Genomic DNA, 129,341 nt, shown 5'->3' with positions numbered 1-129,341 from the left:
TATTACCTGTAATATTAAGGACCATTTGAGGATGTTTCTATAAAGGGAAGCACAAAACACCCAAGACCACAGATGTTGTGTATGTGTGTATGAAAACCTTTTTTATTCAGAAGAAAGCAAAAACAAGCAGATAATTACATGTATGCGTCATTAAAAAATTGATCATAAGCGTATTTGTTTTAGTTTCATCTGAAAACCTAATAAAATATTATTAGAAAATGTACCCTGCAAGAAAAAGGCATTAAAATGTGGCACGGTTATTGCAAAAAAAGAATATGTTAATGGTGTGAAATATATATGCATCAATATTTACAAACTGGTTAACTGAACTCACTGGGATGCTTCATAAGGAAAGAAGCCATTGTATTCTGTCAAGGAAACAATATTAAAATATTAAAACCTTGTCTGTCCCAATCTTCATAAAGGTAAGAAGCCTAGGAAGCCATTGTAATAGGATGAGGAGTAATAATATATCACAATAATAGGATCTTTTCTTTCTGAGGGAAGACCAAAGGGCAGAACTGGACTTAGGTCAATTTTTCTTTTGTATATTTTTGTTACTTTTATGTTTATGTAGTTACTGTCTTGTATAAAAATCACATACCCACTACAGTCAAACTACTCTCTTGTTACTGTAGGCATGTCAGTGCTTGCAAGCTAGCCAGTAGCTTCATTAGCAAACATTGTGTAAATCAGCACCCTGCACTTTCTCCTACAATTTTCGTGACATTGTGCCAAGCAAAACTTCATGTTTGTTTGTATCTGTGATCCTGGAGGCCAGAGACAAAGAGGGATCCAGGAAAGTACAATAATGATCTTCTCCTCTGCAAACTTGTCTCCTCAGCAGGTAAATTTACTCACCCACCACTGCTTTGCTTTTTTGTTGTCAGTTTTTCAAGAAAATACTGCATAGCAGCTAGGCGAATTTCACCATCATTCACACAAAGTTTGTCATTTTCAACTTTATGCAAATGCAAATGAATGGAGGCGAACTTTGCGTCCCGTTGTGCCGCCTTCAGTGGGCTGAAGTTGGGCGTTAGGCTGTTCTTAAGCGCAATGGTGCAATGATAACGCTAACATGCTGATGCTAAGCCGTTACATTTTGGCCTGATGATGGCGCTAAAAGTTACAGGATCACCAAAGTTATTATAATTCGTCCTGTGGGAAACATAAATCTCTGTACCGAAGTCCATGGCAGTCTATCTAATAATGTTAGTTATTGCAACATTTCACTCAAAACCACAATTGTGAACCTCATGGTGGCGCTGGAGGGAAAGTCAGAGTCATTCGAGTCATTCTCTAAGGGGCCGTGAATGTTGGTACAAAATTTCATGGGTTTCATTATTGCTTTTTTCTTCTGTTTCTAAAATATCAATCATCTGCACAAGCACGAGCTATTTCTACAGTATTCACAAACATAACATATCTGTGTGTGTAACCCAGGTTTGATCAAATAGACTATCTCAGTTGTATTAACACCTCCCACACTCTGGAGGTGAGCTGCTTTCATATGAGCCACTTCTCTATGCAGCTCCTAAACACTGTGAAGTTGGAGTGCCACTGAACGTGCTTCACTCCGGAGTGAACACACACCGACACGTCCCCGCGGGCGTCCAGCATCTTCAGCCCAAACGTGTCGTTCTTGTAAAACTTTCAAAGGGAGAGAAGAAGAGAAGGAAGGGTTATTACAAAAAGGGGGAGAGCGAGAGCTTCCTATCATGCGACGGAGGGCCTAGAGTAAAAATGAAGATGGGTTTCCAGTCGATGTAGAAGTGATACAATTTACCATAGGTGTAGGGTCTGACAGAAAGAAATGTGCACATTAGTTTACAACTCACCTCCTGGTTCCTCATTTCTACAATGTTTTCGTTGCTGTCATAGAATCCAAAGTGGCTGTGTAGAAAAGAGGAAACAGTCAGTCCAGGTAAAGAAGTCTTGAAACACTCAACACACATCTGGAAGGCTCTGTTAGTGCCTACTTCTTTGTCTTGCACCTGAGTATCTATTTAAGCCAAATGTAATTTTATCTTATTTGTAATTGCATTTAATTCTCACTTTTAAGGTTTCAGTTTGATTTTGTCACTAAAGTTTCTCTCAACATAATCTTAGGATTCTCAAGCTGAGAGAAGAGAGATAATGATAAAAATGTTATGTTCATCTAGGTTGCTTATTACTGCAAGTATTACTTTATTTACAAGCCACCCTCTAATTGGTGGAGGTTGTAGCCTACCTGCAGCCTGAGAGATAGAAATACTTTTTAAAAAACTATGTAGAGGAGCACGTTTTTCGGTCAGTATATATATGTGTGTATATATATTTATAGTCAGTATAAAGACGGAAATACAACTTTTATCTATAATAAATTATCAGGTCTGTTACTATGATAACCAATTCCATCAAAATGTGTTATTTGCCGGATTGACATAAATGTATAAACATACCCCTGATCTAAGGTAATGTGAAGGACGTCCTGATTCATACACTAGTTCTGTTTTTCTGTCTTTACAGTAACAACAAACAATAAATCTGTTGTAGTGATATTGTTGTCAAATATGAGGAACATATGCCAAGAAGAAGAAGTTATATATCCACTGATTGTTTATCACAGACACATTAAAAGGACAGAGAATCAGCAGCATTTATAAACTGTGATGACAGTGAGACCTGGACTGCCAAGGTGTGATGACGCCATCATCTGGTCCTCCAATCAGCACAAGCTTCTTGATGCGCAGGAAGTTTCCCCTCCATGCTGAGGGGGTGAAATGGAGAAATGCATGATTTTTAGTTTTCGTTTACAATGCACTTTTTTACTATGCATCCACAAGTATACAGTGCATAATGGCCATGACAGTAATTCATTACCTTTCATTTCGCTGTGAGGTCTGTCTCCATTAATCATCGCCAGAAAGCTGTTGCTCTGCAGGTAGCGGGACCTATGATGAGGGTCTGTGGAGAAAAGACAAATATTATATCTGTTGTAGCATCTTTTCAAGAGGAAATGTAATGCTATGTGCAACTTCTCCTCAGTTTAAGGTAAATATTTGCCACCTTTCAAATCATTGAAGACCCCCTCTCTTATTCTCACCGTTCCAGTAGTCACAAATAGACACTTTCTGTCCCATTCTGTTGTAGCAGATACGAAACACTGTCTTCTTCATGCAGTCAGGAAAAACCCACCTCAGGTAATCTGTGTCTGTGAAGCAAGACAGTGAGTCTACCAATCAGGATATATTACAATTAAACTCAAGAGTCCTAAGATGTCATCATTCCCTGTGGACAACAAGTGTTATCTAGACATGCTTAAAGCGTAAAATGAAGCTCCCCGACCTCCATACTGGCCAGCCTGCGGTGATGACAGCGATATGAAGGTGTGCACGTTGTGGTCTGGAGTCGTGGAGAGAAGTGCTCGACAAATTAGACCACCTTAGAAAAAAAGGAGAGGACAAAGGAGTCACAACATCAAGAGACTTCCAACAAAGCAAGACATAGAATTGATCCTTAGTATTGTTTAAGCATATACCATACAAGCCATACTAGTGGCAGAGCTAAATGCTAATGTCAGCATGCTACCATTCTCAGTGACAATGTTAACATGTTTAGCGTATATAACACTTACCATGTTCACTATCTTAGGATAGCGTGTTAGCATGCAAACATTTGCTAATTAGAAATAAACACACGTACCGCTGAGGCTGATGGGAATGTCATTAGTTTGGTTTGTTTAGTTGGTTCATATGTTTTAAAATGTCTACTGTGAAAAAGCCCTATTGGAGGAGAGTATTTGAATTACATAAATATACATTGAAAAAAATGAGAATTAGTACACAGCTGTGTGTCCAACCTGAGGTTAAAAGTTTGACGTTCCTGTTTGTAAATATGATTTCTGCTTCCAAACGTTTCAGTACATAAGAACATAAACTGCAAGAACTGTGAGACACTTAAAAACACTTATCTCAGTATGCTGAAATGTGGAAGTGGAAGTTGAAGGCCTGTGGTGTATAGCTAATGTCCCTCAAATTTAATGTGTGCGTGTGTCAGTGTTAGATATTTGCATTGTGCAGATATGTGTGTGCGTTCAGTCTTTGTAAATGAACGTTTGGCCACACTACTCTGTCCCCTTTCTCTCTGTGTGATCTCCTGCTGTCCTTGAAGTTAGCATGCATAAATTATACAACATCAACATTTGTCTGTCATTATCTCACGGGGAGGATTTATCTTGGCCTCTGACAGACTGACTGACGCCGTCTCACGCACCATATCCTTGCTTTTTATGTAGGCTACGAAGTGACCGTTCAGAGACAACCATTTCTCAAAATATACACTCAGTTGCCGGTTCATTGGGTGCGCTTTGCTAAAAGTAAAGCAGTCCTGCTATAAATCCTACCTTCATGATGTTTATTCAACTTTATGGTCATTTTGGAGGTAGTTTGTGCTGTTAAACTGTATTGCATTATACAGAGAGGTGTCTCTATTATTTAGTCCACCCCATAACAATTATATAAATGAATGTAGGCTAGATAGGCAGTGTCATGCTCAAGGACCACCAACCCTGCAATTAGCAGCTCAAGTTACATCACTTGAGGCAATTTCTCTGATTTCAAGCAGTTCCATCTGGAACATTTTATTCATTAAACTTTTAAACTTTTACAAACCTGCAAACAGGCTTCGGGTAAAACTGGTGGAGTTCCCCTTTAACTTGCATGTTTTTGGACTGTGGGAGGAAACCTTGGCATCAAAGTTCTCCCTATTTCATGCAAACACGTAAAGTCCCACCAGCTTATGTGAACCCAGGACCTTCTTGCTGTGAGGACACTGTGACACTAACCACTGAATCACTGCGCCCCCCTCCTGTCATATCAGAGATACCTATCGCATCAAGCACAATGCACGCAGGACACTATAGATAGCAGCTTCATTATAGTTTCAGACCCAGAAACCAACCAGTACTCGTAACTTCATGGCCCCAGGTTTTCTGTATGTCAGTTTTTGGTAAATGAATTAACTGACACAGGGTCCTTCTACAAGACAGCATCACAAGATCACTTAATAATGCAGGATCCTTTTTATATTACACTTGAATTTCCAGACAAAATTGCAAGTTATCAAATAACTAGGGGCGCCCCCAGGAGGTCGAGGAGGTAGAGTGTGTACGATTAAGACTCCTTGCTGCAGTCCTTTGTTTTCCCTCCTCTCTCCCCTTTCCTGTCTCTCTCTGACTGTCACTATCATAATAAAGCAGAAATGCCAAAAAAAAAAGAAAAATCTTATCAAATAACCAAAAAGCAAGTGACACACATCTTCCACTTGCCTGGTTGGTAGCTCAGCCTGGTCTCTTCCTACTTCAGTAAATGTTTTGATCATTAGAAAAAAAGATTTTACCTTACGAGCTCCTATTTATCAGTCTTTTACGGGCAGGACATTTTAACTGTGTATGTTTAAAAGTGTATGCAAGTGTGTGCATACACAGTCTGCGTGAGTGTGAGAGAGGACCTTGTGAGAAGCACAGAAGATGGACGCCATCAGGAGCCTTTTGCATGACGGACTCGATGGCTTTCCTGAAGCCTTGGACCTGCCTCCACAATGGCTTCAGACTGGCCAGGTTGTCATACAAGTCAATCGCCGTCACCTCGGTGCCTGGATGCACCTGGTAATAACATTAAAAAAATAAAAGGAACCGAGGAGCAGAAACACAGCAATCACTGATTAAATCAACTGTCAGGAAACGATCATCCTGATGACTGAGGATGTTATCAGTCACCTCAGTCACATGTGGGCTCATGTACAGAAGTTCTTCCAAAACAAAACTGATCTTGAGGAATAGAGAATGACAGGGGAACAGAAATCACTACCTTGAAACCGCTTGCTAATTTTCACTTCACTTAAAATCTAAACAGCCTTTAGAATAATCTGTAATATATCTACTGTAGATCTAAAGTCCAAGATAAGTTCAATGAATGCCTACTTGAGGGTTAAGTGGGAACCTTGACCCCTTGCACAGTTCAAATGGTCAATTTTAAGCCTCACTGCTGAGTAAATTATGAAACGAAGATGATATGAATATGAAATGCAGGTTAATGAAGAGTTTCTTTAAATAAAATTCAAAAGGTTCATCAAAAACAGGTGGACCAAACTTACATTGTTCGTTGCCAAATTATATTTTAATCAATGGTGGAATGTAACTAAGCACATTTACTCAAGTACTGTACTTAACTACAGTATGTCTATTTTATGCTTCTTTTTGCTTTTCCTCCACCACATATTTTTATTTTTACTCCACTATATTTATTTTAAAGCTTTAGTTACTAGTTACTTTACATATCCTGATTATTAATACACAATATGATCAACTAATAAATTGTGATTATTATAGAATACTGTAAGAGACCCAGTCATCATGGCCCACCTTTACCAGCTGCAACATTCAAGTGATGTTTAGACATAATGCATCACTTTTCATGACGCAATAATGAAATGACTCACTCTGAAATTAGCCATTCTGCATAATGAGAACTTTTACTTTTGTTTCTTTAAGTACATTTTGTTGCCAATACTTTTGTACTTTTACTGAAATAACACATACGCACTGTGGTACTATTACTTTTACTTTAGTAAAAGAACTCCAGAGGTCTCTCCCAAAAGTAAGCTTTCGCATTGAGATGTCCTACCTTGGATATGTATTGAGACAGCGTTTTGAACTCTCTTGGTCCATCAAAAATGCCATGCACGATGATGACAGGCTTGTACCCGTCAATGCAAACCCGCGTCAGCAGCAGCAGCAGCAGCAGCACCGGTGATCCCCGGATGATCTGCGGAGTCTTCATCTCCACCCGGTCACAGGTCCGGCCGAGCGGAATGGAGGATCGAGGGAAGGGCCCGCAGAGAGACTTTCGTGGGGGTGAGATCTTTAATAGCGCTGATGACTAATTATCGATCTCTGTCAACGTTTGTTTGTAGACTTGGAGAGAGCATGTGCGCGCCTCCTTCCTGATGACTCGTGCTGTAGTAGTGTGTCGTTTGTGACTTAACTTTTAGTAGGTGGTAATAAGATAACATCCGTATTCAGCACCGCCATCCCACCACAACAATGGCCAACTACATAAATCTTTATCATAGTGTGAATTTAAAATGTGTATCAATTAGACATTTTACATTTTATTATAATTCTACTAATGGTAATACCACTAATAATAATAACAATATTATTGATAGCAACATTATTATTATGTTGAATCATGTCCCAGTTAATCAGAATCAGCTTTATTGGCCAAGTATGTGTACACATACAAGGAATTCGACTCCGGTTTTAAGTTGCTCTCAAGGTTACACACAGTTTACAGGATGATAGAAACAGACATACAGCTAAAAACAGGCACAACAAAGCTGAACAGCATACAGTGGTGGACGAAGTACTGAGATAGGCTAAAGGTGGAAGTACCATGGTCTTAAAATACTCCATTACAAGTAAATGTCCTGAATTCAAAATGTTACTTAAGTAAAAGTACAAAAGTATTATCAGCAAAACTTAGGAAAGTGTGAAAAGTAAAAGTACTCATTATGCAGAATGGCTCCTTTGACAGTGTTATATATTTATAGAATATTATATAATTCTGTTTTTATCACTAAGGACTACATCTAAGAACATTTTAATCTTGTAGTTCGTCAATGTGGAGCCAATTTTAGACACTTACTACTATATTATACTACTAGGCAGATTAGTAGTATAGTACTACATCATAGCATACAAGCTTATCATGTTCTTTAATGTAAAAAGTAACTAGTAGCTATATATAAGTGTCAAATAATGCTGATATTTATTCCACATGATTTCTGTGCAATGTGAGCCGGTGACTGTTGTTGTTTTCAGGTGGCCGCATGGGGGCAGTAAGCGCTGCGGCCTCTGATGCAGATCTGCTCTTCTTCGGCAATTTTATATGACGCGTATCCGCTTTCGACATCAGCGTGCGTTAAGCTAAGTTAGCAAAACATGTATTGATTACTTTTATTTAGTTATGTGCTGTTTTGGGGTCAATAAAATCACAAATAAATTATTTTAAATGGCTTCGGAGAGATGTACGCATCCATTAAGTGTTCTTTCCGAGAACGTGTGAGCTACAACTCAAGCTAACACCCCATTTGTAGCTGGAGCTAGCTGAGCTAGCTAACTCACTGCCTGCTACCTCTACCATAACAACAACGTTGTTTGAGCATTTTGATAAGCGGTAAGTGAAGTTTTTGAGGGTCTTTTGTGTAGTAGTGTTTTTACTCACAAGTAAGTTGTAAAATTAGGAGAATAGCTCACTGTACCATTGAAACTGAAGGTCTAGTATATACAGTTACACAAATGTCCACAGAATTAACTTTGTGGCTCACAATATATATATTTATATTTACCAACCAAGTTTGTATCGTAGTGTGTCGCCTGTTTACTTTCAAGCCTATCACATTGACTAACCAACTTTATTGGCCGACTAACGTTATGTAGACTTAGATCATATACAGACATGCTGCTAAGCAAATACAGGCAAAACCTAAACATATAACTATTACATACTCAGTTGCCACTTTATGAGGTACGCTTGTACAATCTAATACAATCTACTTCTATGTTCCTTACAATGGTATCTTCTGTACTGTATATAAATGTATAAATTCAGTCATATGTTTTAGCATTGAGGTTACAGTTAGTTGTGATGTATCTATATAGTGCTGGACTGCACTATATTGAGAGGTGTTCCTAACATTCTGCTTTCCTCTTGTATGTAAATTGGAAGGACAAAAACAATATAATGTAGTCTAGTACAACACCACCTTTAACTGTGGTAATAAATATATAATTGAATTTACACATTTTCAATAATGTAAAGGTAGATTTTTTTTGAAAGAGCTGCTGTATTGAATTCATAAGAGTGTACAGGTGTACCTAAAATGTCATTACTGAGTACTTGAAGGCAAGAGCAAAGTATTTATATACACGTCAGACTGTTACTATGAACTATATGTTCAGGGTTGTGGTACATGTAGTGTGAGAGTGCATTGCATGGTACTGTACCTGGATTACCGATAACTGTGTTTTTGTGTTGTGACTGCTCCCTCAACAGGCACCATGGCCAATCTAGAGCAGTGGGTGAATGACCGTCTCCATGACATCCTTGGGTTGAGTGACAGATATGTTTCTCAATTCATGATCGGCACTGCACGGAAAGCATCGAGTTCTCAAGACTTTGTGTCTCGTCTCGAGCAGACGGGCACAATTGACATCGACCAGAGTGTGATTGCCTTTGCGAAAGAGCTCTTTGACAAGGTATATTTGTCAAATTCTGTCATCATTCCTTGTGAGGACTTACCATAACATATTTACCTGAACTGAATGCCTTTAAACTGTATAGTAGTTGCTTTGGTGGGAATGAAACCTCTAGCAATTTGTGTGTGTGTTATAGATTCCTCGCAAGCAGGTTGTTGAGAAACCGTCCCGGGCGATGGAGCGGGAAGCCATCGAAATGGACAGGAAGAATCGGACGTACACATTACTGGAGGACAGCGACAGTGATGGAGACGCAGTGAAGGAGAAGCAGAAAGGGAAAAAGAAAAGCAAAGACAAGGACAGAAACACGAGGAAGCATATCAGGCAGAAGAAAGAGAGCGAGTCATCTAGTGAGGATGAAGCATCTAAAAGGTAATCCAGAGGTTTCGTACTGATTTTGTAATGCTTGTTTGGTATTTTCTTACTATTAATTGTTTGTTTCATATTGTTCCATGCATTAACATGTGTTTGTGTATAGTGCTAGTAGTAGAGCAGGAAAGGCTGTCTCATAGCATTTGCTGATAACAGTTATAGTTGAATGATTTCCTAATTTATTTTTAGTTTATCATATTTGTAAATGCTGTTTTGGTTGTGATTTCGTCTAGTTATTTGTGCCAGTTTTTGCTGGGTGGGTGGTTGTAGTCAGACAGTGTTAAAATGGGGCAGATTACACTCACCCTGTTCATATAGTCACACCTAACTGTCATAGTGAAAATGAACATGTCCATGAACAAGAAAACATGATGCGAGTTGATGATGTATTTTAATACAAAAAAGAAAACAATCATACAGAAAAAAGGTTATTATTTCTAAAGCATGAATACTAAAATATAGTTTTTCTGACATGCTGCAAAGCATTGATATACTGCAGGATACTGTCAAACAGTATCTGGAATAAATACTGAATAAATATATTTGGTATCTTTTTGGAGAAAATATCAGATCTGTGGTCAAAATTAAGTGATTTTATTTATTGTGCACTATGTGCTGTAGAGTTAAAAACCTTTCTAACATTTTGCTGTGGTTTGCCGGATCCAAGACACATAATAAAGAGGCAATTAAAATAATTTTCGTCTTGCATGTGACTGACCAGACATGTTAAGTCCTAATATGAGTACCCTGTAACAAAACTGGTCTTGTTATTAAACTGAGCTTAATCCCAGAGAAAAGAGTAGCAACCTGTAAATATTTATCATCACATGTGCCACTAAGTTAACTTTTTGTACTTAATACTTTGGTGCTTGACTGATTAAGGCAGCTGTTGTATGGAAGAGCTGAACCATTCAGAGCATTTTAAACTAGTTATAAACAGTCTCAATATGTACTTAAATGATGTAAGGATCTCTGGGTTGATGTTTTTTTTTCCTAATTTCAGGGGTAATTCAGGCCAAGGGGACCAAAAATCTGTCAAGAATGAAGAGGAGGAAGAGGAAGAGTGGGAGAAGGAAGAGAGAGAGCGACAGCATGACATTGAAGAGAGAGATGCGTTTGCCGAGCGAGTGAAGCAGAAAGACAAAGACAAGACTCGCAACATAACCGAGAGGACTGACAAAAAGGTAGGGGACGAGGGAATTACAACACCGCTCATGCATTTTTTTTTTCCAAAGATGATCCATTGTGTTGTGCAGGTAAACATCTTTGCCTTTTGTTTGTTTTTCTTCAGGCTTACGAGGAAGCGCAGAAGAGGCTGAAGATGGCTGAAGACGATCAGAAGAATATGGTTGGTGCTCTGAGTTGGGAGACAAGTTTTTGTTTGTGCTGAATCATCTTGTGTTTATGGACAGAATATTTTTCCACTATCACTTGTAGACTTCTTAAGAACCATTCCCTCAGGCATTGTAATATGTTGTTTTAGGGAATAAAGACATAAAAATCAGTTGCCAGAATTCTAACTGTGAAATAAAGTTCCTGATCCTTTGTCTTCCTCGTTTCCTCTCTAGGTGCCAGAATTGAGGAAGCGCTCTCGCTGGGAGTATCTAAAGAAGAGAGAGGAAGAGAAGCTGGAGGACCTGGATGCAGAGATCAATGACGATGAGTACCTTTTCTCTACAGACGAGCTGACAGAGAGGGAGAAAAAGGAGTTGGAATACAAACGCACCCTTCGGGACCTGGCTAAAGATTACAAAAAGGCCGGTGCCAAAGAGCAGGAGGAGAGGAAGAACAGATACTATATACCGGAAGAGAAGCGAAGAAAGGTAGGAACAAGGGATGTCACATACTGATCCAGTGTGCAGAGACAGTCACCTACAGAAGTGTGCATAGGTTCAGTTGACAAACTCTTTCCCTCCCTCCCTCTCCACATTGACCAGGAGGTACCCCAGAGGGACCTGGAGCTGGAGGAAACTCCCATGGAGCTGGGTGGAGAGCAAGGCCGCTGGGAGGAGGAGAGGCTGAAGACGGCCTCCCTCAGCTTCGGGGCCAAGAGGGAGCGAGAGCAAGGGATGAGGCAGGAACAGGAGAAGTACCAGCTGATCCTGGAGGAGGATGAGATGATCGACTTTGTCAGCACTGCCATCACCATGAAGGGAACTCAGGCGGAAAAGGTGGGGTTAATTTGCTTCACTTACTGCATTATTATAATAATTATAATAATTATTATTATTTGTGTCTCAATTTTTCCGACCGATGAAAACACTTTTGACTAGTGTTTGTTGAGTCCATTTGTTCTTCTTGCCACAGTTTTCAATCTGCAGTCAAACAGTATTTATCATTCAGAGTGGAAATGCAATTTTCTGGTGAGATCCTGAATCTGCCTGCAGTTGAGAATTAAGTTTGTTTTAAAGGGGAACGCCACAGATTTTACATATTAAAGTCTGTTTACTGGTCTTCCTTTTAACAATGTTAAAGCAGTGCAATGCTAAATCGTACTCTTTTTCAAGGCTCTGCCCAGAGTATTATTGCAGTGAACTGAAGTGACCTTTTCTTCGGACCCTATTGTGTTTAGGATCAGGAGGCCCCGGCTCTGTCCCAAGCAGAGCTGAACAAACAGTCCATGCAGGAGGTCCGACGCAGCCTGCCCATTTTCCCCTACAGAGATGACCTGCTAGCTGCCATCCAAGAGCACCAGATAATGGTCATTGAGGGTGAGACCGGCTCCGGAAAGACCACCCAGATCCCACAGTACCTCTTGGAAGATGTGAGTGCAGAATCTAATAATAGCATCATATGCTCACATAGTTACATTAACTTATCGAACCGTGACCAGACTAGATAGTAACAGTAACATTGAAGCCAGGAGAGCCAGGCTAGCGGTTTCCCCCTGTTTACAGTCTTTATGCTAAGCTCAGCTAACAGGCTGCTGGCTGTAACTTCATATTTATTGAATATATTCCTAAAACAACTGTTGCCTGCAAGATTAACCAGGACATGGAGCCTTTTGAAAGACTTGCTGCTTTTGGATATTTGAAATGTAACTTTTCAATACAACACAAAAAACAGTTAAATAAAGTTAAATTCCTTTTGTCCTTATTGTACAAGGGTGGCAGCAGCGGTCTCACACCCTCTGCAAACAGAACTAAACACTAGTGGGGAAAATGAATCTACCCTTCAACCTGTTGCTCCTCTCTCAGGGCTACACTGAAGGAGGCATGAAGATCGGATGTACGCAGCCTCGCAGAGTGGCAGCCATGTCAGTGGCAGCCAGAGTGGCACAGGAAATGAGCGTCAAGCTTGGGAATGAGGTGAGTTTGGCACATTATTATACTGAGCCCATTTCATTTTTTTTTTTTTTTTTTTTTACGAACACGTTATTAATTCTAGATGGGGCAAAATGATGCAATGTAAGATCTGTACATGGTTTTGTGTACTGCTGGTGTCTTTTCTAGCATTTTTTTATTGATTTCAAAGTATTGTTGACTGTTTGAAGTGGTTAAAAAAACTCAGTGTTTTCATATTAACCTATTGCTTCATCCAGGTGGGTTACAGCATTCGTTTTGAGGACTGCACATCGGAGAGGACAGTGCTCAAGTACATGACAGACGGCATGCTGCTCCGAGAGTTTCTCACCGAGCCCGACCTGGCCAGCTACAGGTAATGCTGCTGAATTGCTCTTCACGTTGCTATGCAGTTAATCAACAGGTATAAAAAAAGGTTTGTTTATGTTTCCATTTGAGCATTCCTTTTTTTACGACAAAGTTATTTACAACATTATATTTTCTTGGAAAATGTGTTATTTCTCATCACACTTTACAACCTCAACTTTCAATTTGGGTCAGGTGTCTTTGAATTATCTTATTATTTGTGACTTCTTATGTCACTTCTCTCAGTTCCTCTCTGCAGTTCAAGTGAATATGTTTATGTACATTTACTGAACACCTGTAGGTATTACTGTATGTGTTGTGCTCAGTCATCCCCTCTCTCCCGCCAGTGTGATCATCATAGATGAGGCCCATGAGCGAACGCTCCACACAGACATCCTGTTTGGTCTGATTAAGGACATTGCCAGATTCAGACCGGACCTGAAGGTGCTGGTGGCCAGCGCCACTCTGGACACCGAGCGCTTCTCGTGCTTCTTTGACGACGCACCTGTCTTCAGGATCCCTGGCAGGAGGTTCCCCGTCGATATCTTCTACACTAAAGTAGGAACTTGCATGCTATTTGAATGCTTACTATACAGTATGTTACATTTTTTAAATAATTGGTGAATTCTTTGGTTCATTGTTGCTGCAGTCTTTTTTTTCAAAAGAAAACATTACTCCCAAACAACCTCTTCTGTTTTCTCACTCATTTATGGAAATTTGTATTTTTACAAAAATGAATGAACAATAGATAAAAAAACAGGTTGTTGTGAGTACAGATATCATCTCTGTGTCACCAAACCCATAGCATTTTGAATAGAAAGAAATGTTGTAAGTGATTGTAATGGTTCTTGGGATGAATTGAGTCTAGACAACCCTGTCCCCTAAAATCAAACTGTTGTGTTGATGGTCGTATCTGTATATTGTGTTGTCAAGGCTCCAGAGGCAGACTACCTGGAAGCGTGTGTGGTGTCAGTCCTGCAGATCCATGTCACCCAGCCTCCTGGAGACGTTCTGGTTTTCCTCACTGGACAGGTAGTTTTTTACTGTTCTCCTTCTCCTTATTTTGTGTGTAATATCTGCATATGTTCGACAGATTTGGATAATTTTGAGATATATACTTAGCTTGTGTGTTGGAGACCGATTAGTGAAGTGAACTGAAGGGTATTGCTCTTATTATTTATCCTCTTTGCCTGTGTGTGTCTTACAGGAGGAGATCGAAGCGTGTTGCGAGATGCTCCAGGAGAGATGCAGGCGGCTTGGGTCTAAGATAGCAGAGCTGCTGGTCCTTCCCATCTACGCCAACCTGCCATCAGACATGCAGGCGAAGATCTTCAACCCTACTCCACCTGGAGCCCGTAAGGTGAGATAATGTCCTGGACTTTAGGGTTAATGTTTCAGCTAGGCAGACTAGATTAAATGTCCATGCTATTGTTCACCAATAGAGGCTGCTGTAGTACAATGAGATTTGGTAAAGAGACTTCGTATCCTATTTGTTTTTAACACTGTTCAACAGATTAAAGCCTTGTTTTGATGTTTTTATCACATCTTTGTTCCCATTGTATAACATCTGGATTTAATCTTCATTCTGCTTTGTTTGAGCAACACTTACTCACTTTATCTCTCGGCACTGTGTTCCCTCCCTATCAATCCCAGGTGGTGGTTGCTACCAATATAGCAGAAACATCGCTGACCATAGATGGCATCATCTACGTCATTGACCCAGGCTTCTGCAAACAGAAGAGTTACAACGCTCGCACCGGCATGGAGTCCCTCATCGTCACGCCCTGCTCACGGGTAACTGTTTTCCCTCATTTTTAACAAGCTGGAAGTGATGGGAATTCACAATATTCACTCACAAGCTGTGATAATGTATAAAGGCGAATGTCCCAAGTGTGGCGTTTTATTGGTGCTGTTAATGGGGTAGCTGTCATTGTTAAACTACTGCATTTTGCTAACTCCTGCTGTGTGTTTCTGTTTCACCTCCAGGCTTCGGCCAACCAGAGAGCAGGCCGTGCAGGCAGAGTGGCTGCTGGGAAATGTTTCAGGCTTTACACAGCCTGGGCCTTTAAACACGAGATGGAGGAAACGACTGTGCCTGAGATTCAGAGGACCAACTTGGGAAATGTAGTCCTGCTGCTCAAGAGTCTAGGTGAGAGGAGGAAGCGCTCTTGGGTGGGATATAAAGATTATGTCATTTCACACATTTAAGTCGTTAACTTTTTAATTAGATCACCACTTGGTGGCTGTGACTGCAATAAGCTAATACTTTTTGCTTGCAGGCATCAATGACCTCATTCACTTTGACTTCATGGACCCACCTCCTCATGAGACTCTGGTCTTGGCGCTGGAGCAGCTCTATGCCTTGGGGGCACTCAACCACCTGGGAGAGCTCACCAAGGTACAAACTCAGGGCCTCTATTCATCTAACTTCCAATTACACTTAAAATGGCTATAATTTATATTTTCATAATAAAAATGCATCAAATGATGATGTGAAAATAATGTAAAAGGTGGTCACTCATAGTGACGAATCTACAGAGAATTACCACCTGAATCTGCAGTTCCTCTCTGCTTTACAGAGCTTTATAGTGAGATTCAGCTCATTGTCAGCCATTTTCATCTACAAAGCTGCTCAGCACCAAACTGCAGACAGACACGGTTAGCTACTAGCTGGTGAAAGTAGTGGAGCATTTAGCAGCTAAAGAGCCAGTTATTTCCCTCAGGAGTTGGTAGAGACCAAAAACAGAGCTAAGAGAGTGAATATTTCTACTCATGTTTGCCAGGAAGCCAGAAACAGGACTCCAAATGAATGATAATGTTGCTCTGTAACTGTTACACGTGTAAATAAGCAAATGTTTAGTAAAAAAAAAAGTTCTTCACTGAGTGTGAAGAATAACACTCAGGAGGTGTAGCGTGAGCAGCACATTAGCAGGGCAGCAGTAGCAGTTTCATCCCTCCATCTGTATTGATGCACAGTATTACGTGTAGGTGACACACGTTTTGGCAGAAAAAAGACTTGAAGCGTAAAAATACACACAGGATTGCGTTTATGTGCATAAAGCACAATTGAAAGTACAGCAAGCTGTTATACAGCCTGTGTAGAAATATCATTTATCAAGCTTGTTCTTTCGTACAGTACAGCTGAGTGGAAGAGTAATGTTTAAAAACGGTTCTCAAGTGATCACATGATGGATTACATGTGTGCTGTGAGCAGGAAAAGCAGATGTCACTTAGGATTTCACACATATGAAATGAACTCATAAATCATAAATGTTTCAATCAAAGAGTCTCTAAGAACCGTGATATCTTTAAAGAGTAACTTAACACTAAATCGAATTTTTTTTAAATTAGTAAATTACGTGTATGTTCACTTTATTACATCAGTTGATCTCGGTCGCTTTTTATGGTGTTCATTACAAGTTATTTTTTATTTTTTCCAGCGAAAATCCAGTAGTTCTGTCCTGTAGGCCAAAGAATCAGTGAAAAATCAATGATGTTCCCACCATTATTGTCCTATCAAACATGTACAACAAGCAGTGGTTTAATTTTCCACCCACTCCGTCATCTTCCCTCGGTCAGGGTCATATGGAAACAGAAGAAACTTTTTACATTCTTAACTTTAATCTCAGAAAAGAGATACACAACCTTTCGCTTTGACGGGCATAATCTATGTCCATCTTCACTCTGACCGTCTGCATATTTGCATGACATACTGTACATAACTGAGGCTTGTGATGCTCTGTCGCGGCCTGCTGCACTTAAGAGTCACTCACTTCCTCGATCAAAAGTTGCTGATACTTGGGGAGAGATGACTCATTGCGTTTACAACTTGAAGCATTTATTTCTGCAGTGTTCTTGTTAATCAATTGATTATCAAGGATGTGAGGATGTTTTTCAGAGAGTCTGGCTGTCTGCATCATTAGTAACTGCTGTAGTACAGGTTATTAAATGAATGAATGAATGAAGTCTTTATTGGTTAAACGTCTTTATCTGTTCTTGTTTGTCGGGGTTCAGCTGGGTCGCAGGATGGCTGAGCTACCGGTGGACCCCATGCTGAGCAAGATGATCCTGGCCTCTGAGCAGTAAGTCTCCAGTCTGATACTAGCAGGAGCCCTTCACAGGACTCATCACTGAATACTGTATGAATTACAGGCATTGGTTTTCTTACATATACCAAACTCTTCCAGGGGTGAAGCTATTCATAATTAGGCCGTCCAATATGCTCCAACGTCAGCAGTAACGGGAGAATAAGGGGTGGGAGACCTGCGAGATTCATTTGAAGATTTGTATCGCCAGGTTATGGAATAGGCTTATCGATGTGGATGATAACAGACGAGCCAAAATAATATTTAAATGGGATGAATTGTATGATATGTGTTGAGGATCAATTCTTCAAGTAGGAGAATATTTATAATGTATCTCTAAGGGAGAGAGTGATTCGCGAGGTTAAACATGACTGTGCAAATGAGACCTGGAGTAAACCAAAAAGAAAATTGTATTTGTGCTCAGATTTGAGCTGGTGCACTGTCTCTGGGTCAGTACGCTGCTTTAGAAGAAGAAAGTCATGCCTGTCTCGAGTGTGTGAGCTGGGAGACATTTTTTTACATTTCCATCGCTGCCTCCTTCCAGGTACAAGTGTTCGGAGGAAGTGCTGACGATAGCGGCCATGCTGTCGGTGAACAACTCTATTTTCTACCGGCCCAAAGACAAGGTGGTGCACGCAGACAACGCCAGGATGAACTTTGTGGTGCCAGGGGGAGACCACCTGGTGCTGCTCAATGTCTACACGCAGGTATAAACACAGCTGGGGAAGATGTGCTCAAAATACCTTGAGTTATCAATCTATTAGGCACAACTGTTCAGTCTAATGCAATCCAATAAACCTGCATGAAAACCTGTCTTCATGTAGCGTTTAACTGTATCAGAGAGGTTTTCTTTCAGCTTGCAGCCATAGTTAGTGTTGGTGTTGTACTGAGTTTTATTCAAAGGTATTTCTAATGTTTTATTAAGAATATTAGAATTGAATCAACACCTCACAGCACAGTCTCAATGCAGAAATCAGCATTATAGTGTAGGTAGGTATTTATTTGTGTCTAACCTGCTAGTGTGGAAACAGCAAAAGACCAATTCAGGTTTTCTGTGACCAGGTGTGCAAATATTTGGTGTATGTACAGTTAAGCAAGTTTTCAACTATGTGTTCTTAACATCTGTCTGTTTTTAGACGAGTTTAGACCTCAGAACAACAACATTTAAACAGTTTATAACCTGTAACTTATTTTCAAGATAATGGCTAAAATGACTAGATGGATATTTTAATCAATTATATGAATCAACAGTGACTTGATTAATTTAATTGGCTGAGCTTTGGCATAATATTGAACAGTGTGACTTACAGCTGACAATCTAAATGAAGTTAAAATTTGAAATGTATTATTTTTTTGCAGTGTTTTAGAGAAGTGTTTACAGTTTGCAGTTCCCAACCTATTTGGCTTGTGACCCTTTAAAACGACCAACACTGCCACCCTGGCAATACTTTGTGCATCAGAAATATGTTTTTCTTTATGCATCTCGCGAAACCCTCAGATTCAGCTTGTGACCCCTTGTGGGGTCCAGACCCACGTGTTGAGAACCACTGTTTCACATCTATGGCCTGCAAAGAGATATTCCTACCTTGAACCCAGGTGTTGTGCTAACAGCGGTCATGATATCAGGATGATTTCTCCCTCAGTGGTTGGAGAGCGGTTACTCCACACAGTGGTGCTATGAAAACTTCATCCAGTTCCGCTCCATGAGAAGAGCCCGGGACGTCAGGGACCAGCTGGAGGGTCTGATGGATCGTATTGAGGTGGAGGTGGTCAGCTCCCAGGGAGACAGCTTGCCCATTCGCAAGGTCAGTGACAGTGAGAAAGTCGCCCAGAGTTTTACCACAATTTACTGACAAAAACATGGAATCTCAACGTTGGCTCCTGATAGTAATAGAGAGGATATATCACACTTTACAAGTCAGTGTTTGCGGCTGTTGGTTTTGGGCTGTAACTGCCAAAGTGAAGAAAGAGATGGGAAGTCATAGCAACTACAACAATAGAAAGCAGAAATAAAAGCCAAGACCCACTGAAAAATTCAAAAACGTGGTGGAGATGGTGCCTTGTTTTTTTATGTTGTTAGCTCAACCTCAGGCTTAACACTGGTTCAAGATATACAACTTAAGATGAATTTGAAGTGTTTAAGCAGGACTAATAATACACGGAAGACTTCAAGGTGTTTAAAGTAGCTTTAAGAGGCTACTGTCTGCATGGTAATGGATCCTGTCATGAGAGGAAACCTGCAAATCCTCACTGAACAGAGGCTGTGTGAATAGCCTTCCCATATCAGGGTCTGTGTGTGTTGTGAACGCACTCCTAAACCACTTGAGATAAGCACAAGGGCGTTTGTTTTATTAGTTGGGTTACACCTTTTTTTTTTCATCACTTGCTGCCTTTGTCTGCGTCAAAAATCCTGCAACCAAATAGGCAAAAGCAATCCCATAACTTATTTTGTTATTATGAATTAAAAGTTCAATAAATACTTAAACAAATGTGTTTTTTTCAGATCCTTTTCTAAAAATGTTAACAGTCTTTTAGTTTCATCCATGAAGTGGCTTTAGTAGCATTGTGTGTATTCCTTGTTGTAAGCCAGGGGGCACTGACGTTTCCATGCTGACATGCAAACATGGGGAAAGTGAATTAGTCATTTGAAAATGTTTATTCTATTTTAAGGCGAAATGACAGACAAATGTAGACTTGCTTTTTCCACCGCATGACTAGTTTGTGACGGTTATTATCTGTCAGCTGTATCCTTTCTGTATCCATTCTGTATCCTTTGAGCATTAGTTTTGTGAACACACCCAACACCACTTTACACCGCCTAGATTACAGCAGGTGTGAACAGTTTGTGTGCATCTGTGATAACAAGACTGAAAAAGCAGGTCTGAGGAAGAAACCAAACCAAGGGGAAAACGCTCGAAGGTTTACACACTCATCAACTGATTTGTACCAGAGCAAACAAACTATAGGTGTGAAAACGCCCTAAATGTTGTTGTTTGGATGGTATCTGTTTGCAAATCCCACACGAAACTTACCAGCAGTACAAAACTTCTGACTAACTTGTTATATTCTCTGGAGTTGACACTTATATTTCACTTACAGTGTGAATGATCTGCTTGTCCTGCTTTCTGATGCCCTTGTTGTAGTTTCCTTGAGTAAGACACTATATAGATAGATATATAGATATTTTGGAGATACATGTTTTTCACAGAACAGCGACAGTATGTTATACTTATAGAGTATAGACTGAAAACGAGCGAGTCACAGCATGTTAGCCTTTGTGCATTTCTATCGCATTTACAGTCAAGCTGGACGTTCACAGTGTCTAATGTATACACAGCTCTGAGTTCAACCCCTTTTATTCTGAAGGTCAGAGGTCCTTGGTAGTTTTCATTTGTTTGATTTTTATTCCACGCATACATCTTTTGCTTTTTCATATTATGCTCTTCATCCTTACAGTGCTCTTTGTGCTCACCTTGATTTCTAGATTTCTACCTGGCAATTAATCAGCTGTTTATAAACCCCTCTCCCCCCTCTCTCTTGTCCCTCTCCCAGGCGGTGACAGCAGGATATTTCTATCACACGGCGCGACTGAGCAAAGGCGGCTACAAGACGGTGAAGCACCAGCAGACGGTGTACGTCCACCCCAACAGCTCTCTGTTCGAGGAGCAGCCCCGCTGGCTCATCTACCATGAGCTGGTCTTCACCACCAAGGAGTTCATGAGACAGGTCTGCCTGCTCGGGATGTGATACTGTTTACTTTTAAAAAGTCATCTAAATCTCTCTCAAATATTTGCAGTGTTAGTACTTGTAGTCAGAAACTTGTCTGCTAAGAAAGACAATCATTAAACACCGGAAACTCTGTTTAAAATGTAAATAACACAGTCAGAGTCCAGTGTGAAGGCTTCCACAGAATAACTGCTTGTGAGAATGAAACAGCACACTAATGAGGAAGTGTGACGAGTGTTACAATATTTAACTGCATCCCTGCCTGTAAGTTGACGCATTGATTCATCTCCCTCCCCCTGCACGCAGGTGATTGAGATAGAAAGCGGTTGGCTGCTTGAAGTGGCTCCTCACTACTACAAGAGCAAGGAGCTGGAGGACAGCAGCAGCAAGAAGATGCCCCGCAAACAGGGTAAAACAAAAGAGGAGCTGGGCTGAAGAGAAGACCACGACTCAGGGGACAGATGGCAGAAATAAACACTCCCTTCCCCTCTCAGGGCAGGGAAAAAGTACAATCATTACATAGAAAGTTAGGAAATTACATAAAAATAAAGAAGAAAAGTGTGGAAAAGTACATAAGCAGCTACATGGTTCAAGCTTATCTTCATGTAAAACTGTTTTCTGCTGTAGCTTGATATGGCATTTTTGACAGTGCTCACACAGTATCAGCATTCAACATATTGGCTGCACAAAGACACACGGAAGAGAGAGACCGGTCCAGTGAGTAGTAGGTCACAAACTTACCGGCCGGTTTAATGATAAACCAGCCTTGTCAGCTGGACCACAACAAGGAAACATTAACGCACTTGGATCTGAGTTTGAGGAGCAGTACGGACTCACTGGGTTCAGCTCATTAATGAACGCAAGACTTTGTTTTTCAGGTGCATTTGAACGCCCACCAGACTGTTTGTTAACTCCTCCTAAATAAAGGGGGCTTTGCCAAATTGTGCATTTGTGAAAGCAGCACACTGTTAAAGTGTAACTTAATGAGGAGTCTCTACCAAGCTGAAAAGACTAATTTCCAAATAATGTGTTTCACTCTTGGTGTGAGGCTCCTTATCTTGTTTATATTCATTTTTTTTTTACTGCAATAAAGTTTTACAACCACTTGTTTTTCTCAGATGGTTTGTAGCTCATTGATTAGTAGACACATTATTTACTAACTTTCAAGATCAACTCAGGTTTTCTTTCTGGTTTTCATTGCTCCAGGAAGTTCTCTGTTGTTCAACAAGTTATATTTAGACGTGGTATTTGAATAGCCTCCTGACATCCTCTTGTCATGCTGGTTCAGTTGTGCAACAAAGGGACTTTATGAGTTTGGAAAAAAAACATAAAAAAAAAAACAATTCTCACAATGAAAGTACAGATATGCCATTTTTAACATCTAGTTTTCTAGTTTGGAATATCACCAGTGTGTTTACTCGTAAGCCAATACAAAATGTGTTAAGCCATATTTATCCTTCATAAGAAAAACTGAAACTTCTCTGTGCCTTCAGGGGTTCTCGCACAGCAACAGTTTCTGTTGTCTGCGTTAAAAGAGTGACACATCACGAGTTTAAAGAAAAGCTGTTTCACAAAGCAAACGAAACTTTGGTGTAGTTTTGACGCTGTTGATATTTAATGTAAGTGACAGTTCTGGCTTTAACATTGTATTGTCGTGAGTTGGCATCTCAGATATTCAAAAAAGCTCTGATGAAAAGGGAGCAAGTAGCACTGTGCAGTGAGAAAAGGTTGAGATAGGTAGCTGTTCTTGTTTGGGTGGTGACCTCACAAAGAGACAGGAGAACGGTGGAGGTATGACAGGTATGAGGTGCTGATATGTGCAGTGTTGACAGTACTGTACCCTTGTCTTTCCATGCAGTGACTGGAATTCGCCCAACAGTCACTATTGTTTTTCTTGATTCATATCGCACATAAAGTCACATAGAGCAAAAGAATATTCATGGGCTTCTCTACCATCATACCTTCATGTCACTGACACCAAATCTGATATTGGTTAAACAACAACACTTGGTTAAACAACAAAAGCTGAGAAATATTAGTTTGATTTGACTAATAAGAGGATTCAGCAGTAATCTCTGTCAGAGCTGCCCTCAAAGTAAAACTATGATACCAGAGTGATCTGAGAGTTATCTAAGTAAATGACCTTATTATCTACATATTTCACACAGTAAAAAAAAAAAAAAGACTCACTACAGCTGGTCCAACTGGTCTGACTAGAGGAGAGAAAAAAAGGGAGGGGGTGGAGGCAGCCAGGAGGAGGGTTCAGAGGAGGCTGTGTTACAATTAGAAAACAAGATATAAGATACTAACAGAATAGGAGAGCAGGGACCGCAGACAGACCAAAAGACTTCCAGAACAAAGTTCATCATTGTATTTTTTAGTAATGAAGTTTGATGACGTGCAAGTTTTTACTGCACTGATACACAAAAGGATTATTTCACCCGTGATATCATCTCTGACGACGTGACACGACATTCATCTACTTCAGCAGGTCAGTGCGTAGGAATTCTGTCCAATTATTTACTTTCTTGTTCTTTGACAGTTTTTCTCTGCTGTTCTTAGCTGACAAACTCACAACTTATCTTGTTTTAAAGCCCCTAAATACATAATTTACAGACACTTGTACACTTGTAACTGAACCTTAACCTGTTGCAAATGCATTTTCTACAATTTGAAGAAAGTAAGCTGCTAAAAATCTCCATTGTGTGTCTGAGTTAATGACTGACTATGTAAGATGGAATGTTTGCTATGACATTTCAAAACAAAGAAGCTGTGTCAAACACCAATGTTTAGTTTTACTTTACAGGTTTCAACTCAGTAAGACAGCAGGACCAATAAAATCCCCATTAACTCAAATCTATTTGAAGCAGTTCTGCAGCTCCTGTTACAGACATGTTTGCTGATGATTTCTGAGCAGGAAAGCCTGTTAAACAAATACAGCACCACATGCATGTTTAATAAATGAAGAAAAAAATCAACAGATAGCATTTTAACACAATAGAGATGTTAGATAGCATGAGATTAGGCATTAATGATTCATCATCATGAAACAGCAGTGGTGACTGTGCAGGTAAATTCCTACAGTCTGTTTCCTGTTCTGCAAGTTTCTGGGAGCCATTAAACTCATCTCAGCTTTAATTTTCCACAGCTCCTGTTGGAAAACTAAATTCAATTCCAGCTGGCACACTACCTCTAACACCATCCGTCCAGCATGAGCGATGACGGGGAGAGACGCAGGCCCGAAGGGAGCCGGAGCCACAGCCACGGAGCCAGGCAGGCCCCCAACGTCAAACCCAAGCTCAGCCAGAAAGAGAGGAACAGCAAGGAGGACCACTGGAAGAAGGAGAAACCTGCAAAAGTGAGGAGATCGAGGAGCACCGACTCGGAGAGGGTGGAAAGAGGCAGGAGGAGGGAACGAGACAGGCACCAGGGAGAGAGAAGGCAGAGAGGGAGGAGTGAGGAGGCCCGGGGACGAGACAGGAAAGAGGGGGAGAGTGACCGGAGGAAGGTGAAGCCTCCTGAAGATGATGTGGAGGACACTGAGTGCGCTGTGTGTTTCTGCACATACGATAACGTCTTCAAGACGCCAAAGCTGCTGGCGTGCGGGCACACCTTCTGCCTGGAGTGCCTTGCTCGCATCAACGTGACCTCCCCTGAGCTCAAGACCCTGTCCTGCCCTGTGTGTCGTGAGCTGACCGAGCTCCCCCACGGCCAGGACCTGCCCCGCCTGGGCAACAATCACGACATCATAGGTAAACTCCCACCAAACATGCAGAGGGCACTGTCCATCCGCTTCAAGCGCAGTAAGGGCAAACTGCTCCTGAAGAGCCCTCCTCCTAACAGCCCGACCAAGTCTAATATCCTCACCCTGCCTAAAAAGAGTCAGGGGGGCCAGGTGACAGCAGGTGGTGACCTCCACTTGAGTGCAGTGGAGCAGGGAACAGTCCCAGCCACGGTGGTGGACGTAGGCAGACCTCCAAACAGGGTCAGAGGTCGCCTGCGCAGGTTGTTCCGCTCGGACCAGTGCTACTACGCCGTGGTGGCGTCCATCATCACCATCACTGTGGCGCTCATGCTGGTGGGGATTCTGGCCTTTGTGATCATACCGAATGTGATGATTCACCGGAGGCCTGTTCCCCCAGTGAACCAGACGTCAGATGGTCTCCCAGGTGCATTCACTCAAGGGACAAGACCCTGAAGGGGGCAGGGGGCAGACGGGCTGTAGAGATGAGACTAATGTGGAGGGAGAGAATATCACACAGAGCTTGTTGTTATTCTCGGTGATCCTTTTGCCTCCTTTTTTTTTTTTTTTTTTACTCTTGGTGAGTGATGGTGAAGGAAATACTGAGCACTGGGACACATTCAAGATGGTTCGCAGACGAAACGAGGCAATGAAGGAAAACAAGGACAGCAACATTTTTTTAAACAAAGGACGCACAAGACGCACATGAAGGAAACAGGAGAAACCTGCATGTATGTGTTCCTCTCTGAATGTGTTTGTGATTACTGTGAAAGCCAGAAACTGTCCATAATGATTAATAAGCTGTACATGTACACTCTGTGATGAGTATCTTTTGATTGCATCAGCCACTTCAGGGTTTCTAGTTCTTACAAATTGTGTTTATAGACCAACTCACTGTACATAGCCATTGATGATGTATATATTTGTAAATATTAAGAATGGACTTTTATTCCCCATCAAATAAAGCATTATTTGACATTGAAAGGTCATTGCAAGCATATTTATATAAACTAATCTGGATTTTGTTTATGTATGTTTTGAAATTAAACAATTTGACAGTGTAGTCGGGACTTGACACGTGTCCTGTTCTTAGTCAAAACAGATTTGCTGCCTTTCAGTAACCTGCATGGCTTCTTAAGACATCCGATACCCTCTAGTGGTGTAAACAGACTGGTTAACAGGGTGACTGAATGTCTCCTCAGCTGTGCCTCTCGGCTCTGAGGCTGACAAAAAACCTGTTTGACAGCATGAGGTGTCTTTACCTTCATGCCATTTTTTACTTTCTAGTTCAGCTGGGAGTCTTCAACAAACTGCAGGAATGACATAAGAGAAAGTGGCCTTTTAGCCTATATGCTACATCTGGGTGTTCAGTGGCTGCTTTTAAACTTAAAGGCAAGTTAAAAATAACAAGATAAATGTGGCATAGTGGTGTATGGAAAAGTAATGTGCTTACATATTGCAGTATAGTGCAAAAGTATATCATTAGACTTATTACACTTGCATGCCGCCCGCTAAAGACAGTGAGGAAAAGTAAGCATGTATATTTACTCAAGAACTCAACAATTTTCAGGTTCTTGCACTTTACTTGAGTATTTCCATTTTATGCTACTCTATACTTATACTCCACCACATTTCAGAGGGAAGTATTGTACTTTTTATCCCACTACATTTATCTGACAGCTTGAGTTACTTATTGAAAGCATACAATCAGTCGAGAAGTATTCCGATCCTTTACTTAAGTAAACCTACCAATACCACATCAGCAAAATTTACTTCAAGTATCAAAAGTAAAAGTACTCGCTCTGCAGAAAAATGGCCCCTGTGAGTGACATATTATCAGATATTTCATTATTAGATTGTTAAAACTAATGCATCAATGAATAAGCAGCATTTTATTGCTGTAGCTGGTTCCCAACCTAAGGGCTGGAACAAACTTCTGCTGCACAAACTTGTGTTGTATTTGTATTGTATCTTTGCTTTTTTGCAAAATATTGGAGAGATTGGGCCTCTAATAATTATTTAAATCAAACCCACTCAAGTGGAAGTGCTAACAACTCATAGACACCTGAAACAAGAGAAGCCAAAGGCCCAAACTAGACGACTTGTATTGGGGTTACAAGCCAAAAGGGTTGCAAACCACAGGTTTAATCTTTCACAATCCATTGTATCAACAAGCTTATCGTGTGTTATTTGGATGTAAAATCTGAAAAGTTATCAGTAAATGTAGTAAAAAGTAAACATTTTTAGAAGAAGAAAATATCAGAAATGGAAATACTCAAGTAAAGCATCTCAAAACTGTACTGTACTTGAGTTAATGTACTTAATGTTAATGTTCCATCGCTGTGACCAGCTTATAAAATATGATGCCTTGTTATAGATTAAATACCCAACAGTATATACATTAGCTCCACCTTGACTATACCACATTAAAATCATGCTTAGTACATGTTAAAGCACCAATAATAATGCAATAACGTAACATAGTAGCTTCACAGTAGCCTAAATATTATTAACACAGTACTTTTACTCATTATAGCATACATATACTTCTGTACTTGAATGCAGGACTTTTAACCTACTTGTAACACAGTACTTTCACAGTGTGTTATGAGTACTTTTCCCACCATTGCCTAAAGACACACCCACCTTAGCCCCCCTCCTGACCTATCGAGGCAAATATGGTCTCATGGACCAGAGCAGAGAAGACCCCCCTCCTCTAATCCACTTCTTACGCAAATTAACCTTTATACGTTATGTGACTGCCCGGGTAGAGGTTGGCATTAGAAACCTGAAAGGAGAAAGTCCTAAATCAGGAACGGACATTATCGACCACTATGGCTTCCACTCCCTCCGCCTCTGCCTTGTCTGCTGTTCTCCGGTGTCGGGGGAATATCTGGACAAGGAATCAGCCGACCAAGAGGCCTGCCACCTCGGTTTACAGCCTCGGACTGGCCGGCGGGGCGGTGCGCGACTCGCCAGCTGAGCGCACCCGGTCAAAGCAGGCGTCCGCGTGGGAGACTTTTCTCCAAGGAGAGCGTGTTGTGGTGGGAAGAAGGCTGGCGGCTGTGGCTTATAAATCGCCCCGGGTGAATCCTAAAGTGCCGAGAGAAAAGGAAATTAACAAATTATGTCATCCAAAACTTTCGCAATCCACAGGGGACGCGCGCTCTGCTGTGCCCGGTGTCCAAAACGCGCTGGTGTGTCAGCTGGCACGCAGACTGACATGTAACCTGCCTGGAGTAGACAAATGCTCTCAAATGATTCAAATGATTAAATACGAAACATATGCTGCACACATCTGTAAAATAGTGTTTGTTCAGGAAAGCAGTGAATTCCCAGCTGGCGTTTTGAAAGTGCCCATAACGTCCCCATGTTCGATGGGACACGCAGGACAAATACCGTCTTTTGTGTTAACTGGCTGGTCAACAGTGAAGAATACCTGCTTATCTTTGACTTCTCTGGTGTCAGATTTTATGTTTTTGAAGCTGGCGGTCTTGTGTAGGTCCAGCAGCAGCCCTGGTGATGCGCCACAGCATCTGCTGAGCCAACAGGAAGAGGAAAACATAAAAAACGATGCCCTGCAGGTGAGCGTTATGAGACTTAATTTCTAAAATGAGTGCACACAGTTTATGTTACTATTGTATGAAATAATTTTGTACGTCCTCTTTCAGGCAAATGGACATTTCCACAGTCCCACTGACCTCACCTCCTCCAAGGACAACTCTGGCTCTGAGCAAAGGATCATACAGGACAGACCTGACTGAGAGTCCAAGGCCTCAGCACTAAAAATACACACTGTGATCTAACCTTATTTATTGACTTTTACTTGGCTTTCACAAAACACAACCCACATTTGGACTTCAACCCAGAGAGAAAACAACTGGTTGTTTATGGAACATGTTTTTGCTTTAGTACTTAAGGATAAGCTATGCTGTAACGAGAAATACCTGTGGAAGGTGAAACACATGCACTGGGCCTCCTGGTGGATAGTTAAAATAGTGGCAGTACATTTCATTTTGGAGCTTGTTCTGTTTGTTTTGCTAAAGGCTTATTTTGCAAACATTGTGGAATAAAATGTCCATCTGGATCGGAGTAAAAGTATAAAATATCACAAAATGGAAGTATTCAATTGCGTGTTTGTTGTGAAATATATTGACTAAAAATATATATAGTCTCACTATATAGTCTCACTTCAGAGCCAGAATAATTATCAGCAAACTGTACTCAAAGCAACATTAGTGAAAATTACACATTAATGCATCAATACTTAAAATCCAATATAGATATAGATATTTGGAAATGGGCCATAATGCTTTTACTTTCGGTGCTTGAAGTATATTTTAATGCTAATAGCTTACTTGTACTTTTACTTACTAAGTTTTCAATGCAGGACTTTTACTTGTAACAGAGTGGCCTAATTCTACACTGAACTATTATTGCTTTTAGTTAGGTAAAAAAATTTGAGTAGTTTAGGCCTACTTCTTCCACCACTGAACATGACGTTAATGCAACCAGCCGCTTAGCTTAGCTTAGCATAAAGACTGCAAACAGGGGGAAACAGCTAGCCCATCTGGCTTTGAATAATAAAAACCCACCTGTCTGCACTTCTAAAGCTCACTAATGAACAGTTTCTTTCATATGTACAAACATTACACATTAAAACGTTGCCATTTAAGGGGGATTAGGTGCCCAACTGGCTGGAACCAGTAACTTCCTGGGGGCTGGTTGCCTGGCAACTGTTATCACCCACCCAAGAAATAGTTTAGCACATAAACCCCCTTTTTACACTTCGTTTTTTTAACGTAATAAACAAACAGGATATAATGTGTTAATTAGTTAGTTTAAAGTGCTGGTAGGTATGTTTTGTTATGTTTGGACAGGGCCAAGCTATAGCTGCAAATAAGCATATTTCCAAAAATGTCTACCTTTTTCTTTAAGTAGCCTACAGTACTTGAGTTAGTGTAGCTAGTCTTCTCAGTTACAGTCCAACACTGCTGCTGGAATACCCTGCAGATATTTGACAAAAATGTAAAAACAGCAGCACTTCTTCCGTGTTTGTTTGTCATCCTCCATTGAACCAAAACACACATTTGCCCGAGAGGCAAATAAGCGGACGATGCAAATAACATGCACTTCCATCTGCAGCTCAAGCTGAAAAAGACATTGTCACATTAGCTAGGTCTCTATAAAATTAACATACACATCTGAAAAACGTTTTTTTTTTGTCTCTTCATTACCATATTTCAAAGCCACAGTATGAAAGCAGACAATAAATCTTTACAAAGGCCTGAAAGGGTGCTTAATTAGCTCCGCAGAGAGCAGCTCAGACGTCAAAATGTTGTGTAATCTCTCAAGGTGACAGTTGGGGCGGGACTTCCTGTGACTGCCTTCTACCCAGGAAGTCGTCGTGTTACTCTCTCCTCCTCCTCCTCCTCTTCCAGTCTTGCGAGAAACGAGAGAAACTAAGGGCTGTTAAGTTGTTTCAATAGCCGGGAAACAAGCAGGAGGACAGCTTCACACCGGCTCCGCAAGGCCTCTCGGCTCCTGTCGTTAAAGTTTGCCGGTTGTCATCGAAGAAACGGCGGAGAAATGGCCACGAGAGGAAGAAGTAGACACACTGTCAAGGTAAGGGCTAATTTCAACACGCTCCTCCTCAAGCTGCAGTATTTACACTTTGTCGAGTATAACCTGTCTGTCGAGCAGCGGCGAGGTCGAGAATCAGTGTGTGTATAGTTGTTTTTCAACCTTAATGACACGTTTGGCTTATTTAGCGAGGCAGCCACAGGTGATAAGAGAAAAATCGATCAGAGACAGTTGGGTGAATCAGCACCCCTGATCACATGAGGCAACTTGTTACGAAATAGAAATGAACCTAAACTCGCCTGATTTCCTCAGTAGTTTTTTTAACCTCCTGTTATATATTTTAAATAATTTTGTTGGTCACGTGTTCCACTTTGTAGTAACTTTTATTGCAACTTAAAGTACATCATGTTCTTATTATTTCAGGTGGAGGAGGATATTGAAAGTTGAGAATCACAACTTTGCTCCAAGATGAGTCCTGCCCTTGATCATATTTCATCCACCTTCATCGTTGGCACTGTATTGTGTCCTTACAACTTTAGTTACCGCACAGTGAACCAACAAGGTGCGACCCCAGATCTCTGATTATGCACTTGTGATGATACACAGGCTGCCCTTCCCATATCCCATTCCTATTGTCTGTAACAAGGACACGTCTTTCTATTCAGACCCTGTCCTCTTGAACCCACCTCCCTCCCTTTGGGTTTCTGTGCCATGCTCCGTAAGAGAGGCTCTCTCATTCTTTGTGGTACGTTCCTGTTTATCACCTGGAACGCCATACTGGTACTTCTGCTGTGGGGCAGACCCCCACCTGGCCAGCCGAGCGAGCCTGGCCGAGAGCAGAGAGAAGTGGCTGAAAGTCCAACTAATGATGTGGTGGGAGATGTGCTCCGAATGGCAAACGCGTTCGAAGCAGAGCTTGAAATTCAGAAAGAAATCCTGCTGCAGATCCAGAATCATCAGTCACTGTGGGAGCCATCAAACAGAGACAGACCAAAGGTTGTCGTCCCCCGTCAGCCTGTCATTCCTATCCTGGTTATCGCCTGTAACAGGGTCACCGTGAGGCGCTGCTTGGACAAACTCTTGCAGCACCGTCCTTCAGCAGAGCTTTACCCAATCATAGTGAGTCAGGACTGTGGACATGCCGAGACTGCTGAGGTGATTCGTTCTTATGGAAATAAAGTAACTCATCTGAAACAGCCGGACTTGTCAGATATCGCTGTGCAACCACAGCACAAGAAGTTTCAGGGTTACTACAAAATCTCCAGGCATTACCGCTGGGCTCTCAACCAAGTGTTCAAGACTCTTTCTCATTCCTCTGTTGTGATTGTAGAGGATGACCTGGAGGTAATTACATCATTAATTAGAGGCATTAAATTGTTCCAGTTAATGTTTTAAAAGTGTTAAATGACATTCAGTAACCCATGGATACATTTAAATGTTTATTCTATTACATATAAATTTTGAAAAATGCATATTTCACAGCTGTTGAGTTACTGAATCCTTAAAACAGTTGATTTCACTTGTTGACAAGGGTCGTCATGTAAACTGAGATTGAATTATTTATCTCCTACTCTAGGTGGCGCCAGACTTCTTTGAGTACTTCAGAGCCTTGCTGCCACTCTTGAAATCTGACCCCAGTCTGTGGTGTGTGTCAGCATGGAATGACAATGGCAGGGATGGCTACGTGGATCCTGGCAAAGCTGACCTGCTCTACCGGACAGACTTCTTTCCTGGTCTGGGGTGGATGCTTCTCAAGGAGGTGTGGGAGGAGCTGGAGCCCAAGTGGCCCACTTCATTCTGGGATGATTGGATGCGTCAGCCAGAGCAGCGCCGCAACCGTGCCTGTATTCGACCAGAGATCTCCCGAACCTTAACCTTTGGCCGGCAAGGCGTGAGTCTCGGTCAGTTTTTTGACAAGTACCTACGATACATTAAACTGAATTCTGAATTTGTGCCTTTCACCAAGTTAGACCTGAGTTACTTGAAGGAGGAGACGTACAGTAAAGTTTTTGAGAAGGAAGTTTACAGTGCTCCTGTGGTTACATATGAAGATGTTAAGCAGGGGCAGCTACAAGGACCTGGGCCCTTCCGCCTTCAGTACTCAAGTAAGGACAGTTTCAAAGTGATGTCCAAAAACCTGGGAATCATGGATGACTTGAAGTCTGGAGTCCCAAGGACAGGATACAGAGGGGTTGTCAGTTTCATCTCAAGAGGACGGAGAATCTACTTAGCCCCTCCTCCAGGATGGACCCAGTATGACACCACCTGGAGCTGATGATCCTATGTGCAGCAGCCTTTTTGTAATCTCTAAATGTCAATTGGGGAAAGCATTCCAGACCAAAGACTGATGTACTTAAAATTTCTCTTTGATTGAATGATATGTACTCTAGTTTATTGTCCTTGATAATGCCGAATGGATTGTCGCTCTTTCTGGTGTAGGGGTTATTGCCAATGCCACTCAGGACTTTTTCATTATTCCAAAACCTTTCTTACAGCGTAGGATACAGCCTAAACAGTTTGTCTGACATAACTGCTGTTATTCACCAGAGATCTATTTTTATATTATGCTAATTGTGCACATGACCTTCATTAATGCATTCAATGCAATTACATAGTTTGACGCTTTTGTTTAAATTATTTGCTATACTGGTATGTGATCTGTTTATGTCTTGTACAAATATGTAAACATAATCTGTGGTATGGTTGCTTATGTTGGTGGTGACTGGTCATAACTGCAGTATAACCCGTCAATTGATTCTCAGTGTTTATGTCTTTTATGAAAATCAGTTCTTCCTGCTTACATTTTAATGTCAAATAATTTTGTTTAATGATTTTTCAATGTAGTACTCGCTTGCTGGTTTGTTACCTTGCAAACTACGACATTTGAGTATTTGCATATTTTCGAAATAAAAAACAATACACAATTTTGCTTTGTAATGAGTCTCTTAATTCAATTAGCTTTTACAGAAACATATTAGAGTATACATACAATACATATATATATACATTGCTGCTGTATATATTTTTAACTTTTATTTTTCACTTGAGTATTGTAAATGTGTATATTTTTATTTTCTATTTCTTATTTTTATATTTTGTACATACTTTTATTTCTAAATTATGCTGCTTTCTAATCTTGAATGGGAGCACCAGTACTGTAAAATGTCCCCCCGGGATCAATAAAGTATTTCTGATTCTGACTAGAGAGACATATTATCTAATGCATTACAGTATTACCAGTTGATAATATCCAGTTCGGAAGTTACTACATACTCAATCTGTGCAGCTGAACATTCAAACCCACATAACATTATTTTAAGTTCTAGCAGAGCTCCCAAAGTTTTAAAGATCCCAAATATGTGAGGCTGAATTTTAGGGGATTGTGTGAACATGATACACAAGACATAAGAATATTTTTATATGTTGAAATGGTGCAGCCAGTAAGGGGAAATGATGGTACTAATGAAATATTACATGTATAGAAAGATGGTGATAGTGGCGTTTTACAGATTAGCTGCACCAAGTTTGCACTAGTCGCCCATGACAGGAATTAGTTCGTTTCATTTTACATCTGTGACAGTGTCAGTGGTGTCTACGGTAGCCGCCCTGGTCCAAACGTTGCAGCGCGTCCGTTTCCAAACTAATGCACGTCTGTTTACTTCATTTGTAATGATGATGTGAGACCGAAACCGCTAGCTAGCCAGCCTAGCTAAAGTAATGGAGAAGCGGTAAGAGATGGAGGAAAAAACACATGTGATGGGGGGACATAGCGATGGGCCTCCTTTTACTTTTCATCTCATGATAGCTATTTGTTCTCACTTGTTTGCTGTAAAGCAACCGTTACATTCTTAATGCAGGCGTTAGCATGTTAGCGTGCTAGGCTGCAGGCGAGGCTAGCTTGAGTGGGTTCGTGTTTCGGTGTGATTTGATATGGCAAATTGCAAACTCAACAACAGTCGCCACCACTGGAATTATTTTCTAATTTACCGCTTTTGAATACGTCTCAACTGTTGTAAACAGGACCGGGCTTTTAGGCTAATTAGCCATCACGTCTGCTGGCGAAGCAACCTCAGCTAACAGTTAACGCTGCTGCTAGCGAAACTGTCTGGCCTGGAATGGAGCCAGGCGACTTGCGAGAGAGCCCAGCTGGGTCCGGGGAGTCAGATGCGGGGGACTGGAGGGAGGTTATTCCCGGTGGGGAGGAGGAGGTCAAAGCTGCCGAAACTAATGGAAACACACTAGAGGCGGCCCTTAGGGACACCTGCGAGGAAGACGAAGGTGAAAAACAAAAAAGCGTGGGAGAGCAATTACACAGTCCATACGAGGAGGAACTGGACCCCCGAATACAGGTATGAGAGCCTACGGCTGATATTTGCTCTGTTAGTAGTCATTTAACCTACCATAAGATAGGTTGACATAATAATTAGCCAGGCTGTAATTATTGTTAACGGTACCTGGGTGGATAACTTTTGGTTAAGCCTAACGGAGAGGTAGCTATTATGTATTCTTTGTGGTTTGTGTTAATTTCATAATACTATAATCTGTGTAAATCCGGTTGTCAGATAATAAGTGATTATCTTGTCAGTTGACACAAAACTGCACCGACATAGTAACATACCTGTTAGTGCATTTCAACCCAGAAGTTTGTGCCTCGCTTGCGTTGCCATTACGTTCAAACAACTGCAGTGTTATTACATTTAAGTGTAATGATAATATATACAATCTGGAGCTCATTTCTCCTCTATATTGTATTTTTTTTTTCTAGTCATAAGAGCCTTATGCAGTACATTATTTTTCTTTTTCCCACAGGAAGAGTTGGAACATCTCAATGAAGCCAGTGCAGAAATCAACAGACTAGAACTGCAGTTGGATGTAAGTAAAAATACACTTAACAGACCCAATTAGGCACATTTGTTTGTTTGTCTTCTGGCACATGACTGAAAAGGAAAACAGAATGAAAATGCTTTGATTTTGAAACAAAACTCATGAGAAATATGAAAAAAACATTTACTACCATCCTGGGAATTGCGGGAGAGTCTGTTCTCTGTCGTTAAATATTTTAGTAGTCTACCCACAGGCTGCTAATCAATATGATAATATAGTTTTCAATATCTCTAAGCATGCAGTCTGGGAAAATCAGAACTAAAATGGAAAATGTATGGCTGCTGATAGTTTGATAGTCAGCGAAGTGATTTCTCATCTAATCTTGTCATTTTTATGCATTAACCATCCAGGATGCCAGATCAGGGTACCGGAAGATCCTCACAGAGTCTGCCAGGAAACTAAATGCTCAGAGCTCTCAGCTTGGTGGCTGCATAGAGAAAGCAAGACCTTACTATGAAGCTCGTCGCCTTGCAAAAGAGGTACACACAAATGTTTACACCTGTCCCACGCCTTTTAAAATGTTGTTCTTTTAAAAGGGAAACTGGAGTATGTATGCCTTTTTTTAAAGAAATTTTGTTTGTCAGAAATACGGTTTACTATATATCTATTGCCTAGACACGCCCTTGATACCTAAGTTCTAGCCTCAGTGTTAGCAACTGTCCTTAGACTAGGCACTTGGTCCTTACCAGATCCAGGGGTTCTGCTCAGAGCAACAGTTTTACCTGTTTTGTTTGTAATTGGCCAGCATGAACCAAATACAACCATACATCAAAGTGAAATGCATCTTGGGGTGAGCCAATCATGAATGGAAAGCTCTCAAATACAGGAGTAGCTCCCAAAATACACTGTAGGAAAATTTCGGGGTCAGACAGGATATGGAGGTGGTCAGGGATGCATTTATCCACATAGTGTAATGTTGCTCCGGAGGCAGAAATACCTGCAGAAAGCAACAGAAGGAGAGAGATGTGAAAGGACACAACTACGGGAGAGAGAAGATGTTTGTCCAGTTTTTCTGCTTATTTTTGAGACAGGATGTACCTGATTTTTGCAAAATTACGTAGGTGGAAAAAAAGGCAGTGTGGGAGTTAAAGGACACGTCCTGATCAAAGATAAGTCTTCTTTATGGTGGCTCTGGGGGCCAGGGCAATGCCATCTAGAGTAACTATAACTTTTAAATAATTTGTTTCGGAGGTGTTTGGGGCCAAGTACAATAACTTTTAACAGAAGTTTTAACAGAAAATTGCAGGTCATCCAGATTTTAAGTCCTTAAGGCATGCTTGAAGTTTAGCTAACTAATTGGTATCATCTGCATGACAGTGAAAGTTTATGGAGTACACACTGTTCTTTACATATGCCGAACAACGTAGACATATTCTCCATGTTTCAGCGATTTCAGTTTTCAACATCTAAAAGTAAATCTGAGCTGGGAAGAGAACTCATTCAACATGCATGTGATATTCTTTCTAATGCCAGGTGTGAACTGTGATCCGTCTTAACTAGATGTAACCTTACACACAATTTAGATACAAGATACTTGTGTTGTTCCTACAGGAGCACTAGGTGTGTGATTTGCCTTACAGGAAACAGTGAACAGTTAAATATATGAATTACCTTACCTGTTCCTGCAATTATTGGCCTGATGGACTTAATTTCATTAACCTTAAAGCATTTCAAATCAACAGCTATGATCTACAAATACAGTTTGTGATTCACAGAGATGTGATTGTAATTGGACTTAACAGAACAGAGGGTCGTGTCCCTGTCATATTTCACTTCTGTAGGCTGTAAAGGTTTTGTCTGCACTCTGTAGGCACAGCAGGAGACACAGAAGGCAGCTTTGAGCTATGAGAGAGCGGTTTCTATGCATACAGCTGCCAGGGAGATGGTCTATGTGGCAGAGCAGGGCCTGATGGCTGATGGCAAGAACACCCTGGATCCCACCTGGCAGGAGATGCTCAACCACGCTACCTCCAAGGTAACACAGAGGAGGAGGTACACATGCTATAAAACAATGGTGCTAAATGACACCAGACCTGGGTTGAGTGGGGCATGTAGAGTGGGTACAGGATGGTTCTGGTGTCTCAAATGAGATGATACTTGTTTTCCAGTAAGGTTAAACATTCACTGTAAAGTATAAAGAACAAAAAACTGTCTAAAAAACTGTGGCATTAAGTCAATTTCCTTTATTTTAACATTTTTACATGTACTAGAAGAAGAGCAATGGTCTTGTTGAAAGAGTATTCCACCGAATTAGCATTGCACTCCTACAACAGTGATCAAAATCAACACAGCAGAACCAGAGATATATTGTCTTTTTATATTCCACACATTCTTATTCATTGTCAAAATCTGCCACCTACATTACCCACAATGCAACTGGACTGCCAACTGTCCGGTCTGGGATTTCCAGTGTGTGACTTATGTAGCCTTAATCTACATTGGCCAACTTCAACAGTTTAGGAGGGAGGTGACATGGAAATAGGGGGCCTGAACACCTTGCACCTGCATGTCTCTCACAGGTGAACGAAGCCGAGGAGGAGCGACTCCGCAGTGAGAGGGAGCATATGCGTGTCACACACGCCTGTCAGGAGGCTGAGGCTCGGGTTCAGATGCTGCAAAAGTCCCTCAAAAGAGTCATCGTGAAATCCAAACCTTACTTTGAGATCAAGGCCCAGTTCAACCACATACTGGAGGTAATGCAGACATATAGAGCCCAGTAATACCTGTGAAACCCTAAGCTCATAGAAGATGTTCTGTGCTGTGTGCCATGTCCTCTCTCACTCCCAGTTTCTGTGTTGTGCTGTAAATATACTGCTGAACTGGTAAAAAAAAATGCAGTAATATATTCTCTATGTTATGGATTTACTAGAGGGCACGTGGTAGGTTATGGCATAAAATCAATGTTGAAATTGATTATGAAAATTGCTGTGCCTTCTGTATGACTCCAGGAGAGCAAGGCCAAAGTGCTGGAGCTGGAGCAGCACGTAGCCAAAGTGAAGACCCGCTATTCCATCGCCCTACGAAACTTGGAACAAATCAGCGAGCAGATTCACGCTCAGAGAGGGAGGGACCAGGCCGAGGGAGGGTGCCCCACTGTCTGCGGTGGGCGGAGTTCCCCCGTTGGAGCCGAGTCCGACGTTAAAGTTAAGAGAGAAGGTGGCGCCTGCAGCGGTGGTGCGATGGGGACAGGTCTAGTGGATGGAGCCATCGACCTGGTGGAGAAATACAAGGAGAAGGAGAATGAGAAGGAGAGGGAGCGGGCGGGGTCGGATTCCCTTTCTGTCTTCAGCCTGCAGACCATCGCCTCCGACTTGGAGAAATATGACTCCATCGAGCACCTCGGGAACCTCAGCGATGTAGGGAGCGTAACTGGGGATGATGGGGAGAAAGAGAGAGGCGGAGTGATTGATAGAAGAGACAAGCTGATGGAAACATCTGCCAAAGAGCGCCAGCAGCAGTTCTACAAACAGCACCACCGAAGCTTCAGTTTGTGAGGCTGTTATAGATAAAACAGCTGTAAACACTGCAAAAGTAAAATGTTAGCTATCAGAAAAGTACAAATGAGGGTAAACATTCCTAACACATAGGTACCAACCAAAGTATATAGCAGTGAATTAGCTGCAAATGTTAAACTGCAGTGATGCAGTTGTAGGTGTATGATACTTGGTGTAAATAAGCACACATCTGTTTACTGACATTATTCTAAAGCTGACACTGATCAATAGTTAACATTGCAGCCTAGCTAGAACACTACTGGAATCTAAAGAGCTTTCAACCCTCCAGGAGAAGTATACTGTATATTCACCCCCCTGTGAGGGACTCGGGGTAGAATTTGTTCCTTGAGCATGAAGGAACAGCAGAGGAAAGATCAAAAGCCCTGTTCGAACAGACATATTTAGAAAGGCGTCGTTTCTTCCTTTTCCAGGCTAATCGTTGATCTAATTTGGTGAGACTGGTGAAAACAAATCCCTCCATTGTCTCCCCCTCCAGTCTTGTCGAGTCTTATCAGCGATTGCTTCAAGGTAGAGGGGTGGCAGGGTCTCTACATACACACCGAGATCCACACTTGTCAAGTTAGCGTGTAGGGAAAAAATGACAAAAACGATTCTCTGTCAGTGCAGAGTGAAAGCATGTTCGAATTCACGTTTCATATATTTATTTCCAGTAACATGCTGCAAGTAGTGCTTGGTTGTTTTTGGCACGAGAGAATGCGTTTTTTGAAAATTCCTGAAATGATGAATAGAGCGAGTGGAGTCTTAACATGATAAAGACTCCATTTGCGTCTTTCCACTCTGACAGCATGCACTCCTAGTTGGCTATTTAAACAGACATTTATGACGTATTCAGGGCTATATGCTGACACAAACACTGACACCATTAAAGCTAAGAAGATGAAGCTCAGCCATGTTTTCTTTTTTATGTTGTTATGCTAGTGCTCAGACACAAAAGCCTTTCCCAAATGTGTTGTATTTGGATATTGTTTACATTTGTATAAGTGGATTTCTTTGGCAGGAAGTGCATTTCCTTGTTTGCCTTTTTAAAAATAATTGCCCTGTAATTTGAAGTGTGCCTTGACACAGAACAAGTAACAAAGTGTGTGCCCTTTTCTGCTTTTTAAAACATTTTAATAATCACCCAGGCGCCGTTCCCGATGAGACTTGAAGAGTTATGTTCTATTATTTTGTTTTGATTTCTTGATTTTCTTTTATGATAGTGTACTTTGATTGTCAAAGTGTAAAATGCGAAAACAACAAAGTCAAGAAATGACTTGTAAATGTATGTAATTATTACAAAGCTGGAAAATATTGACATGTACATGTGTTGCTGATTTGAATATTTGACAAGATTGTTGTACAGATGTGCTGGATACTCACAGATTGTGGTATGTATTTAAATCATTCTTGTTGCAGTTTATCTGAAACTCCTCACCATCACTTCTGTCTTAACAATTAGCCTTCACCCTTTTAATGGCATTTGTGAATTGTCACTCACTGTTACCAATTTATGCATTGTCCTATAATCAATAAACCAAATCATACTTCTTGGGCTGCTGTGATTCCCATATTTTCGCATTTCTTTGATATCTTGTAGGACTTGTATATCAAGAGGCAGGATAGGATGTGAATTCCTGTTTTACAGAGACAGGAAGAGGGATGGTGAGAGACAGAGGGAGAGGTTATGTCTTCCCCAGCCTTGCTTCAATTATTCAGCAGATGTAAAAATATGAAGCAGGATGCTGATCTCAGAATAGATGGCAGAAGAGGAGCAGATAATGGTGGGAGAGACACAAAAGGGGGAGATGAAGGAGCCAGTGGGCTTTGATTTAATAGGTGACCAGTGTTGTAGAAATGACTGACTGCTGCCTGGTTGACTTAACTCCAAAGAGCTTTAGAGAAAAGGCTTAACAAAGTAGTCACTGTTAATACCACAGCGCCATATCTGCACCTCCATCCGTGTCTAGTCTTCCTACCGTTATATAATTATTCACGGTGGGATAAATCCGCAAGCTTATCATAAACCCAAAGCCTCCTCGTAAGATTCATTATGATATTTTGCTGTTGTGGGCCTAGACCTTAGCGTGTTTCATCTTGGAAGGGAGGGGGGTAAAAAAAAAAAAATCAGATAAATGCGTGAGAGAGGGACTGTTACGCACGGTGCGTCTCCATCATGACGTCGTGAATTAGCTCAAGATCGTAGAGGAGGAGAGAAAAAAAGGAGGGGAGTGTGGTGAATCGGTGTTTCGTCGTTTATGGGGATGCGTTTGTATATAGTGCATGTATATTTTTTGTATGGATTTATGTCATTTCTTACGTTTGCCATGCGTAACTGCAATACATGGAAAAAACCCGAATAAGATACGTTTTGTCTTTGTAACATTCTGTTTACGAACGGAGCAGCTTGCACATTTATAGCCATATTAATACAGCCATAACAAATCGTTGCAAAGATGCATATTTTTACCAAATAATCCGACACTGGGCTTTCCCTGGCTGGTCCCATCCGGAGGACGCACTGTTATCTTGACTGAGCGCATCGAAACTAATAGTAAGTACACATGCTACAGCTTTGCTTCAGGGGGCTAGATGCTACTATTACTGTAGGTCGCAATATTAGACTACATCTGTTCAGAAAATGCTCCATTTCCCATGTAGATAATCCAGACAGATGCCAAATTCGTTCTTCATTTTGTATGCAAGGGCCATACATTTTCGATGGGCACAGGCCAGATTTGTTTTGAGTTCCTTCTTGTAAGAAACCATCACCATCCCGTCTGCCGTTACCCTTTTTATGCTTTAGAAAGCGAGGATAACAGGGTGAGATTTTACACCATTTTAAACAACACGCAGGTGGTATAAGCAGATGACATGTTTTTCTAGATGCTACTTCATATGGGGACTATACGGGCTCGTTAATATGGTCGGCCTTCCTCTACAGGCCGTCACGGATTCCCTTGTCAACAGCCGTCAAGTAACTACCGGTAGCATACGGTTGGTGGCACCCTTACTGTGACCCTCACGTCTCAATAGTTCATGCTCAGCCATGCACAAAATACAGCATCTGAGTCTGTGTGCATGCACCCAGTGTGGACCTGCGTAGAGCTTGGACATAGCCACGACATGCTTCTCAGCAAGTGTGAGCTGTCTTTGGTGCTGCAATGGACCGGATCATCCCTTTCCATTGCAGCTTCCGGCATTATAAACACACAAGGAAGTAGGCAGTGTCTAATGCAACAGTGACATTAGAGGTGGAAGTGAATGTGGATGGGCTGTAGGTGTTTTTGTAACAAGGCTGCAATGTTTGGGAGCAGTGGAGGCGCTGTCCGTGGTGCTGAAGCCTTAATTGCATTTAAAGCTTGAGGCTAGTTGACGCCCCCCCCCCCCTTCCCCCTGTCTGCTCGATGCTACTGCAGCCACAGTGCTGATGGAGTTAGCTGGCTTCGTGCTGGTAAGGCTGCCTCATCTGAGCTACACTCACTCACATAGTTTGCTTTTATCCGGCTCAGTGTGTGATCGCTGATATTAATGACTCCTGCTGGGCTGTCCTTCTTTCTCCCCCCTTTTCTCTCTGCTGCCTCCCCTCCCTCCTTCCCACACAGGACAAAAGCACACACTGTACGCTGCCAACACACACACACACCCGTGCGTATACACATAATACACACTCTCTGGTGGTGTCTATCTCCTGCATGCTTCTTGTCAGTGAACTCTAAAAATACACTGGATAATGCTAATGAAGTATCCAGCAGAGTTTGTCTGTCTTCCATAAGCAAGCTTCGCTGCCATCTGTCTCCCTCACTGTGGTGCTTTGCTTTGTTATGCCCCCCAACTTCACCACACACACACACCCTCCACCCCCTTACTGCCTTGTTAAGTGTGAGAGTGTATGGATGTGTTTATGTTTGTGCATGTGTGACAGCCCCATAAAGATTTATTATTCAAAACTGCAAATGAGCTGCTATATATAGTGTGTTTATCATTGATACAGTTAGTTTGTGTGTGCGTGTTTGTGTTTCCCTTCCTGCCAGCACTCGAGGATCCGCGGCCCACGGGACTAAAGGGTCTTTTGACTTTTTGCTGGTTAGCATAGCACACTGTACTCATGAAATCTGCACGTCAGGCAGTCAGTGTGGCGGCTAAGTGGCCTGTCGTTTCACCATCCTTGTAAAGCAGATGGAGTCTTGGTACACATTAAGTCGTTAATGTAATAATTTGCTCTATTTGTTATTTGTTGTTATGACAGATATTGATTTAATTATAGATTCACTCTTCATTTAAAGGGGAACTCCGATTTTACACATCAAAGCATGCCCTTCTGCATATGTGAAAAAACGTTATAGGCTATAAAGCCTTTCGTGGCCTTTTGTGAAGTCTGATAAATTGCCTTAAGTGATGTCACTTGAGTCAGTGTCGGTTGGGGCTGAAGACTATAAATTAAAAAATTTTAAAAAATCTGGATGTGTGCAGTTAGAAAGAAGTGAGCTTGTCAGACCTCTATAGCCCGCTCTTCATGTCTGCTTGTGGCTAGATTAGGCGATACTAGCATAACACACCCAAACCTCCAAACGAACTGTTGGCAGCCAAGTTGCATTGTGGGTAATGTAGACGCCATGTTCTGACAACAAAGAAGAATGAGTGGAATTAAAAAGACGATATTTCTGGTTCTGCTGCATTGATTTTGATCCTTTCTTTTTGTAAAACTGTCAATCACGAGTCTGACAAGGTTGTAGGAGTGCAATGTTAAATCAGTGGAGTACTCTTTTAATGTATCCCAGAGTTTCCTTGCCAGTGAATAGGTGGGGTAGGTCAGCCATTTCCAGGTACTTTTCTGCCCTGGCTCCATAGAAAACTCTACAGAGTCTATTTAGTCTGCCCTGGTGTGAAATGTTTCCATGGGCAGCCACTTTGCAAAAAATAACAGCATCAGCCATCAAAACCTCAGCTGAAGCCTTGTATACAGGGCCTTTGAAATTAAGCCAAGCTGGCTATCAACGGAGCCTGGGCTGTCTGTACTGTAAATACAAATAGAAGCAGGGAGAGAAAAGTGGACTCATCTTGCAGCTCATCCTTTCTGTGCGCAGTCAGGCTGAAAAAGGAGCTTTTTTTGCCAAAAAGTTGATGCATCCCTTTTAGAAGGACAGACAGCAGTGGACTGAAAATGGCTGAGGACTGAGAGTGTAGCATTAATACTGTAAGACTATTTTCTCAGTAACCTTCTTCTTTTTGTCTCGTCTCCTCTTCTGACTTTCCCCAAAACCCCCAATTTCCCTGTCACACTTTCCTACTTTCTTTTTAAAACCTCTCTCCCTCTCTCTTCCTTCTCTTTCAGATCCAGAGATGGCACGGCTATTGTTTCTGATTATTCTCTATGCTCTTCCATCTCTTGTTGTGCCCATACATAATTCATCAACTGGAGGTAATTTATGTGTGTGTGTTCGTGACTGAATACGTACAGGAATCTGTCTGTGTGTTTGCTGTGTGTGTGTGTTTATAATATGCATTAATGGGCAGAAGTAACTCCTCAGAGATTTCTAAGTGACCTGAATGAAGCGCTGTAATTTGTGCAGCGAGGAAGGCATCAGTTAAATTGACAATATATCATATTTCTGTAATATATCTACATTATCTGGAGACAGAGCTTTCCCTCTCTGCTCTTGTCGTCCTTCTTCCTTCATTCCTCTTCCTCTTGTTCTCAGGCTGTGCCATCATCCGGCCTCCCAGGGATGGGGGGATCCGTTACAGAGGCCTGACACAAGAACAGGTACAGAGAATGCTGTTACTGCTCTGGATCTAAGTTACAGTATCTCACTTGTCAAATCAAACACATTAAACCACAGTTGACTTGAATAACTTTCAAATAAAGACCACAGAATTGGAAGTATTAAGCAGCTAACATTGTATCTGCTAACTGTAATGTCTTTTCTCCCTAACTGAATTGAAAATATAAAACATTATGTCAGCCTGAGAAAATAAAGTGGTGACATTATAGATCAAATTAGCTGGTGATGATTACTTCATGTGGTGAGGGATATTTTAGGTAACGGTATGATAATAATAATATTGATTCATCCTGTAACGACGTCTAAGAAGTCACAATATCAGCCGACATTATTATTATTACACCATCAGTCAAAAGTAAGTCGCATTAGTGTATTTAAAACTTAAAGGAATAGTAAGACATTTTGGGAAATATGCATATTTGCTTTCTTGCTGAGACGAGAAGATTGATACCACTTACGTGTCTGTGCAGTAAATATGAAGCTATACAGCCATCAGCCAGTTAGCTTAGCTTAGCATAAAGACTGGAAACAGCTAACCTGGCTCTGTCCGACAATAACAGAATCTGCCTACCAGCACCTCTAAAACAAATGACATACTGTATATGAGTGGAAATGTGAAAATGACAAGTTGAGATTTTATGGGCTGCCGAAAAATGGTCCACCACACAACGTTATCATTTTTACACTTCAGTTTTTGTACAGATTAAACAAGGAGATGCCATGTGTTAAGTGAGCTTTAGAGGTGCAGGTAGGCAGATTTTGTTACTGTTGGGACAGAGCCAGGCTAGCTGTTTCCCCGTCTCCAGTCTTTATGCTATGCTAAGCTAACCGGCTGCTGGCTTAGCCTTATATTTACCAGACATGAGAGTGGTATCAGCCTTCTCATCTATCTGTCTGCAAGAAAGCAAATCAGTCTATTTCCCAAAATAGCTATTGCATTAATTAAGTGGAATTTCTATTAAATTACATGTTACACACAATCACTTGCTACAGAGCAATCTGCTGGCTCTGATGGCTCATGCGCTTACCAAACCCGGGATCAGCAGCGACCTTTGACCTTTGTCACATGACATCCAGCTCCCTCCCTCTAATCTTTCCATGTCTCACTCAGCTGCGAGCTGTTCAATAAAGCAAATACGTCAAACAAAAATCTTAAAGCGCCACAATATTAATGGTGAGATAAAAGAGGAAGCATGCACACTGAGCACGAAAGAGGCAGTTTACAGATTCTAAACATGAAAATTTGACTTGGGGAGTACTGCTCAGCCTGTGAAAACAGTTGCATAATGTCTTCTGTGGCTCTACAGCGAGCTTTGTCACGTCTGGGAAGAAAAATCCTGGTGATGTCATCAAGTTATTTCAGCTTGGGCTTGGAGACACATTTTTTAACGGAAATCCTGTGTTGCAAATTGAAGGCACAGAGTTTGGAAATGTGTGTTTCCTAAGCAGGGAGAGTCTAATGAAGAGACAGTATAGAGTTGCATTGTGGGAAATGTAGGATCCAGAGGTTTTGGAGCTTAACTCATATTTGGGACTAAAAATATCAGTTGCATCGATTTTGACTATGTTTTTACTGTGTTAATGTTTGTGTTTTGATTGCTGCCTTGCTGCAAAAAGAATTTCCTCTTGTGGGACAATAAAGATCTGAGCTGAATTCTTAAAATACACTTTTTACAGTTTTTAAATAGTTTTAAGGGTGGAAAAATCATCTTATCCCACCTGGTCTAATCTCATTTATATATACGGCTGCACCATTGCATCAAATGTAAATGATCTAAATGTCATAATTTTACACTCATTTCCCCCCAATTTAGCTTGACATTTGATGCCAGATTTGGTATTTTCAGAAACTTTGGATTCCAATAAGAATTTAAGATAAAGTTAAGAGTTAAGGTCAAGGTCAAAGATCAAACATCCAGGTGAAGCAACAATAAGCAAAATACATTTTTGAGTGGAGTTCACAAGATTGTAATTCATTCTATACTGCAGCAAAACTCAAATTTGAAGAGAGGATGATGCAGTTTCAAAGCGTAAGAAGGACCAAAACCTCTACATCCGAGCCATTCAGATGTTTGAAACTGATTGCACCACTCTGGATGAATGCACATGACACACATGAATTGAAACATAAAGCCTGGGCCTTTTTCCCTCCTCTCACAACCGGAGTGAAGGTGTAATTCACTGTGTGACAGCCCATCAATTCAGACAATATTGCCATAAAAACTTCTTCCTAGTAGAGCTTTATTGTCACAGCCATATGGCACCAGAGTCTACTGCACTGAGACAGAATGAAGAGGGTCCCTACAGGAATAAGAAAAACTGGTATGAGAGAGCATCAATCACGCTTTAATTGCTGTCTCTCCGTCTTCCAATCTCACTCTGTCTGTGTTTCTCCTACAGATCCGCAGTGTGCAGATCCTGCCTGTGGATTATGAGATAGAGTACATCTGCAGAGGAAACCGGGTGATCGTGGGACCCAAGGTCAGGAAGTGCTTACCCAACGGCACATGGACGGACATCACGCATCACAGCAGATGTTGTAAGTCCCTTTTTGGTCTGATTCTCTGACTTCCCTGATCTTCTCACACATTTCCCTTTTCCAGACAATTCTTGGGTATAATAATAAGTTCTTGCGTGTTCTGTCTGGTTAATCACAGTTAATAAAATAAAATCTCAGTTGTTTTGACAGCACGTTACAGCCTTCCCCCCGTTTACACTACACGCAGAGGAAAGTGTGAAACACTGTGCAACCTTGACTCTCACTCTTTTAAATACTGGTATTGGAGTCATTTTTATCATCCACAGTACTAATATGAAAATCCACAGTAAAGTAAAGCAGTGCACTCTTAGCTTACATGAAATCAAACCACAGCTTTTGTTGTTATGGTTTCCTACATTACCTCCCATCATTTTTTAACCTGCAATAACTGATTTTTTTGGCCACTTGGGCGTAGAAACAAGTCATGAACACAACATTGACATATCATCACCTTTTAAGTTGATATGACAAACTTGTTAGCAAACTTTTAGCTCTGAAAGCAGCTGCCTGCTGTGGGTGAAAACGACACTATTAGAGCGATGAGAATGAACCAAAACAGTGAAGTTATGAGCCGGACAGCTAAACAATGAGCTAAAACTAGCTCACACTATCAATCAAACAACAGCTACAATTTAAAGGATGTTATCATGTTGTAAATATCGACAAATGACCACCAAACTCTTTTGGTTGAATTTGAACTTCAGTCTTGACCTTGGGAACAGTATGGGTGACCAAATAATCTCAACTCAAAGCTTCACTAACCAGCTTTCAATCGCATCTCGTGCAATAAACAGAATTAACACAGAAAGCAGGGAACTTCAGCTGTCTGTGAAAACCAGGCCAAAACCAGTCACAACATCGACTGGGAAGTCATCGACCAGATCAAGGTGGCTGTTCACATCCGACCATCCTTGAACAGTGACAAGGGTTACGATCTCCCTCCCATATATACGACCACTTGATTGAACATGGTGACACCTGAGCCATTTGCTGAGACTGTATAATGTGCTTTAAAGCTTCGAAAACCTTTGAGCTTGTTGAATGGTCACAAATCATTTCAGTGAAATTCTTCTCTTGCTGTCCCAAAATAAGAGCTTTGTTTAGCTGAATTCTGATCTATGAATAGGTTTGTTATTTAACTGTGTCCCCTTGATTAGTTTAATTACGTTCTTTGTCTGTATACTCGGAGGTATGTACATACAGTATACACCCATAGAGAAGAGTTTATAGCTTGAGCTGAGGCTTGCTGGGTGCTTTGGAATAAATACATTTTATTAAGGAATAAAGAAGCTAGCTTGTTTAGCTTCTCTTGTATCTGTACATATGATGTGAAATTAGATATATAAGTTGTTAAGTAGTTAAGTTGTTTTACTGCCTCTACATGGTTTAACTGTATACTTTTGCTGCAAACGTTACCTACAAATCAAAATGTTCTTATTGGACAGAGAGGCCTGAATGTAATTTCTACTCAGATCACATCTACAGTGCCTCTGCAAATACTGAGAATAAGGCCTGCGATCCAATCAAATCCCTGTTACATCTCTGTTTTTGTTCTTTCAGTTCACATTTAACATCAGTGGAATTTATTTTTCCCAAGAGTACATTCTCTAAAGCATGATTTTTGTTTTCTCTGGCTTATGTAAGAACACAGGCTGCAATGTGCAGATTGGAGTTTTATTATGTGCTCCCAATGCTGGAAGGAAGATTCAAAAAACTCGGCAGCTGAACAAATTATATTCAAGCTTGGCCATTTTGTCATGAAATCAAACCAAGAGGACAAAAGTCTAAACTGTATGGAGGCTGTAGCATTGCAAGCTAACATCACAAATGTGGGCTAAAGTGTAGCCTTATATATTTCTTACTGGTAACTAATAGTCTAACTAGTAACTAGTCTTTATTTGGGTCAAAAGGGTTTCTAGGGCAGTTAAGGTTACATTTCCAACTTAATAGTTTGTATTTTATTGTGTCTATGTTGTATAGTCTGAAAATAGTACATTATTATGTACATATGCAAACATATACAGAGGTGAAGCTGCTCAAGAGGCAGAAGTAATCTCTTCAGCCTCTGACGGTGGCAAAACATTTCTACCTTGTCGCTCATTTGTACCCAGTGCTTGTTCAGATGTTGGAGAAACATGTTAGGAATGTTAAATGTTAACAATTAATCAAATGACAAATAAAATTGTAATGTGTAAGATACATACGCACAATTATCACCGACTCTGTAGTTCCCCTCAGCTCTGCTGGGCGGTTTAGCATCTTTCAGCTCATTGTTTTGGTTTTATGGCCCGCAACTTTTTGATTGAGTCTAACCGCTCTCATCAACCCCGTTGCCAGCCGCAGCAGGCAGTTGCTTTCTGCAAAAAATGTTCTGATAAGCCCACTGTACACTACCTGATGATGAAATTTAGCAACTGGCTTGTGAACACTGTGGAGTTTTTAGCAGCTAAAGAGCCAGATATGTCCCTCTGGAGTTGGTGGAGACCAAAATGGAGCCAAAAGAGAGTAAATTTTGGATGCATATTCATTCTTTAGTCATTCATACTTCTGAGAATGTTTGTGCTACTGCTACTCCACTCCCCAGTTATTATACATTTACCCTCCTATAACTCTGTGTCTCCTTCTCTTTTGTGCTTCCCAGTGCTGCTGTGCCCGCGGGTGTGGACTTCACTGGAGAACGGCCGGGTGACGGTGAAGCCCCCCGGGCCGCCAGTGGAAGGGACTGTGCTCCATTACAGCTGCCACGCCGGCTTCATCCTGGAGGGCAGAAACATCAGCCATTGCACTAAACTGGGAAAGTGGGACGCGCCTAAACCCACCTGTCTCTGTGAGTGTCTAAGCCAATGTGACTTAATGAGATTTTACATTAAGCTTCCTATTACAGTAGAATTAAGAAAATTATGGCATAGTGGGATGCTATTTACTGTCTCGGGGGAGATTCAGTTAGTTAGCTAAGCAGGCTAACTGACAGCACAGACAGTAATTAATGACATGTACATCATTGTATCATTGCAGCCGGTCAAGTAGCAGAGACGCTAGCAAGGATAATTTGGTGCACAGTCAGTGACAGGGAGCACTTATAGCACAGTGGCCACATTGGCATAAATGTTTCCATCAATCAGCGACTATTTTGATTGTTTCAGTCAGTTTTTCAACTACGCTCTGGTTCCAGCTTTTCAAATGTGAGGATTACATGCTTTTCTTTGTCATATATGATACTAAACTGAATATCTTTGAGTTGATGAGATAAAACAAGCAATTTAAAGACATTAATTCGGCCTCTAGTAACTATAATAGACTTTTTTGTCTGTCTATTGTAGACATTTTTAGTCAAAATCAATTGCTCAAATATTCTTTATTGGCAGAAATGTACATTGCCATCAAATAAACCATTATCCATAAACCATCACATAGGCTCACTTAGCTTTTGCAGGCTGCCTTACAAAAATGGGAACATAAGGCTTTAAAGATGACAGATAATTACAAACACCTGCTCTCCCAACGGAGAAGCATAGTTGCTAGGCAATAAATGATCCAACCAATCAGAATGTAATCCACAGAGGGCAGTCTGCACTGTTGGCACAGGCAGGTAAAACGAATCATGAGCACAAGTTAAAACCTGATGTCCCGTGCATTAAACTGCACGCAGGATAAATACTCAATGAATATAATATAAGTGTGTGATATCACTGACACCCAAGCGTGTTCTCGTTTACGACAGTTGGCACGTCTACTCTCTGAAAGGATTTGTCCAAGTTAGTGCAAGTAAAGGAGGATTTAAGAAGAAAAAAACCCCACAGATGAAACAAAGAACTGAAAGAAATGAGATTGCCAAATGGTTATCAGAGTAGTTGGCATGGCAACCAATAAAGTTGCTATGGGAATGGTAGTATTAAAATGGATGAAAGAGGGAATTATCTGCACAGTTGGACTGGGCGACTAAAAGTAGGCTACTTGTTGTATAATAAAGAAATTTAGAAGAAGCTTTATGGGTCACTCATATTTGTACATAATTACTTGTAACACGCTCTGATAATGTTTAAATCTCCTATGTTGTCACTGTAAGATTTTCTATGGAACTTAACACTATATAACTGTATGAGATTTACAGGTTTTTCTATCTATTTTTATTGTATGACTGTAAAATATCATAGGATTACATAATATCTAACACAGTTACTGCTCAGCATCCAACCAACAGTGCATTGCTCAGGACAACTACAATGTTGTGTCACTGCCATCTAGTGGTGGGAAATTATTTGAATTTTGAGCTTTACTGCACCAGATCCTCACAAATTATCATCATTCCTTCTAGATAACTGCTCTGTTTCCACCTGAATTGTATTTTTTAACCAACTGTTCTTTTTCCTTTTTTTTTTTTTTTGTGTTTGCTGGCCAAAGATGACAGAAACTACACAGGTAGGAATTTTTTCATTTGTATTATCATGTCCATGCTAACCAAATCCTACTACACCGCAATAGTTAGTTAGTTATGTTATTTATGGACTTATGGCGCTAAAACATACAGTTGCTGTGGTGAAACATTTGTCAGACATGAATTTCTTACATTATAACATTGCAAAACAAAGAGCTTTGTCTTCTATCCAAAGCTTAACAAATAAGCCTGCTTTTAAACATTTTTAAATGTATCAGAAATTAAGGATATTTTACTATAAAATGTCTCCCTTAAATCATCATGTACTTAATTATAATGAATTATAAAATGTCTCACCTAGATCACAAAACAAACAGTCTTTTATATTCAGGGAGACCATTAAACAGAACTGTGGTGTTTCCATTGCTAATGGTAATGTACCTGAAGGTAACTGTGCACACAGAGGTCTTTGATCTTTTAATTAAATTCTGCTTCATGAGGCTTTGCAACACTGCTGCAGATGCATTGTGTACTGTCACCACAAGAGGGCAGCAGTAGCCTAAAGCACTGACAAGAGGTTGTTCTGATAACTGAAGGTTCAAACTCCAGCTGGGAAAATCTGACTTGTTGGGGAAAAAGGAAACTTCTGCTACGTACAACTTGTCCAATTAAAGATTTTTTTTTCTGCTGTGAGAAAAGAGATTATAGTTTAATTGTATTTGAAGCTGTTAACTTAGTTAAAGAAATTCGTTTTCATAATCTAATATGAGAACACATACATATTACGGGGCTGACAACATTTCCCCCGTAGTTGCCGGCCTATTACATGAGGAACATTATTTTTCTGTCCCTGAGTATCGAGCAAATCCTTCTTTCACGAATCAAAGCACTGAGAGAGAACGTTAAGACAATTTAATTTGCTCATAAGCATCATTAGTAGCATTTTCAACTCAGCTCATCCAATCTAACCCCCTTGTGTCTTTAGTTAATTTTAATTCCAAACTTCTAATGAAAATTGTGTATTTTTATTAGTTTTTTGCTAATCGTTTTTGCTATGCTCCTGCCCTCTACTAAGACTAAGAGGGCTTTTGAAAAATGAGAGGGTTTACAGCATAAGAAGTGTAGCTGTGGGTTTGTCACCATGCAGGTATAAATATAATCGGGTGTGAGGGAGCAGAATGCGTCGTACATACAGTGCTATTCAAACTGTGGTGCTGTTGCATGAGTTTGCAGCAGGTCATTTCTGAAAATGAACTAATGTGCTTCGCCAGCCTTCCCTGGGAAAATAAAGGATCAAAACATCTACGAGTACAGCCATTTTATCTGATCCCTGGCAAGGATGATGAATACATGTGTTACTGTTGCAGGATGGCTCACCCTCTTGCACAGTTATGTCACCACGTTAGGAATTGGCCAGATATTGAATCATACGCATACAATCCTTGGAAGGCTCACAACACTGCACAGTTACTCTAATGAATTAGGCATAGAACTATGCTAGCCTTTCATAAGCCAAATACTGTGCGTACACACATAGACACTCGTGTGTGCATACGCAATATGCAACACTAAACTCGATATATAGTTTTATGCAAGTAATCCCATAAGTTGCTGATAAAAAAAGTTTCCAAATGTCACGGACGGACTTGATAAACACATAATTAACAAAGCAGCAGAGAACACTGTTTCCTCAAATAGAAATTTCCATCTACTGTCACAATACTGACCTCCTTCTGGCTCTGCGCTCTCTCTCCCTCTCTCTCCACTCCATGTGCCATCACCACCCACTTACTGCCTCCTCAGCGGGAGAAAGGTTAATACCCTGCTCCTGTCTGTGTCTGCTCTACCCTGTGTGTGTGCGTGTGTGTGTGTGCACACATATATGCAGTAGGAGTGCATCTCTAGTTTCTGTTTTCTCCAAGTACAGCATAACAAACCATAGGTACACAGTGAATACAAACAAAGCAGCAAGCAACTGAGACTTAACAAGCTAACAAAAACTATGTATATATATAAATGTACATATATACATATGTATGTATATATACATAATCTGGATTATATGTTTAGATTATTATATTTAATAATGTGTTTAATCTTTTTTAAGATTGCAAAACGGAGGAGTGCTAACAGGCATTACAGTAAAGGGGTTTTCTTCTTACCAAAACCAACAGTGCATTAGTCCATCTTCTATTTGTGGTCAAAACATTATGTCAATATAAAATAGATTGTGTCATCCAGCACCTTCTCTGGATGTGCATTTGCCTCCAAAGGTTCAATTCAATAAAAACCGGATAGTTATTAGCAAATGTTACTCAAACAGGAATTAAAACCTGTATTTGTTGCAGACAAATTTAAGGATTAATACACATTTGGTGCACTATGGAGTATTTACAGCAGCAGGATACACCGTATGTGGGATTGACTCAAAATTAACTACAGTACCCATGTTCATCATCATCAAGGCCCTTCAGGGCTCACTGGTGTGTTTTTAATAGTTTTGTTTGACAACAATGGGGCTCTGTGACACAGAGGAATAAGACATATCACAGACAATACTAGTAGAAGTGTAGTTGGATCAATTCATTGTTGGTTTTATTCTTTTCATGGGATTTGTTGAAAATAAGACATTTCCACCCTCATCCATTTAAAAGATGGGTTGCAATCATTGGGATTTTAACTGTGCTCTAAACTTGCCGCCTGCGTTATCTTCAAAGTATCACATGATGTCAAAACATACAACGAGGCGAACTGTTAGCACTTCATAAGTCCATGGGCTGTGATTTATTCAATGGGAACTTGAGCCTTGCACGTGGCAATAGTGGATCTTTAAAGCTGATATTTAGGCAGTGATATAGAAGAAGGTATTCCTTTTTTCATAGCTGTCTTCATAATGATACACTACTAATGTCACATGTTGCTACAAAGTTCACCTTGACAGGATATTTACAGTTGAACGATGAACTTATTATTCCTAACTGCCCTCCACCCTGATACTCAGGCTTGATGTATTACTCTAATAACTGCTGTGCTGCAGACTTGACTGGTGTGCTGCTGCTGCTGCTGGACAAATTATGTAATGATAATACTGTATCCAAGTAGCATGATGAACTTGTCTAGCATGCTGGCCAACATTTATGCTCTTGTAAATCGTTGTTATTCCAATAATAGTGGCCCTGTAATGTATGAATGGACTTTGGATGTTAAAAGACTGGACTTTGACCGAAGTCTTATCGCTGGACAAAGAAACTGGATGCGACTTGTATCGTCAGCATTGTGGTAAAAACCTTACGTCTACAAAATATCTGCGTCTTGGGAACTGAAACGGTTTTTACACAATATATTTTGTCAGAGCATTTTCACAATGATTTGGATTGCTCCCTGAATAAAATGTGCTCTGCAGGTGGAGGACAATGTAATCTAGTGATTGTGTTAAAAAAAGGGAACATGCATAACAGTATTTTCCCACTAACGCGTCTGCCAGGAGAAAAACAGGCCATTATCCTGAAGGATGCCCAGTGTGCAAACTGCAGACACACAAATATACAGTACAAGGCCCTCATTAAAGTGGCTCAGCAACACGTTGCAGCAGTCATGTCTCCATTGCATCTTTTCCAGGCTGAGCCACAGCTAATGTCTTCTCTGAATGTGGCATTTGCCACCATGGGGGTTGTTAACACTGCACTGCCCGATTCTGGTGCGTCTTTCCTGTGTTAGGCTGCAGGCTTATGGAGCGAAACAGCACATAAAGTTCACGGCTGAATAATTGATTGTGCGTTGGATGGGTCACAGGGTGGCAGCGAGGATGAGGAGGTGGAAGTGGAAGGCAAATGCTGATCACTGCACTCACCTCAGCCTGTGAAGGCTTGTTAGCAGCTGGATCTGAATAGCTCTCCGCTACATGGAGATATCCAGATAATGAGATTTGGGTAATGAACCAGGCTTATATAATAGTCATATTCCATCGCCTAACTACAGAGGGTTTTTAATTTAGACTGGAGAAATAATGGTCTTCTTCTCAATTGCAGCAATAAGTAATTGTCAAAAGGGAACTTTAACACAAGCATTACATTGCAATTAAAGCGCTTACACAGGAACTGCAAAAGCCTGAGCATAAAATGGAATTTAAGTGTAGTCAATAATCCAAATAGGCTGCACTGAAAATGGCAGAGTATTGTTGGCACCACAATGACTTTCTGTTTTCTTCTTAGATAACGAGCTGGTAACCTTTAGTTATAACATTCCTCAAAGGATTCATCGATATCAAATGATGTCAGATGTATCTCCGAAAACATCAACAACATCATTGTAGGGAAGGACGCAGATGAAAACCAGCCGTATGGTCATTCAGTTTTAACTATAAAGACTTAAAGGCCATTGGTGTAAAGGCCTATGTGTGTACGTGCTTACGTATGCGCACGTTAAGCTGTGTGAGTGCGTGGTCGCATGTCTTTGTGTGTCAGAGTTAGATAGGGGCTGTTCTGGATGTGAGACAGAGGGTTCAAACAGGTGTGCAGGGAGTCCAGTCTCTCTCTCTCTCTCTCGTCTACATGAACTTCAGTTTCCACTCTTGAAATAGAGGCAAATAAAAACAGCCATGATTGATACTGCCTGCCACATTTTTTGCTGATTTCTCAAAGCAGCTTCTGTAGCATTTTATAGAGTTGGCCGTGGAGGGGAGCTAGAAATGAAATGGTCTATGGATTAGCAGAGGTGGTTACAGAGCAGAGTTGCACACTGCTTGTGTGTGCTAGCCCAATAAGCACAGAGTTATTGATTTGCAGGTCAAACAGCATCTAGGTATCTGGGTTAAAACCAGGCTAAATCTGGTTGAACGTTCTCTGTTGTTGAGGTCAGATGGAACTGGCACTGGTGGAAAGTAACTGAGTACATTTACTCAAGTACAATTTTGATGTATTGTACTGTACTGTATAGTATTTCTATTCTATGATACCATACCTCCATTCCACTAGAGAGGAAAATATACGGTTTACTCCACTACATTTATTTCATAGCTGTAGTTACTAGATACTTTTCAGATTAAGACTTTATATGTAAAGATGATCAATTTATAAAATATATGTTATAGATTAAATTACACAACAGTATATGAAATTGTTAGAGCTAGCTCTCCCGTGACAATATTAAAATACTTCTTATCCAGTAATGAATCAGTAATAATCAAATAACATATTATATTAGTGTATTGAATGGATTGGCATGAAATCCGTCTAGCGCCACCATCAGGTCAAACTTCTAATGTGTCCAATACTTTGGTTTATGACCAAATACCGGCAGAACTAATGACAAATTCCTTGTAATGTATGTTACTTGGCAATAAACAGTTTCTGATTCTGACATTCCCCAGCTTAGTGCTAATTAGCATTAGCATGCTAACACGCTAAACTAAGATGGTGCACATGATAATCTTTATACCTGCTAAACATCAGCATTAACATTGTCATTGTGAACATGTTAGCATGCTGGCGTTAGCAGTACAGCCTCACAGAGCTGCTGTGGACGATTACTTTTGCTCTACTGTTGCTGCTGCTGTGCTGCTGCGTCATAGGGCCCATTGCCTACTGCATTTGTTCTTCCTATGACCTGTATTTAACGCTGACATACTAGCTTGATGTAGCTTGATGTTTAACCTTGCATTAAGGACATATCATTGCTGCATTCACTCATACTGTACATTTTGTATATTGGTTTATTGTTCATTTTGTACACATCACAGTTACAACCCTTCTTACTGTACTACCCCATTGGTTTATTGTACATGCTGTACATTCGTTCATCTTTATATAACATATATGTATATGCACTTGGCTCCTGTTTGCACTGATCTGATTAGGTGCTCAACAGCATTTTGTTGTACTTATACTCACTGTGTGAAATGATTGCAATGCAGTTAATTTAATCTGATCTTATATAACTACAAGCAAGTCAATTAATCAATTAGCTGATTGAGAGAAAATGTGTCGGCAACTGAAAGAGGTTTCTCCCAGTAGCATGCAGCTGAATCCGGTGCTTCTCAGCTGGAGGAAAAAAAAGGAACTGATTGATTTGCAGCCTTTAATTGTGCAAACAGACCAACGTCTCAACTCTACGGTGTCTTCATCAGAGTCAAAACAGACAAAGACATGAGGCGAACACTTAAAAAGTCAACCTAGAACAGGTGTACAATTCTCTCTTTGATAACTGGTTGAACAGGATTTCAGATCTATTGGATAATGGATCCAAGGGTGGGAGTTGCCATAGCCAGGCCCCATGCACCATAATCACATCAGAAACAAAGGAACACGGATGTATCTTAAAGTTACAAAGATTAAGTACAAAAAAGTACAACAAGAGTAATCAGTGAGAGGAAACACGACAAATTCAGTTCTTCGTTTGGGCCAAAAGGCTCAAATGTATTAAAAGTATGAATCCAATATGCCTCTCTGCGGAGGAGTGAATTGACTTCACCACAGTCGAAACATTGGTCTGTTTGCTCTATTAAGGGCTGCAAATCAATCAATCAGTGTGCCCTTTTTTCCCCATGGCAACTATTTTAACAGTCGATTCATTGTTCAAGTTAATTTTTTAAGCGAAAACGCCAAACATTATGTAGTTTGATCTAGTTTAAGTTTCTTTGTCTTATGTGTAAACTGAATATCTTTGAATGTTGGACTGATGGTCCGACAAAACAACAGCTTGAGCAGCAACTTGAAGATGTCTCATTGAGGAAATTGTGATGTATTATAATGATATTTTCTGATGTTTAACAGACTTAATGAAATAATAACGGTCAGATTATTTGATTATGAATTATATGTAACCTAGATGTCAAAACAACATTTAATTTTCTAAAGGATTATTTCGAGACTTGGGTTAATAATATTATAGTTACGCAACTTTTAGTGGAATGCAATTGGGACAATATATGATCATATCTTAATTGAAACCTAATCACACGTTTTGTTGTGTGGAACAGATCAACATCATTGCTTTGAACATCAGTTTGATTATTTTATGTTTTTTACCATACAGTTGTAAAATCCTGTTAGTAATAAATTCGGTAATAGATGTTCTGATATTTATTGTCCCCATACCTCCCAGCCATGCTCATAGACCTGCAAATGACCTGCACATTTCAGGCTTGGAGAAAACAAGTCCGACTCTCTGGGTAATTCATAGTTTTTTTAAGTTGGCCTTTAACCCAGGCAAGATCACTATTTAACCTCTTGTACTGATGCATTGATCAGAAATTGATTATAGCCAACAGTGAAAGCCAGCAGAAAGTGGTGAGAGTAAAGAAGAAGCCAAAGCAAAGAATAAAATGGGACAAAATGAGGTTGTGCAGGACTCTTGTGGATTAATGTACAGTTAAGTTAAACTCAGCGTGTAACTCATTAGAAAATCTTTGAGGAGATTTTGCCCAGAGCCCCCTCCCAACCCCCCCCCCCTCCTCTCTCTCTCTCACAGCATACATTTCCGACTGGTCCTGGCTCACTCTCTCCTCTCTCCTCTCTCTCCTCTCTCTCTCACACACTCGGTGCTGCAGTGGATCAGACGCAGAGCTCTGGCGCGCCTGCTTTTCCGCGGCAAATCGTTTCATCTGTTGGAATACGGCAGCGTTAAAGGGGGGGGGGGGATGTTGCCTGCTATTTCCGCTGCTTCAGCTCTCAGCTCACACTCCGCCGTTTGGGTTTTTTTTTAGCTGCGGCTCCCCATCCACACTCATTTGACCCGGTTGACGTGTTCTGCGCGGACTCCGGTGGCTGATTCGCGCGTCCTCTTTTTGTGCGTAAAAGTCGTGAGTAAAGGGACGCGCTGTCCGATATTCATGATTGATTGCAAGCAGAAAGCGATGCGTTGTTTTAGTTTAGTCGCGCCAAAATGTGTGGAATTGCATAGAAACGAGTTGGACCGCAGGATTGAGGTTCGTTTGAAACTTGACTGATCTCGAGGCGAGCAGCAACGTGTCCTCACATGATCGCTGTGAGCTCTGCAAAGTAAAGGCTGACTGAACTGTGTTTGACTATGTTCCGAAAATATCCAGCGTGCCATGTATAATTAACCATGCATTATGCTGAATTATACCGTGACTAAAGTATTTACTCGATTCGCTAAACATTTGCAATTAAAAGTAAATAGTTGGCTCGTGTTGCACAATATCTGCAACATAAAATCCAAATACAATCCTGCTTGAAGGAGCCGGACACGTGTTGAGTTCACTGAAATCTGAGTTGCAACATTTGCACATAAAACAACCCGTTTCCCGGCTTGACTCCGCTGCAGCACCGGGGCCAACTTGCTCCAGTTCAGCTCACCTTGAACCATGTTGGTAATTTGCAGAAGTCCTCCGCGGGTAACTCGGTTCTTCCGGGCTTCTCTCATCGTCCTTCTCCTCCTCTGGCCACGGCCGTCCGCAGGCAAGAAGAAGCTGTACATCGGAGCGCTGTTCCCCATGAGCGGCGGCTGGCCGGGCGGTCAGGCGTGTATGCCCTCCGCTCAGATGGCCCTGGACCTGGTGAACAACAGGAGCGACATCCTGCCCGACTACGAGCTGGAGCTCATCCACTACGACAGCATGGTGAGTGCATGAGGAGGAGAGTCAGAGGAGGTGCGCACTTAAGTGATGTGAGGTGTCAGTCAGTGAGGGATCTAATGATCTGCCTCTCAAATTATCACGAGGAGTAACCGACTCTGTTGTGTCATTTTAAGTGTGCTGAATGTCTTCACGTCATCACTGCTGTGTTGGATGTTGTTTCCTCTTGCAATCAAACGATGTTTTCTGACTTTATGGAGCCTATTTCATTTTTCCTCCCTGGTTTTCTCGAGGCAGGTATGTCAAATGTTACTTTGCCGAAACAACAGCACAGACTGCCTTTTTAGGAGCACCTGCCTTCCCCCCCAAGTCACAGATCTTAAAGAAGAGCTTTCGTAAAAGGTCACCCCGCTGATAACTAACCCTCAAGTCCCCACTCTGCTTAACAAAGGGTGCTGCCATGCTATGTGCTGTGCCGGTTTGTGCTAAATGGACAAACACACCTCCTGCTTGTTGCTCATCAATCATTAATCACGGTGGTATTTTCAAATGTCAGCATTATCAAACACTATAAATCCAATATCCGCCCCCGACTGGTTTAATTTCCCCTCGCTGCCCCAGTTTAACACCCACTACACTGACATAGACTTTAACCAAAAAGCACATTATTTATCTTTGTAAAACAGGGTTCTATGTGCGCCTTGTTGCTGCTTGTCGTAATTGCTATTCTGAAAGTTTCCCCCATTTTTCTCAACAATGGGATGAGTGGAGACACATGAAAACGATTACTGGATATCCCCTCTGTCTCCTCTCTTGAGGGTTATTATCAATCATGCTGCAGGACAGATGCCTGGAGAGTGGCTGGGGCACCAAACAGTTAACTGCACTGGGACTGGTTAGAAATTTGCTACGAGCTTTATTCTGATTGGTGTACAAGGCTCTGCATTGGAATCCTGTTAAACAGAATAGCAGGGTAGAGAGAGAGCGAGTGTGTGTGTGTGTGTCTGTGTGTGTGTGTGAGAGAGAGAGAGAGAGGGAGAGAGTTGGCATGGCAACACAGTTACTCTTGAAGCAAACCACAGAAACAAATAAGGCTTCAGCTCGGTGAAAATATGTGTGCAAATTCATGTGCTGGATGTATGCAGAGCTGATAGTACAGTGCATGCTTATTCACATTCTGTCATGCAGACACCTTGTTCTTTACAATCAAATGCTAAACAGATCAAATGTGTGTGTGTGTGTGTGTGCATCCTCTGATTACAAGTGTAGTGAAGCAGGCAGCTGCAGATGTAGCTGCCATAAACATAAAGATAAAGCAATTGCATGAACAGATTTCATAGGGATTGGAAAACATCACTCCTCGTGCTTCAGGAGTCGCTGGCACCTCCGGCTCGAGAAATAGATGCAGATCCTTTGAATAGAACAGCTCAAAGAGGCTGGTATAACATTGTCTGAGTGACGCTGGCTAATTCCTTGAATTAAGTCAAGGGGGGATTTTATTGCTCCTGCTCTGCGTACAGTGTGTTTGGAATGAGGTTTTTTTTTTTTTACCATCTGATTGCAAACGTTTTTCACCTGGCTGGAATAGTAATGAGAATATTACCCTGTGAGAGGCAGAAAAAGCAAACATAAGATAAGGGATTAATTAGCTATCACATCCAGTTATTACGACTCGCTCCCCATTCTTGTTTGGCCACAGAACAAATCTCCATCTTGTGAACTCAGTGTTTAACTGTGAGATTAAGACAAGGGCGTAACCGGCCCTTTGTTTGCTTGCATCTCAAGATCAAGGCCGGAGAAGTGTAATTATGCAGCAGACTCTCTTGACCTGAATTTCTCCTGATGAGGAACTTTTAATGCGCCTTTAAAGTCGGAACAGCAGTATTGAGTACAAGACACGCTTTAAAGTTGCCAAACAGGTGCCACACACACACACACACACAGACACCAGTTTGTGACCATTAGGGTTGGGAGTATCAGGCGATGTCCTCAGCTTGTTCAACATCATACAATATTCATGAAGCTCAACACTTAATCCCAGCCTGTCCTTTTAATGGATGCAGATACCCTGTGATAGCAGAACGGCTTGTTTCTCTGGCTATTCTGGCGACAGCATCAGACTATTTACAGCCTTCTGAGATCTACACACACATGGACAGACGCGTACACACACACACACAGTACGTGCAGACACACACTCTCTCTGTGCAGGCCGTTGCCATGGATATATCAAAGCCGAGACTGCAAACTTTGATCAATTATTAACAGTGATGGAGTGAGACAGTGGAGATACAGAGAAATGGTGAAACAAGGTGCTTCCCTCACTTCCGCCCTTTATTTTAATTGGCAGCCGTGACACAATTTCCCATCCGCTGTGGCATAACCAGTATTCATCACTGGTCCTCATGCATGTCCATTGGCATAGGAGCCCGGAGTGTGGTGCCAGACGTAATTATGAGGAAATTAGGAGATGTAGCTGAGCATGCTTTGAGATTCAATATATAGGCTGTCCCCAAGGCCCTTATCTTATCCCCTCTTCACTCCTTTTATATTATTCAATCTGGAGTGCAATTAGAGAGTGTATTATGACGAGTCAGTGTCGTCTCCCGCTCTCCCCAGCCCGGGGAACCTTCAGTTGCTTTCAAAAGGTTCTCGCCAGCTGTATTTGACTGATTGAAAAGGCTCCATAGGCATGTTAACATCCACCCTGATATTGGCTCGGGGAATTTCAGCACCAAGGACAGCGACTGAAGTGATGGTGCTATGTCACGTATGTGTGTTTCTGTGGCTGTACGAGTGCATTTTTATGACTGTGTACACACACTTGTATTAATCTGTGTGTGTGTGTTTGTGAATATGTATGTGAATGGCATCGGGGGCCGTCAACCCAGGCGCTCTCATGAGCCAAAGAGGGCTAGAAATGAAAGTGGAAATACTGATGACCCCAGAGGGTTGTAGAAGACAGACCTCCAAGAATAGCAGAGATTCCTCAGTCTTTATTGCATACCTGCCAACACCCCTGTTTTCTCTTTATTTATTTTTTTTCATAAGGGAGACTGTGCTTTTTCTTACTGCACCGTGTTCCCATTTTGCTACCAAAGGTTTCATTTCTTACACTCATAGAAACAACTTGAATGATTGAAAGGTTCAGTTATAGAGTCTGATGCCGTTTTTGCAATTGTGTTCAAGAATAAACCCCCCCCCCCTTCATTTTGTAGCTCTATAGCCTGTTAGCCTTGTCATTTTATGATTAAGGTGGAATGAGCATGGAATAAGTACTGTAAGGGGTAAAACGACTGATTATATTCCTTAAAAGACCAAAGTCAAGTTCAAGCTGTTACTCCTCCGTCTCCTCTTACATTAATAATGAAGGGTATTAATGGCAAAATGTAAGTCTTTATTTTAGCAGCCTGTTCCATAATGTTGCAAATCTGAGGCATTACATTCAGGGACTTATTTTATATGGGATGACTAAGGCACTTAAAAGCTTTTTAAGGGATGATTGGCGCCACCAGTGATTTGCAACGCCATTGGTTTACAACCCAATTAAACTGTTGGACTGTGTGCTTTTTCACCTCTTAATGCTCAGCGTTGGCATTTTCTTACTGTTTTAGAAAACGGTGTAATTTCTTACGCTCATGGAAACACTTGGATGAAAGGTTCAACTATGGAGCCTCGTGCTGTTTTGCAATTGTACTCAAGAATAGACCACCTTCATTATGTATATAACAGCCTGTGATAATTGTAAGTGGTAGAACAATTGAATTTGCTCCAAACACCAAAGTCAAGTTCAAGCTGTTGCTTTTGCTCCCTAGTGTTCTCTGACATTAATGATGTCAACAAAAGTCTTTTGACACCTTATGTTGAAAGATCTAAAGGACCCTTATTTTGTACATGATTAAGGTGTACACGTTTTAAGGGTATTATTGCACCAGTGATTGGGTTTGATTTACCACCCAATAAAACTGTTTTTCTCACTAATGCACGCCTTTATATTTATATCAAACATTGAGCTATAATTCTACCTTTTTAAAACTGAAGCTCTGCATAAACGTTGCATTCTACACTGTTTATACTTTTGTTCCAATGAAAAAGAAATGATCAAAATATATAATACATTCTGAAATATTTCTGTATGACGGCAAGATAATATGTAGAAAAATAATATTGTTAGTATAAACAAGTCGAGGGATGATCTCTGTCTATGCGAAATTGCTTAAATAACCTCTACAAGGTCAGAATCTGCTCTAATTTATTTCTAATTTCTACACGTTATAAGCAGCAAGCAATTTGGAAAATGTATTAAACAAGATGTTATTAAAAGCTGTTATGTTGGACGGTAATGATAGATTGATTGAATCATTCAATGATAATCAGCGTAGGCGATGAATTACCACTCATCAGAGTATAGTTTAAAACACTGTAACACCAAAAAGCAAACAAGCTTCTTCTCAGCATGCAGCCAGCCCACAGCCACAGTGACAGAGAACACAAACAACCTTCGGGAAAGACAGTATTTAAAAAGGTCTGTTCGTCAGTCTGCATCCCCCTCACATGCAGATAACACAGCAATTCGTTTTATGAGGAATAGGCAGCCGTGTTATGTGGATGCTCAACAGGCTGCAGGTTTGAATACAGCTGAACACTGCAGCAGCTGATGTTACCCAGGATCACCAGAGGAGAGGAGGAAGTGATCTGTAAAATCAGCTGGTGTAGTGATTTATTGGAAGGAAAACCTGCAGCCTCTCGGCCCTGCATGGCACAAGGTTCCCTATTCCAATATGGCATCAATATTGCTATTAACCCAGCTAACTGAAGATGGTCGGCAGTGCATGGAGATAGACTCAGTGGGTAATTTTAAGGCATGCACCCCACAACACTGAGGAGAATGGGTAATGAGTAGGTTTGTTTTGTAGTTGGTCAGTGAGTCCAAAGACGTAAAAGCCAGATTTTCTAGTACTTCCTCTGCTGCAGGTTTTGGACAGTACTAATAGTCCATGGAAGTTCTGCATAGGGCTAGTGTCCTGTGGGTGGGTGGTAAAAGGTTAAAAGTAGTTTTGTCATTACAGTATGAAAACATTCATAGAAACTTCTCAAACTTCTGCTGCAGGATAATCTAATTTCTGCACTGTTTCACTCTGTGAAAGAAGTTGTATGAAGCCGTTTTGTGGCTCAAGAGGAAGTTGCGCAAAGTGATGAATTGCCTCAAGTGATGTCACTTGAGTCAGCGTCGGTTGGGGATGAAGACTAAATTTGAAAATGAAACAAATCTGTTGGAGAAGTGAGCTTACCAAACCTCCCGCTCCTCATCTCTTCGTGAGGCTAAAGGCTTGAAGCAACATTAGCCGCTACTAGCAGAACACACCCAAATCTCCAACCGAACTGTCGGGCTGAATTGTGGGTAATGTAGGCGCCAAAAACGAAGAAGAACGCATGGAATAAAAAAAGTAATGTCTCTGCTTCTGTTGCATCGATTTTGATCCTTTTTTTAAACAAAACTGTCCATCGTGAATCCAAAAATGTTATAGAAGTGCAATGCTAAAGTCCTCCTTTAAGTGAATGGAACTTGCTCAGGTGACAGCTAAGTTATCCTTGAGTTTAGAAGATCTGATCACGTTTTACGTAAACAGCTTACCAACATGAATTCAAGCTGATTACCAATTCATGGTGAAGGACTAAATTGCCTTCTTTTAATAACAGCCACCTTTAAGTGAGTATTTGATGATTAAAAAGTAGAAAAACTTTAGATGCAGTTCCACTAATCACCACTAGATACTGGATCCAAACAATAATCAGACTCCTAATCAAGATTCCAGAATCTCAGTCAACGAATCTCAAAGTCCCATCTTTCATTTTCATTTCATTTCCATCCTTATTTTTTTGTTCCCTTATGCAGTCTTGGTTGATTGTTGCTTGTCAAATGTCATTGATTAGAGCCCCAGTTTGACTCTAATCAATGACATTTAGTGTGTCAACGTGGCTTCAATGGTAAGCCAGTGGATGGGATGTGTAATACTGGTTGCAATGGCCTTGGTTTGAAAGTTATTGTACGCTTCAGGTCAGACGACAGTGGTCCACAAGGTGATGCAAAGTGACGCACCTTTATATCAGTGTACTGGAAGAAATCACAGAGCGGTCAAAACCTAAAGTGGAGTGTCAGGACTCCAACGAAGATAAATAATGGAAAGGATGCAGGTTTAGCTCGCAGCCTCACAGTTAAAACTCTCACAGTATTATTTCCCTGTGGGTGCTCACAATTGCCCGAGCTCCCGGTTACCCACTGAAACGGCGCCTATGCAGGAGACGTTACAGATGCTGTGACCTTCCTTGATGACATGCCCAGTTTCAATAAACGTGTCCTACAGGTCTTTATGTGGCTCAGTTAATCAAAGGGCCAAAAATATCAGTGATTTAAGCAGAATTTCTTACTTTGAAGAAAACCACATTTATGTGAGGATGTCAACAGTCGAAGCTCTACTTTAATAGGGTTCCGATCAAATTATCTAGTGCATGTAACATCCTGACTTTTTCTGCGATGGCATGACACCTCGATAAGTCCACCCAATTTAGAGTTAATGGAATACACATCAATCAATAAGAAGCCAAGCGAACACATATTCCCGGGTCTTGAGTGGTGATTACCTCTTCAGAAAAATCATAGGGCTGCCTCAAAGAGACAATTCAGCCGTTCAGGCAAACACCCCAATTAGGAGTCGTATTGGTCGTCGCCGTCATCGGCCGTGGTGCGATTGTTTGTGACACTCATCTGGAGTGTGTTTTTTTTTTTAATGTGCACGCGTGTATTTGTGTGTGCGAGCCACATCTCCTCTTCCATGCTGAATCATTAGATGTGTCAGGCCAGTTTATCTGTGACTCTGATGAGCAGCGCGGCGGTGACGGCCTGTCTGTAATCTGGCCAGCAGAGCAGTGATGGATCACTCTCGCCACCTAGACATGCTGTAAATGACTTTATTGGAGGGTTGTGATGACTTGTGATGGCTGCTGTTTTGGTTGTCGGTCTCACTTTTCTTTGGTTTCTGTCTGTCTTTCTGTTTTTTATGTCTTGATCTCCCTGCTACTTTTGTGCTATTTCCCTTTACTTCATCATGACCTCGTCTGTTTTTGTTTCTTTCCATTTCCCGTACTTGTCCTTTTCTCTCACCTACTTGATTTTTCTCTTCACATTTGCATTGGCCTTTTTGCTGCTCCCTGCTGCTTCTATGTCATTTCCCTTTCCTTTATCTGCTCTCTTCTGTCTTCCTCTTTCTGTTTACAGTCGCCTCCATCTCCTGCAATTCATTGCTTATTTGTTTCTTCCTTTTCTTCGACCCTCTGCTCTCATTCCATCTGCCTCACTCACCCTTATCTTTCCCATTTTCCTCCCTGTGTCTCCTCTATATCTGTCTCTCCGCATTTTTCTCTCTCTTTCAATTCATTTCTCTTCCCTATTATCTATCCACCCATCCATCTGTTCATCTGTCCATCCATTAAACCCTTTCTGTCATTTTGTCCTTCCAGTGTGACCCAGGGGAAGCCACCAAGCTGCTGTATGACCTTCTGTACACCGAGCCCATCAAGATCGTCCTGATGCCCGGCTGCAGCGGCGTCTCCACGTTGGTGGCCGAAGCTGCTCGCATGTGGAACCTCATAGTGGTGGGTGTCTTTTACTGTTTGTACCGAAGTACACACTTTCAGGCCATTTCTTTATTATTCTAACCCAGACGTCTTCTGGGAAAGTTGTCGTACAAATATGCAAATATAAAAACAGGACTCCCTGATTGCCAATGAAAGATGAAAACATATTTCCTCACTCACTTCTAGTAGTTTCCTGTTATGCAGATAGTTTTGGTTTAATGGGTTCAGGTTCTGAGATATCTGTCTCCCACAACAATGGATGTGAATGGAATTTTGTTAGAGGGATTCAGAGCATTGAGGAATGACATTTAGAAATTCAGTGCCATCTCTTTCCAGTGTCCCTGTTCCTCTGGAAAGTCCACAGAGCACACTGTCAACAGTTTTCATAGGGACTATTTCTTTGGTAGAAAATTGACAATGACAGCAGTCCACTGTATTTAGGTGGAGACAGAAATCTTAGAGATAGATATCTCAAAAACCTGAACACTATCTGCATTGCTAGACACCACGAGGGCTAAGTGAGAAAATACATGTACAGTATTTTTGAAATTTGGGTAAACTGAACTTCTCTTTCAAACTCTCTTTTTTCGTTCGACACACAACTATTTCTTTCACTTTTCGTGTACAACCCAATGCATCACTACAAAGGTAGACTGTCTAAAAATGTACGCAGTTATCCCCATATTTAAAAGGTTATCACATCTTTCCCCTTACTTTCACCCTCCCAGAGTCTTGCCAGAACAGCTACCAACACTTTTGTTCTCAGTTGCTTTCTCTCACGAAGACATTACATTCATTTGGGACTTATATAACTGCACTGATGCTCTGTAGGGAACTAGATGCCAAAGAAGACTTTCTTGCCTCTTTTCCCATGTCTCTGTCTTTTATGGACTTCAGTTCCAGACAGCATGGGAAGGGATATGAGTTGATAGGTTGAAACCTTGACACTGACACCGAAATAAAGAATATCGTCCCTCCCTCCCTCATTTTGTGCAGGCAGACAATGCAAACTGTACTGTAGATGCTGTTGGAAGCTGACACTCTTATAAATGATGATCTTTTGTACTGGTGGTAATTATACTAAGTTCCCCAAATCAATGCTGTAGTTGTTTATTGATTTTCAAAGCCTTCACACAGTGCTTTTAATTAGCGATGACACTTTACAAGGCAGTTTCACAATACTGCATTGACAGCGACACCATGCGCAGGACAAAACATATTGTTTGACCTCACATACTGCATGATAATACTTATATAAGTACAAACACATGCCAGATCTCTAAATCAGCAAGAGATCTGATGCGGTCTTCTGCTGGAAATATTTCTGCTTTTTATGCCTTCATCAGTTAGTTTATTTTGTTTATCTCAGACTCTGTCTTCTCTTGATCTGCCTCTCTGTCACTCACAGTGCTCTGCTTATTAGCTTTGTCCTATAATTGAAGTTTCATCCAGAGATTAGTCATCGAGAACAATCAGTTCTAGTGGTTGGCATCTGCCCTGCTTTCTCGTTTCTGGTCTTTCTCTCTTTGTCACCCTTTCTTTCCTCATTAAAAACTCTTTTCCACTTTTTGACTCTTTGTCTTCCTCTTTTCTCTGTCTGCTGTCTGCCTAGAGCTGGTCTGCTCTATTTCAGCCCATTTTCTTTCCTTCCTTCCTTCCTTCCTTCCTTCCATCTCTCCCGTCTTTCTCTCCCACTCTTCATTTCCGCCTCGCTCCCTCAGCTCGAGCAGTCGATTCTCCCCACACACAAAAGGATCTGTCTCTCTTTACTACACGCCACCACTGGCACAACCTCCAAACTGCCACACTCAATTATTTCTGTACGCTGCCTGCTTGCAGGAGCCTCCTCACATGTCAAACAGCCTCATCAGAGCGCCGGGGAGGAAAACGCAACCTCCATTTCTGGACGCTGATCAAGGAGGGGTTATCAATCGGCTCTTCTTGGCACAGTGTTAATTTGATCCACCATCTCCCTTTCTAAAAGCAATGTAAGCCATAGACGGGCATTGATCTACTACTACAAGGCTACCAGAGAACTGACAAACTGAGAATCAAGAGATATTGTTTGTGGTTTTTGGGAAGCTTCGATGTGGAACTTGGCCCGTCTGCTGCAGGGTGCTGCTACATCGGTCTATTTCTGCCACAGCAGCTTTTTGCTCCATTTTACATTTGTCACTGTTTTGGTGCCTGGTGAAGGTTTGTTTGAGTTTCACCACGAGGAAGTTTGATTTTCAGATTTTGACTTCAGTTTATGATTTACATTTACATTCTGCTGTGCATGTAGCCAATGAATCCCTTGCAAAAACTATTAAATGCGTCATGGCTGAGCAGAGTGCAAAAATTGAAAAATTACTATCTATAATTGCAACAGCAATGCGTCAAAAGACGACTGTGTTCGAAATCATTCCCTTTATAATAGACATTCAATAATTTACTTGATTTTTCCGCATCTATAAAATACAACACATTACATTGAGGGATTGTTAGCAGATCAGCGTCACTCACTCATCCTCATAACTTCATGGACACTACTTTATTCATTCTATTGTGGACATTTTTGAGAGCATACATTTGTCTCTCAGAACACTGACTCAAATTAAGTGGGAAACAGTAAGCAGTAGTAGCCATACTCTGGTGATCCCCTGACTTGAACTCTAGCACCACCAGCAATAGCATCTCATAGATGGATTCATGTTTCCCAGACAGTGTATCACAATAACTAACCCTGACTTTATATAACACCATCATCAGGTCAAAATGTCAGTCAGTCCAATACTTTGGACATCACATTCCCATCAGCCTTCGATGTACTTTTTGTTTATTGCTAATTAGCAAATGTTAGCATGATAACATGCTAACCTAAGATGGTGAATCTGGTAATTATTACCTGCTTAACATCAGCATGTTAGCATGTGTGAGTATGTTAGCATGCTGCATTCAGCGTTCCTGACCACAGCCTGTTCCCGGTTTCGCCTGCCTGAACTCTGCTTTGAACTCTTACCAAGTAAATGATTGCTTTCTTTCAGTTGCTCTGCCTCTGAGTCCTGCTTGTGAGTCCACATCTCTGTGTGCAGAACCGTTACAGGAGCTTTGGAGGAGGAGCAGGAATAAGCTGTATGAAGCTTTGTCTACACAGACAATACTTGTTAATAGGATCAATTCATTGTTGGTTTTGGAAGTAAATAAAAGTAAAATACAGCCAGCCTTATCCTTTAAGAAAATATGTTTTTGTATCATTTGACCCCCCATGACACTGTCTGCATGTGCTTGTGTGTGTTATGAGCACCTTTCACATTTATTATTAAGCATGTGCGATCCACTGAAGGGGCTGCTGGTTTCTCCACATCTTTCACTGCCGCGCCCAGATCAGCTGTCACTTCCTGTATAGTTTCCCTTCTTTCGTTATGATGCCTTCGTCTACCTGCCTGTGCCCACAGGGATTTGTTATTGTGGAGAGTCCACATTGTACATGACATTTGACATCTATCATCAAGTCCCCTCTCACTCCCAGTGGTGAACATCCCAGAGCTGTATAGGTAATGGGACTGAGTTGAGAGCTGGTGAGGAGGATAGGCTGCCTGTATCTGTAATGGTTCCCTAAACGCCAGGTTCCTTATTTTAAAGGAGACCTGTCGAGGATTTTATCTTCGGTTGTCACTATGAAACTAATTGTAAGAGGAACACTCTTCTCGCTGTTTCTGCTGGCATTTACCACCATCCCTCTCCCCTGCTGATTTGGACTCACATCTTAGCAGTCTGCCTCTTGTGGGAATTATGCCTGAGAATTCAAATTATATGGGTCCAAATGAAAAAAACAGATGATCACTGGTGCTACTGTTTGCAACAACAATAATTAGATCTTTTTTTGTGTGTTTGTTCTGTTTGTAATACTAGAAAGTGTCTTCACAATTTCATGGCAATGTATGCATGTGAAATGCTGCATGCAGTCTTATTTTTAGTTTGTAGTTTTTAGTTTATCAGCACACCTGATAAGCCGGAGGGAAGCTAAATGGAGGGAGGGAGGGAGGGGGTGTGGATGAAAATGAGAAAATGGGAACAGGGTTTGTTTCTCTGGTTCTCTGTCTTTTTTCTGGCTTTCCTCTCTGTTGTTTGCTGTTTGAACCAGTCCCCATCAAAGAACACTGTGTACAGGGGAAGAACAAGAGAGTCCTGATTTGAATACATTTTGATTGAAGTCTGTTTACTACTGATGCCTTGAAGGACCTTCAGAAGTATATTTTTCTCTGTTTCTCTATTTCCTTCCCCCCTAAACTTCTATATCCTTTACTCCTTCCTGCCTTAGTCACTGTTTTCCTCTTATTTTTCTGTCTCATGTTTCCCAGCTCTCCTATGGCTCCAGCTCGCCGGCCCTGTCCAACCGCCAGCGCTTCCCCACCTTCTTCCGCACGCACCCGTCGGCCACCCTTCACAACCCCACCAGGGTGCAGCTTTTCCAGAAGTGGAAGTGGACACGCATCGCCACCATCCAGCAGACCACCGAAGTCTTCACTTCAGTCAGTACCTTTAATCTTCTTCATCTCTCCTTCAATTTTACACATTCGTTTTATCTCCAGCTCTTCCTTTTCTTTTATCTCCCTCACTTTTATCGCTTTCTCCATGTCCTCACTTTGCCCTCATCATTTTTAGGTAGCCTGATTGCCCGCCTGCCTCTGTGTGTTTGTTTATGAGAGCTGTTGTGTTCTACTCCTTCAAGCTGCAATCCCTCCTGGCAATTGATGGAGGATTTTTGAAGTAATTTGTTGGAGTATTGGTTGTGAGAAATATTGATCAAGCAATACATCTCTCCCAGGCACGACGGTCGATACCATGACACTTGGGTTGGTTCCTGTAATGGAGGTTAATGATCCCGCTCTCACATTCTTTCCTCTCCCTTCTCACATTCTTCTTTTCTTCTTTCCACCCTTGTTCTTTGTCTAAAAATCTATTCTGTCCCATGCTTGTTTCTCATACATCCCCACACATGCCCATCCCTCTCTTGACTTTTCTCATATACACTTCAGATTTTTTTGATTTTTTGTCTCTTCGGACTTGGTTGCCTTTCTTTTGTCTTTCTCTGTAATCTCAAACTCTTACCTCTCTCTGCCCCTTTCTATTCAGCTGCCTCTCTAACCTCCTCCTCTCTCCCCCCCTCCCCCCATCTGTCTCCCTCTGTCCCTCCCTTTCATCTTGCAGACTCTGGACGATCTGGAGCAGAGGACGAAGGAGGCAGGCATCGAGATCAGCGTTCGCCAGAGTTTCCTCACCGACCCTGCTGTCGCTGTCAAGAACCTCAAGGTGCTTTGATTAAAAATTCACCTCAGCTGCTGGTCGTCTCTCTCTCCCCCTCTATCCTTCCTTCTCCGGCTCACAGCTGCACACGATACCATTAGCACAGAGGCGATTTGATAGAGGAAATTAATGCGCCATGCTAATTAGCAACTCCTGAACAGCAGTACGTGCCGTCCTGCGAAGCAGCAGGAACTTTTGCACGCTGTGCTGCCACATCAAGCCGTGCTATAGTGAAGTTATATTGTTGCTGCTGATGTAACTAAGCAATGTTTTGTTTTTGTGTTTTGACGCAGCGCCAAGATGCAAGGATCATTGTGGGCCTCTTTTATGAGACCGAAGCCAGGAAGGTGTTTTGTGAGGTTAGTACCCTTTGCCGCTCGATTGATCCCAGAAGACTGAACCTGACTAACTATTAGCAGAAATTGAGTTCTGTAATGAGCTGTTTGAATGTCTGAATGAATTTCCTTGTTTGGCAGTGGTACAACTTGCTCAACACATCTCTGGGAATAGTTCTCCTCGTGCTTATTTATCATTCTTTCCCTCCTTTCAACCACCCTCCATATCTGCCTCCCTCCCTCCCCGCTGCAGGTGTTCAAGGAGAAGCTCTATGGGAAGAAGTATGTGTGGTTCCTGATAGGCTGGTACGCAGACAACTGGTTCAAAATCAAAGACCCAGCTATCAACTGTACAGTGGAGAACATGACGGAGGCCGTGGAGGGACATGTGACCACCGAGATTGTCATGCTGAATCCTGAGACAGTCCGCGGCGTCTCCAACATGGTGGGAACCCAAAAAGTCATCTTTGATGTTAATCAGTGACAAGGAATTGCAACATCAACGGCTTGAAACAATCGCTTATGTGGTCCTTTAATTCAGAAATAATAAGTGGCATTTGTGAGTCTCATGAAAAATACATCACAATGCAAAACACTTGAGGCACTTATGTTTAATGAGCTCATAATACCATCAAATAGAGCTTTGTCATACAAATTCACATGGGAAATGGAGTTCCCAGTTGTATTTCCCAAAGGCCCAAATACAACGTATAACAAAAACCGAGGATCCATCAATACAGAAAGTAAATCTGAATAATTACATATGAGAAGTAATAAAAGAGAAGAAAATAAAATCCATCAACATATCACTCCATTAACTGGTTTTAATTGAAAAATACTCAAATACAGGAGGAACACTGTGGTTTACTCCAATTATCACCTGTATTTTGCACCCGAAGGGTGAAAAAATGGAGATAAAGTGCAAATGTGACGCTGATTATGCACCAGAGACTCTCTAATTAGAAAAAAAGCTAGAGTGTCTGCAACTGCAGATGGTACTTGTAAAATCAGAATTGTAATAACTGCAAAACTAATGAAACCTTTTCATATTTAGTATATTTGCTAGTTTTTAATTTCTGCACTGCGTTTTCCAGAGTGTGCTGTAACGTCTTCCCTCTTGGATTTTCTATTAATGTAGTTTAAGTTTATGTTCTTTTTATGTCTGTTCATCCATCGTGGTTAATGCTACTCTCTCTAACTATTCAGCTCTTCTTATTCGTATCCCTAACAAACGTCTTCTGCCATCCGTGTAAAATGGATCAAATCCCATGAGACAGAGTTTTTTCCAGGAAAGACCTGAGACTGAGAACAACAATGTCATAGCTTCAATGAACTGCATATGACCTGAATCAATATTATGTTTCATAAACTGCTGATGTGTAATACTGTCACACTCTTCCTCGACTTCTCTCAGGTACCTGCTTCTTTTTCGCCCGTTGCTTTCCTCTGTTCACCTTCTCTAATCCTCTTAAACTGTCTCTTCCTGTCTCCGTCTCTCCCATTGTTCGACCTTTTCTGACTCTGCTGGTCTACGGTGGATCATCCTTTCATTCTTCTTGTTTACCCACCTCTCCTTTCCCTTCTCCTTATCAGTTCCTCAGCCCCACCTTTTCCACCATCCCCCCTCTCCCCGTACCCCTCCTTCCCTCTCTCGCACTTCATCAGCAGCTGTTGTTTATATTCATACAGCACCTGCCACTACCTGCTGATTTAGCTGTTGACGTGCTGCTCAACTAGGTGATAAGAATTACAGCCAGAACTCCTGCTCGTAGTCAATCTATTCAAATTCAATTTTCAAGTTTGAAATTGGCATATTTCTTCTAGATAGAGCTCAGATGAAGCTAGTGTGCCGATACTGCAGGGTCGGCAATAGCACATTGTCAGCTAGTTTTCAGTAGGTAGTGGCAGATTTAAATGCCAAATGCCAAGGTGGAATTTCAATGAGATGAATTTGACATAACTGAATTGGGGGTGTGTAGGCCTAATTGGCCTCAGAGAATCCACAGGGACACCTTGATGATTGGTAGCAATAATCTCCCATCACACATGTATCCCTGCTTTCAGAGGGAGATAATGTTAATTGGTGTTTAATTACAGAAACAGTTCTAAACAGCTTAGTTATACACTTGTGAGATTAATATGTTGGTATATATCACCTTAAAGATTTCAAGTTTTTAGCAAAACAAAGAGATGGATCTGTCGTATTTGCAAAATCCTGCATTTGTTTTGATTGAATCTCTTAATTCCCAACTGAACCCAGATGTGGGTGTATTATACTTTATTAAATCAGTTAAAAGCAAGAAAATACATTACTTACTTACTAGTAAAAAAGCGTCAGGGCAGCATGTAAAGAGAAAGACTTAGATGAGAAGATTAACACCGCTGTCATGTAGCTACAGCCAGCAGGCGATTAGCTTAGCTTAGCTTAAAGGCTGGAAGCAGGGGGAAACAGCTAGCCTGGCTTTGTTGAAAGGTAAAAAATGAAAAATAAATAAGGCCTAACAGCATCTCTAAAGTTCACTAATTAACATGTTCTTGATCTTGTTTGTGTTGATATGAGGATGGACCTGGAGGACCCACGTCCTCCATATGATTCACCACTGCTTCCCTTTTACAATGTCCTCCTCTGCGCCATCGAATAAGAGACATATTACTGTCTAATAATAGAAATATAATAATGCCCTCAATATTATCTTTGTTCGCAACATTGCACTTCTTCCGAAGGACTCCTCTTTGATATTCTTTCTGTCCTCTTTTAATCAGACATCACAGGAGTTTATAGCCGCCTTGATGTCTCGTCTGGGTGGGATGAACCCCGAGGAGACCGGTGGGTTTCAGGAGGCCCCTCTAGCCTACGATGCAGTGTGGGCTCTGGCCCTTGCCCTCAATAAGACTGTGGCACCACTGAAGGCCAAGGGTCGACGACTGGAGGATTTCAACTATAACAACCATGATATCACCTCTGAGATCTACAGGGCCCTCAACACGAGCTCCTTTGAAGGAGTTTCGGTAAGTGCAGAGGAGAGAAAAGATGAGATAAGATAATTAAAAAGGCTGTTTATGCTCTAATTTTGGTACCCCATAGTTATTTATCATTATAAATATGCAATGTTTTGTAAAGGTCTTCTGACTGCAGCGTTTTTGACCCTGACAGTTCCAGTTGTTGCTTTTCATGGTGATCAAACTGTGCAGACTCATTTATTTCCAATCTGTGTGCAAAAGGTCTGAAATGTGTGATGGGAAGGAACTAATGAAAAATAGTGTTTGATTTCACAAAGTCAGTGAAGAGTATAAATCTTTCTGATAGAATGCATAATGTTAACCATAACAAGTTACATCATTATTTTTAATGGAGATAATAACAGTAATAATACAGTGACCAGTGAGAGCAGACTATAGTGCTCACCCTTTGATAAACTGCTAAATTACTGCATATTAGCTTTTAGACTGTGCTTGTGTTTGTGTGTGTGAGACACCCAGGTGTGTGTGTGTGTGTGTGTGTGTGTGTGTGTGTGTGAGTGTGTGAAACCACCACCTGCTACTGATGTGTTTTTAAGTTTAGCCAATGGCTTTACTTAAAATCTAATGAAATTCAGTGCAACAGCTCTGCCACATGTTCCACCTTTACGAAGCTTATAATGGTCAGTTTCTGTTAAAACTTTCATAGAGGTGTTAATTTCAACTGAATGTGTTGTACTGGACTCCATTATATTGAAATGTGTTTCTAATATTCTCCCCGCCCTCATGTTTGTTGACGGTGTGTGCAAAACATTAGAAACACCTCAATATAATGCTCAGTACAACACCACCGCACACTACAACCTCAATAATAAACATTTAGTTGAATTAATACCTCTGATGATAGAATTTATGGATGAGCTGTTGTATTGGGTTGCATTAGATTTTACAGGTGTACCTAATAAAGTGGCCATTGAGTGTAAATAGAAAAAAGTAACATATAGCCAAATTGCAGCTTGGGTCTATTTTCTGTAGTTTTGGCCATGATTTCTGTTAATTATGATAACACTGTACTCACTAAAGTAATTCCTGAGGTTTGGGAACACTGCAACACTGCTACAGTGAAGTCTGATGATATAATAGTGAAAATGATCAGACAGGTTGTAAACAAGCCAACAGTTTATTTTTGTTATCTAAACTTTTTTATTTGGAGAAAAAACCTAAAATGAGCAAATCCAAAATGTTGTTAAGAATGCCTCATTATACAAACTGTGAGCGGGCTGCGGTAAGTGTGGTCAAAGTTGGACCATGAAGTTGGTTTGTAAACTGTGACGGATGTTTCCAGTGGACAGTTTGGGTTATGGCTTCTCTCCCAAATACATTTGGTTAAGTTGGGAGTTAGATGTGTTTAAAACCTGTCTGACAATCTTACTCTACCTTTGGCAGAGCCAGGCTAGCTGTTTCCCCCTGATTCCAGTCTTTGTGCAAAGCTAAGATAGCTGGCTCCTGGCTTTATATTTAGCGCATAGACGTGAGAGCGGTATCCATCTTCTCATGTAACTCTTGGCAAGAAAGCAAATAAGTGTATTTATCAAAATGTCAAACTATTCCTTAAAGGAAGGAATTAATCATTTGCAAAAACCTCCCGTGTGTGTCTCAGGGCCAGGTGGTGTTTGACGCCCAGGGCTCCAGGATGGCAATGACTCTTATCGAGCAACTGCAAGGTAAAGCACTCCCACACTGTCCTCCCACAGATGTTGTATTGCAGAATCTGGTCTGAACAGTAAATGCCACTCATTCATCAAAATAATCAGTGCCGACTGTATTCATCATGTATCGATCGTCGCTTTCAGCTCATTTCAGAGCGAAGCCTCAGATTATTGCTGGCTTCACTGCGATTGGTCTCGGTGTCCTGTAACTGCACATGCGAATGGGCTTGATGCAGGAATGTGTTGACTCTCGGCTTTGCTCTAATTGGGCACAAGTCTTCGGTTTAAGCTGTTTCTGGAAATGGCATCCTATTTGTCACCAGTGACTTAATGAGTTTCCCTGCACAGGATAAGGTTGAGGATTATTTTCTACCTCTGTTCTCTTTGGCGTCCTAAAGGATGAGAATTTATAATCCTGCCCCTTTCCCCTCACACTCTGGCTCATATTTCCTGTTGTGGTGTCGAGGTAATTTGACATCCACAATGAGACGACCTGACTTGCATCCCTGAATCACTGTGGGACCTCATCAGTATTCCTGGTCAAGACCGCCACATAAGCTCCTTTTTTTCCTCTCCCTTTTCTCCTTCTTCTCCCCTTGGTACTTCTTTGTTTGTCCTCCTTTATGCACCTTTTCATCCCTCATTTCTTTTGTCTGTTCAATGTGTGTATATTTCTGTACCCACGAATGCCATTAATATGAAAGCACAGGAATGATAGAAAAATAGCTTAGTAGAGGATGTATGAATATGAATGTGTATCAGTTCTGTCAATTTTTGTTGTTTTGTTTGAAAACGTGATCCCCCACACAACACCAGGGGAGGAAATGAACTACGCAAGCAATACTAATTAAACGTTATATTCCTGTCTGTGCTTTTGCGCTTTTATTTCACTCTCTCGCTTTTTTTCTTCCCAATCATACAGGAGGCAGTTACAAGAAGATCGGTTACTATGACAGCTCTCAGAAGAATCTCTCCTGGTTCGGCAATGATGTTTGGATAGGTAAGATGGAGTTTGTGACACCGTCTTCACCCAGCTTCCTGTGTCTGTATTTGTGTCCTGTCTGTCTTGCTGTGAGTCAACAGGGTCACATCTCTGTGCTGTGACATTAGGCCTCCCCGGTGGGGCTTTATTTAGCCGTTCTTACTGTCTAAATGATATATAATCATGCTGGATTTTCTCTAACCGCTAGTTTGGGTGAAGCTTGTTATTTGGATGCTGACGCTCGTCTAAAATGAGCTGGCTGTACACTCACTGTCCAACATGTGTTAAAATGTTGGCGCAGCAGATGTACAGTAATCAAACGGGACAGCAGCTAGGTTTGATTGGCTAACCCAGGAGTTTTCAAAGTCTAACATCGTGGGCTCCCCTCAGACAAAATCAAGACAACTGCTCCTCCCCAACACCCCCAACCTCCCCTACAAAGTGAGTTAGCTCTGGGCTACAACTTAAGCCCTGTTTTTTAGCCTAGATTTGTTTACATGTTGGCAAATTTGCACCATTAAGCGTCTTTTGAATGATTTCTAAGCAGATTTATCTCCAGATTTATTGGAGATAATGATATCCACAGAAAGTTACATTCTGTGTGTTTTAAGATTATGTCTGTGTGTTAAGATTTGAGAAAGAGTGCGAGTTTTGAAGTATATTGCAGCAATTGGGTGCTAAGGGTTTTAAATTACCTTAATTGAGCAGTGTGTCACAGCGACTGCTGCAGCTCCAACTGCCAAATGCAATAACTTCCCGTTGTTTCAAGAACCTGTGTCTTTCACCTCATCTTTGCCTCGCGTCCCTCCCTCTGAGCCTCACAGTTTGAAAACCTCTGGTCTAACTCAACCAACCAAACTAAAAATTTGTTTTTAAATCATTGTGTTATATGAACAAGCTCATGCTCGCGTCACACAAACCAGAACCTACCTATCAACTCTCAACTAACTCCTGCTGCCCATATTCTCATTTGCTGTGAAAACCTATTACTGCTGATTTGCTTCAGACGCCAAGACCAATTCTGTGGTTGTTTACTGGCCCGTCCCTCCCTGGAGAGGTGACATACTTGTGCCTGGACAGAGTGTGCCACTAATCAATCCTGCATGCCTCAGTGGCCCATAGAGAGACGCCTTTTTTAGGCTTTTAAGGAAATGATATGTTGCCAAGGCTTAACTGAACCCAGAAGAGGTAGTGATACCAGGTTAGCATCAGTGGCGAGGGACGGGTGACCTGTATGCATGTAGGCAGCATGTCCTTCACCAGGCCAGCTGCCAGCTCTTTAGTTTGGCTTGTTGCAACGTGACAGGCTCGGTGTTAGCCCAGTTAAAACCCGCTGAGTTGAAACTGAAGTTGCTCTCCAGCTTGTCAGAGGTGAGTTTTGTTTACTTCGTTTTTGCCTCTCTTCCTCTTTTGGAGCTTGATTTTTACTGTTTACCAAAAGACACATGCATCTGACATCTACTTGTTGAGAGGAAATGAGTAATTTCCTGCTCTCTGGCGCTGACTCAGTTTGGGGAAGTTTTGTTTTTGACGATGGGGGGGCGTGCTTGATTTGCTTTCCACGCTGACAGGGTGGAGTATACACGGGGGTTGTCAACTTAACCCCTCCACTTGTTTTCCTGTGTGTTTACCAGGCGCCTCCCTGCCTCACTTTCTCACTCTCTTCACGGTCGCCCTAACAACCACTTCAGCTCAGCTCTTCTTCTAATCGCTGTGGCAACTGTTATAGAGCTGGGTCTCCATGGCAACACCCTGTCCTGATTCCTTGATCAAGGACGGAGGAGGGTTTAAATGGTTCAAACGCATTGACTGAATGGACATACACGCGCACATTTACACATACAACACACAGCCTTAAGTACTACTGCTCCATATTGTACATTCAGTCATTCACAGATACAGTCTTTAGTATCCTCTTTTACACATAATATAATAGTAATAGTTATATGTTTGTGCTTTACATCACATTGTATATAACATTTAAACTAATGAATTAAAAGGTGGCAGTACAAATACAATAAAACAGGATAGAATGATAAGAATAAAATTCAAAATGAGAATAAATGAAATAGGAATAAAAAATAAAATAAAAGGGGTTAGGGTTAGGGATACAGACTGACTAAAAGCAAGATTAAAAACCGTAAGATGTCGTCTTTTTATTCCACGCATTCTTCTTTTTTGCCAAAACCTGGTGCCTACAGTTCGGCTCAAATATTGAATAAACAATATCGACTGTCCTTATCTAAACATATGAAGCGCGCCACACAACATACTGATGAGAAAGGCTCTGTGCGCTCTTTTACTTGTTTTTGTTAAAATTCTGGCAGTGAATGGCATATGTCACACTTTTAAAAAATACATGATATATGTGACGAGTCTGGGTGACTGCACATTTGTGCTACTATTTGGCACATCAGCATCATGTGTTGTGTACGCTGTCAAGCGTGCTCTCATGTAGTTCATATAGCAGATATGCTGTAAAGTGAACAGATTGACAAACACTTCTCAAAACATTCCCATAAACAACACATTCTTTGTCTTCTTATGAATTGAAATGGAATTAATTATACATTTTACATTGAAGTGTATACAAGGTATCTGCAGGCCTTAAAATGTCTTAAATTAAAAGGTATTAATAGATATTAAAAGAGATGATGTTGGTTATAAAATGTTTTGAGAGACGTTAAACTAAAAGTGGGATTGTTTTGCAACGGTGGATTGTTCTGCAGGAGGCTGTTCAGTCAGAGTTTTATTCAGCACCATCAGACCTATAACAAGCACTGTCACCACTGAGAGGAAGCTCATCATCTAATAATGTGTTCACTTTTGGAAAAAACATGAATTAATTCATAATTTTTGATTTCCTAATCCATGAATCCAGTTTCCGCTGCTCATCCGGGTCCAGGTCGCATTGATTAAATGAATTGTATCATTAGGAATTCTTGTTATAAACCTGAAGAAAATGTGATATAAAAATAAATAAAATATTTCAAGGCCTTATTATCCCAAATGGTTTTCCATTATACTTTCATAATTTTGTCGGTATGATCATGAAATTGCATTCTATGTGGCATTAAAAATGTCTTTAAAAAAGTCTTAAATTCAACTTGGAGAAAACACTGCAGAAACCCTCATATGTAGTCATTCCTCAGTCAGATGACACCAGATACACATCGGCTGTGTGACTGCAGTGTCAAGCATCTAAACAGAGCATGATGGGCGTCTTGACACCCTGCGACCCTCGAGGGGGCGACACTCTGACACTTTCCTCCGACATCTGACACATCAGCTTCACGCGGTGCTGACACTCCTGCTCTGCTTCCCCTCTGACATGCACACACACACACACACACACACAGCCTGAACACATACTGTATGGACGCTTAAGTGCTCCCCTGCACTCATATACACCCATTGAGCATATTCACTCGTTCTTCCTGTATAGGTCTACATCAGGGGTCTCAAACTCAAATTGCCTGGGGGCCGCTGGAGGCAGAGTCTGGGTGAGGCTGGGCCGCATCAGGTATTCCACAAAAAAAGCTTTGCTAAAAAAAAATCCAAACTTCTCAAACTACATTACTAACAGTTATTTAACTTCAATGGGTTCTTCTGAACATGAACGTTCCTTCTTAACATGGCGTCTCTTGCCTACTCCTTGCTGCCAGACACCTGGCAGCGCTTCCTCTCACGTAGCTGAGCCGAACAGAACAGCCCGGTAGCAGTCGCCTTTCTTTTTGTCTTTCATGATGATATGAACATCATGACATTTGTAGATGGTAGAAAGTACCGGGTTAGTGAGCGCAAAAAAAGGCGAATTCTACCGGGCTGTTCATTATCCGCCGTGCTGTTGTTGTTGTAAACGTCGTCATAGAAACAAGTGAAAGCATGAAGCCGGGACAGTGGGACACCATTATCCCATGGAAGCGTTATTTACTGGCTTTTATTTTCTATAATAACTCCATGGATGCAGCAGGAGCATAGCGGCGTTGTCTAATCAAATATGTCGTGTGGCACAGCAGCAGGTACGCCTGGTTCTGTTTCATTAATGTCACACACTGTGGAATCACATGCACGAGCCTCATTTGCTGTCACACAGTGCGCCAAACATGGATGTAAAGGTCTTTTAACGTCCGTTTGTACGTCTGCTCTACTCATTAGACCTCAGTGAGAATTACGCACAGGTTCTCCAACAGCTGATCAGTACGCACAGCTGCTGTGGATATTTGGGGCGACTTTACCCAAAATTCATCACATGTTTCTGCAAACCGTCACCACTGTAAAGTGTCAGTCATCATTATTAAACATCAGAAGAACGATAAGTGATGTATTGACAGAGCTCGTGTTGAAACGGACTTTACAAAGTGCTTCACAATAATTAAACTAAGTGATCATTAACGGGGAGATGATGCTCAAATTAAAAGAATGATGCTTTATTAAGGTTTGATAATGCATCTTTGAATTTTACAGAAAGCTGTGTAGCAAAAATAACAACACAATCTACCGTGAGGTGCGCACATTCTCAGCGCACATTGGACGAACAAAAATCGCGGGCCGCACTAACATTAAACTTTTATATCAAGGTGGGGGCCACAAAATATTGTCCCGCGGGCCGCGAGATTGAGACCCATGGTCTACATGCTTATCGTGCATACAGTATATATACAGCCCACACTGGCATATGCATACTTGTGGGAGGGCACACACGGACACACAAACCTGCAAGCAATCCCAGACTCAGGCAGACAGATAGTCGGAAGCTGTTGAGGGTTAAAAGAGGCTCCCTGTCCATCTGCCCCTCTTTGAACCCTCCTCATTGAGGAATCTTTCTGGTTTAAAGCCACACAAGCATGAGTAACTGTAGTATAAACATACTATATTTAAAACCCTGAAGCTACAACTCTTAATTAACACCAAAGTAAAGTCCTACTTGCTTACTACACTAGATTACAGTATAATAACGACTGAAAAGTGCGAATGATTGGTAACAGTTGACGGTTGTATGTTTTACTTCTCTGTGTTCAGCATTATTAATATTTCATGGAGGTCGTGGAGTTCATATGTTGATGTTAACCTGTCAGCTGTGTGCATGTGTACACAACTGTGTGTGCTCAATGTGAGAAACATCTCTGCACACTGGTGGCATAATTGCAAGTAGTATTTTTTTATTTAATGCATTAAACAAACAGTCAGAATCACGTCTACAAGTACATAGTGAGTTCTTGTTGATTTCAAGTTTTGTTGAACTTGCTGCACCTCAATAATCAGGGAACGTCTTCCATGATTTCTTCCTTAAAATACAGTATGTAGAGATGTTGGCTGCCGTCGACTCAGCCGTTTGAATGTCTGAAGCTTGAGGTATGCTGGAACAGAAATAGCTCGAGTGATGCGTTATCTGAATAAAAAAGTGTTTATAGTTGTAGTTTAAAGGCCACACTGGAAGGTGGAGTGAAAAGCTGGCCGTCATAGAGACAGGAGGGAGGGCGTGTGAAGTTGTTTAAATATGGGGATAACAGAGCACATCCTCTCCTGGAAGACATTCATAGTGTTGCATTTGGTTGTTCACATGAGACGTGACAGAAATAGTTGTGTCAAGAATGAATAAAGAGAGAGCTAGAGAAGTTCAAACCCCGGCTCCGCTCTCACCTCCGCACAGCTGGTTTTTCGGGAAAAGTTACAGAAATGGCAAGCACTTCTGAGGGAGCATACAGGCAGCTTAAAGGTTCCTTGATTTCCAACTGTTGGTCGGGCATTTCGTGTACGGGGAAGTTTTCACAGGTTTATGTAAATGATGTTTGTGTGCATTGTGAATCCCTTTCAGGCTGATAAAGTGATGATCTGAATGCGCCAGCCTGGCTTCACGACCCTCTTTCTGACCTTGGTTGAATGCCTGTCAGACGTTCAGCATTGGTGAACAGGCGTTTCTTGTCGGCATTTAATTTAATGATACTGATGTTTAGACAACATTTAACCGACTCCTCGTCTCTTTTAGAAAAGTGAGAGAGAAAGAGCGAACACGAGTGCAGCGTATGAAGAGAAAATTGACACTTAACTTTATTTGGTACTCACAGTATCTAATGTAATTCTGTGTAATTATGTTAAGCACTGATGTATATTGTACTACAGTTGCAGGCTTGAGTCTCTGTGAAGAGTGATGACCAGGTGTTGCATGCAGCAGTCTCTTATGAATCAATCTCAAAGGGCTCAATGACTCAATCATTATGAAAAGTTATGAGGAGTTATGAGGTTTTCACTTAATTGCAGTAATTGGTACTCTCATAATTATATGCTAATTCCTTATATTTAACATTTTCCACTCCTGAGCAGATTGTTCAGTTATGTAGAGAGATTCATTCAGTCATTTTAAGCCATTTTAGAGAATTAAGCTCGCAAGCAGAAGGTTGTTGTTCTGATATCGGCAGCGCCAGGATGAATATGGGTGGGGAAAGAGAAACAGCAGCACTTGCCCCTCCCTCATTATCACTGCTGAAGTGCCCTTGAGCAAGGCACTTCACCCCCAACTGCTCCGGTGGAGCTGCTCAGTGGCCGGCAGATACGTTTGTGTGAGCGTGAAACAAGGCGTTCCTGAAAAAGACAGCGATACTTATATATCTCATAGCGTATATCTCATTCCTCTGTGCCATAGAGCTCCATTGTTGTGAATGTTAACACACCGATGAATAAATCCCACATACACCATCCTGCTGCTGGAATGTGTATTAATGCGCCGCTGAAAACAGTCCCCAACAAATGCACTACTCTCTCCTGTTTGCATAACGTTTGCTAAAAACTACAGTCAGCAGCTGTTTCCGGGAATTATTTAGCCTTTTTTAATAGACTAAAATTTTAACTACACTAACACATTGTTGGGATTTGTTGACAATAAGAAAAGAGTATCGCCACCCTTATCGTTAAATGACATTTTTTTAATCCAGGTCTTGTAGTTTTGGCCAGTAAAATGTGGGTGTCCTGGGTATGGTACGCTAATTGAAAGAAGATGGCAACAGAAGCATTTTCTCTCTCTCATTTCTTTCTCTTACTTTCCTTTTAGGCGCTGGACCTCCGGCTGATCGGACAGTGGTGATCGAAGAGTACAGGTTCTTGTCCCAGAAGCTGTTTGCAGCTGTGTCCGTCTTCGCCGGCCTCGGCATTCTGCTCGGCATCGTTTGTCTAACCTTCAACATCTACAATGGCAACGTCCGGTGAGTTCGCTGACACTGAATGAGAATAAACACATGGCCCACGCTGATAAACGAATGTATTGTGCATTCATTAGAGCTGCAATGATTAGTGGATCAATCAATTAGTGGATTGACAGAAAATTAATCTGCGACTAGTTTGAGAATTCATTAATCATTTAAGTACATTTTTAAGCAAATACGCCAAATGTTTAATGGTTTCAGCATCTCAAATGTAATAATTAGCTGCTTTTCTTCTACATTACTTACAGTAAATTGAATATCTTTGGCTTTTGGACTTTTGGTTGGACAAAAGACGACATTCGATGACACGATCTTAGGTTCTAGGAATTTATGATTGTTTATTATTTGTGAGTTTATTATTATTATTTATTATTTCACTGTTTCTGTCTTATTGACCAAATAATTAATCAACTAATTTATTTAAGTGGGTGATGGGTTGCAGTTTTTTTTTTTGCTTTTCCACTTCCCGAGAGGCACGAGTGATGAGTGATATCTCGGATAATCTTGAAAATAAAGTTGTCCTCCAAAGAGGGAGGTCATGGTTAAAAGGATTTTTTTTAAAAGCTGAAAATAATGAGAATTGATAGATGGATTAAAAGGGCCGTCCAGGTTAGAGACATGGTTTTGTTACATGAAGGTCGCCAGTATGAGGAGCTACATTGGCTCTGAAAATCTGAGTAGTGAGTGGAAATGACATCCTGTAACAACCTCCAGCTGCTCCAGCAGAGCTGATCATTCACTGTGGTTGCACTCCAAGTGTGAATGTGAGTATTTGTAGGATGTGAGAAAAAAATAATTCACATGTTCAACAGAGATCCTTCCCTCTTTTGAGGTTAGTGTAAACGCTAAATGGCACTGCTGCGAGTTTCGGCACTACAAAGTTAGTGATTGGGGTGTGGCTTTTCTCAATCTAGCAGCTGGTTTCATTGTCACAGCTTAAGCACAGCCCTAGACCAAATGCAAATAGACTTCCCTCAAAAATGCCTTTTGATCTTGGATTTCTAAGCTTAATACATGTCTGTGAACCCAGCACAGCATATCTCTGATGTCTTTTTAACATAGTATTTTTATGTTTGACCTGGGTCAAAGTGATTTAAAGTCCCATAAGTCCATGAGCTTATCAGGAGTTTTTCGGAAAGCTGGAGAGGTTTGTTCCTTTGGGGGTCTCTGGCTGGCTCCAGTGTGCCAGTCAGGCCCTCATCCAGCTTTGATTATATTTCAAACACAGTTTCACCGAGGGCTGCTCTCAGCAGCCACAACACTATGAGTCAGATCAAATCAAATCAAATTTATTCAGTAAGCTGTTTTTACAAAACAACTTTGCCACCAAACGCCTTGTTTGGAGACAAAAATACATACCAATCTTTTTAAAACAAGAAAATGTCCAATGCAATCACAGTCTTAAAGGAGCAATCCTTTAGAAACTGAAACACTGTGATACTCCCTCCACCGAAAAACTGAGCGGACTTTTCCTGACCCTGATCTAGAAACAAGGCCTGCAGGACTCACGGAGGATGAACAGAAATGTTGAGTCAACTGGTGACAAGCCTCAGCATGTTTATTAATTTACGACCTGACGTCACAGGTCGTGCATGACACCGACCTAGCACGACCCCTTTAAGGGCCAGTATCCCATGGTCCAACACTTGCTCTGGAATCCATCAAGGGCTGCCCCTCCGAGGTCACTTCTGGGGCGCAGAGAACAACAAAACCATATACTACAAAATTGATTGTGCTGATTTTAATGCAGGAACACTAGAAACTGAAGCAAAACAGGATCGGTTTACACAGACCCTTTAATCTATAAAAGACAGTGTGTTTAGGCTTGTTTAATAGATAATAATGCAAGAATATGCATTCATATATCCAGTAAATTGGTCATATCTAGGGTCAATCAATCTAGCATCCTTTTTATGTTCAGTAGTTATTAGTTGTGTGTGTAGTTAGTAGTTAAACAAACCTTTTCATTTATAAAGAAGTTGATTACTTGGTTTGTGTGAATGAAGTATTACGGCCACTGTTTACGAGTCAAAAACTTAGTAGCAACCTTCAGAATTGAGACTGAATGAATTAATTGGCTTTCTTCTGTTAGTGTATGAATATATACTGATCATTTCTGATGGACAAGGTTTAATACAATCACTCTACTTCACTCTATGTGTTTACGGTGCATATTTTGATACCTTTTAAGGCGTTAATGCTACACACTGTTTAAAGCAGCTATAATTGATTGATTTTTATAATAACAACGTATCAAATGACAATGTGAAAACAATGTGAAAACAATGTGAAAACAATGTGGAAGGGGTCGCTCATTGGGATAAACCTACAGAGGACAATCATCTCAATCTGCAGAGCTTTATAACAAGTTTCAGCTCATTGTTTATCCGTCTGGCCGCTGTTTTCAGCAAAAAAGCTCTAAAAACAAAACAGTGTACACTACCTGCTCAGCATCAGACAGCAGACACACACAGTTAGAGACTAGCTGGTGAACATGGTGGAACATTTAGCAGCTAAAAAAAACAGATATTTCCCTCAAGACTTTGAGGAGACCAAAAACAGCTAAAAGAGAGTGAAATTCACCAGGTGGCCAGAAAGAAGACTCCAAATTAAAGATAACAACTTTTTGCTAACGAGTTCGCCATATCAACTTAAAAGGTGGCCAAAAAAGTCTGTTGTTGCAGGTTTAAGTATCAGCTATTGTTAAGTCCGGCCAGTGATGTGATCTTTTGAAGTCTCCAGTGAAGTTTGATCACAGAATATCTTCCGCTGATCTAAAACAGCGACAGCAAACATCAGATTTTGGTCCCTAAGAATCACACAAGAACCTCTTTTAATAATAAATATTCAACAATATATCAGGGAGAAATCCACATACAAGAGTAACTTCAATTCAAAGCCACCAGGAGACATGGTGCATAAGAGAAGAAAGCAGCACTTCACATCAGAAAATAACTCCTGCAGCGCATTGAACATCATACAGTATATTCATGGTATGCAACAGCATTAAAGGTTTTTCAGAGGTATCAAAGGTTGGATTGGGGCCAGTGTGTATGTGTGAGTGTGTGTATATGTTAATTTGTGTTTGTATGCGGGCCGCATGAGTGTGTGGCTGTACAGGAAAATAAGCAGTGTGGCCTCAGGGCGCCACAAGGGCAGGTCAACGGGATGAAAGAATAAAAAGACACACCTACTGCTGCAGGATGAGCTGGAGCTGCAGAGCACAGGAAGGCTGGGTGGGTGGGTGGGTGGATGTCATGGTACAGTGCAGATTATGTTGCAGTCTTAAATCTCGAGAATATTATAATACTGAGTTTGTCTCTAATGTAGCATTTATACAAACACATTGTCTCAAATCACTGTACTTCTTTTTTCTTATTATGCTAATTACCTTTTTGCTTTGTTATCCGTTAAGCTCTTGTCTTTACTTCCATAAACAGCACAGTGTACATGATTACCACCGCCAGACAAGATAAAACTGTCATCTGATGTCAAAGATGTAGGCAGAGAAATGTGGATAAGGAGCTTAAGACACCCACAACGAATTGTTGCTGCCTTGGCAAAATGATACAGTATATTTAGTAAATTTAATTGAATTTAATGGAATCTAGCCATGCAGGTCGTTTAGGTTTTGTCTGTCCAAGATTTTAGATATCCATCTTTGTGATCTCTCCCTCCACCCCCTTACAGTGGAGGAGAAGCAACACTTTTTTTTAGATTAGTATTTAAGAATTACATTTTAAAATTTCAACAGCAACTTGTCTTTCCAGAAACAGGACTTTATACTAACAGGAAGTGGTAGAATACATATCAGACGTCCATTAAATTGCGACTTTGGAATATCGCTGACAATTAAAATTCACAAGCATAAAAAGTTTTTTGTTTTTTTTCCAAGATCTTTCTGGAGCTGTTTCCCCACCTCACCACCCTCAGTTTTAATATTTGAGCAGCCCTTGTAGACTCTTAGTCTTGTTACTCAGGAAATAGTCCCAATTTGTTGCCAGGGTGATCAGTGGATTATCCATAGAAATCAGCACATTGTTTCTGTGCAGGTTTTTGGTATCACTGCCAAATTTTCAATTAATTAGGAAAAAACTCACCTGCTGTTGAGCTTCACAGAATTGAGCGATAGTTCCTCCTGCACTAAAATGTATTCCAGCTCAATTTCTTTTCTATTCAGTTCTACTGAAATTTGCACAACACACAAATTTCCTTTTTTTTGTCGCTTGGAATTTTCAGGGTAAAAAAAAAAGTGTTTCACCTGTAATAGACGTTGCACTGTTCAGCGCTTCACACTAATTAGACTAATGAATGTCAATCACACATCAAAGGAGATCCCCGGGGAAGAGCAGTGTTTCATATTTGGACCTTTTGTTCATCAGTGTGACGAAACACTGCCAGAACTGTCTGAACCAAGAAATAAAGATGACACGATTTTTAGCTGACAGCAAGACCACCAACACAATTAACGCCTATTTACCTACAACTTCACCAATTGTACCTTTTAAGCATAATGAGATAATTACCAGCGTTTTTCTACATGTGTGTATGTTTTTGTGTCTCTGTTTCAGCTACATCCAGAACTCTCAGCCGTACCTGAACAACATGACAGCGGTGGGCTGCATGATGGCTCTGGCTGCAGTGTTCCCGCTGGGGATTGATGGCCACCACGTCCACAGATCACAGTTCCCCGTCGTCTGCCAGGTAACAGGAGAAAGAGACAGAGAGCAGGGAGAGAGCCAGAGGGCAGGATGAAGAGTAGGCCTGGGCGTTGTCTGCAAATATTTGGTTTCAGTGACTACTGTTCTAATCTATTGAAGAAAGGAAGTTTTAATGATACAGTACTGCTCAGTGTGTTGCGGTGTAGCTTGGGCATACAGTGTTTTGTTGGAAGTGAGGATGACACAAGCATCTAAGTGACATCGTGAGTTTATAAGCTGTTTAATGTGCTGCAGCTGAGCAGCTAATTAGCTAACTAGCCTGCAAACTAACTAAGCTAATGTGGGTTGTTGTTCAAAGTCTTCAAAGGCTGCTGTCTGGCTGTTTGTCATGTCTGCCAGTGATACAACGCTGACGTTAGTGCGTATGGTTTACAGTCAGTATACAATAAGTAATGTGATTGGCTGTATGGAAAGAAGTCCAGTTAGGTTAGTTAGGTTAAGTTAGGGGTGCCATCATGAAACCTAATTATACATTTTGGTCCTTTATTATACAGTCTTCCTCTTCTTTTGTTTTATTCCACGGTGTCTAACAGTGTCACTCACTATACATATTGTGTTTCATCTTGTTCCAGCTTTTAATTAAAGCTATGTGATGTTTACCAAATGAAATACGTATAAACCCGTGCGTTTTTACGGCTGCACTATTCCATCAAATTTAATTTTATACACATTTCTCTCAAAATTCTCTCAAAAGCCTTTATTTGGTATCTTTGGAAATGTCTGGATCTCAGCTGAACTTTGAATTAAGGTTCTGTGAGTTTAAACAATGTTTGGCTGCACAGCAAGTATTCTTGACTGCTCCACCTGCAGGTCAGTGAGGGTTAATATTTATTGAGTTTTATATTTATGTTGCTGTCATTAATACTGATTCATTGTATTTGATTTACAGTGTTTTTTTAATCACAAATATTGCAGTCAGTTTAAGTAAAGTCCTACCCTTCTGTTGTTGTGTACCTACAGTACTTCAGGCAAACCCACGTTCAGGTGTTGTGAAGCCCTGACAGTTTTGATGTTCCTGCCTGTGGCAAGCCGACACCTGCAAACCAATCAGCCGTTTCACGATTTTAATCACGCACACTTTGCGGATGAAAGACGATGAAAGTTTAAACGCGACCAAAAAACTGAAACTGACATAATTCATCTGACATTCTATTTGAATGTATTTTGGTGTTCGGTGGTGCAGACACGATTTGCTGGGTGCCAGAATAGCACAGCTGATGGGATCCCAGCACTAATGAGGAGTGGGAGTACTTCTCTGTCACCCATGTTGAGTCTTTTTGTTGTGGAGGTGAGAGAGGGAGATTTCCATTTCTGTCACTTCTCTGCTCTTTGTCCCTGTCCAGTTATTCTCTCTCATGCTTTGTTCTGCCTCTCCGCTGCACTCTGCCTCTGACCTTCAACTCTGGACAGTTTTTTCTTTCTGTCTGTCTGTCCGTCCGTCCGTCCGTCCGTCCTTCTATCTATCTATCTATCTATCTATCTATCTATCTATCTATCTATCTATCTATCCTCCCTCTTTCCCCTCTTTTCTCATCTCCCTCTACTGCAAAAGCTACAAATTGGATGCATGTGATGTGTGACTGAGTGAGAATATGCGCACACATTTCTATTTCTATATTTCCATCTGGCTTAATGGAAGAAGTGAGAATATATATTGTGTTTTTCCCGTGCTTTAATAAAGTCAAGGGCTTAATTTCCACCAGGGAAACTTTTCTAAATCCTATTTCCGTCCCCCTCACTTTTACACTTTCAAGTGGATTTTCTTACAAAGATCTCTTTAATCTCTTGCTGTCCAGCCACCACAGTCCAGATGAGAAAAGAGAGGAGTTGATGAAAATGTTGATATTTTCATCTCGGTCACCTTCAGTTATTACAGTGTGCTCAGAGCAATAAGCTTAAGGATCTGCAGCGAGTGGTGCAGCGAAGGAGGTTTTTTTGCCTCTTAGGCTACTCACAGGCTGCCCTACCTTGTTGGTGGAGGTTGTTGGGAATGTACGCAGCCTAAAAGGAATACCTGCAGACAACATTCAGGGCTGAAAAAGTACTCCCAAGTCCTCTACATGTTATTCGGATTCATGAAATCTATATTTTTATTTACAGTAAATATTCTCTACCCGATTTTCAGGAGTGTTACTATTAATATTATGTAATAACCAATGTCATTTGTCATTTCTTAATCTCCAAATTGATTTACTACAAGTGTATCTATAACTAAAAATACAAGTTAAATTATACTTTTATGTACCAAGGAAGTATCACAAGTACTTTTTTACTTCAATTTGTCCCCCGTTCTGAAACCAAACCTAAACTTTTTAAATTTAAATTCATCTCCTCTCCTTCTCATCACATCTCACCCTTTTCCTCACCTCTCTCTCTCTCTCTTTTCCTTTCTCCTCTCCTCCAGTTCCGCCTGTGGCTCCTCGGCCTCGGCTTCAGCCTGGCGTACGGCAGCATGTTCACCAAGATCTGGTGGGTCCACACCCTCTTCACGAAGAAGGAGGAAAAGAAGGAGAAGAAGAAGGTAGGGCGGCAGAGTGTGGGGGAGGGAGGGAGGGGATAAGCCTCTCAGCGGTCTCAGGGGAGTAGAGAAAGGATGGGAGAGGGAGGCCAGGCCACGCACCATGTGTGGCACCGGCTGATAAAAAAAGTTCCGTTAAAAACTTTCAGGCTTCCTAGTAACATAAGCTGCTAAGAGGCCAGCTCGGCATCATTCACTGCGGCGGGGTTGTAGCGAGAGTGCAGGGATAAGGGTGTTGGACACACACTGACATAGATACTGTACTTTACACATGCAGCATTTATGCACAGAAACACGCAGATTTTGGGGCACACAAACACACATAACCATCCCCCTGTTTCCCACGTCATCAGCTTTATTTGCATGTTGGTGTGTTTACGAGCGGGTGTGTATGTGTGTGTGTGTGGGTGTGTGTGTGCTTCCCCTTGAAGATAGTGTATCCTGGAGCCAGCGAGATACTGCCAGTCTGCGATGTGTTGTGGGAATTTCTAAGACCTAATCAGAAGAATAAGAGATTAAGCCATTTATGGAATATTTATGAATATGGATGAGTATTAAAGTTCTATGCCGCAATCCAACCTTCGGGGGGTTTATTATTTGAGCCAAAGCACAACGAATCGGGTTGACTTTCAACTCTCTTCATGTCCACAGAAGGGCATTTTGCCAGAGAGCTCTGTGTGAGTATTTAAAGAAACTTTCACAAATCAAGGGGAGAATGAGCGCTTTTCAAATCATTTTTCATGCAACTCAAGTGAAGAGGCACCCAGCACTGTGTAATGTGTTTTCTTCTTTATTTTATTTTTCAGTTTTAGTCATTGCAGGCTTGAATGGCTGTTACCATGTTGGAGGTGCAGGGAGTAAGCCAGCGTGGTCGAATAAAAAAAGATATGTGGAGAGAGGGAGGGGGAGCCCAGTAGGAGAGCTCATTTTCGATTGCTTGTTTTCGGTTACGGCTGTATTGCTTCCATTATAGCTTAAGTTAAGAATAATAAAGTTGATATCTGTCGCTTCGGAAACTGTCCACACAAAAGCGGTGTCATCTCAGTGTGTATAAACGATGATTTCAGGTGGCAGCACAAATATATCTACTGCCGGTCTCTGCGTGCACACACACATGCACACACAAACTCCCACTGCTCCTAAAATATACTTGGTCACACACACACACACACACACACACTTGTACACACATTCAGAAAGACAATTCGCGCCCAGTCATCCAGAAATCACAAGGACGCCTGTCGTATTATTTGTCCTGGTTGTTTGTCTTTGTTTGTGGACTGGCTCGTGATGCCCTTGGATAGTGATGACTGTTGTGTTTGTGTGTCTTTGCTCAAACTCACACAGCAACACTTGGAGCCATGGAAACTCTACGCAACAGTTGGAGTGCTGCTGGCTATCGACTTCCTGTCACTCATGATCTGGCAGATTGTGGATCCTCTGCACATTACGGTTGAGGTAGAGTACGAAAGACAGATGAGATAATTTGTGTGTCATCGCCCATTCGCGCGGACCGTGCAGCCGCTGTCATCAGTCAATAACGCAGTAATGAGACGCCACGCCTCGTTTGTAGAAATGTTCTTTCATTTTGATTCATCTTGCGCTCAAAGAGCACAACCTAAAACAAAGATAAATACCGTGTCATTTCACAAAGCACAGCTGAACAGCAGTACTATAACAGCGACATTTATGACTTGAATAATTATAATTATTTGTGTTTGATAGTGTAAGCACTGTTGAAGATTACCCTGTGGCATTTACTGTAACAGCCAAACAAACATGTTGAAGGAACTCCCTGCCTCATAAAACATTCATCTACTAAAGGTCCCATAAAATTGTATGCTTAACTTCATTAACCCAGCATTAATCAATATTTTCAATATTAACACTGAATCAAGGGACTTGCGCGCTCATTTTTTACACTCACAGTGCAGAAAACATACAACCATCAATCAAGTCTGCAGCTCTGTGGTGTGTTTTAGTCTCTTTTAGCTTATTGTTTTGGTTTTACAGCACATTTACAGTTTGGTGCTGCTCACACCTGCACACCTTGATACTGTTCTTCTGTTTAAACGTCATATTCATGATCAAAACGCTATCTAACCTGCACGGCATTGACTTTAACTGCAGTTACAGTCAAACCATATATGGAGTTTTTAAATAGCCGTATTTCATATGTATTGGATATCTGATACTCTTTTAATTCAGCCATCTATATCTGACTTATGGGAAAGACCTATTTACCCGATGGGATCAACCGTGCAGTCTCTGGGGCTTATGCTTACTGTGCATTTTTGCCTCCTCCTCCAGTGTGCTGCTGTCTCATCGTTTCTTATTATCTCCCCTTCTCTCTCTCTTTCCCTCTATGTCTTTATCCTTCCAACCCCCCCCCCCCACCCCACCCCACCCCCCTCGTCTGCCATGTGAGTAGAAGTTCACTAAGGAGGCCCCTAAAGAAGATTTGGATGTCCTGATTCAGCCCTTGTTGGAGCACTGCAGCTCAGAGAAGATGAACACGTGGCTCGGTATCGGTTCTCACTTCTTTTTTTAAAATCTCAATCTGTCTCTTTATCACTCTTTGCCCTGCTCTGGTTTTGAATATCATTGTCACACACATATGCTCACACATACGCGCACATACACACACACACACACACTGCCATTCACTCTGAATTAAACAGGTCTCATATCACAGCCTCCTCCCTCAGCCCCCGCCACCCCCTTACGTTTGATTCCTCTTTTCTCCCTCTTTGCTTCTCTTTTTGTTGGCCCACGCAGTCCCTCTCTCTCCCTGTCTGTCTCTCTCTGCTGTCTTACTTAGCGTGGCAGCTCTTATAAAAGTATAATGGTGCTGAAATTCAAATAATGTGGGTCACAAACTGGGCCATTGCCCCATAGCATTTCCTTTCTCAGAGAAGAAAAGATGGTGCTTTAATATCAGGCGGTATAAAGAAACAATGGACAGTCTGAAGAAGTGTCGAACTTACTCAGTCACAGATTCTCTTTTCTTCCCTGCTTCACTCTCTTTCACTATTATATTCTCTTTTCTCTGTCAGTCTGACTGGCTTTCAACATTTTCAACCGTTTTGCACTATAGTATCTATTGTATCTACATTTGACTTGCTCCCTTGATGGCCACATTGAGCTGTTCACAATGTTACTATCTCGTACACTAGAAGCACGCAATGGCCATGTTAAGCTATGATCTCATTAATTGACATTATTTGTCATTTATTATTCCCATAATGAGTTTGTTCCATGTTTAAAAGCTAAAGGAATAAGTTGATTTAGTATTACACGTTCATAAAGTTGTTTGACTCGTAAGAGATGGACCAAACACACGACATTGACTCTGCCATGCTAACAGCTCTGTGAAGCTGTACTTAGACACAGTGGTGTTTTATTAAGTGCTAGCATGCTACAGTGCTCACAATGATAATGCTAACATGCTGATGTTAAGCAGGTATAATGTTTACCATGTTCACGTGTTCTTAGTTTAGCATGTAGGCATGCTAACGTTTGCTAATTATCACTAAACACAAAGTACAGCTGAGGCTGATGGGAAGGCCACAAGTTTTGCAGATATTTGGTCATAAACCAAATTTAAATTTTGACCTGATGAGGGCGCTAAATGAAAAGTTAGGATATCACCAAAGGTACTGCAATTTATCCTGAGGGGGGGGGGGCATGAATGTCTGCACCAATTGTCTTTCAAAATGACAAAACATTTGGCCTCCATTTGTTTCCATACAACACTGTATACATAGGCTCTGCATTACATACATTAGTTACACATGTCATATTATATCATTTTCATGTTCAACATGGCTGCACACTCCCTCATTCACTGTTTCCCTCTTCCTGTAGGTGTGGTTTATGGCTACAAGGGTCTGCTGCTGCTGCTGGGCATATTTCTGGCTTACGAGACCAAGTCTGTCTCCACAGAAAAGATCAATGACCATCGGGCCGTGGGGATGGCTATTTACAACGTTGCTGTAAGTCCAAAAAAGAAATGACACCGTCACGCCTGAACTCCTGTTTTGCTGTCTGCTATTTTGCTTTCTCTGCAAAGACCATTCTGTAGCACGCTGAATAACATTCAAGTCGCAATAAGTAAGATTTTTATTGCCCCGCAGCACAAAATGGCCGTAGTATATCTGGTCTATCTGTGGGGAGTTAATCAGTGTCTCCATGATTACTTTTCTTGGTGCTGAGATTTCTGGCTTCCAGAAGCCACTTTCCTGTTCATTTCAGAGCAAAAGAGGCAACTGACCAGCGTGTCAAGACATTTCAGCTGCAAGGGCTTAAAAGCTGCATTCTCAAGGGGCTACTCTTTGCAGTTTCTGAAAGTTAATGTTAAAAGTTAATAGAGTTCATGGATAACTTGACGCTCCCTTAGTGCCTCTGTGGTGTATTATTTGAGTAGATAACTGGCTAAACTTGACAGAACATCACATTGAAATACTTCCTGTGCAATTGCAATGGAGTGTAAAAAGTATAGTTTGTTTCAAATGATATTGTTTGCATTCAAAAGTCATACAACAAGAAGTCCATTGTGGGTACAACAGAATATAAATGACAACTTCTCCTCTTAAGACAACCTTTGGGATATGCTGAACATCACAGCTTGATGATCTAGTAAAATACTGGAAAGTACATGTTGGTATAATGATTGGTTGGAGCATTACGAGACACAGAAACAGGTTTGTATATCAAATATTTAAGCTTTTCCACAAGTACGTCTTGAGATTTGATTCTCTAAAATGCAGATCCCGGGACGCATTTCTGTCCAAATCATAAAACAGCTGGCACAAGCTGCTGTCTTGTATGAATCATAAATTTTGATGCTTATTGTGCCTGTGGTGCTGTGATACCAACAGTCATATCTCAGGTTTCCTTTATGAAATGAAAACTTGTTCTCAATGGGACCTCGTGGTGAAATAAAAGTTAAATAAAATCAATAAAACACGAAAGGGTGCACCACAAACTTTTATTGTGCTGCAATCTCATGCAATTCAAGCATACCTCCGTTTCATAGCTGAGTGCTCTGTACTTTCGCTTTAGTCCTAAGCATATATGTGGGAAGAAATCTGTGCGCAGTGTGGTTTATGCGTTAGGTTTGTGTGCGGATGGCAGAGATTGTATACACAATGCTTTGTTTGGAACTGTTACTTTGCCCTATGGCAAGAATAGGTTTAAAAATGTACCCATTTAGGCGCAGTGGTACAGTGGTAATCGCTGCTGTCAGTCATAAACATTTTTCAGTGGCTGTTAATAGCAAGTGAATCATCCTAAACGGAGGCACCTAGGATGCACTTTACACTGAAATAGCTGCCATTATGTTCACTTTAGCCACTTTAGACAAATACTCGCAGCCATTTCCTGACACTCTTGACACAGGGTAGCTTTGTAATTGATGTAAAATGTCTGGAAAAAGTGGTTTCTGTCACTTTAACTGCCAGAGGAGTTTTTCTGTTTTGATCAAAAGCAGGAAGACAATTTTTTAGTCTTTAACAGCCATTTTGCTTGAATTTCCTGTGCTTGCCTGCATTCCCTTTAATAAGTAAAAGAGGAAGCATCTTAATGAGCATCCAAACATTTATCAGCTTATACTTTGTGGATATGTAATTAGTGAACGGATTGATCTCGCCTCCCAAATGTCAAGGAGAGGATTTATCATTGATCATTCATGTTTTTTTATGAGAGCATTAAAATCAGCTTGGATGCTCATTTCATCACATGGTTCCATAATGTGAGACAAGGCTAATGTTATTATTTTATGTTATGATATACACATTTCAGTTTTATGATGATGTCAATAGTTAATGGCATCTGTGAAGGGACCTCCTTCCTCTTTGCTAAGCTGTGAGCTCCAGGCCCTGATGAGATGACAATGTGGTGATTGTCAGCGCGCCGTTGCCACTTCAGTCATGACTTTTTAATGCTGTTTTCACATGGGAGCCCTCCCCAGAATGATAAACAGATGCCTAATGCTTTTATGGATGTGATTTTCCTCCCCTGCATTTCTCTTGCTCTCACACTCTTGCTTCATTCTCCACCTCCCCTCCTTTAACCCCTCCCTTCCTCCTTCTTTCTCTTTACTTTAAACCTCACTCTTACTTTCCCTCTCCCTTTGTTCAAACCTTTCCCTCTCTCTGCTTCGGTCTTTCCCTCTCTCTCCTGCAGGTGTTGTGCCTGATTACGGCTCCGGTGACTATGATCCTGTCTTCGCAACAGGACGCCTCCTTTGCCTTTGCATCTCTAGCAATCGTCTTCTCTGCCTACATCACTCTGGTGGTGCTTTTCGTGCCCAAGGTACTCTGACTCGTCACTGACACCTTTAGGAACTGTTGCACACACTGAAAAGTTCGCTCGTATTGAGGTAAAACCGAAGGTCAAACCTGCCGGTCTCAGTGTCTGTGGGAAGAAAGTCCAGCTGGTGCTGCATGGTGCATGAAAATGACAAACTTCTGGAAACTGTTCCGTCTGATCGCTCTGCATTTTAAGAATTGTGGACCAGCTGTGACATCAAATAAGAAGTCTACTTAAATGATCAAATATTGTTTGTGATTCTACCATTACAGCAATAATCTGTGAAGTTAGATAGTTCATATAACAAGGTTTTAGATGTGTAGCTGCTGTAAGCATTTGGTGTTGGGGAAAGAAAGTAAGACAGTTTACATGTCTGGCAGCAGCTACAATGATTTGTTTGGAATAAATAGAGCTGGTTAATGCACATATGCGTGGCGCTGCAGACTGTGCAGACAGAGGAAAGAGTGCCACCTACAGAAATTCAAACTTCATTAACTGAAAATCCAAGGAAAAAAAACCCATAACAATATCATCACCACTGTTTGATTGTTTGGCTATTTCTGGGAGCGCAGTGCGGAAACCGCACAGCAGTGAACACTAAGCACCCCCTTAAAATTGACTTCAGTGATGAAAACATTTTAAGACAAGAGTGAGACATTTGGAGTGTATAATAGAAGCATTATTCATTCAGCACGCTGCACTCTCAGGCCTGATTTTGCTCTTTACCGACTTCCTGTTCCTGTGGCGGTCCAGATGCGGCGTCTCATCACCCGAGGCGAGTGGCAGTCGGAGCAGCAGGACACTCTGAAGACCGGCTCGTCCACCAACAACAACGACGAGGAGAAATCCAGGCAGCTGGAGAGAGAGAACAGGGAGCTGCAGAAGATCATCCAGGAGGTGAAGACATTATATACGTTACATTAATGTTATTAAACACACATCCAAATGCCAGACACATAAAGTGCCTTTCCTCATCCTGGAGGCAGACGTTATATTCATGGTCACATAGGTAATACATAGTCATGTTTTTTATATGCAGTGGTTATACAGATAATATGTACAGTGTACTTGCTGGTGTGTGATGTGATTTTACATGCTTTGAAACACAGAATGCTACATAATAAAAGAAAATAGAGAATAATAATAACACACAACATTGTGACATAGACAAATAGATATGGAAAGGGAAGTATTCATCTTTTAATCAGTGTTATTGTGGCAGTGTAGCTCTATAAATTCACTGAAAGAAAATGGAAAAAGGACTGGAAGATTGTATTTTACACAACTTAAGGTGAGGTATGTGCAAGGTTAATACACTTATTAATAGAGTTGATTGGACTCCCTCTGTATTGGACTAAGCCAAGCTTAAAGGAGACCTGACACACTGGAGATGTGCGGAGGAGGGCACGCTAATTCATAAGTCCTGAAATTCTGGGCGTCGATTCATAAATATGTCGAGATAATTGTTGATCAGATTGCCCACGCTCATTTGTGTCAGGAGATCCTTCTGCTCTAAAGCCGTGAATGGCTTCATACAGCTGTTATGCTAAGCAGGAAGTCAGTGTATGTGCCATCGTTTACAGATTGGCATCGACTGCTTACCAGAGTGGCCTCACATGAAAAGGATGCCATGCAATATTTTATTCCGAGGAGGGTAATGGAAGTTTTTAGTTCTTTGCAGCTTGTGAAGATAGTTGTAGTCATGTGGCTTTGCCCACTCATAAAGTGTTTTCAATTTTTCCTGAAAGCTTACCAGAGATTATAACAACTGTATGAAAGCAGAGGGGGCTTACGGTCGGGGAGGCAATAAAACTTCAGACTCAAACAAGTGAATCCGGTGTGAAAACTGAGTTATTGTTAGGATTGTCTTTTTGACACACGGATATTCTTATCTTAGATTAGTAACACTATGTTGCCATTTATCGACCAATCGTTTAGTGTATAAAATGTAAAACATTGTGAAAAATGCTTCCCAGAGCCTTAAGGGACGTCTTCAGATAACAGTCCCAAACTTATTTCATTTACTATCATATAAGCAGTAAATCTTCACATTTGAGAAGCTAGAAACAAAAATGTTTGGCATTTTTTTGCTTGAGAAATCACTGAACCAATTCATTATTTTACCAAACTTTTCTGTCTATCAACTTAGTGCTATAAATGCTAATAAATGCTTAATGTGGGGGGTTAAAGTAAAATGTTACCTTTACATTATTTTAATTTGCAGACATGACAACAATCTCGCTCTCCTCTCGTTATGTCTTTAGAAAGAAGAGAGGGTATCGGCGCTCCGCAACCAGCTGGCTGAGCGACAGGCTCTACGCAACCGCCGCCGACCCTCCACAGGCCAGAATCAGAACCACAACGCCCCGCCGCCCTCGTCCCAGCCGGATCCCAAGTCTCTGCTTCCCCCACCCGGCTACCCCAACCCCACCACGGACAATCACTCCCTCCCGCCTTCCTTCTCCAACTCCTCCAACCTCTACCCGGCCGACAGCAAGATGAGCCGCAACCACTGTCACAACAGCCAGATCCCACTGCTGTATAAATAGGCGAGGGTGGGGGTAGGGGGGAGGGGGGTACAGTTGCACACGGGGGGGACACAAAACACAAGGAGACACTGTGACTTTCACTTTTCTGCGATGAGCACAGCTGTGTGGTGACACTGTTTTAAAAAAACGGCGTGGAAGCACAAATAAGTACAGGGGAGAGCGCTTCAGACTTGGCAGCTTCGGGGAGAGTCACGCAGGTAACACCCGTCCTCACAGTCTTGATGTCACTGTGTTCAACCCAGCAACGACGCGGCGACAAGCACATCTCAGACTAGCAGCACTCGAGGTCTCTTCAAAGGTGAAGTGAACGGATAGATCTCTTAATCATTCCTCTCCCTCATTCGTTATCTCGTTCTGTTGTGGAGACGCCGCGTCAAGGATCTCAAAATGGAAACGTTTGTGTTTGTGTCTTTGCTATATCGTCTCCACCATTTGTCTCTCGAGTTTGTTGACTAGGCAAGCACATACAGTAGTGATTTATATTGTTCTGTAATATCTGATCTGTTTTGTCATGGAGTTGTTGTTCAATTATTTGTTTACTTTTCAGGAGAGTTGTGAAAACTGAAATTTACAAAGGGACAAAGCTATGTACAGTTATTTTTCCTCCAATGTTTCCTCTGGAGAGCAGCTGAGCTCAACTGCGTGGTTTCACTGAAAAGTGACAATGTGCATTATTAAAGAGCCATAATTTAGAACGGCCAATGAGCTTGGCATGTAGGGATGTCTAATGTATTGTTGACTGTGTATTCAAGTACAACACTGCATCTTAAAAATTCAATCCTTTACTGATGTACGAATATTAGACCCACTTAAAAGGAGAAGATGATCAAAGCGTGCTCATGTGGAAGGACGGTTTTGATAGTTTTGCCATTTGAAATAATGTTTTACAATGTATTTTTTGAGATTTGTGTTGTATCTATTTAGCAGTATAGTACAGTAGTAGCCATCAAATGAATCCCTCGTCCTGCATCTAATGTATTTTGCAGATATCGCCGGCTACTGCAGCTGATTCTCACAGTTTGTAGGTAGTGAGGGTTAGAATCCAAAACTGGAAAACTCCATCTTCCAACTTGCCAGAAGAATAGTTTGTACTTTCTGCCTCCTGAAAATAAAAGCCAATTTATATTTCTACAGCAGCAGTGCGGTGAGATGCGAGGCTTCTAAGATGGCTGTTTCTGTAGATATTCAGAGAAAGCACAGTTTTTAGATTTTATACATGTGAATCTGTAACACATCATTCTTGTCTTCTTCTAGTCTTTTTGTTTTAAGAGGATGGTTTTTTTTTTATGTTTTCCCATAACGGACAATCTGGATGGATGCTAATTTTTTTTTTTTCTATTTTTCTTTCCCATTCTGCCTTTGGGTAAGTTGTAAATGTATCAAAGAAGGATATATACGTAATGTGACGTGACATACTGTATTTATTCAGCAGTTAATCTGGATGTACTATTTCATTCATGAGCTATTTCCAGATTTTATAAAGCAATGATACCACAGCTGTACCAGCAGGTAAAACAATACTTTTAAAGTACTTTTTAAATATATATATTTCAGTGTTGCACTTTAAAACTGAACAAACTGGTTATTCCACTTTATGTTGCTGTTATAATAAAAATACATTTTAGCTCAGGGTATGGAGGAGTACAGTCACAGGACATAAATGAATGAAATAGGCCATATTTATTAACTGTGCAGTACCTGGATCAGAAAGTGTAACATATGAATGCAGAAATAATGTAGGAACTGTTCTATTATCTTGCACATATATGAAAATATACATGGATTTGGGGATATTTGTATTCACTATATCTAAGATCTTAAATGTTAATATATTTCAGATTATGTGTATGCAAATATATGAGTACCATAAATATAATAATTGTTTTTTCATTGGGATTTTCTGTGTTTCAGTGATATCTTCCACGTCAGTGGAAGTACAGGTTAAATAAACAATAGGGAATTACAGCGTTCATTTCCAAAACACTATCAAAATTGAAACTGTAATTACCTGAAAATCTGAAATGTATTAGTGGATTTTTCATCAGCTTTTTCATATTCTTCATTTACATCCATAAAACCACAATTCCACGATTCATTATTCAGCATTTTATCTTTTACAAACATTTTTTCAAACCGCTCCCTAATCTTGAGTCTCAATGTCCTGTGCATCCCACAGCTGAGCATATTTACGTCATCCACTAGATGTCACCAGCTAGTTATTGCTTTTCTGACTCTCGATGACCTTTCAAGCCATTAACTCTGTCAGGTTGAGTCAGTGAAACTTGATATTTTTCTCCAGGTTGCCCTCCGGGACTCAAAGAGCAAATAAACCCAGAAGAAGAGATCATTAAACTAAAGTGGGAAGCGGTTTTCAGCACGATGACCAGCTGTGAGGGCCAGTGGGAATCTCATTACTGAGACAATAAGTGGATGTTTATAGATGAAAAAACACTAAAGTAGACAAATTGCTCCCAAGTACATCCGACATTTGTATAATGTGTGTTTTTAGATGATGACGATGTGACAAAACCTGCTGTGCTGCAGTCCCATGATCCCGCATTACACACATATAAACACTGAATGCGATCACATACACACTGAAGTCACACACACACACACACTCCCTCCCATGTCATGTCTCTTTCCAGCTGACTGAAGATGAAGTATGTGGTAATAGAGGAAAGGGGTTGGCGGTGTGGAGGAGGAGGGAGGTTGTAGGGTGTGTGTGTGTGGGAGAGAGGGTGTGTGTATGTGTGAGTGTTTGTCAGCGTGTGTGTGTGTGTGTGTGTGTGTAGGGGGGGTGTGGGGAAAACCCGCTCTGGGCTGAGGCTTCTGTGGGCCTCCACCTGACACAGCACTCAGCAAGACACAAAAAGTAGGAAATTCCCCTCGTCTTGTCTGATCTAACAAAGGAAGTATTTGCTGGCTGGGGAGGAATTTCATAGCAACTTTTTGCCAAATAATAGGCCGAGCCCAGTGCAGTGTGTGTGTGTGTGTGTGTGTGTGTGTGTGTGTGTGTGTGTGTGTGTGAGTGTGAGAAAGCTACTGCCCTCCCTGGCCTGGAGTTGTTAGCCAACTCAGCTGCAAATGTCTATTTGCTATCTCAGCTATGAAATGAGTTCACCCTCTGTGTTGACACAATATTTTTTTGTTCTTTTTTTGCTTTTTAATTCAAGTTTATGTTCACATAAAGTATATAAATATCATATTTAACACCTAATCCCAACAATTTAAATATAAATAAATACAAATAAATACATACAGGTTGTAAAATACGTGATAATAGTACATAATCCTCATAATCCTTGAACTAAACTCTCCGGTGAAGAGCAGTGTCTGACACATACATACATCTGATACAGCAGAGAGAGTCCAACCTACTACAATCTCAGGTCCTCATAAATAATGTTCAAAAAGTGCCTAAAATAGAAATAATGTTGCAAACTGTTACAGTTTATAGGATTTTTTAAAAATCCGCACCGCCTGTTTGGCTACAAGCTTCATCTCCATTGAGATTTAAACATTTCTACATCACCATGACGATGAATAATAATGAAGATAAAACAATACATAGAAAATGTTTTTTAAAAAAAGAAAAAAGCCTAAAGACTTCTGGCACTGTGCAGAGCTTTGCATCTTCTCTGTTAGCATCACAGCAAAGAAACATTTCAAAGTGCAAACACACCAAAGAAAGTCTTGCCCTCGTCGGTATCCAGCTCTGACGGCTGGTTGGTTTCCGTCCACAGTGTGTCTCCTTTATTGAGCTGAAACACTGCACCCAGATAGATGGCGTTGTACCAGCCCTGTCCGGCTCTGTAGCTGTCCTCCTGGGCGGTGTTTTGGCACGCCGACCTCACCGCGCTCATCAGAGAAGCTTTGGTGCCTATGGAGTCTGAGTAGCGCCAGATCCGGTGGCTGAGGGGCGTGAGGCGTTTTCCCGCTCTCTCCTCGTCGCCATCGCTGCAGGAGACTCTGAACGACGCCTGGCTGTAGACGAAGTAGAGGCCGGTTTGTGGGATGACGATCTTGTTGTTCACCAGTCGGAAGCCGCCCTGAGCGAAAGCCTGGCCTTGACCGTTTCTCCACTCCAACTGGTCTTTCAAACTCTCTGCGTTGTCTTCGTCGTAGCTACCTGCGAATACAGCAAGAAGAAGCGCTGTTACAGCCTCGACACACCTTGGTTCTTCTCTCCACAGGAGTGAATAATTAACAGGTATATATTGTTATTAGAAAAGATTGCCTAAAGCCGATGAATAACTTGAGCAACAACTTCCTCATAGTGCTCCTGACTAACACACTTCTAAAACAGAAGCGGCAAGGATCAGAGAAGCGGAAGAAAGAGCCTGAAGGGTCCTTCTGAAAGATCATGAGCACATTGTTTGCCCAGGACCAGATCATGGTAAGCTGTGACTCACCTTCTAAATGGATGGCTGCCTTGGCTTTGCTGCTGATTCGCCTCAGTGTGTAGTGGGGATCTGAGAAGAGAAAGACAAACGTGAGCTTGTCTCAAATAATCCACAAAGACTCAAACATATCTCGCAAAACTCCCCTCAGTGTGTTTTTTTTTTTAAATGAGCAGCCATGCACATAATCACCTGTTTTCTCAGCAGCGTCCTTCTCGATTAGTGCTTCTGTTTGGCCTGATTGAGTCTGTATGGAGGAAATGAAACAGATTAGAGGTATATACACAGGAATGTCCTGCTTTTGCCAGAAAATGCAGAGTTTTAAAAGACTTCTGATCAAAGCTTCTCCTTACCATCGTTTCTGGCCTTCCCTTCCAGGACCAAGCAAACAGCAGGACGCTTCCTAAACAAAGGGCCACAATGAGAAGGACCCCGGACACCTTCCATATCCGCCCTGTAGATGACTTCTTTTCTACCAAAACCACCGTCCTCTCCTCCAGACCCATCTCCATGTCCCCTGGTGCGGTTGTGTATGCCACCATGCTGTGCACAACTCCGATCTTAGAGTTTTTACTGCTTGCTGCTTAGAAATGTCCACCAACTGAACACTTGGCTGGATGCTGCGTCTGTGTCTTCAGGTAATCCCAGTGCTCTGTGCTGTTAACTTCTCTCTTTGTGTTGCTATTGTGTTGGAGTGAACCTCTGCCAGAGAGCTTGTAGTATTTATGCTGTTGCAGCAGCTTCTGCAGAAGGGAAACTCCAGTGATGTCACTCTGAAAGTGGAGACAGTGCAGGAGGCAGCAGCAGAGCGGCTGAGGCCATGGAGAGAAAAGAGCCGCTGCTGGGAGGGAAAGAGAAGTCACAGAATTTTTAGTGGAGTTTTACCAGAGAGTGGAAACCAAATTGGAGTTGTGGTTTCAGGACGGGGGGAAAGTGGTCGGCCGCCGTTTTGGGTTTTGAAAAACTACACAATGTTGTAACACACACACACACACACACACACACAGACAGACATTCATACACAAACACAAATACTGTACACTCGCTGACACAGACACAGTCATAAACACATAAATGCATATTGAGCTCATTACCGAGTTGAGCCTTCCACAGAATGTAATCTCTTTCTGTAACTGCTGAGGGTCACACATAAATCCATGGCTCACATCAGACCAGATGTTTTGAAAAACCACAAAAATGTGAGATTGTGTAAACAATCCACCTGTGCATCAACACTTTACCACCCCTATTTAGGGGTGGTAAAGTGTTGATGTTGATTTAATAAATAGTTTATAACACACTATAATGTAGTTGAAATAACATTTTAAGTATTAATGTACAGTATTTGTCAACAACTATAACTTCTCTTATGAATATTTTACATTATTACAACTGTGTTTCACTGTATTATCATTTGTTATCTGTTTATACACCAGCCTCCACTTATAGGTGCCCACAGGAGAAGTTATAGTTGTTAATGAGTATATCAATAAAGACATATATCTGCTTACATTATAGTGTATTATAAACCATATATTTGCGTTATCTTTATAGTATTAGCAGCCAGAAATGCACTGCCAAATACCTAAACTGTAAACTCAATGATAGCCGTCTGCTTTACACAGATGATACCACAAACTACCTAAAATGTTATACATATAACCTTTATCTTAAGTCATGTTAAGTCCTGCTGAAATTAAGATCTGATCTTCACAAGAGATCTGACTGTATAACAATATTTCTAACTACACAAAGTTTACAATACCACAGATACCTAGATATGCATTAACAGATATGGTCAAACAAAAGCATAAGAACAGAACTGGGAGATGATGCAACTCACTCGGAAAACTGGTTTGTACACTTCTCACATCACTTTTTGTTTTCGAGACAGTACATTGAAATATTCAGGCTTGTCATCACACATGCCTGAAATGTCCAGTAAATTCTGTTTTCCTTCGGCAGTGCTTTTTTTTTTTAGCAACACTTTCCCTTTCTCATTCAGTTTCCCTTGTATTGAACTGATTGCTGTGTTTGTTAGCTCAGACCAGCTTTGAGCGAATTGAGTGCCTGTGTATCTTGGAAACATGTCAAGACTCATACAATAGACTCTAGTGCTGCAACGCTGAATATGAACACTGCAGTTTTAAATGTGTTTGCGTGTGAAATCAGCAGTGAAATTGCACCTCATGGCTTCGACTGTCTCATTCCAACATGCAAACACTAACCAACCACAAGATCATATGCACCCACATGACACGCAAACAAACAAATACACACATTGCTTCGTTGCAGTTCCTCTTGCTCACTCGCCCACCACCTCTCGATTATTCATAAGATTCACCAAATTAAGTTCTTGGTAATGATATCCGGTGATCTCAGAGTGTACTGGAATCTCATATACAAGCTCACAACTTTATTCTTTCAAAATAACCATGATATAGTTTACAGATCAATAAGGACATTAGTTCTCTACATGTCAAAAAATAAAAAGGGAATCAGAACTAAATGTAAATCTACAAACTCCAGGAAATGGAGGGCATTTAGTTGAATCTAATTTGCTTTTTCATGACACCTTAAAAGTAAATAACTCCGTACTTAACAGCAGAGTTGGGAGATTGTGTGGGCACATAAATGCTAATTCCCACATTTTGTGGTCATGTGAAAAGATTAGCATACTTTAGGAGAATAAAACTTTAACCCTTTAACCCCCATTTTAGGTTATGAAGGACATCGTTTACATAAGGACAGTAAGATATTGTATCTTCTATATCTATGATATCTATTGTATCAATATGGACACAAAATCAGTAGACCAAGAAAGGTATACCCACTTTTTCTCTCTCTCTTCTTCAAAATGTGTATCGTGCTGTACAATCTGTTGAACCTTTCTAAACTGATAAAAACATTTTCCCAGTCAGAGGTCATGTGTAATATGTAACTCACAAACTCCCACTGGATTTCTCCAAGAGACAAATACTTCCTTTCATGGAGACGGAAACTGAACCTCCCCATTTTGAGCCTTCATATCTGAGTGCCCTTTTCCTCACCCTGTGCGCCTGAATCATTATCAGACGTCTCCTAATCGTATGGTGACATATTCCCCGCATGTAACTCCCCCCCTGTGATATCTGGAACACTTTGAAAAAGCCCTCTTTTGTTCTTTGCCGATTTTGCTCATGGATTGCATCATGAAATCCCAGGATTGTGTGGTCATCAAGCAGCCGAGCTCAACCACAATGCCGACAAAGATTACCTCGGGGCAGGAGGGAGAGGATGGAAAGAGGAAGGGCGGAAGGAAGGTGGGAGGCCAAGGAGGGAGGAAGTGGAGGAAGGAAGCTGTTGTAGGCAAACAAAATGCCGCATTTATGCCATGAGCTTAATTTTCAGATTTGTCTGGTGACACAATCATAGGTGCCAGTTTTTTGAAGAAGCAAAAAATCCACATCACAAGGTTTTGGTTTCTGTCTCATCATTCCCTCTTCAGTGCTGCCGTGTGTGGGCTCAGAGGGGGATGTTGATGTGTAAGGGAAGAAACTGGGCCAAAATTAGGTTTAACCACAAATGCAAGGTGGCTTCCACTGTTACTAGACTGTATAGTCTGGTGGCCCACAAACCTCTGCTGTGCCTCCAAGAAGTTACGCTTCACCTACTATTAGGTGTTTTACCTTCTTGTTTTCTGACTGTGTCTGTCAGGAGCTTATTTAAAAACCAATAGATTAAGTTAGGTGTTTATCTGAATCTGGGATTTTACTCATAACCGGGAAATTAGCTGATTCCAAACTCAGGGGGCATGTTTACAGGGTCAAAAAATCAATTAAACTAAGTGATAAGAAATAATTGTGTTGGGTTTAGTACAAGAAAAAACCTTCGGGGTAAGTATAATAAAGGTTAGAGGAGATTAGAAAGTTGCTGTACACAATGTGTGTGTTATTAAATGTAAAATAGGTTTTAAATGTGTATGTTTGCCAGGCCTCCAAAACTTGGTACATTAAAAAGACAAAGATTGTATTGTATTTTTAGAGGATGATTACGATTTATTACAACTTGGGTCTATTTTTGTAATTTTGGTCATCATTCTTATCGGTAGTAATAGCATTCATAGGAGTTTTAAAAAGATTTTTTTTTAAAATACTGGATAGTCAAATTTATTTGAAAGAGAAAATTAAGTACGCTGTCAAAATCCACCACAGCTGACATCTGTCACCGACTGACTTCCTGCTTCAACTTTAGAGCCTGTTGTAGCACGCACAGTTTTCTGTACAATGAGAGATCAACACCAACATTTTGGGTGCTCTCACATTCAGTTTTACCTCCAAATAAAGTGGTGAAGATAATCTGACTAATCTGTTGGCTTGTTTACAACTTCTCTGATCTTGTGTGACTTTGTTTGGTGATGTCACCTGTGCCCTGACCTCAACCATATCTCAACTTTGGTGAGTAAAATGTTATCATAACAAAGAGAAATGATGGTCAAAAACATGATCATTTAACAGACATGGACGGATATAAGCTAGTGCATTAAGCCTAATTTTCTTGGCCACTTGGGGGCAGTGCAACAAACTGTAAACAGCTGTGATATATCATCTCCTTATAAAGTTGTTGTGATGAACGTGTTAGCAAACAGCCTCCGTTTTACCCATTCTACAGACAAGGAGCAACATAAGCATTCATTTGAAGTCGTGTTTCTGGACACCTGATGCAGGTAAATCCAATATTCACTCTCTTTTTAGCTCTAATTTGATCTCCGCCAACTCCTGAGTAGAAATGTCTGTCTCTTTGGCTGCTAGCTAAATGCTATGTTCCCTAGCTAGCCGCTAACATCGTCTGACTGCCATGAGTTTAGCAGGTTAGCCACATGGATGTGTTATGATACATATACACATAATAAATATAATATCATAATAATAATAATAATAATATAATAATAGTTACCCAGCTATATTTGGGCTTATCTATGGTTTTCCGGTATCACAGCTAACTTTTAAGCGTGGTAGATCACCATGGTAACCAAAACAAACCAACAGCCCGACTACTAACCAATCAGCGCACTTGAAATACAGCGTCATCATTCCTACGGGATCCTGACAGGGACAAAAGAGTTCACATTAAAGTGACAAATAATTAAGAGCAGGAGATCTTTTTTTGATCTGTAGAATCGTGGTGCTGTTTCAGACTTTCTGTGTCCTCTGTGTTTTAAAACAGAGCTCCTAACAAAGGGAGGTTTAGTTATAATGTAATAATATGTAATAATGTAACAATAAATACATAATGACAATTATAGCTGCATTTTAATCGCCACACATTTTTTTAATTCCCGACAGGATTTCTGACTGTGTTGATGCTTTTACACTCTTATTGCATCACTGCAGCTCAGAATAACATGAGACGACTTGGTGATGATAATTTGAAATAAAAATGTCCTCTGATGTTAAAGATATATATCACAATACCTGCGCTTATTTATGGCCTTACTTTTAATATTTTCTACAGCTTCTTCTTCTATTCGAGTTATGTGATTATATTGTTTACATTTCACCTTGTTGAATATCACTTTTTGATGTTGGTAAAACTGAAATTCCCCACGCGTATCACCAATTGATCTCATTTCATATTAATATCTTCATTCATGGTCTAATGATGTCTCTTGTAATTAGCAGCTCTGCCTCTTTCACATGAACATGCTCGTAGCTGGATAGGAAAACCCAGAGTTAACAGAATCAGTTGATAACCAGATTTGTGATACCAGTTATCCAGGACGACCAATGTTAGGCTCAGTGAAGCCAGATAACAGATGACTAAGTTGAACTCACCTCGTGAGACAGGCCCCTGAAAGAGTACCTAGCTGCAGACAAAGTGCCTCTTTTGAAGGGATCCGTATGTGGTCTTCAAAATTGGATTAACCGGAAGTTATGTTTGCATCAATAATCATAATGGATATAATGTCACATTTTCACCCTTACCTTGCAGGGCGTAGCGGCCCGTTGAGAGTCTTTCTCCATTTGATGCTGGACAGGTAGAGTACTGTGGGTTTATCAGATCTTTGTTACTAAAAAACAGCGGCCTGCAGTGGCTGGAAACAACACTGATGAGAGCTGTGAGCCAAAACAGTAAACCTAAATGACACAATCAGTCGTTTCAGCAAATGGCCCAAAACGACATGTGCTTACGTTTAAGTGACAAAGCTCTAAGGTTATCATTCCATAACCTTAACCCACGTGTTTATTATTGTAACCATGACAACGAAGGTCCCCTAACCTTACCAAAGTAGTAATTTTAACCCAAACCACGATGTTTCCCTTAACCTCAACCATAGCGTTGTCAGATCATAAAACAGGTTTATTTTCCAACAGTGATTTGTAATGGTTTTGAAAGGCTCAGACAAATGAAGCTGTCCTGCTGATAGTGGCGTCAGATCAGAAAACGCTTTTATGTGTTGTTTTAAAGGGCAGTTACAAACTACGTACTTTGTCGGGTAATTTGGAGAACTTCCTAGAAACAAACAAACATTATCCCTTTCACATTACTCAGTCATTTCATCCATTATTCAAATACAAATATTGATTATAGCAGCTTTAAGTAATAACACTTGTCAGAAAAAGTCAAAACCAGTACAAACATGACAAAGCACAGATAATCATCATTGTACCTTGGAATTCAACCACAAATGAAATCTGTGCAGGCTTTGAGAGACAGCTGCAGTTTGCAGACAGCAGTAATATGACTAAGAGACGTTTGGAGTGTTACAGCAGAGTTTACTCCCTGTGACCTATGAGGACTTGCAGATCTTGCAAGCTCTTCCTCAGTTTCACATCTACTGTTGGCCTTTTAGCAGAAGTTGGAAGTAAAGTGGCTTTCTAAAGGGTGTCCCAACAGTATTTTTTGAGGGAGGCAGAAAGCATTGTTTTCAGATCTTCCCAGTTGCTGGGGATTCAAATGTCACTTTCCAGTCCTAGGTCCACTTCTCTAATCTTTAGGGCATCTATTCCCACATTTCATGAAGTGTTTGCCAGTTAATTCCTCCCACACTTGTTGATCTTTGTGGTCACACAGTTTGACCTTTGTTGCAGCAAAGCAACGACTGAGTTGGTTGATTTTGTTTTTGCAAATAATACAGTGGCTGCAATGAGTAAAACTTTATCCACATTTCTTCCTCCTTCATCATACTGGAAACTCAAAATTACAGCATTATTCTAAAACAAAAAAATATAATTTTTTAAAAACGTTTCAGTATTTGGTCTGTTACACTTAACACTATCACATGATGAACAGTCGGTTCAACATGAGCTCGCACATGTGACTAAAGCTACAATTAAAATAAACCAAAAAAATATATACAGAAAAAAAACCACTGCAATACAGGAAGTACATCTCGTCAACATGACTTAAAGTCAGGTGACTGACATTTGAGAATATCATCACTGACAGGACAGAGGAAGTGATGCTGGATGTTTTTCCCCCCTTTTTGTGTTATTGCATTTAATAAAAACAGCTAATATCTAATGGTGGCGTGCATGAGGCAGGAAGTGTGAGTGACATGTTAGGAAGTGTCATTTTTTAGTGCACAAGCCCATTGCACGAAACAATGATGTATCTTAACTGTTAATATCATTACCTCTTTATACACTGATGAAATGGGATGGCTTAATGCAGAGAGGGAAGCTTCATATTTGAATCATTATGCTGACTTTCATAGCTGTTTTCAACTAAAACTTCAGTCTATTTTAGTTATTTGTATAATCAGTTGACAGTTGCATTTGTTTCTTTCTTATGTGACTGCTGCATTTGTTTCTTTCTTATGTGACTGCTGACACTGTAATTTCCCTTTGAAATTAATATGAATACTCTCATGTATCTAAAGACATTTACATGAAGCATTGAAGCGAACTATATTTCAAATTTTTAAGCCCTTTTCTGGATGGCACAATGTATTTCAAAGCAAAAATACTGTAGATTACAATTTATAAACATACAAAGTCCTGGACGTACATTTACTAATGTACCCTAGTTAAGTGCAAGTTTGAGGGACTTGTACTTACTTTGCAGATTAGGGTTTTACATACAAAACATTGTGAGCTTATGACTATGATGCATTGTTAAATTAATAAATTAAACTACCCATCAGTCTGTAAAGCGGTCAATTAGCGTCACCTTGATCAGCTGCAATAATAAAATCCTGCTTACATGTTGTACATGTGTTAGTAATAATCCAAAAAACATAGTATGATATAAGTACACTGAACAGGCCATTCTGTCACAGAATGAGTACTTTTATTTTTAATGGTAAATTTACAGCCAGATGTTAATAATGTTCCTGTTCTTCTTAAGTAAAATTATGATAATATGACGTTTACTTGTAATGGAGTATTTCTACATTGAAATATTGGTACTTTTACTAAAGTAACAGGTCTCAGCATGTCTTCCGCCACCTGCATATAAGCAACATTTTGTATATTTTTTTTTGCTGTAAGAAAAAAGTTTGGGCATATAAAAGCTCATTTGAAAATATTGTGCCTTTATCACTTGTAGTAACTGGAAAAATTCTTGGAAAAATTACTATAATAACACAGAAGAAACAATTAGAGATAATGTGATTATTTGATGCACGCCAAAGACGCCCTGCACATTAAGCATAATGGTTTACAAACTCTTAAATAAAATATAACTGTCCATCTGAAAGTGCTGCTGAATGCTCAGGACAAGGAATTAACTGAAGCAATGTTTTAACATCCGCCATCACATGCCATTATATTGAATTCTTAAAACTAATCTCCCTCATTTCCACCAGAAGCGCCTTAACTTGTTTCCTTATATCTTATCTTGTCCTCATGTCTTTAGTGTTTTTTTTTTGACTGAACCAGACTCAAGCCGCTGGCAAATATATTTCTACACGTAGACGAGAACATTTCTGTTTCTCTGTCGTCAGAGCTCAGACTAATGACAAGCCTGACAAACAATCCCTAAGGGACTACAAAGGCGCAAGAGAACAAAGAAACAAGTGTTGTAGAGAATGTTAGAGGAAGTCAGCAGCCTGAGATACCTGTTGGAGGTGATGTCATGCTGCCTGCTTTGTCTTACTCCTGATCTAAAAGTGTCCCACAGGTTGTGTTCTAATAAGGTGAAGGGTTGATGCCGGCCTCACACAAAGGGAGTGTTTGCCACGTCACATAAAAGTCAAGTCAATCCTATTTATAAAGTGTTCGTAACAAAGTGGGTGAATCACTTTTACGGAGGTTAAAATATAACTGTTTCTAAGACAGCGTCTTTGTGGTCATGGGTGCATTTGTGTAATCATGAACTTCTGTCTTTGTGAGGATCATTTCAAGTTTTCGACAGGGAGGGTGACGACATCTTGGAAAGCGAGGACAGTTTGGACAGTCATTAGGGTCAGTGTTTAGGATTAGCACCATCGCTCTATGCATGGTCATGTATCTCAACAACTGTCCGATGGATTAACATGAAATTTAGTTCATGCTGTTATCGTTCCCGGGGGACCAATCCTACCGTCAACCTGCTGTGATCTGCTGACTTTTCCTGTAGCGCCACCATGAGGTTGGGATACACCAAAGTCCCAGATGCACTTCAAGTTTAGAGCTAATTAACACATGTCAGTATGCTAACACACTAGACTAAGATGGTGATGAACATGGTAAACATTACATCGGCTAAACATCAGCATGGCTGTGTCCAAAATCACTTCCTCGTTCACTCATTCACTCCTTCCTATATAAGACACACTCAGTAGTACCTGCATTAAAAGAATAAATTATGTTAATAATCTCATCTTAATGTTTCCTGGATTGATTACTGCTGTTCAGCAGATGAATCACAATCCGGTGTGTTAAAATCCATTAATATAGAGGGTAATACTGTGGCACATTTGGTTCAGTGACATATCATCAGCGTAATTAGTGTGTAGTTGATGGACTGCAGGGCTAAGGTCAGACATACAGACAGAAAAGTGCACATTAACATTATCTATGACTGGCTACATGCACTCAACATTGAGTCTAAGAAGTCTAGTATTAGCACTTACTGCATGAGAGAAACCAAACTGCCTCCAAGGAGTCTAATCAGAGGGCGTTTCGAGTTCACATGTGTCTGTGGATGTGTTGTGAAGGGGAAGCACTATGACTGATATTGCACCAAATATGTGGCTTCCTGTTTTGCATCTGTTCTGCTCAACGCAACGTCTAATTACAGTTGTACGGTCTTACGCACTGTACTGTATGTGTGTACAGTATTAGCTTCAGGCCAGTAAGATGAGTAACACCACGATTTTCTTTGGCAGGGATTTTTAACAATACTCTTGAGGTTTCTAAGGCATCTGTGGAATGTCTCTGTGGTTTGTGTTACCTTTTTTTTTTAATTGATAGATGATTGTGTCATCATGCTGTGTAATGTGATCTGAGAAAATAGTGGTGAGTGGGTAACAGATACCATACACAGCACGTCTTTCACGTTACCTCTTATTTTGAGGAAGGTGGCACCACCGTGTGGTCAGCTGGTAGCTCACAGCGCAAATAAGAAGTCAGTAAATCGACTCAATGGCTTTCAAATAATACATTTTTTATTACTCTTTCATTTCCCTCCCCTCCTTGAAATCAAACCACCGCAATATAATATTCCATTTCATAAATTACACAAAGAACATGGCAGTGCCAACAAACATATTCATGCTCAAGACAGTCACAGTTTACATTCATTTAAAATGCAATTAGCTTAAATATTTAGACTCAGCTAAGGTTGGAGTGACACAGTATGTTGTTTTGCCAAGATATTTTTGTCCAAAGTCAATAGGATGTAACATTTTATTAAAAGGATTCAGTCAGTAAAATCTGTAGTTAAAACCTTCCTCTCCCTGCTTGATGGAGATTGTAGCATTTTAGTGTTCCATGTTGGCCACAAAGGTTTACTACCCTGCACAAAATAAGAGTCCTTGAGATCTTGAGTATATTTTGGCATAAAATTAAAGAGTTAAATATCTGGCACAAAATATTGGAACAAAATACAGGTGCTGAACAGCTTTTGTTGAAACATATAGGCGCACTAACAACATACCAGTCCAACTCCCTTGTATTGTAACCAATCCTGGTGCTAACGAAGCTGATAAGCGCCCCAGAATGTGTTGTCTGTTAGAAAATCATCTGTGATATCTAAGCTGACACTGTCTCCCTCTGTGAGGCTGACGATTTTACCCACCCACACAGAGCCCGCTGTCGTTTGCGGGAAGGTCCCCTCAACCAGCTTCTTCATGCTTCTACCAAACGTGGCATTTCTTCTCAAAATCACAGACTTAGCCTTACGATTCATAGGGTGCTTGCTGAAGGTGACCTGGGCATAGATGAAGTAGAGGCTGCTCTCCGTGCAGTAGATAGAGCCATCACGCAGGTCAAGGGAGCAGGAGTGACATCTGGCTGAGTTTTGCCAAGAGCGATTGTCCGGAGCTGTAGGAGATTTGTCAAACGTTTCTTAAGATGCTCAGCTATAAAAATATTATCCCCTCACCCATGAAACTTTAGGCGGACCTCTTTGGCTCAAATTGTAGTTCTATAATCTACCAAGGCGCTTTGAAACATTCACACTCCAATTTTCATCTGAAGTTGAATAAAGACATCAGGTAAACAAAGTTGATCTTTCAAATTAATGACTAATTTCCTTCCTTCTATTTCCAATTTGGCAGACTAGGCATCCCCTGACAAACTGATGCTGTCTGTTGCCGTGGGCTGTAATTAAGTCGATGCAGCCCACATTACAGCTCTGCTTCAGGTTTGTTGAGGTTTTAGAAACCCACTTCACAGAGGAAAAAGGCAGTGGAGTGGGAGGAACGCAATGTATGAGACTGGAAACATGACAAGGCTATATGTCTCTCTCAGTCAGTGGTTTAGCCTGACTGTGTGTGCATGCAGATTAATAGTGTGTGAGTGTCTCTTAGATGTAATAGTTCAATTGGAGAGTGACAAATCTACTGTATACTTTACTGTTCAAGTGTAGAAGTAGAAAGGGTAGCCCCTTTCATTTTGGTTTCAAATTTCTCTATAACAAGCGACAAAGTTACATTTCATAAATATAACATCTTTAGTTATTATTTATTGAGACTCAAAAACTCATGTTAAACTGTAAAACCTAACATAAGCCCACAACTTTACATTTTGGTTGAAATGTTGCCCAAATCCTGATTTGTTCACTGAAAATGTGGCATCACTTTTCTCCAACTGAGCATGGACAAAAACCAGAAATACAGGAATCTCTTATGAGAAATAACAAAACTTTGGCAGAAAGAACATGATTTCATGTTGGAGGAAGCTGATTCAGAAAATAGGGCTTTTAAGTTTAATGATGAAACTTGACGGGACCCACTCTTTGAAATCAGTTTCAATCTGAATTTCTCATTTAATCAGTTAAAGGATTCAAATCAGGACCTACTTTGTTGTTATTTACTCTTTGGTGCAGCACCTGCCTCTATCTGCTTCACTTAAAGACTTCCTGCCTTTCTCAGAATGACTTTCAGCAGCTCCCAGAGAGCATGTCTGAACTTGTTGCACACAGCATCTGTAGCTGTCAAGTGTGGCTTTTGTGCAGTAGAAGCATAATGACAGCATGGGAGATCAGTAAAAAGTGAGAGTCAGGCCTCAAAACACATGTTGCATTTTGGCCAGTTGAGACTTCTGTGGGCAAGAAAGTGGTATCTTGGTCTCTTTTATTATGGAGTTTTCTCTGTGAGTCCATTGAAAGCCAGTGTAAAATGACAGCTTTAGAAAGAAGTACTCGCTCTTTGAAATCTTAGGAACTGACACCAAAACCAAAAACATTTTCTGCTGTCATTGGAAATATCTCAACTTGTCATCTCATCCTTTATGCTTGATTTTCATTTTCATAGAAATAAACAAACAACGAAACAGAGAAATGTATTTAGCTCAGATTACTTCACTTTAGATTCACCCTCAATGTCTTAAAGCAGTAAAGTAGTAATTTAGACACACATCTAAAACTCTCACAATATACGTGAATATGATTTCTTTATAAACTCATCATCAAAACACATCAATTTACCACACAGGAAGAAGCGATGAGAATGAATCTGAATATTAACCAGAAGAGGAAGTGTACTTACACCTGATTAGCTGGATGTATGACAGAGAGGATCCTGAAAAACATCATTTAGAGGTTATTTACTGACGCAATAACTGTGGCAGTGTTCACAGTACATTTCATTTTTCAGTCCTCCCGTTGTATCTTTTAGTTTGATGTGATTTCTTAAGTAAAAAATGATCTAACTTACCTTTTGACTTTAAGGGAGCAACAAAAGTGTTGACGGCTAAGGAAAAGATTTATGTTAAATTCAGCTTCATTCATGTAAATGAATCATGTTTTATAAAAATACTCATACACCCTTAATTTGTGCAATAATGTGAGGTTACTTTAAAAGGCATTTAAAGGGCAAATTTGACATATAATCTATTTACCTGGTGGAGTGATATTACATAACTTCAGTGCAGAGACTTGGTCCTTGAAAAGATAGAAAGAAAAACAATCATGAGCTGCATAATCATCATAATCATCTTCATCATCCTTGTTACTATGTCTACTCACTGGCAATGGAGCGCTATATGTCCAGTGAAAATCATGTGTCTCCAAAATATAAACTTTCCATCAACTACAGTATAACGCAGCCTTGTTTTAAACTTGGTGCGTTTTTTTTTTAGATGATTCAATTATGAGGCAGGAGAATCTTCTCAACCAATAAAGGAACATGTAAAAATGTATCTGGAAAATATAAATATGGTCGAGTCCTGGGGTTTAAAACAGGGAATTACTCTGAAGATGGATACAATAATAGGAACACCTGTACAATATAATATAATCCAGTACTCTACAGTAAATACAACTTTGTGTCAAAGAAGTCTTGATCAAACTCTGTGGTACTTTTTGATGTTGTTGTTTGTGGTGATGTTTGTATTGAATTGCATTGTTATTGTACAAGTGTTCTGTTATTGTTTAAGTGGACATGTACTGCACTGAGGCATCTTAGAGTACCCCTATTTCAAACATAGCTCTGATCCAGCAGCCAGATCCTGTCAATCATGATGTCACTGCCACCTAAGGGCACCCACTGGGTGTCTCAACTTGTAAAAGAGACAGAGATTAGACTGGGACTCATTAATATAGTTTTAATATAATTTCACACCTGAGGCGTGACTTCACATGTGTTGGCAGCTACATGAAATATGAAGTCTGACATAGTTGTCCAAAACTGTTCCGACTGCATTACTCTTCAGTCTTTAAGTCACTATAAAGTCACTATAATGTAAACTGTCAGGTAATAGATGACACATAAAGCAGTGAATGTGAATCTAAATGTAATTTCCTCGTCTTGTGGCAGATGTACTGACCTCTGTGGACTTTGGTTTGATTGAAGTCAGAAGTGCAGCCATAACCACCATGGCAACAGTGAGGAGACCACACCACACCTGCAGCAGCAGGTACTTATGAGAGGACCTCGAGTGACCATCCATTCTGTCAAACACACACACACACACACACGAACATTAGTTTTGACATGTATTTGAGGAGATGGTACTGATTTAAATTAATTCCCTGGAGCTTAATGTGATATCAAGTCTGACCCATTTTACATCCTGACCCTTATTTTTGTAGTTTTAAGTACATTTACTCAAGTAGTGAGTACTTTGAGGTGCTTGTATTTAACTCTTCTATTTTATGCTACTTTATCCACTCCACTACATTTCAGAATGAAATATTGTACTTTTTACTCCACTACATGTATCTGACACAAAGAGCACATTAAACACAACGCATTGTTAAAGATTAAACCAGCAGTTTCCAGTCTATTTGGCTTGTGACCCTTTAGAAAAAAGGCATTGTCGTTGGGGCGCCTTGTCACATTTCTTGCAGTTAAACTATTTGAGGCCCAAAGATGTAAAATGATCCAGTGTTTCACAAAAGAAGAGAGAAAAGTCTAAAACATTGTGTTTAGCAGAACTTTCTTTTTCTTCGTCCAGCCCCTAGGTTAAAAAACACTGTACTAAACTACACAACTGTATAAAGTAGTTAAAACTAGCTCTACCTCGACCAGAAACAACAGTAAAATACTGCTTACACATTGGTGTATTAGTATTAACAATCTAATAATGTTATACATAATAATATATCACTCACTCCGGGACGAGTGCTTTTATTGTGATATTTTTAGTATATTTGGCTGATGATACTTTTGTACTTTTACTTAAGTAAGATTTTGAATGCAGGACTGTTGTAATGCGTTGTAATACTTTATAATTGATACTTCTACTTAAGTAAATGATCTGAATACTTCTTCCACCACTGCTGTTACAGCAACTGGTTAGACAGACCACATTATATAAGCAACACATTTGAGAGAGAAGGTAAAGGAGAGTGCACAGGAAAAGTGAGGAAAACCTGTCTGACCGCTTGTGATGCTCTTCCTAATTACTTCCTCTGTCGCTGTGGCATTTTATCTCTATTTGGTAAATAAAATCATAACATGACTCAGATAACAATGGCTGTCCTTTAACCACTAACTCTAAATTCTCTAGCTGTTTATGTAAGAGTTTGACATGACAGGTATAACTCAACTAGACTACATACAGCAACAGGGCCAAATGTATGGCTGCATTGCATACATTGCATCATGGGTGTGTGTACCCTCAGCTCATAGCCACCATGCTGCTGCTTCTCTGGGATTTTACCTCAGTGGGAGTTTTTTTGGTCCGGCACAGAGGGTGGCATCAGTGTACAGTTTCTGGTTTTGGTTATTTACTTGTAATGACAAAGACTGAAAGTTATCAGTGGTTGCTAAAATACCACTGACCCTGAAATGTGTGTCAGGCGGCTGTCAATCAAACTCCGAACTTTCAACAAGAAAGTTACGATGGTCTCTGGGTAATTTCCTGTAGCATACTGGTCCAAGCACATTGCTCTGCTTTACATGCCTGTGTGTATGATGTATGATTCGCAGTAGGTGTAACACATTTCAGGTGCTGACAGGTTAGACAGTGAAATCCCTTAATGTTTCATTATGTAAACTGACAAATAGGCTAAAATGACTTATTGTTTTTGCCCCTTTCTGATGAATTATGGGAGAAAATCTGAACTGGAAAACTATATTTCTGACCAACACTACATCTCTGCAGTGGGAACAAAACTACTAAACTAATTCTTATTTGAAAAATCTTTAATCACAGTGGACTGCAGCATCTTTTGTGTAACTGTGTTTACTAGATTCATCAAGAATCTGATTCTACATCACATCCTCATTTGTACTGAGTGCCCCATAAAGGTTAAGCACTATTAGGTTAATCACAGTAAATAAACCCAAACAATATCCCATCAAGTCTTATTGATTATTATTATTGTTTTTCTGCACTGATATGAGTGGTACATTTGACTTTTGACCACTGACTATGGAAACTGAGGAAATCTGATGCTTAAAGATGTACGCTTTTGAAAACTCAACATTTCATTATGTGTTTTGTTTCTACCAAAAAAATGTTATTATTTCCTCTGGACAGTGACCCTGAGGAAAATACTGCAGAAATGCTGAAATGATGGCTTCATTTTAAAATCCCATCCGTGAACACGTGTCTTCCCCTGTCTACACATACCTGCATCGTTTTGGAATTTCAGCATCTCAACAGTTTTTCTCTCAATAGCAATTACCTTATTCACAAGCCACTGAATAAAAACACGAGTTAGCCTAGTTTTCTCAGAGATATTACTGGAAAGTAAAACAATATTGTGACACACCGCTAACAGAGGACCTAAATTCATTCACAAAATCTTGACTCACCCAGTGTGTGTTGAACTCTCAGTGTCCAAATTCATCTGCTGCTTCTCTCTGAGAGACATGACAGGTTGACAGGGTTTTTCCTTTTACATGGGCTTGTAGTGAGGATGAGGTTTTTTTTTTTCACTCTGTAGGTTAGACAGAGAGGAGGAAGGAGGCTGTGGTGTAGGTGGCTTCACTTGTGGATGGCCGAGTGTACTGCATGCGGGGCGAAACTGAGAAGCGCCAAATAAGAGCTGTTGTGAAACTTCTATTGGATTAATGAAACCAAAATACAGTTTCATAAAGACTAACTTTTATACGAAACAAATGGTGACCTTTAATCCCTCTAAAAGAGTAAAATGTTTAGCAAGAAATTGTTAATAATTTTAAGTATGTTGAATAAGATGAATAAGCGTAGGTATGCGATATATGTCTGTGGTGTCGCCCCTCACTGACAAATTGTTTGTTGTGGGTTGTTTGTGTTTTCCCACGTTTATAGGTCACTGTCAGAGTTTAACACCCAAACAAACACAACAGGGACTTTTTCCTCACACCATGCATTTGATGTGAATTGACCTGATGTGCAATGAGGAAATACGCTGCCTTTTATGTGTAATGCAAGTTATGGCATCCCTTTTGAGCTCCAAAAAAGTCATTTTCTGCTTCATGAGGTTCTTGAACATAACCCAGAGTTTGATGTTGAAATCACACTTAAATAGAATTCAGCCACATCCTTCCTTCCTGTTCCTTGACGAACATGTTATGGGACAAACTGCACGCTTTTAATTTAACTTGAAGGTTTCTCATGCATTTAATTTGATCTTATAAGTACAAATCACTGGCATGGGATTTTTAGCTTTAAACTACCAAGAGGACAGTATGAGTAAGATATGCCACCTGTCAGCGCAGAGTGTAAATTCCCTCCCATAAATTTTACCTCAATCTTTTTGGGTAATTTTCGGCTGTTTAGTTTTGTTGTGTCATTTAGGTTTTTTTTTATCAGCACTTCATTTAACGTTATTTGCCAAAACCTGTCCATTAGGTAAAGCAATCTGTATGAATCACATATTAAGATAATATAATGTAAGATGATATAGATTTATTTAGTAGATTACCTTATTTGGCTGATGTTTATTGGGATGCTTTACATAATTTAATTAATGAAATTATCTATATTTTGTTGTTTCAGATGTCTAACCCTAACCCTTATTTTTGGGTTTAGATGGGTACTACACAACACTTTGCAATGTTGCCTCTGGTGTCAGTGATTGTTTAGGTGGAGTGACACTCCATGAGTTGCAGGATACTAACACAAAGAGGGACCTGTGGAGTGTATTGTTTTTTTTTACACAGAGAACTGTGGATTTTGTCCCCCGTCACTTACATTTAAAGCTCATTAGGAAGGGATCTTTCAATGCAACCCAGTCTCAACCCAGAAATTATGTTTATATACAACTAATTTGCAACAGCAAGAACATTTTGATGTCTACCGGGTTATGTTTTCTATTAACATAATGAGGAAATGTTGTGCATTAACGTATCTGGCAAGTCGCAAAGATGAATGATCACAGCAAGCAAAAACTATTTCACTGTCCAAGGGAAATATTATTTTAAGATGCACTTGAAGAATTGTGAACCTACCCTTTAATGTGGACCAAATTTCACTAAAGAAGCTGCCCTGCTTTTACTTTGACCCACATCCTGAAAGCTGTCATAATGCAGTGACAGTTAAGAGTAACCAACGTTACCATAAGATAAGAGAAGAGAAGACTTTATTGCTGAAATGCTGTCTAGGGTGTGGAATGGATTGATGGTAAGGTAAGAGGAACAAGGTTACAGTATTTCAAATGTAAATGTAGAAATGAGGATGAGAAATCCTGGTATGAAAACGGTAGTGAAAGTTGCAGTTGGGTTTTGAAGAATGCAGCGTGAGACAGAGAGCAAGAGGATCAATTTCCATCTCACTTTACTGTGCTTGGTTTCATGCTCCATGGGACATCCCCAACCAACCATACTATGTTCTCCTGGATCAGTAAATGTCACTAACTTTCTCCTACCTTATCTCTGTCAAACACACACACACACACACACACACACACACACACACACAAACCTACATGCGATACATGAAAGACAGGTGGGCTGGATGCTGGCTGTTGGGTGCTGTCCCCACTCAAAACAAACAAAGGGAACAAACAGTTGTTCAAAGTTGTCTCCTGTGAGCCCGACTGATACAGGGAATTTAAGGCCGATATCGGTATTTGGGAGCTTAAACAATCCAATAATGATTCTTTTTTAGATAAACACGTAACATAACAAACGACCTTGATATGGATCCCTTAGATTAGTTTCTTTTTAAATTATGACCTAGATACACATTTCACAGTTGACAAATCACCTTGTCAGTGCTTTCTCGTGGACACACTATGTATTAGTGACACTGCACCCGAAGTTGCTCCCGATGGAGGCCAGCACCTTGCACGGCAGCTGCATCGCCGTCAGTGTGTGAATGGGTGAATGAAACCAATCTGTAAAGCCCTTTGGGAACCATTAAGGTTGAAAATCACTCTATAAGTGAAGTCTGTTTACTTCGGACGGAAGTACAGTTCGCTTGTTTTCCGACAACAGAATCATGTTTGACATGTTCCCCTCCACTCAGAAATGTTTTTTTCTTATCGCTATTCACTTGGTTGTTTTTGGTTGTATTTTTACTTACGTTGGCACACTGGAGTGCTTTAACCAAGCAGAGACCAAGAGCGGAATTCAACTTCTGTACTTCATCATGGTTTCATCTCCCTGAGAATTTCCACCACCCTGGTCAATCTCACAGCTATGTGTGTTACTAAGTGACTGTGCTTTGTTTACTAAATACATGTTTGAACAAATGTATAACAGTTGGGATGTGTCTGATGAGGAAGAGCAAAACATTAATTTCACAATGATGCTGTCTTTTGTTTAGCCTGAGGGTAAAGGTGAAGTACAAAGAAGCTGGAAGTGACTGTGAAATATTGGTTGCTGTGATAACAACAAGAGCATAAACACAAACACATTGCTGCTACGATTACTCTCCTTCTTTTTATTCTGAGTAAACTGTTGTTGCTTGTTTTGGAAACGTAATACCTGTCACTTCATTTACAGGTGTGATGTTATTCCAGGGACTGGAACTGGGGCTGACCAGAAACTGGGTGTTAACAACAAGATCTGTATTACATCAGTTGACAACATAGTAACGTAGCAAACAAGTCATTTTTTATATGAAACTGATCCTGAATATTACTTTAATTAATGAACCAACATTTTCTTTTGCAGGACACACATTTCCCTGTCACTTTCAGTTTTTAAAAAAAAATGTTTCTTTGAGGATTTGTGATCCAGCAAACTGAATAAATGTAAAATCAGCATAAAATCACTACACAGTCGTGCTGCCTTCATTCAGGTTTTGTGAACAGGTATTTCTGTTCAGTGGCATTATGGGAATTCCCCGGGTTTTTGCTGGGTGGTTGTGGGTGGATCCTCCCACACAAAAATGTGCTAAAGTGCCTCTGGTTATTTGGACGGAAAGTGATAGGAATAATGGGTGGATGAGCAAACAATCAAAACAACATCATGGCTGCCTTCACTTTTCATCATAGCATCATATTTTCAACGCCACAAATCACTGGTTTTTGTGACATAATTTGATGTGAAAAAATGTTGGTACTCATTTTCAGTCTATGGTAAAGGTGAATAAAATAACACATTTCTTGAAGGGAAAACAGCTTTATTTGTCTCACTGTTACACAAGGAAAACGTGAAATCATCGTATAATCATCGAGGACGCCCATGGCTCCAGCAACATCCTGTAAGAAAGTGTGTAGAACTAAGAGCCTGTAATTTCAATCAGCAAGGACAGACCAAGTTAAGTGTGAAAGATCATTAAATTAAGAATGGAAGTTGTAATAGCCGTACCTACCTCAATGTTAATATTTAGGTGCAAAACTCTGTAAATAAAGACATAATTGTTAGATTAAAAAAGAAACGTTTTGAGATTCAAAAGCATCATCTTTTCCAAAAAAGAAAAAAGTAAATGATCTAAACAACAAACCTTTCTCATGAAGTAGTCTGACACTTGCCAACATATTATGACAGGCCGCGTTTTTCAGAAAAGCTGTCACCACTTCATTGTCGACATCCCTCTGGCGAGCTGAAAAATAGTTTTCATGTTTCATGTGCAGGCGAGGTAGACAACAATCACATTTAGTGTTATCTTTAACCTTTCTGGGAGTAGTTGTTATTTAAAGAAATAGTCAACTTCATGTCTGTTATGATCTCAATGCTTCGTAGTCAAATAAAATCAAAGACACAGTTTTTACCTCCATGATTTCCTGAATTTACCTGCAGTGGCCAGCAGCTCAATAGCAGAGCAGTAGTAGCTAGCTGCCATCTCAGCTTTTCATGTAGAATTCACATGACATGGTGTAGTTAAATTACCTTTTAAATGTTTAAAATTGTAGATTAATTTATCATTTGTTTCAATATACTGTAAATATTAAAAGCAGACGGGCAAACAGACACTAGCAAACTAGTTTAAATGTGCAATAAAGCTAAAGATAATGTTGTAGATAATCATTTTTAGGTCTTATGGTGGTACTATGGTGGTTATAAAAGTTCTTAATCAACCTGAACATCTTTCTTTAAAGCAGTTTGCTGGATAGCCTGAAAGTTTTTAACCATTTTCCTACTTTATGCCTTTGTAAAACAGTACAAAACACAGATTATGCAGGACAAGCTGTTTGCAGATATTTCATGGGTATCTAACTTTAGCTGTAGGCAATTGTAATTAGGGTTATTTGGAGTGACCTATTCCTTTGAAATGGCTTACCATACAGCATGTGTCTGTTGAGGGAGTCCTCTGTGTCTGTTGTCTTTAGAGGTGGTTCTACTTCTTGGAAAACGATGCATTCGGGGCAGTTGGCCCACTTGCCGCTCCAGAGAAGGTTCCTCCGCTTCGTCCTTCCTGGATCAAAACACCAGCAAGGCAGCAAGAGTGGTGACCAGTGAGTGACACAAGACAAGGTCAATATACTGCAGTTTACTCCCAAAAGGCAACAAGGCTAATTATTAACAGAGGTGTCTTTGTCCTAAGGCTGCTTTCTCCTAATTGATCAGTTGGCCAACAGACTGTGATGGTCTTGGTCAATGCTGGATTACCAACTGGGCTAAGCAGACAGATTCAGGCTTACTGGATGTCAACTGGTTTCTAGTATGGAGTATGCACCATAGAAGCACAGCACCAGCTGACATTAAGGCCTTAAGGTAGATCTTGCATTGTTACCTGATCTTGAGGTCTTAAAGGAATAGTTCAACGTTTTGGGAAATATACTCATTTGCTTTGTGTCAGCGAATCCGATGAGGAAGGTCGATACCACTCTCATATTTGTTCGCTTAGTTAAGCAAAAAGACTGGAAATGGGGAAACAGCTAGTCTGGCTCTGTATGACTGTAACAAAACCCAACTAACAGCACCTCTAAAGCTCACCAATGAACACATTATGTCTTGTTTTATGGCTGAATGAGGTACTTTCTCTCTCTTTGCCCAGTTGGTATCCACCTGTTGAAATTTCTTTTTTGTACTGTAGGCTCTATTGTAGTTCACCGTAGCAATAAAAACTGTACATTTTGGAAATAATCTTTGGTGAGTTGTAGCTGTGTGAAGAAAAGGATTTATGTCACACTACTACCTACTTTGTTTTACATGAGACAACGTGAGTAAAGAATAATTAGACTTGAAAAGTTTGGAACTATATTGATCTAATGTTTTTGTGAATTGTGAATTTATTCAAGGGGCTATGTTTTCAAAACTGAAAACCCACCCAACA

The 129,341-nt window shown here is 40.7% G+C and overlaps 8 protein-coding genes across 8 annotated transcripts; 5 read left to right on the top strand and 3 right to left on the bottom strand.

The window, feature by feature from the left end:
- Nucleotides 1–1,506: 1,506 nt before the first annotated feature.
- On the bottom strand, nucleotides 1,507–6,821 carry LOC139290589 (lysosomal thioesterase PPT2-A-like). The gene is made up of 8 exons (XM_070912411.1): nucleotides 6,666–6,821; nucleotides 5,491–5,644; nucleotides 3,328–3,423; nucleotides 3,086–3,193; nucleotides 2,863–2,946; nucleotides 2,665–2,749; nucleotides 1,839–1,893; nucleotides 1,507–1,650 (listed from the first exon to the last, which is right to left on the bottom strand). Exons 1-8 carry the CDS (start codon nucleotides 6,819–6,821, stop codon nucleotides 1,507–1,509), a joined length of 882 nt encoding a protein of 293 aa, XP_070768512.1.
- A 1,285-nt stretch (nucleotides 6,822–8,106) lies between these two features.
- Nucleotides 8,107–22,228, top strand: dhx16 (DEAH (Asp-Glu-Ala-His) box polypeptide 16). Its single transcript, XM_070912410.1, has 21 exons — nucleotides 8,107–8,219; nucleotides 9,099–9,301; nucleotides 9,438–9,673; nucleotides 10,677–10,857; nucleotides 10,965–11,021; nucleotides 11,242–11,496; nucleotides 11,611–11,844; nucleotides 12,246–12,437; nucleotides 12,871–12,981; nucleotides 13,215–13,330; nucleotides 13,668–13,878; nucleotides 14,254–14,352; nucleotides 14,528–14,680; nucleotides 14,974–15,114; nucleotides 15,307–15,469; nucleotides 15,600–15,718; nucleotides 17,335–17,402; nucleotides 17,950–18,112; nucleotides 19,049–19,210; nucleotides 20,958–21,131; nucleotides 21,438–22,228. Exons 2-21 carry the CDS (start codon nucleotides 9,104–9,106, stop codon nucleotides 21,564–21,566), a joined length of 3,162 nt encoding a protein of 1,053 aa, XP_070768511.1. The 5' UTR covers nucleotides 8,107–8,219; nucleotides 9,099–9,103; the 3' UTR covers nucleotides 21,567–22,228.
- A 1,230-nt stretch (nucleotides 22,229–23,458) lies between these two features.
- rnf183 (ring finger protein 183) lies at nucleotides 23,459–25,885 on the top strand. The gene is made up of 2 exons (XM_070912110.1): nucleotides 23,459–23,622; nucleotides 24,280–25,885. The coding sequence occupies exon 2, from the start codon at nucleotides 24,343–24,345 to the stop codon at nucleotides 25,327–25,329; it is 987 nt and encodes a 328-aa protein (XP_070768211.1). The 5' UTR covers nucleotides 23,459–23,622; nucleotides 24,280–24,342; the 3' UTR covers nucleotides 25,330–25,885.
- Nucleotides 25,886–31,167: 5,282 nt separating this feature from the next.
- Nucleotides 31,168–33,344, top strand: mgat1a (alpha-1,3-mannosyl-glycoprotein 2-beta-N-acetylglucosaminyltransferase a). The gene is made up of 2 exons (XM_070912278.1): nucleotides 31,168–31,800; nucleotides 32,033–33,344. The coding sequence occupies exons 1-2, from the start codon at nucleotides 31,168–31,170 to the stop codon at nucleotides 32,729–32,731; spliced, it is 1,332 nt and encodes a 443-aa protein (XP_070768379.1). The 3' UTR covers nucleotides 32,732–33,344.
- Nucleotides 33,345–34,571: 1,227 nt separating this feature from the next.
- Nucleotides 34,572–38,899, top strand: sh3bp5la (SH3-binding domain protein 5-like, a). The gene is made up of 6 exons (XM_070911531.1): nucleotides 34,572–34,805; nucleotides 35,266–35,328; nucleotides 35,691–35,819; nucleotides 37,151–37,315; nucleotides 37,860–38,033; nucleotides 38,289–38,899. Exons 1-6 carry the CDS (start codon nucleotides 34,572–34,574, stop codon nucleotides 38,832–38,834), a joined length of 1,311 nt encoding a protein of 436 aa, XP_070767632.1. The 3' UTR covers nucleotides 38,835–38,899.
- A 5,275-nt stretch (nucleotides 38,900–44,174) lies between these two features.
- gabbr1a (gamma-aminobutyric acid (GABA) B receptor, 1a) lies at nucleotides 44,175–102,271 on the top strand. The gene is made up of 23 exons (XM_070911530.1): nucleotides 44,175–44,253; nucleotides 44,534–44,598; nucleotides 47,018–47,156; nucleotides 49,798–49,983; nucleotides 51,558–51,575; nucleotides 59,949–60,109; nucleotides 67,583–67,717; nucleotides 72,043–72,213; nucleotides 72,893–72,994; nucleotides 73,282–73,347; nucleotides 73,577–73,768; nucleotides 76,087–76,332; nucleotides 77,942–78,005; nucleotides 78,913–78,990; nucleotides 86,021–86,171; nucleotides 90,743–90,875; nucleotides 93,297–93,413; nucleotides 94,758–94,868; nucleotides 95,842–95,935; nucleotides 97,278–97,405; nucleotides 99,597–99,725; nucleotides 100,476–100,619; nucleotides 101,987–102,271. Exons 1-23 carry the CDS (start codon nucleotides 44,175–44,177, stop codon nucleotides 102,269–102,271), a joined length of 2,994 nt encoding a protein of 997 aa, XP_070767631.1.
- A 3,668-nt stretch (nucleotides 102,272–105,939) lies between these two features.
- Nucleotides 105,940–107,216, bottom strand: tnfb (tumor necrosis factor b (TNF superfamily, member 2)). Its single transcript, XM_070911417.1, has 4 exons — nucleotides 107,028–107,216; nucleotides 106,867–106,921; nucleotides 106,687–106,746; nucleotides 105,940–106,403 (listed from the first exon to the last, which is right to left on the bottom strand). Exons 1-4 carry the CDS (start codon nucleotides 107,214–107,216, stop codon nucleotides 105,940–105,942), a joined length of 768 nt encoding a protein of 255 aa, XP_070767518.1.
- A 10,555-nt stretch (nucleotides 107,217–117,771) lies between these two features.
- Nucleotides 117,772–121,190, bottom strand: lta (lymphotoxin alpha (TNF superfamily, member 1)). The gene is given in 5 exon segments (XM_070911786.1): nucleotides 117,772–118,121; nucleotides 119,789–119,821; nucleotides 119,957–119,963; nucleotides 120,989–121,060; nucleotides 121,062–121,190. Coding segments are annotated over 5 exon segments (591 nt in total).
- Nucleotides 121,191–129,341: the final 8,151 nt, after the last annotated feature.

Source organism: Enoplosus armatus, chromosome 9, assembly GCF_043641665.1.
Source record: "Enoplosus armatus isolate fEnoArm2 chromosome 9, fEnoArm2.hap1, whole genome shotgun sequence".
Taxonomy (NCBI): Eukaryota; Metazoa; Chordata; class Actinopteri; order Centrarchiformes; family Enoplosidae; genus Enoplosus; species Enoplosus armatus.
Note: the sequence above shows the minus strand (reverse complement) of the source record. Positions and strands in the feature narration are given on the sequence as shown.

What these genes read in the sequence shown, in the direction of transcription:
- LOC139290589 (XM_070912411.1), bottom strand. Translation starts at nt 6,821, where the DNA reads ATGAAGACTCCGCAGATCATCCGGGGATCACCGGTGCTGCTGCTGCTG. An exon ending in ACCTCACAGCGAAATGAAAG is followed by an intron (nt 2,750 to 2,862) that starts GTAATGAATTAC and finishes TCACCCCCTCAG; the next exon opens with CATGGAGGGGAAACTTCCTG. An exon ending in TAGAAATGAGGAACCAGGAG is followed by an intron (nt 1,651 to 1,838) that starts GTGAGTTGTAAA and finishes TCCCTTTGAAAG; the next exon opens with TTTTACAAGAACGACACGTT.
- rnf183 (XM_070912110.1), top strand. Translation starts at nt 24,343, where the DNA reads ATGAGCGATGACGGGGAGAGACGCAGGCCCGAAGGGAGCCGGAGCCAC.
- mgat1a (XM_070912278.1), top strand. Translation starts at nt 31,168, where the DNA reads ATGCTCCGTAAGAGAGGCTCTCTCATTCTTTGTGGTACGTTCCTGTTT. An exon ending in TTGTAGAGGATGACCTGGAG is followed by an intron (nt 31,801 to 32,032) that starts GTAATTACATCA and finishes CTCCTACTCTAG; the next exon opens with GTGGCGCCAGACTTCTTTGA.
- tnfb (XM_070911417.1), bottom strand. Translation starts at nt 107,216, where the DNA reads ATGGTGGCATACACAACCGCACCAGGGGACATGGAGATGGGTCTGGAG. An exon ending in GGACGCTGCTGAGAAAACAG is followed by an intron (nt 106,747 to 106,866) that starts GTGATTATGTGC and finishes TTCTCTTCTCAG; the next exon opens with ATCCCCACTACACACTGAGG. An exon ending in GGCAGCCATCCATTTAGAAG is followed by an intron (nt 106,404 to 106,686) that starts GTGAGTCACAGC and finishes CTGTATTCGCAG; the next exon opens with GTAGCTACGACGAAGACAAC.
- dhx16 (XM_070912410.1), top strand. Translation starts at nt 9,104, where the DNA reads ATGGCCAATCTAGAGCAGTGGGTGAATGACCGTCTCCATGACATCCTT. An exon ending in CCGAGAGGACTGACAAAAAG is followed by an intron (nt 10,858 to 10,964) that starts GTAGGGGACGAG and finishes GTTTTTCTTCAG; the next exon opens with GCTTACGAGGAAGCGCAGAA. An exon ending in GCGTCAAGCTTGGGAATGAG is followed by an intron (nt 12,982 to 13,214) that starts GTGAGTTTGGCA and finishes TGCTTCATCCAG; the next exon opens with GTGGGTTACAGCATTCGTTT.
- gabbr1a (XM_070911530.1), top strand. Translation starts at nt 44,175, where the DNA reads ATGGCACGGCTATTGTTTCTGATTATTCTCTATGCTCTTCCATCTCTT. An exon ending in CCACCGAAGTCTTCACTTCA is followed by an intron (nt 72,214 to 72,892) that starts GTCAGTACCTTT and finishes TTCATCTTGCAG; the next exon opens with ACTCTGGACGATCTGGAGCA. An exon ending in TGGCTATTTACAACGTTGCT is followed by an intron (nt 97,406 to 99,596) that starts GTAAGTCCAAAA and finishes TCTCTCCTGCAG; the next exon opens with GTGTTGTGCCTGATTACGGC.
- sh3bp5la (XM_070911531.1), top strand. Translation starts at nt 34,572, where the DNA reads ATGGAGCCAGGCGACTTGCGAGAGAGCCCAGCTGGGTCCGGGGAGTCA. An exon ending in GACTAGAACTGCAGTTGGAT is followed by an intron (nt 35,329 to 35,690) that starts GTAAGTAAAAAT and finishes TTAACCATCCAG; the next exon opens with GATGCCAGATCAGGGTACCG. An exon ending in AGTTCAACCACATACTGGAG is followed by an intron (nt 38,034 to 38,288) that starts GTAATGCAGACA and finishes GTATGACTCCAG; the next exon opens with GAGAGCAAGGCCAAAGTGCT.